Source organism: Schistocerca gregaria, chromosome 6 (genome assembly GCF_023897955.1).
Source record: "Schistocerca gregaria isolate iqSchGreg1 chromosome 6, iqSchGreg1.2, whole genome shotgun sequence".
In the NCBI taxonomy this organism is placed as follows: Eukaryota; Metazoa; Arthropoda; class Insecta; order Orthoptera; family Acrididae; genus Schistocerca; species Schistocerca gregaria.
In genome coordinates this window covers 110,460,369-110,604,547 of record NC_064925.1, presented here as the reverse complement: position 1 = coordinate 110,604,547, position 144,179 = coordinate 110,460,369, and positions in this window count along the sequence as shown.

The following is a 144,179-nucleotide window of genomic DNA, read 5'->3' as shown; positions in this document are numbered from 1 at the left end:
ATGGAAATCGGCACGCCTAACTACTAACAACAATGTCGAAAGCTCATGCAGAGAGAAGCGTGCAGGTACTTGGTGAACGACGAATACCACCTTTTCTTCCGCCTGCATGTTGGCTTGCATTATCGTCAAACGACGTCGGCTGAGATATGATTGGTCAACATGTTCTTCCTAAACGTCTTCCGCCAATCACTTCTTATGTTTCCTGGACTCAGAAAGTAAAAGAAATTTCTCCTCGAATGTATCTAGCCCCCTTGATTCCATACGATCCCAGTTATAGTCCCCAATTGCAGTTCCTTGGAACGCCAGACCATATTCGATTCACCTTCCTAGAGTCACAGACAATTCTGTAATCTTCAACGTCCATATCCTCTCATGTTTGTAATGACATATAGCGAGTATCTATCCTCAATGTTGACACTTCCACTAAATTTTGTTCAAATGGTTCAAATTGCTCTAAGCACTATGGGACTTAACATCTGAAGTCATCAGTCCCCTAGACTTAGCACTATTTAAACCTAACTACCCTAAGGACATAACACCCACCCATTCCCGAGGCAGGATTGGAGCCTGCGACCACAGGAACTTGTGGTTCCGGAGTGAAGCGCCTAGAAACGCTCGGCCACCGCGGCCGGCCCACTAAATTTTGTGCTGTTTTGTATTGTACGTCGGAAAACCGATCACTCGTCTCCGTCTCTAAGTTACATTGACAAAATCTTGAACTGACAGATAGTATGAACTTTTTTAATAGTCAGAGAATAATACACTGAGTCGTGACACTCACTTGGATTTGTCTAACCTAACTGAATGTTTCCAGCGCACAGACAGGGCTGTTTCAGACGTTGAAGGAAGCGTTTCAAAACTCAGTACATGGACTTCAACATTAAAAGGGGCTTTGGAGAATGGTGAAAGTGGAAAGTGGCCGAACCGCAGATTGTGATATTTTGCCAAGGTGGGTTCTCCGTAATTTGGCAGAGATGTGCTGGCGTATTAAAGCCTTGCGTCTGGTCGCTAGCAGTGCCACTTAGGGCTCAGATGGATAGTTACTTCTCACGAGGAAGTTCAAGTTTTGGTTCAGTACCTATTTATGAATCTTAAGTGTAGACAGTACTGAGAATAATCCGCTCTACATGAAGGGTACATTCGGAATGTGAGTAAAACACAACGCGTATACAGTATATCGGACACTGAAAATATCTCTGTCCTGCTAATGTAATTATAAATCCTACACCCAAAAAAGACACAAGTATACCAATAAAATCACACGGTCTGTTAACTTCCAAGGAATATCACTAGTTTAACAAAACGTTTACTGAATCTGAACAGGAGTCAATAATCCCTGCGCTCTGCAGATTACGTAAAGCATGTAGCTGTAATTGTTATCTGACAACTACATTAGAGAGGGGATTCTGTTAATGGGAAACCGTGTTAATTGCGATCGAGGACAGACAGGGTCACAAGTCACATACCTGTATTTGTACGAAGTGTTCCGACTGCTTCAGAAAGGAAACCTCAGACGAGAGTACACATTTGTCACTAACATAAACCACTCACGGAATAAGACAGATAAGACAATCATTTTAAGTTACGAATAAAGCTCTAAACAGCAAACAGTTTTATAGTCACATGTAAGAATGCAAGTAATAGTTTGCTCGAACAGTGTGTGCCTTTCAATTTGATGTTATCAGTATCATTATTATTATTATTATTATTATTATTATTATTATTATTACTATTATTAGAAATGTAAGAGAAGGACGTGACTCGCTCTGCAACTTATTTCTAATTTCATATACCAAATTTAATGTGATAATTAACAAATATGAGAAACAACACATTCACATATAAAAACATGAGCTAGTTATTCATATCATTAGAGTAAGTATCGCTTGCACATTTTGTTCTAATACACGTGAAATTTTACTTCAAATAAAAATTTGAATCTGTACCAGTCGTTGCAATTCTTCTTTTTAATTTATACAATTTGTATGTAAAAAAAGTTCAAACTGTATACACTGATGAGCCAAAGATACTGGTATAGGCATGTATATTCCAATAATGAGACATGTAAGCAGGCAGAATACTGAGCTGCGATCGGCAACGCCAATACGAGACAAGTGTCTGGCACAGTTGTTACATCGGCCACTGGTCCTAGAATGGCGGGTTATAAAGACTTAAGTGAGTTTGTACGTGCTGTAATAGTCGAAGCCCGAGTGATGGGTCAAGTATATCCGAAGTAGAGCGTACCGTGAATATTTGGAATCCGGTAACACATCAAATCTCCGACAATACTGCGACCGGGAAAGGATTCTGCAAAAACAGGACGAACGCTAACAAAAGAGGATCGTTCAGCTTGATAGAAGTGCAGCCCTTCATCCATTTGCTCCATATTTCAATGCTGGACTATCAACATGTTTCAGCGTACGAAACAATAGACCAAAAATCATCGAGATGGGCTTTCGTAGCCGAAGACCCAATCCTGTATCATTGATCACTTTGCACTCGCATGGACACGTGAACTCCAACATTTGACTGTAGATGACTGGAAACACGTTGCCTGCTCGGATGAGTCTCCATTCAAATTGTATCGAGCTGATGAACGTGCACGGGTATGGAGACAACTTCACGAATCATCGGACCCTGCGAGTCAGCAGGGGAATATTCAAGCTCGTGGAGGCTCTGAAATGGTGTGGGGCATTTGCAGTTTGACTGATATGGGACCCCTGATACGTCTCGATGTGACTCTGACGGGTGACACACACGTAAAGATCCTGTATGATCACCTGCATACATGTCCATAGTGCATTCCGATGGCCTTGTGCAATTCTAGCAAAACAGTGCGACACCCCACTGGTCCAGAATTGCTACAGAGTGGCTCCAGATACACTCTTCTGAGTTTAAAAACTTCCGCTGACCACCAAACTCCCCAGATAACAACATTATTGAGCATATCTGTGATGCCTTGCAATATGCTGTTCCGAAGTGATCTCAACACACTCGTACTATTACTTATTTATGGAGGGCCGTGCAGGATTCATAATGTCAGTTGCCTCCAGCACTACTTCAGACATTATTCGAGTCCATGCCACTTCGTGTTGTGGCAGTTCTGCGTGCTCGCGGGGGCCTACATGATATCAGGCAGGTATGCCACTCTCTTTGGCTCTTCAGTGTATATGAACCATTCTCGTAAAGTTTCAACAACAATACATGAACTTTAGCGAAGGAAGTGATGTAAAATATGAGGCCATATACTTAAACACCTTACAAGAAGAAATAACTGCACTTTATTTATTCTCTAATACATTCCTAAGAATTCAAAATTCCCACTGCTTTAATCAGTATTTTTTTCGTAAAATTTTATTATTAAATATTTCTTTTTTAGTGTTAATAATTGAAGGATATACTGGTGACCGTTAAGCTATGCGACGTTTATAAATCCTTGAAATTTTTATATGTAGTACAACAAAAGATTTAATAAATAAGTAAAACCATGTGCGTCAATTACTCTGCGAAATCCTACACACTAAGTTTTCAAGAACCAGTAAAAAACTGAAGAATATACGACCATAGCTCCACCCCTATAAAGTCAGGTTTAGAGTGATTCCAGAGTGCACAGTGGCCTTTGGGTAATTATTCTCGCCACTCTTCATATCCGAACAGAGCAGGAATACATTGTAACCTGTCAAACAGTTACTTCTGCCATGTACTGCACAGTGGTTAGCGGAGTATTGATGCAGATGTAATCATCAGCAGAAGCTCAGTCGGCATGGAGATCACTGCGATCTGTAGTATTATTACATCTGCACAGTATACTATAAGCAGTGTGATCCATGGTACGTTCTGATGCGTTGTCTTTGTATGGGGTGTCATCTTCGAGGACCACGTTTCTCCACAGCAATTGATTCCAATGGTACGCTATAGCGTTGTCCCTGAAGAGTGTCCACGAATTACACGATTTTCAGTGCACGCTGCTTAGGTCACTTTGAATTTCTTTTGCATACGGAGTGTTTTAGCTCTTTCCCGGATTACTGGTTTATATGTAGCGCAGTTCGACCGTAAAGATCATGCAGTGCACTACGGGAATCTCCAGATAATATAATCAGCATTCTGTCTGTAAATTTTGCCTTAACTTCAATGAATTCAATGAATTTCAGTTCGTCGGTTTGCCTCAAATTCCAGCGAGTTCAGTGGATGCTCTTGGCTGGATTCTTATTCTTGGAAAGATACATCCGAGCAATACTGATATATAGTACGTTTATTAAATTCTTATTTTGGCTCCCTCATAGATGTTTTACATGAATGTTTAAAATTTCGTGTAAATCGATGGACGAGTTGTCAAAAATAATTTCAAATACTTCATACAGAAACCTGTAACATCATTAAACTGCACAGAATTTCTTTTACGACAGTGTCTAACTTCGCATTTGTCATGGAGCTATAATTCAGGAAATAAAGATGAATGAAGTGACACTGCCCACACATTGCAATTCCTTATCAACTCTACAGGACAAACTGTGTCTAGACAATCGAACGAGTATTATTGATGTGGTGTCACCGCCAGACACCACACTTGCTAGGTGGTAGCCTTTAAATCGGCAGCGGTCCGGTAGTAACGTCGGACCCGCGTGTCGCCACTATCAGTGATTGCAGATCGTGCGCCGCCACACGGCAGGTCTAGAGAGACTTCCAGTTGTACAGCCGACCTTGCTAGCGATGGTACACTAACTTCTACGCTCTCATTTGCCGAGACGATAGTTAGCATAGCCTTCAGCTACGTTATTTGCTGCGACCTAGCAAGGCGCCTGTATCCGTACTTTTGATATTGTGAATCAGTTACCATAAAGAGCGACGTTCTCCATTAATGGATTAAAGTTAAGTATTCCACCAGCTACGTCCGTTTTTCTCAATTCTAATTCCCTTGTCATGTTCCAGACCTCACGCCAGCCTGCGTGAGCTAAAACGCGTGCATTTCGGATTCCTTTAGCAAAACGGAGCTGGCTCTCCTGCCAACCACAACAACTGACTCGTCACGTCTGCCGATAAAATATTATATTTATAGGTATACATGGCTCTCTCATAGTTTTATAAGGAGTTGGGCAGATACCAATCAATTCTAGTGATGGAAAACAGACGATAATTAGAGTATTCTAAAATATAAGGCAGCAAGACTGTAGAAAAATTGAGCATTATTGGAAATCGGCACGCCTAACTACTAACAACAATGTCGAAAGCTCATGCAGAGAGAAGCGTGCAGGTACTTGGTGAACGACGAATACCACCTTTTCTTCCGCCTGCATGTTGGCTTGCATTATCGTCTAACGACGTCGGCTGAGATATGATTGGTCAACATGTTCTTCCTAAACGTCTTCCGCCAATCACTTCTTATGTTTCCTGGACTCAGAAAGTAAAAGAAATTTCTCCTCGAATATATCCAGCCCCCTTGATTCCATACGATCCCAGTTATAGTCACCAATTGCAGTTCCTTGGAACGCCAGACCATATTCAATTCACCTTCCTAGAGTCACAGACAATTCTGTAATCTTCAACGTCCATATCCTCTCATGTTTGTAATGACATATAGCGAGTATCTATCCTCAATGTTGACACTTCCACTAAATTTTGTTCAAATGGTTCAAATTGCTCTAAGCACTATGGGACTTAACATCTGAAGTCATCAGTCCCCTAGACTTAGCACTATTTAAACCTAACTAACCTAAGGACATAACACACACCCATTCCCGAGGCAGGATTGGAGCCTGCGACCACAGGAACTTGTGGTTCCGGAGTGAAGCGCCTAGAAACGCTCGGCCGCCGCGGCCGGCCCACTAAATTTTGTGCTGTTTTGTATTGTACGTCGGAAAACCGATCACTCGTCTCCGTCTCTAAGTTACATTGACAAAATCTTGAACTGACAGATAGTATGAACTTTTTTAATAGTCAGAGAATAATACACTGAGTCGTGACACTCACTTCGATCTGTCTAACCTAACTGAATGTTTCCAGCGCACAGACAGGGCTGTTTCAGACGTTGAAGGAAGCGTTTCAAAACTCAGTACATGGTCTTCTACATTAAAAGGGGCTTTGGAGAATGGTGAAAGTGGAAAGTGGCCGAACCGCAGATTGTGATATTTTGCCAAGGTGGGTTCTCCATAATTTGGCAGAGATGTGCTGGCGTATTAAAGCCTTGCGTCTGGTCGCTAGCAGTGCCACTTAGGGCTCAGATGGATAGTTACTTCTCACGAGGAAGTTCAAGTTTTGGTTCAGTACCTATTTATGAATCTTAAGTGTAGACAGTACTGAGAATAATCCGCTCTACATGAAGGGTACATTCGGAATGTGAGTAAAACACAACGCGTATACAGTATATCGGACACTGAAAATATCTCTGTCCTGCTAATGTAATTATAAATCCTACACCCAAAAAAGACACAAGTATACCAATAAAATCACACGGTCTGTTAACTTCCAAGGAATATCACCAGTTTAACAAAACGTTTACTGAATCTGAACAGGAGTCAATAATCCCTGCGCTCTGCAGATTACGTAAAGCATGTAGCTGTAATTGTTATCTGGCAACTACATTAGAGAGGGGATTCTGTTAATGGGAAACCGTGTTAATTGCGATCGAGGACAGACAGGGTCACAAGTCACATACCTGTATTTGTACGAAGTGTTCCGACTCTCTCTTGACACTTCTTCTTAGATGACCAGAAGAATCTGAAACGCCTTTTTTACAGTAGACTCACTTATTCACCAGCAAATCAACGCTCGCGAAATATAGACGCTCCTTCAACGATAGAGTGCAAAGAACGAACGTTGCTACGCAACTGCATTCGCCGCCTCGGGCGATATTGCATTGTTGTCAAGCTCCCCGACGAATGAATGTTAAACAGTAGCACAGATAGCGTCAACCTGCAACAAATTTTTAAAGATACCATAAATTACTACCTTTCGCACATAGCCACTCTCTAGGATAACTGTTGTTATTGTTGTACTCTTAAGCCAAAATAATCGTTTGGAACAGTATAAATCGCCAAGCGTCATTACATCGAAAATGTCACTCCGCGACACATTATTTTACCTCTGAGTTTGTCTGCCGTTGTAATAAATTCCGTTCTAGACGTTAAAACGACGCTAGCTGAAATTATTTAATTAATTTTTGTTTGCTGATATGATATTCGATTCTATTAACTACAGTCAGTTATAGTGTAAGTTATATAACTGCTCCATTTGCTTCATGTTTCGTTAACTACAACATCACGTTACATGACAGGTGATACGGAAGTAGGTTCCACAGTCAATATCACCCCACAGCTGCCACCTTGTACGTGAACAATGCTAACGACGTTACTGAGACTATTAATATGTGACAGTACAGCTTGCTGTGGGCTTGCGGCGGCGCTGCAACGTCTGTGACACTCCATCACCTTGGGTTCACTGTCATCGATCATTCTCCGTACATTCCCGACTTGGCCTAATCTGATTTTCATCTGCTTCCAAAACTTAAAGGATACCTTCGGCGTCTTCATTTTGATTGCGATGAAGCGCTGTAAGCAGATTCGAGGTTCCAGCTTAGTGAAAAAAATCAAACTTTCTACAGGTGAACAAGTAAAACATTCTACAGTGACGATATCAACAAAGCGGTCTCTCGCTGTGGGATGCGTATTGTCGCCATGTTGAATATGTTGAGAAATGAATTCGTAGCCATGAAGAATAAAGGTGTAGGATATTAATAATATTTGTCTTATTTTAAATATGATAAGAATTCACATAAATAATTCGGAGGCATTACTTTTCGCAAGCTCTCGTAGCTTTGCAGTTCTGTAGAGCTGAGATCTCGCAAATGTTTGAATACCCCAGACATAGTTTGTTGTGTTGTCTGTAGTTGCGCAATTGGTAACAAAAGACGGAACATTAGAATTTTCGTGAAAGATGTCTACTACACATGCCTTCCTGGAAAGTTTGGTGATTAAGAGAAGGACTGTGCACTGAACATCGCATGACGTTATTTGTATTGAGGGACTGACACTTTGGAAATATAGGTAGAAGAAACCAATGGCTCATGCAATTCCGTGGTTTTGAGGGAGCTACGGGATCATGCCTATTATTACTATACTTGTATGGTTGACACTGAGGTACAAAGCAATATGTGAGACGGGTATAAAATATTTAAGCTGTTCTTGGGCCTTGCAACCAAATGCGTATAGTTAACCTACCTCTGTTCCTGTTCCACTTGGCGTTCCTAAATGTTTGCAAAAACTACAATAGATTTGAATATGAATGCAATGATGGTGATTATTAAAGCAGGAAGGAGAATCTGCACTACTATTATTTATTCAAAACTAACTAACTGGTTTCACTTCTTACTTTATTCTTAGTACAGTTGCCGCTGCATTTCTGGGGTCAAGATTGAGAGCTATACATCTCACATTACATGAGTGTTATTCTCGTGATATGGCAACATAGAAAAGGAATCGATAAAATTCGGTAAAATAGAAGACCACATGGTTTTTCCTGTGATACTGAACTTTCGTTAAAATATTTTAACGTCATCAATTGCTCAAATTTTGGAAACTTGTGGTAAATTCCTTTGGGACCAAACTGCTGAGGTCATCGGTCCCTAGGTCTACACACTACTTAATCGAACTTAAACTAACCTATGCTAAGGACAACACACACAACCATGCCATAGGGAAGACTCGAATCTCCGACGGTGCAGCAGCTCGCACCGTGGCAATAATGGTTCAAGTTAGATGTTTTATTTGAAAACTATACTTTTACGTAAAAGAAATTCGTTAAACTACATTGAAATGCATGAACTACGAAAATCATTATGCAGATATTCGAAAATAGTTGCCATATTACTTGACAAACAATTTGGCTGCTCAAATGTAGTGTTACAGTTACGAGTAGGACAACGTAGCGAAAGGGAAGCATTGGAAGACAACTGACAAAGAAAATCTTGCACGGTTCAGAGAATATAATAAATAAACCAACTGTTTATTTAACCAGGCTTGTTTATTTCATCAGACTTGGATTAATGGAAAGGTTCACTAAAGCACATCCAAACGAGAGTGACTGCTTCTTGCACTTAATAACAAGGTTTCCAAAAGTGTCTTATGGCAAATTTAAAGAGGATATCTCCATGGCACCGCAGATCGGAAATTTAATGAAAGACAATGTGTTTGAATGTGCTATGAAACGGACAGGCAGCCACACAAGCCCCACGTATAGCGAGTGTGCAAAATACCAGTCCTCCAACAGATAGCATGGCTTTCTCCCAATCGAAAAACACGGCCACAGTCTGGGATTTCTACAGAAAACCATTCGCGACATGGGTGGACAAAGTGACGAAACCATCAACTTCAAAACGGCGCACTTGAAATCCACACTGCGCGGAGGTTGGTAAATTGCGAGACTCGAGCTACCACACCAGCTAGACATTAATCATACATCCCATCACCTTCCAAAAAGAACTAGTGAGGGAAGTGGGACGGTAGCTAGAAGGAAGGTGCATGTCCTCACCGGGATTAGGTATGGGTATGTCAGTGGCTTCACGCCAGTGCTTGTGAAACGTGGCCTCTGCCCAGATGCGGTTGAACGTATTAAACACAAAGTGCTTGCCCCCAAGAAAAAGCTGCTGCGATATTTGAATGTGAATAGTGTCTAGCGTCGAGCCAGCCGTGGTGGCCGAGCGGTTCTAGGCGCTACAGTCTGGAAGCGCGCAACCGCTAGGTCGCAGGTTCGAGTCCTGCCTCGGGCATGGATGTGTGTGATGTCCTTAGGTTAGTTAGGTTTAAGTAGTTCGAGGTTCTAGGGGACTGATGACCTAAGAAGTTAAGTCCCATAGTACTCAGAGCCCTTTGAAGTGTCTGGCCCTGGGGCGGAGGATAGGGAAGAAGTGAGAGCACGATGTAGCTCCCTTATAGTATACGCGGCGTTGTAGCACTCACATTTCAGAGAAGTGAGGAGTAACGCCCGAGCCTCCTCCGCACCTTTCCGATGGTTGAAGGCGGTGTGATAGTAAGAGGAGCTCAAATCTCCACAAAATGGCGGTCCAGATTATTGTAGACAACAATAGCGTCCACGATGGCATCATCTGCTACTGTCAGACTGGAAATTGGGGAATGGATCTTGGTCCCATTCCGCCGTCGGAATTTGGCCCACATGACGAAAGAGGGAATGGAACCTTTAAAAGAACCAATGAATGAAAGCCAGCTAGCTTTTTGGCTACCCGAAGAATGCAACGACACTGGGCACACAACTGTTTTTTGTCGGTCGTTTTCCTTTGTGGGATTATTTAGTTTTCGAGTTTGGATCAATATATCGATGCTTAGTTTTCACATAACACATGGTGACCAGAGTAGCGGTGATTTTCGTTCTGACGTGTCTGGATTTTGGGTTCAACGGATTGAGAAGCCGTTCAGGATTGTGTTAGAATTTGGTTCACCCCAACTATTTGATTTCCTTGGTATCACTCATATGGGGGAGGGTTTTCACTATCCGCCACACGAGTCTATTTTTATTATTATTGCCATTATGCCATCAGCAAATCCGATATGGTGTACCTTCCAACCTCTGAAATAGATGTGTATTGTTCTGTTCAGTAGCTCCATAACATAAATATGGGTTATAATCACGTTACATGGCTGCTAGTAGACATATTTCTCACTTTTTCTTGGACAGTTGCTGCCTGTTACTCCATCATAGGAATATACACTCCTGGAAACTGAAATAAGAACACCGTGAATTCATTGTCCCAGGTAGAGAAAACTTTATTGGCACATTCCTGGGGTCAGATACATCACATGATCACACTGACAGAACCACAGGCACATAGACACAGGCAACAGAGCATGCACAATGTCGGCACTAGTACAGTGTATATCCACCTTTCGCAGCAATGCAGGCTGCTATTCTCCCATGGAGACAATCGTAGACATGCTGGATGTAGTCCTGTGGAACGGCTTGCCATGCCATTTCCACCTGGCGCCTCATTGGACCAGCGTTCGTGCTGGACGTGCAGACCGCGTGAGACGATGCTTCATCCAGTCCCAAACATGCTCAATGGGTTACAGATCCGGAGATCTTGCTGGCCAGGGTAGTTGACTTACACCTTCTAGAGCACGTTGGGTGGCAAGGGATACATGTGGACGTACATTGTCCTGTAGGAACAGCAAGTTCCCTTGCCGGTCTAGGAATGGTAGAACGATGGGTTCAATGACGGTTTGGATCTACCGTGCACTATTCAGTGTCCCCTCGACGATCACCAGAGGTGTACGGCCAGTGTAGGAGATCGCTCCCCACACCATGATGCCGGGTGTTGGCCCTGTGTGCCTCGGTCGTATGCAGTCCTGATTGTGTCGCTCACCTGCACGGCGCCAAACACGCATACGACCATCATTGGCACCAAGGCAGAAGCGACTCTCATCGCTGAAGACGACACGTCTCCATTCGTCCCTCCATTCACGCCTGTCGCGACACCACTGGAGGCGGGCTGCACGATGTTGGGGCTTGAGCGGAAGACGGCCTAACGGTGAGCGGGACCGTAGCCCAGCTTCATGGAGACGGTTGCGAATGGTCCTCGCCGATACCCCAGGAGCAACAGTGTCCCTAATTTGCTGGGAAGTGGCGGTACGGTCCCCTACGACACTGCGTAGGATCCTACGGTCTTGGTGTGTATCCGTGCGTCGCTGCGGTCCGGTCCCAGGAAGACGGGCACGTGCATCTTCCGCCGACCACTGGTGACAACATCGATGTACTGTGGAGACCTCACGCCCCACGTGTTGAGCAATTCTGCGGTACGTCCACCCGGCCTCCCGCATGCCCGCTATACGCCCTCGCTCAAAGTCCGTCAACTGCACATACGGTTCACGTCCACGCTGTCGCGGCATGCTACCAGTGTTAAAGACTGTGATGGAGCTCCGTATGCCACGGCAAACTGGCTGACACTGACGGCGGCGGTGCACAAATGCTGCGCAGCTAGCGCCATTCGACGGCCAACACCGCGGTTCCTGGTGTGTCCGCTGTGCCGTGCGTGTGATCATTGCCTGTACAGCCCTCTCGCAGTGTCCGGAGCAAGTATGGTGGGTTTGACACACCGGTGTCAATGTGTTCTTTTTTTCATTTCCAGGAGTGTATGTGCGCAGCATTGTTCCAATGCGGACGTTCAAATTAAGCGAATTATCTTCGATGTTCAGTCAGACTCATAACGTTAGACCGAAATGTGGTTTAAAGAAAATACAATTGGACGCGAACAGACAACTATGAGTTATAAAACCACGACGATTACTAATAGACCACGGGCTCACACAGCCCGACAACATCTCGGAAGTTGACAACACTTCGTCCTAACACTTCCACGTCTTACAGTGTAGCCAAATTGTGAAGATGGCCGGAGTTAGAGTTGTCAGGTGCGGTCAGTCTCTGCCACGAGACAGCTCAAGGGTCTTTGAACCACTAGCCATTTTCATTTCATAGCCGTTGACGCTGAAGATAATTGGCTCATTGTGAGGAAATCCCCTGTGAATGCCAGCGTCTGCGATGGTGTGCTCCTTCCAGCTGGCGGCCCCCTTCACAAGGGGACGCAATGGCCTTAGGTGTTTCTTCACACCGCAGGTCACACCTCCCAAACACCTGACAGAGGGACCAATTGGCAATTTGGGAAGGTAGCAGCTCAGGATATCTGGACCTGTCCCGTACAGGGAGTATTTACAAAGCCTACCTGTCGACCTTGGGTTGGCAATTATGAGTTACCCTGTGACATATTACACGTCAGACATATGGGCTGGCCTTCAGGTGTGCATAGGGAGGAAGAAGAGGAAGAGGAACCTCAAATGCTGAAGCAGAGCAACGATAGAAGAATGTGCCTGAAGAAAGAAAAAGGGAACGAAGAACACAGGAGAGCATTCTGATATTGACTACCAAAAATGCAGAAGACATTTCCAAAACAAGAACAGACATGTTTCTCAAGGGAGGGGAGAGAAAACAGCAAGGGAATAGACATGCAACACGGAAAGGAAAGGGGGCTGCAATGGCTTGGGCACTATGGTAGCAGAGCACAAACCCACCAAAGTGTGCGAACCCCCCAGAGGGACTGTATGAGATGCGTGGCGTCAGCTGCGGCTGATTGCTTCCTCGTCTTGGACGACAATAAAGTCCTCCCAACACAAGGATAAAGCAAAGGGTGAGTTGTGCAGGGGGAGCTGCGTCTTGAGGGACAAGTGTGTGACACTCTTGGAGCACACACAATGAGTGACAGGCAATTTGGCTTTCGGCTGGGACAATCAGTGACTGACACTATTAGCCCGGCAGCTGAGGTCTGTGGCTCAGCTCTGCGCTAGTAAATATCAGCATCATGGTGGACATCAGGGAAGTCTTTGACCACTGTGGTGGCCTTCACTTCGGTCCTGTTTTCAGTAGAAAGAGCGTTCAGGGTAGCTGTGTGGTTCTCTGAGGAGCTGTTGTGAGGGAAAGGTGTCTCATTATCGTCACCCAATGGGCGCATTACCAAAAATATGACGATGTGGGGTCCACATAAGCTGTGTCCTGGGATAATTGTTGTGGGATCTCGATATGGAGCAATTATTCGATAGTCTACAATGAGGTGACGATGTGCTAGAGATGATACCCCACGGAGACCACCTCCTCCCGCTGGTTGGAGGCCGGGGCCGCAGGGATGTAGAGCTTAGAGCAAAATGGACAATGAATGTGTTATCAGAATGGCACCGAAAATCCAAACTGACGACACTCCCTAACAAATCAAGGTATCTGCTATTAAAGGACCACTAATCAGGCTCTACGGCTCGCTGGTTCTTAGTCATCACGAGGCTACATATCTGGAATACGTCATTTACGAAAAGTGGAACTTTGCCACACACATCGACACCGTGATCGAGAGATGGCAGGAAATGCTCAATAATCTTATCGGAATCGGGCATAAGACATTCCACCGCCCAGAAAATCTAATTAAATACATTCCTGGAAATGGAAAAAAGAACACATTGACACCGGTGTGTCAGACCCACCATACTTGCTCCGAACACTGCGAGAGGGCTGTACAAGAAATGATCACACGCACGGCACAGCGGACACACCAGGAACCGCGGTGTTGGCCGTCGAATGGCGCTAGCTGCGCAGCATTTGTGCACCGCCGCCGTCAGTGCAGCCAGTTTGCCGTGGCATACGGAGCTCCATCGCAGTCTTTAACACTGGTAGCATGCCGCGACAGCGTGGACGTGAACCGTATGTGCAGTTGACGGACTTTGAGCGAGGGCGTATAGTGGGCATGCGGGAGGCCGGGTGGACGTACCGCCGAATTGCTCAACACGTGGGGCGTGAGGTCTCCACAGTACATCGATGTTGTCGCCAGTGGTCGGCGGAAGGTGCACGTGCCCGTCGACCTGGGACCGGACCGCAGCGACGCACGGATGCACGCCAAGACCGTAGGATCCTACGAAGTGCCGTAGGGGACCGCACCGCCACTTCCCAGCAAATTAGGGACACTGTTGCTCCTGGGGTATCGGCGACGACCATTCGCAACCGTCACCATGAAGCTGGGCTACGGTCCCGCACACCGTTAGGCCGTTTTCCGCTCACGCCCCAACATCGTGCAGCCCGCCTCCAGTGGTGTCGCGACAGGCGTGAATGGAGGGACGAATGGAGACGTGTCGTCTTCAGCGATGAGAGTCGCTTCTGCCTTGGTGCCAATGATGGTCGTATGCGTGTTTGGCGCCGTGCAGGTGAGCGCCACAATCAGGACTGCTTACGACCGAGGCACACAGGGCCAACACCCGGCATCATGGTGTGGAAGCGATCTCCTATACTGGCCGTACACCTCTGGTGATCCTCGAGGGGACACTGAATAGTGCACGGTACATCCAAACCGTCATCGAACCCATCGTTCTACCATTCGTAGACCGGCAAGGGAACTTGCTGTTCCAACAGGACAATGCACGTCCGCATGTATCCTGTGCCACCCAACGTGCTCTAGAGGGTGTAAGTCAACTACCCTGGCCAGCAAGATCTCCAGATCTGTCCCCCATTGAGCATGTTTGGGACTGGATGAAGCGTCGTCTCACGCGGTCAGCACGTCCAGCACGAACGCTGGTCCAACTAAGGCACCAGGTGGAAATGGCATGGCAAGCCGTTCCACAGGACTACATCCAGCATCTCTACGATCGTCTACATGGGAGAATAGCAGCCTGCATTGCTGGATATACACTGTACTAGTGCCGACATTGTGCATGCTCTGTTGCCTGTGTCTATGTGCCTGTGGTGCTGTCAGTGTGATCAGATGATGTATCTGACACCAGGAATGCGTCAATATAGTTTCCCCTTCCTGGGACAATGAATTCACGGTGTTCTTATTTCAATTTCCAGTAGTGTATATGTCTTAACAGTATTATCATTTCCATCGTGGGTTACCGCTCTGGAGTTTGGGCACACAGGCTCACTAAGTTCATGCCTGAGAAGACAGACTAAAGAGTGAAGGCGAACAGGAACATGTTGCTAAGATAATTTGCGGCTAATAGGAATAGTCTGGGAGGGACCTTACTGGTGTTATGGGGTGGACACTTCTTCACATGCTGCTTGAAACTTTGGACCAGATGTTCAGCTTCACTATTGGAGCAAGGATGAAATGGAAGGCTACGGATTAGTTTCATGCCATAGGGGGCACAGAAATTCTTGAGGGCATAGGCCATGAATTTTCAGAGACCAATGTTTGAGGCAACCATATGGTGGTCAATACTTGGGCTGGGGTGGTAAGTGTAGTCCATGGTGGATGCCATGCATGCGACATAGGGGCACTTTGAATAAGCCACCACGTAACACCCAAGAAAGGACATGCAAAATCGAGATGGATGCAGTCCCAAGGGAGATGAAGAAGTATGCCAGGGGGAAAATGGGGGGAAAATGACTGAGGGGGCGCTTCCTAGTGCAACATACATGCTGCACAACGATGGACTATCTTCTTGACGTCACTGCTGATTTCGGGGAACTACACAAGACGGCATGTCATAATGTTCATTTGGGATATGCCTCAGTGACACCAGAGGCATAGACTCAATAACTGAAAGTGCAATTCGGCCTAAATAATCACTCGATGAGTATCTGTGTCAGTATCCAAAACGATGACCTCACCTACAACCGAGTGTCAGTCAGAAAGATATTTCGAAGCGAGGAGCTCAGTGAGATAATGCGGCCAGCGATTGATTACACAGAGAAGGATCTGTCGCATGGCGCGGTTCCAGCGTGTTACAGTGGCCACACACGTGACATTAAGGGGAAAATCGTCCAACTTATGTTGTCGTTCGGGATCAATGTGGAAGCAAATGATCTGCTGTTAGTCGAAATCAGGGTCTGGGCCAGGTGGTAGACGAGACAAAGTGTCAGCGTTATAAGGGTGGGCAGCTGGCATGTACCACATCGAATCACTGTATTCTCTGAGGTACCACACTCAGTAGTGGAGTTGTAGCACTGTTCATTCTTGGAGCTTGAAATGCTGTCCAAATAACAACACCAATAGCTTGTTACCAAAAATTCGAAAGAACTGCAGCCCAAAAAGTCCGACATGAAATTAATTGACTGCTAACACTATTGCCAAGGCAACCTTTTCGGCCTGTGAGTAGTTGTAGTGTGAGGGGGTTAGAGCCTTGGATGCATATGCTATAGGCTGTTCAGAGCCATGCCCATTTCTGTCTGCCAAGACAGCTCCAATAGTGTAAGCCACAACCAATGGGCGAGAGGGAGAAAAGGGAATGAGGCACAGTGCACATGTCAGCAGGGTTTCCAAATTGGCAAAAATCAGGCCACCAGTGGGGGTCCAGGTATATGTGACCCACTTTATATGTGACTGACTGAGAGGTTGAGGCAAGGAAATGATGGGAGTAACATTCAGATTAGTAGGCCGGTGACCCTCTTTAGAGCGAACACCGCGAATACTCCTCTCCTCGCTGAAATGATCCGCACTTTCCCAAATGGAGACGCAGGTCCATATTCTGTGGGTTTGTGAACAGGGTGCGGAGGTTTCCCAGATGCTCCTGGTGGTAGCTTTCTGTGACACAATCTAGAATATGAGGTATCAGCTGTCCAAGAAATAGCGGCAAAATTGCAGGAACTGAGGAAATGCCAAAAGAGAGCCATTTGTACTTATACAAACCCAAATGGCAGGTTAAGGACGAGAGTGTTCTATGATGCCTCATCTACACGTAGCTGAAGGTATGCATCAGCGATTTTTATCTTGGAAAAATAACCTGCCTTTCACAGCTAGTATGGTGAAGAGATCTGCCTTTGATTGATCATCACAAAAGCAATGAGAGGCATTCGGCTCCCAGATGATCAGTAGGGCTGTGGCCCATGCACTAGATGTGAGAGGTTCGACAATCCCAGCTGCCAGCAGACGATCGAGTTCCTCCAACATGACAGCCTGTAAGGCCACTATAATCTGTCTAGTGCGGCAAAAGCAAGGCATGGTATCATGCCAAATAATGATGTTTATCTGGAAGTCTGAACCACCCCTAAAACCGATGGTCCCCCCAAACAAAATCCATCAGCCATGTAAAGCTGATGTCAGAGTACTTACATTGCCTTTTGAGCACAACATCTCAACCTATGGCCTATAGTATGGGGATTAAAGTAATAACTGTTGTTGACTAAGTGTCTGTTACGGAAAAAAGCTTGACTATTGTGCTTTCCGTAATGAGAATTTCATTACAAATATGGAGCTGGTGGATTTTTCACACATTACAGCGATAGGGGCCATTAATGCCTAAAATATATCAGTTTTATGCTGTTTAACTTAGTCGTCTATCAGCACACGCTGAATCAGTAGCAGTAGTATGTTTCACTAAGCAACACATACACTTAGCTAGACTGTGTCCAGAATAAAAGTGTCTTGGGATTAGAGGTAAGAATTAAGTAGAATTATTTCATTTTGTTTATTTTTATAGTCGCTGGTGTTCCAAAATATGTACTGATAAGGACAAGGCTTTGGAAGGATCAAGGGTGTCAGAGTCAGAGAAAGTGTGTGTATTACCAGAATAGGTAGTACATTTAACAGCAGAATGGGGATATGAATGGTCTACTTGGTACCCCAGAGCCAGAATGGGGTCCCCAAAGTGCTCCTCCAAGACATCAAACTCTCCTTCTTTGATGAGGTCGAGCTCCGTCTGTCATGAGCTACATCTTGTCGAAATCAGGCTCACTTTGCATAATGGGGATTAAATCAACTCTCAGAACCTTCACTTACCATGTGGTAGTCACTGTACCATCATGGAATATTGCACCAATTATTCAGAGTACTTTCCCAGTGAAATATAGATTTGTCAGCATTGCTTTAGTGGCTTCTTTCACTGGGAAGTCAATTGATGAAAAGTAACCATTAGTGGAGGTCTCAGTAATTTGGCGGAGATGGAAGGATGGTCTGACTGGGTACATTTGAGAGTATCAAAATTAAAATTAGCTAGACAAGCAAAAAAAGCTTATGTGGATTACACGGAGGGTCTCAAGGCCGCTCAATTATTTGAATAATTTAAAAGAAGGTCACATCAAAGATGAGGCATGCAGAACAGTGCCAGGCATGTTAGAGAACAATTAGATACAATAGAAAGGAGGCATCGAGAATCGGTAGAAGAATTTACAGATATGATTAGGAAGATCAATGGTTGTATGTGTGAGTTTGGACAGGATTCCGTAATGAAAGAAGTACTATTGTAGGAGGATGAGCACAGGGCGATCGGCACATTTTTTAGACTAGCAGTGGAACATAGGGAACCTGATGTGCTGACTGTAAGTCAGACAGGCAGTGTTTTCAGCCAATATGAGTATTATGAATGTGGACAAATGGGGTATGTGCGAAAGAAATGCAACCAGCCATGGTACAGCGGGAACACAGCCACAGATCAGCATTGAGTTAAGAGTAATTTAAAGGCATGGAACCAATGAAACAGGCTTACTTTTTCCAAATTTTCAAAAAAAGGTACAAACTCTCATGCTGCAGCGGTAGTGGTAGGACGTTCCATTTGACTCTTTAGGGATGACTATAGTACTGATTACAGTAGTTTATGGTACCATGATAGGAAGCCACAAGATAGTATCTCGTTACACCAAGGTCACTGGGATATGGAAATGTTAATAAAATGTGATTTATTCATTCAATAAGTTTTTCTATATCCTATCTTTCTGCTCAAATGCATGAATGGTTGAATATGTGTATGTATATATAGCAAAAAACTAACCAAGGACCTGTAGAAGGTGATCGCCAAAGACATAATGGTTTCATGTGGTTAATTTTGGTGTTTTAAGTGTGTTTCCTCGCAGCTTGAGATTCCATAATAGTTCGTGTCACGTTTTGGTAACTGCAGGAGTTGTTGGAATTCAGTAGGAATGTATGTTGAATTAAATAGGGATTTCAAATCAAACTGAGATGTTTCGTGGGGTTAATTTTGGTACATCAGAGTTTTTTCTTTATAATTTGAGACTGTATAGTTATCCATACCATATGTTGCTGGAAGCCAGCAAGAGTCTTTGTTGCGCTATTTAACTAACAGAATCTTTATTATTGCGTGAGATAATTCTTAAGAATTGTTGGTAGAATTTAGGCCATGTTTTCTTTGTATCTAGTGGGAATGCGTATGTCGTGCCAAATGCGGGAGCCGGTCTTCACAGTGGCCATTGTTCCTTAATATATTTCTTTATTAACGTACAACAGTACAACACGTAATAGCAGCCCAATGACAGTAATTTAAATGCTTTACCATGGTAATTTTGTGTGTGCCCTAGGTGATGAGTGGTGGCACCACATGGTAACCCACGTGTGATAATGAGTGCCTTGTGCATGGTACAGAACTTACGAATTGATAGTATTTTGGTGAACAGTAGAATCGTGGTCTTAGGTGTGTGGTTACTACTGGCTATTAAACTGCGATTCAATCCCGAGTATCTGTAATCATCAATTTCATTAGGTAAATATGATTCTGCCTAACCCAAAGTAGATACACTTAATTTCTTATCCAGCTACATTTTATTGCAGATCACGGTAAAGATTATAAGAAGGCAGAGAATATCTCATGTAAATCCAGTTATTTTCATTAGTGGGGTCTGATGAAAAATTCCGAGACTATGTCTATTTTTGTGGTCGTCTTCTAATTAGGTGGCAATCAGTGATACACAAACAGCCATAATCTCCATATTAAAAGAATTTAAGTGAATTCCTGCCGCCACAGAGGCCTCTTCCGTGATACGCAGCGAGAAAATTTACCAAACGGAACGAAATTCTGCTAGTCTCATTTACCTAGCCCGCCAATTGATAGTAATATGTAGATCATAGTGGTTAATCTAAAGAGCGTTTTGTGTGCCTAATGACTGTTAATGACTGTTGAGAAAAACTATCACTATGCGACATATCTATGTAAACACTCCTCCATTATCTAACATTGTAATGTTCTTACAGTAATTATAGGAGACCACATAAACATTACACTGGGAACCAAAATTTGTAGTAATATAAAAAAATGTTAAAACCTTGTGGCAGATGAAAACTGTGTCCCGAGCCGGACAACGAACTCGGAACGTTTGCCTTTCACGGGCAAGTGCTCTACCAGCTGAGCCACCCAAGCACGACTCACGCCCCGTCCTCAAAGCTTTACCTCTCTCAATACCTCGTCTCCTACCTTCCAAACTTTGCAGAAGCTCTACAGCAAAACTTGCTGAACTAGCACTCCTGAAAGAAAGGATATTACGGAGACATGGCTTAGCCACAGCCTGGGGGATGTTTCAAGAATGAGATTTTCATTCGGTAGCGGAATGTGCGCTGATATGAAACTTTCCCGCGAAAGGCAAAGGTATCGAGTTCGTGTCTCGGCCCAGCACACAGTTTTAATCTGCCAGAAAGTTTCATATCAGCGCACACTCCGCTGCAGAGTGTAAATATCATTCTCTAAATAAATGTTATCATCAGAAATTTTGTTGTAAATAAATGCTGTTATCAGAAGTTTTAAAGTAAATAAATGTTATTGTCGGAAGTTTTATGCAAGATTAGAACACTTCTGTGATGTAAGAAAAATACAAATTCCTTATCCGATTTCCTGTAGTACTCTTGAGATAATAATAATCTCCTGTCATCTCCTCTTAATTGAATCCAAAGTAATAATAATAATGAAATGCAGTAGCAAAGTCAACTCATTGATAACGCCATGGAGATGAATTACTCAATGAGACAATGTGAAATGTGGTGCCTTGTCTATGGAATACTTCAAGTGTTATCTTTAATGAAGGATGTTCGGAGTGATAACGGATCACGCAGTATAGAAATGGTTGCTGTAGCTGAAGGATCCATCTAGAAGGTTCACACAATGGGCAGTACATCTGATTTTTATGGCATGTAAAATCCTGGAACGAAACACAGAAGTGGAGATGAACTGAGTAGGAAAATAAAGGTATTGCAGAAAAGAGATTATGAGTTTACGGCATGACAGGTGGCCCAGAAGACGGATGACAAGTGTAAATACTTTCGTATATGTGGTTTCTGTTATTTCAGACATGTGCACCTAGTAGGTCTGGGAAGAGGGGGCTGGCAAAGCTGATAGGTGACACTGTAGTGGGTGGTGGTGGCATCACTCACGAAAAAAATTCCTGTAGTAGTTGGTGTTAGAGCGGCACCTTTTTTTAGAATGAAGTCAGATGGTAGGCGTACCTGCTTAAAGGAAGTCCCTCTACCTAAGAAATCACCTTCAGAGGACGTCATGTTTCGAAGCAGAGAAGGAATCACCATATTTCATCAAAATATAAGAGGTACTGATAAAGTTTGTGAACTGGTTATAGATATTGACTCTGAAGTTATTGATATATTGAAGCACCGCTTAAATAATTAGACAGTTCAGAGGCATCCTTTACCAGGATACAGATTAGCAGGATGTTGTTCAAGGAGTTCCCTTCGGAGTGGGGGAGTGGCCATATAAAAAAAAAGTATTTTGTTTGAGTCTATAGACGTATCACGGCACTGTACTGAGTAGATATTTGAACTTGTGCAGAGTCAGTTGAATTTAATGAAATTAAACTTCTAGCTTTTGCTGTTTATGCGTTCCTTACCTCTGACTTCAGACCATTTCTGCTCAAGCTAGAGAGGGTCCTTGATTCACTTTATGGGAAGTACCAGAAATTACCTGTAAGTGGTGACTTCAGTATTAATTTTGTGTAGGATTGTGCAAGAAAAAGGATGTTGGTCGTTCTCGTAAACTCATATGATCTGATTCAGACTGGATTGTGTTTCTTCCAACTACGGTGCAAATGAACAGTAGCACAGTCAAAGACAACATTTTTAATCTTTCTTCATTACTAGATGGGCATTCTGTTAATAAAAGCATGAATGGTCTTTCAGACCATGATGCGCAATTTGTAACACTGAAAGGCTTTTGCACTGAAACAGATGTCACATATAATTACAAACTGTTAAGGAAAGCTAATCCAACGGCAATAGAGACCTTTTTAAACCTCATCAACGAACAAGAATGGCATGATGGTTATTCCTTCAGGAATGGTTAGTTTCCTGAACGATTAAAGTGCTCAGTAGTAAAGCCGCTCTATAAAAAGGAAGGAAGGGATAACGTAGACAATTTTAGACCTATTTATATCCCATCAGTGTTTGCTAAAGTTATTTAAAAGGCTGTGTATGTAAGAATAATTGATCATTTTATATCGCATAACTTGCCAGCAAATGTACAGTTCGGCTTTAACAGTCGTTTAATAACGGAAAATACTGCAAGGCTATGAATGGGTTAAACGAATGGTTTCGAACGAATTTTTTTACGATGGAGTTTGATTGTGTTGATCACAAAATATTGCTCCAGACGTTTGACCCTTACAGAGTATGGGTTCACCTCCTATTCCAACACCAGACAGCAAAACCTCATTATTCACAGTGTTGAAAATGATTGTGATGTGGGGTCTGAGTGAGATACAGTCAAACTGGTGGTACCCCAGGGATCAGTGTTGGGGCCGCACCTGTTACTTATTTAGAAAAATGATACGCTCCCTCGTATTTAAGGTAGCTCTAAAATATTTGTGTTCGCTTGGTAGTAAAGGATGTTGTGTGCAACATTGGCTAGATTTCAAATAGTACTGTACCTGATATAAGTTCATGAGTTGTAGAAAACAAACTAACACTAAATCACAGTGAAACTCAGTTTTTGCAGTTTCTGACACACAATTCAACAAAACCCAATGTTTTCAGAATTATCATATGATTAGTGAAACTGAACAGTTCAAATTTCTAGGTGTTCGGATAAATATTAAACTGTCGTGGAAAGCCCACATTCGGGATCTTGTTCAGAGACTTCATGCTGAAATTTCTTACTATTCGAATAGTATCTGAAGTAAGCGATCGTACGACACGGAAATTAGTCTACTTTGCATATTTTCATTCGCTTATGTCGCATGGTCTTAAATTTTGGGGCAACTCTTCTCAACCACAAATGATATTTTTGGCTCAGAAACAGGCGTATGGGGCAATAAGAGGGGTAGGTTCACGAGACTCTTGTTGACCCCTGTTCACTAATCTGGGTATTTTGACATTGCCGTCTCAATATATATATGGTTTACTTTCGTTTCTTGTTGATAATACCCGCTAATTCCCAAGAATACGCAGCTTTCGCTTAGTTAATACTCAGCAGGAAACCAATCTGCATTTGTATAGGACTCCCTTAACTCTTGTGCAGAAAGGTCTGTGGTATACTGCTGCATCCGTTTCAATAAGCTACCACAAGAATTCAAAAATCTTAGCAGTAATCCATGCGCTCTCAGATCGAAGGTGAAAAGTTTCTTTTCTGCTGACAAATTGTTTGAAAAATTAAGCTGAATCTTATGTTACATTTCTGATTGCGTTTATTTGAGCTGGTGGCTTGATTTTTTGGGTTCATAAAACTTTTACTTTTACCTGCTATTACATTTATAATGTAATTTTATTCACTGACACGCTCCATGACCTTGGAGATTTGCTCCTCAGTTTGCTCCTACGGAACATTACATGTAAATAAAAACAAAAGAAATAACAGACACTATTTATATTATTAAGGAGAGACTGGCTAATGATCCTCTCAGTGCAGATGCACATCAAGCTCAAACTATTACGAAAATTGGCGGAATACTGTGAGCCTAAAGATCTTGGGCCAGGGGCTCTACATGCTCTACGTCAGTAGTGTGTGAATAAGTTGATGGTTTTGATCTCACAGAGGGTATCCTGTCCTCAGGCAGGGCATATCAGGAGACAAGATGGAGAATATGGGAACCTCACCCATGCTACTGGTAATTGTCAGAGTGAAAGCATTGTGGAAGCAACATTTCGAAGGGTAAGTGCTTTTCGTGAAACAAGAGTGTGTAGTAATCAGCAGTCCCCGCTGGGTGAGACAAATGTTATTTAAAGCATTAGAAATACGGAACGTGGTGCGAAGACTAGAGAAAGCATTCGACAGTCTCTGGTAAGATACGGAAGATTACATGAAGATACTTGGGACTTACGAGAAACTAAAAGGTGAGATGAGGCAGGTATTCTACATCTGCTTCATATTCTGCGAGCCACCTAATGGTGTGTGGTGGAGGGTGCTTTCGCTACCACTGTCTGCCTCCTTCACCCGGTTCCACTTCTAAATAGTGCGTGGAAAGAATGATTGTCGGTAAGCCTCTGTATTGGCTCTAATTTTTCGAATTTTCTCCTCGTGATCAATATGCGAGATGTATATGGCGGGAAGTAATATGTTGCCCGACTCCTCCTGAAAAGTGCTGTCCCGAAATTTCAAAAGTAAAACTCTCCTCTTGTATCGATCTATAATTCTTGGGATAACAGCACTCACAAGGAAGAGGAGAGGTTTAATCGATGCAGCAGGCTGACATCGGCAAACAGTGTTTGTCGTAGCTAACTATGAAGTCATCAGGGCGATAAAAATATGGTGGAAGTGGTGAAACAATGGCGAAAGTTATAAAGGCAGCAAATGAGTGTCACACAATGAAGATCGCAGATTTAGAGACAGATGCCTTTGTAAGTACGCTGTTTAGGTTTTTATATTGGTAACGCCACGTAGCGCTCTGTATGAAAATCACTGACTGTGTTGTGTGTAATCTGAGGCTAGTCAGCATTGTTGCAATATTCGCCATTGTCGTGTTGGACAGTTGGCTGTTAACAGCGTGTAGCGTTGCGCAGTTGGAGGCGATCCCCCAGCAGTGGTGGATGTGAGAGAGAGATTGCGGAATTTTCATCCGACAAAATGACATCTTGCCATTCGTGCACCCACAAAATGACATCTTGCCATTCGTGCACCCAGGTTCGTCGTTGAGTACACCGTCGCAGGCGCTCCTGTCTGTCATGCAGCGTCGAGGGTAACCGCAGCCATGGTCTCCGAGCTCATAGTCTATGCTGCTGCAAACTTTGTCTAACTGTTTGTGCAGATAGTTGTTGTCTTGAAAACGTCCCCATCAGTTGACTCAGAGATCGAGACGTGGCTGCACGATCCGTTACAGCCACGCGGATAAGATGCCTGTCATCTCGACTGCTAGTGATGCGAGGCCGTTGGGATCCAGCACGGCGTTCCGTATTACCTTCCTGAACCGAACGATTCCATATTCTGCTAACAGTCATTGGATCTCGACCAACGCTAGCAGCAATGTCGCGATACGATAAACCGCAATCGCGATAGGCTACAATCCGACCTTTATCAAAGTCGGAAACGTGGTGGTACGCATTTCTCCTCCTTACACGAGGCATCACAACTACGTTTCACCAGGCAAAGCCGGTCAACTGCTGTTTGTGTATGAGAAATCGGTTGGAAACTTTCCTTGTGTAAGCACGTTGCAAATGGCGCCACCGGTGCCGAACCTTGTGTGAATGCTCTGAAAAGCAAATCATTTGCACATCACAGCATATTCTTCCTGTCGGTTAAATTTCGCGTCTGTAGCATGTCATCTTCGTGGCGTAGCAATTTTAATTGCCAGTAGTGTACATATTGGCGAAAACTATGTAACAGGTTTTCTTGCCAATAAGACGTGGATATAAATGAATAAAAATACGCATTATTATGAATGGCAAGTATATACTTATGAGAAAGTCGTCTTCACACAGGAAATTACATTTCATTAACCAACTTTGACTTAAAAAAAAGAAAAATAACAAAAAATGGAATTACTTTGGCTTTCAAGTCTATGAATGCCTAATAGTACCTAACACTGGAAAACTAGATTGTTTTCTGACACAAAAGTCATGATCTACAACTTTGATAACTCGACTCTTTCATTTGGAGTTGCTATTAATATGGTACCGGCGTTGGAGCCGAGTATTTCACCAAGTTGGTAAAAATTAAATAACTTTGACAACTGCTTGCTGCCAAATGGCTGCACAGATTTTGGCATTTAATTGGGTCATTCTTCAAAAGTTTTATTGCTGTTTCATTTTGTGTAACATTTTCGGTAGTAGGGGAATATCTGAAAAAGTACCAAAATTATGTGTTTTTGCCACAAAATTTTTCGGATGGTTCTGAATGTCAGAAACTTGCATTCAATACAGTCTCAACTATAGACATAGAACAAAAAGTAAAATCTTGCATCTCTTTTTTTGTACGCAAACGTCGTTACTGGTCTATACCTGCATTACTTTTTGGCAGTTTCAGTTGGTTAGTAGAACTGCAAGTGATTAGGCCTAGATGATGTCGAGAAAAAATACTCGTGGCTAACATTTAACGAAAGGGTAGAAGTAATGAAGGAGTGTGAGCCAGAGACACACTCTATCGGCGAAGTGAAGTTGCGTTTCAAGAAATTTTGATACTTTTAATAAACGACAGGAAGATACTGGATGAACGGTAAATGAAAAGGAGGCGAAGAAAACGGGCAATGAAAAAGTTGACGGGACAGTGTGGGAATGGTTCGTAGGTACGTGGACGAAAAAGTTGCCTCCTTCTGCGCGCATCTTGCAGAATGAGGCTCTGAAAGTCGCTAAAGAAACTGGAAACATGGAGTGTAAGACATCTACAGGATTGCTGGACAGTTTGAAAGTTAGGCACAATATCGTGTGAAATGAAGTGGCTGCGGAAGTTAAGGATGTGCGAGAAAGTGTAACAAAAGAATGAAAGACAATACTGTACAACGTAATCGCGAATTGTTACCCGCAAGACAGGTTCTATGCCTTTGAAACTGTACAGTACTCTTCTATCTCACACTACCATCAAAATCTCCGGAATTTCGAGGTGAAAAGTGCACCTGCGGGAAAATGTCCAAGGAAAGAATCACTGAGCAGCTGTTTGGCAACATGTTAGGCGTAATGGAGAAGACACTGGTGACGGGTAAGGCGGAAAAATCGCATTGTTTCATAAACATGAACGTTAATAAGCTTCCAGTCATATGTCGCAGAAACAAAACTTCTTGCATGACCGTTGCGAGTGCACTTATGGAAGCATGTCAGGCTCTTTCAATGCCACGATGAAGAAGAAACAGAAATCGTCAAGTTCTCCTTTTCCTAGAGAATGCAACCTGCCACCAGAACGTCAAGTTTTCAAACGTGAATTTAATTTGCTTCCCGCCAGATTCAACCAATAACAATGGATCTGGTGCTCTTTTGCACATTCAAGCCCAATAATGGCGATTATTAATGCAGTCTGTTATTCTTAGTGTTGACGAAGCCGAAGGTGCATTTTCTCTTTCATGGTCAGTTCCCGTCCTGAATGCCAAAATTTGTATTGGCCTAGCAGTAAAGAAATAATGTCCGAAACTGATGCCAAGTGCTTCAACAAGGCAGGGTTTGGAGCTCATGAGTAAGACACCTCTGTCGCCATCGAAGCTCAAGAAAATTAATCAGCAATTATTTAATTACCTAAAAAGCGTCACATTTAGTACAGTGCAGATGACTACGTTTAGAGTGAGGGCTTTTTGTCAAATGACTCCACTTTTACTTCAGAAACGGATTTAACAGATATTCGCATCACAAAATGTCATCAGGAAGAAACAAAGGAAGAAGAACTAGAGCAAAATGACGTCCTTGGTAAAATCAACACTCCTGAAGAAGCTATTGCTTGCATAAACGATGTTATGCAATTTGCAACACATACAAAGTCTGTCAAGCTGATGAAGCTATTGCACAGCGCGACAAACTACGTGTGAGACAGAATTTTGAATAGCAATTTCAAACAGTTTCCAACCTTGATATTTGATGAATAAAGTGAAATTGAAGCAAACAGGGTAATAATACATATGTATATACACAATGAAAGAGTGCAAAGTTAGAATAAAATTATAGACATGATGTGTTATTTATCAGTTAGTGTATCAGTCTAGTGCATAGGAGTGAAGGTACGTAAATATGTGCATAATGAAGAATTTATACATTTTTGCATGATACTTAACAAATTTTATGTAGCCTAGAGAGTTTTGTGCAGTCTGGAAGCTTGCCCAATTTGGAAAAATAGTTTAGTCCCACGCCATTCAGTTTTGAGCACGTTTTACTCTATCGTCCAGCCACATTAATGTGACCACAATCTGTGTTTCATGTCAACATGCGAAAACCTCTCGCAGATGGCAGGTGGCAGCACTAGCAGTGGAGCTTATATAATGCATACCGTAGAAGATGGAAAACACTGCAAGAGTTGTCGTAGTGCCGAGACTGGGCGATTCGTTTGATGGGTAGAAGTGCTTCATCACTGGCTTTGGGACCAAGGATGGAAGCATTTCCAAAATGGTTTAGTTTTTAAATTGTTTCCGTGCTACCGAGGTTAAAGTACACTGTGCATGGAGACATGGTGGCACCCAAAACCTGGTCTGAGGCAGTTTTGGTGTATCACACGTCTTAGATGACAGTGGTGGCTGCCAACAACGTCTTCTCGACGACTGTAAAGGTAACTCTGCTGCTTATGAGCGTGTGCAGCAGTCACCTGGTTCATAAATCCATGCCGACACCTGTTAATCATAATCATCATCACCTGTTCCTGTATAAGGCTGGAATATGCATGGTAGTACCACATCTGGGCATCCACTGAGTGGAGACAAGTGGTGTTTTGCCGCAAATCACGCTTTATGTACCACCCTACTGATGGTTGTTGGAGACCAAACACCCCACAACTATTGTAAAAGTTCCAGGTCGGAGTAGGGAACGTTACGGTTTGGCGAATATTTTCATGGCATTCCGTGGATGATCTTACCATTGTGTGAGGCACAGGCCGGAGTAGGCAGTATGTAGTCTCTTACCTTCCAGACTTTACAGAAGCTCTCCTGCAAACCATGCAGAACTAGCACTCCTGAGTGAAAATCTCATTCTGGAAATTAGTATTGGACTTTCCGGATCGCTCATTTCGTTTAAATGTGATAAGCAGCAGAAGCACTGTAATATGGTATTGCTTACCCAGTGAATGCCGAAGACCAGCACAAGTTCCCTACAAAGAAAGTAGGCTTTCACCCTCATGGGTGATGTTAAAGGTTCTTGGGTAGCTGTACTGTTTCATTCCTGCAAAATATTGCATCCCGGCGTTCTGGCCTTCTTTAGACATTTCTCGAGGCACTAACAATATGGATAAAGTCGTTACAATAACACTCAGAACTGTTTCATCTTAAGATCTTTAATTGCTTGATTGGTAGAAACAAAATGACCATTGCAAAGAAAGAATGAGACTTATTCAAACGTAACGAAAAAACGTAAAACAGCTACAAATAATAAAATACTCCACAGAGCTGCCAAATGTTCGTAGAAACAGGCAAGAAGAAGCGGTTTTCTACAAAGTTACTTTGTGAGGTTAAGTGACTTCTGAAAGCCTGCACTGCATTTCATCGAGATCAAAGGCAACAGGGAGGGATGTGCCGCCTTTGCCTGGCTGGAAGATATTCATTACATCAGCTGGTGAGGAGACGAGACCACTCAGGCACAATGCTCGATCACGTGGGCTTAGGGTGGCCTGGTGGAGGATAGGTTTTCCTCTTATACTAAACAGCATGGGTGAAAAATTGCATACCCTTCAACTTCTTAAGTCGCGTTGGTTTCTAACCAGTCAAAAAACATCGTAAACTAGTTATTTTAATGTAATAAAAGCATTTAAATTATGAAAAAACATCAGCGAAGACGCCTGGCTAAATTTTAACTATTTATGTGTGACGTGATTTTAATGAAATTTGTCTTCAATTGACTCGACATCATTGATTCACAGCTGGGAGCTTGGAGGTGACCTTATTGATTTTTAGGACCTGCAGATCTTGTTTCATGAACCGTGCGGTATCCTGTGGCGTCCTTTATGTGGCGGTATCCAGAACGAACAGTCTGCAAGTGTATTGGGGCATTACAAAGCAGATAACAATCCATTGGTTCCGGATACAGCAGACGGAAATACGATACAGCACACCAACATTCGTGCGAGTCATGTTGGTAAGTATACATAGCGTACACGTGCGGAAATCTTAAACCAAGATGTTTCGAACACGCCAAAACTCTTAAAATCAATGCATCTGTTTAACCCCAGTAGTCACACTGGACGTTGTTGTTGTTGTTGTTGACTTCAGTCCTGAGACTGGTTTGATGCAGCTCTCCATGCTACTCTATCCTGTGCAAGCTTCTTCATCTCCCAGTACCTATTGCAACCTACATCCTTCTGAATCTGCTTAGTGTATTCATCTCTTGGTCTCCCTCTACGATTTTTACCCTCCACGCTGCCCTCCAATGCTGGATTTGTGATCCCTTGATGCCTCAAAACATGTCCTACCAACCGATCCCTTCTTCTAGTCAAGTTGTGCCACAAACTTCTCTTCTCCCCAATCCTATTCAATACCTCCTCATTAGTTACATGATCTATCCACCTTATCTTCAGCATTCTTCTGTAGCACCACATTTCGAAAGCTTCTATTCTCTTCTTGTCCAAACTAGTTATCGCCCATGTTTCACTTCCATACATGGCTACACTCCAAACAAACACTTTCAGAAACGACTTCTTGATACATAAATCTATATTCGATGTTAACAAATTTCTCTTCTTCAGAAACGCTTTCCTTGCCATTGCCAGTCTACATTTTATGTCCTCTCTACTTTGACCATCGTCAGTTATATTACTTCCTAAATAGCAAAACTCCTTTACTACTTTAAGTGTCTCATTTCCTAATCTAATTCCCTCAGCATCACTTGATTTAATTTGACTACATTCCATTATCCTCGTTTTGCTTTTGTTGATGTTCATCTTATATCCTCCTTTCAAGACACTGTCCATTCCGTTCAACTGCTCTTCCAAGTCCTTTGCCGTCTCTGACAGAATTACAATGTCATCGGCGAATCTCAAAGTTTTTACTTCTTCTCCATGAATTTTAATACCTACTCCAAATTTTTCTTTTGTTTCCTTTACTGCTTGCTCAATACACAGATTGAATAACATCGGGGAGAGGCTACAACCCTGTCTCACTCCTTTCCCAACCACTGCTTCCCTTTCATGCCCCTCGACTCTTATAACTGCCATCTGGTTTCTGTACAAATTGTAAATACCCTTTCGCTCCCTGTATTTTACCCCTGCCACCTTCAGAATTTGAAAGAGAGTATTCCAGTCAACATTGTCAAAAGCTTTTTCCAAGTCTACAAATGATAGAAACTAAGGTTTGCCTTTTCTTAATCTTTCTTCTAAGATAAGTCGTAAGGTCAGTATTGCCTCACGTGTTCCATAATTTCTATGGAATCCAAACTGATCCTCCCCAAGGTCCGCATCTACCAGTTTTTCCATTCGTCTGTAAAGAATTCGCGTTAGTATTTTGCAGCTGTGACTTATTAAACTAATAGTTCGGTAATTTTCACATCTGTTAACATCTGCTTTCTTTGGGATTGGAATTATTATATTCTTCTTGAAGTCTGAGGGTATTTCGCCTGTTTCATACATCTTGCTCACCAGATGGTAGAGTTTTGTCATGACTGGCTCTCCCAAGGACGTCAGTAGTTCTAATGGAATGTTGTCTACTTCGGGGGCCTTGTTTCGACTCGGGTCTTTCAGTGCTCTGTCAAACTCTTCACGCAGTATCGTATCTCCCATTTCGTCTTCATCTACATCCTCTTCCATTTCCATAATATAGTCCTCAAGTACATCGCCCTTGCATAAACCTTCTATATACTCTTTCCACCTTTCTGCCTTCCCTTCTTTGCTTAGAACTGGGTTGCCATCTGAGCTCTTGATATTCATACACGTGGTTCTCTTCTCTCCAAAGGTTTCTTTAATTTTCCTGTAGGCAATATCTATTTTACCCCTAGTGAGATAAGCTTCCACATCCTTAAATTTGTCCTCTAGCCATCCCTGCTTAGCCATTTTGCACTTCCTGTTGGTGTCATTTTTGAGATGTTTGTATTCCTTTTTGCCTGATTCATTTACTGCATTTTTATATTATCTCCTTTCATCAATTAAATTCAATATTTCTCCTGTTACCCAAGGATTTCTAGCAGCCCTAGTCTTTTTACCTGCTTTATCCTCTGCTGCCTTCACTACTTCATCCCTCAGAGCAACCCATTGTTCTTCTACTGTGTTTCTTTCCCCCATTTCTGTCAATTGTTCCATTATGCTCTCCTTGAAACTCTGTACAACCTCTGGTTCTTTCAGCTTATCCAGATCCCATGTCCTTAAATTCCCACGTTTTAGCAGTTTCTTCAGTTTTAACCTACAGGTCATAACCAATAGATTGTGGTCAGGGTCACCATCTTATAAGTTGTATTCTTTTTGATTATACGAGAGTTTACATTTCATAATTAGTCGACCTGTCCGAGTACACACACCACTACATAAATTCTGATTTGGTGGCCATGTTCAAGGCAGTGCACATCCAGAAATAGTAGCAACATAGCCCAGCATTCCTTCAATAATCAATTAGGATACATGAGATACCCTCCCAAGCCGGCTCACAGGGAGGAGCTTGTCGTGTTACTGTCTTGTGTTTAACGTGTCCTCACTTGTCTATGGCGCTCTCGTAACTATTGTCTGCCTCTTCGTCCTTGCATCTGTCTGATTCGCCTAGTTTTATTTTGGTACAAAGCACAGATGCTGGCTGGTTCTGTCTCTCGCTGTTATTCAGTACTCAACCCAGAATTGTCCACTACAAATTGGTGAATGGAAGTGGAGAACAACAAACACCTATTTAAATTTTCTTCAACCTAGATGGTACCCATGCAGTATGATTTCCCACGCTTCTTTCATGAATATACAGATGGTGCCGTTCTCAACTCTTTAGTTCTTGTTTGTGCCACCTAGGGTAGTGTTGATTATAACAATAAATTGATATATATCACAGCATTAAATTTTACGAATTTAGTCCATAAACAGATTTAAGAATACACAGCATGTAGAATTATTGTAATTTTAGGATTTTACTATTTAAAAATATTCATAATAAGTATTTGTCCACAAAATTTATATTTCAGTGTTAGAGGAGATTACTCATCTAGAAATATTTCAAGCAATATTGACATAATTTTATCAACCTGGATAAAAAAAGAAAGTGCCATTTCTATCACTGGGTAAGATCCGATTTTTATCACTCATCAGCAAACCTGAAATATGTCTTAGCTCCAAGCATCCAACAATACTTCTGGAACTGTGTGGGACAAGTTCAAGATCATACTCTTGTCATCTGTAGAACTTCGAGATATAATTTCTCAAGAATGATACTCACTCATGTCTATTTCTGTCTATTTTCTTTCAAGGAAGTCAAACAGAGCATGCCTCAGTATCCAGCCGGTCCTTATCATTTGGTTTTCAAAGAGATCATTATTTATTTTATTTTCTGACACGCTCAGTAATCGCATTTCGTTTACAAAAAGCTATAAGTTCAAATGGTTCAAATGGCTCTGAGCATTATGGGAATTAACTGCTGAGGTCATCAGTCCTCAGAACATAGAACTACATAAACGTAACTAACCTAAAGACATCATACACATCCATGCCTGAGGCAGGATTCGAACCTGCGACCGTAGCGGTGGCGCGGTTCCAGGCTGTATCGCCTAGAACCACTCGGTCACCACGGCCGGCAAAAAGCTATAAGTGAAAGTGTCAATGGTATAAAGCTAGTCATATTAAATAAGATCATGTCATTTGATACAAACGTTTTAAAAAGTATTCATATTTATACTTTCCCTTCATTATAACATACCAATTCGTAAACGTTACCAAAGTTTGTAATGCCTAGTTAACTGACAAAGAGTTGCATGACTATTATAAAGGCAGCAACGGGTGACCGAGTACAAATAATACTAGTTTCTAACTACTCACTACATATTTTATGCATGAGAAGGCTCAAATTAAGTCGAAAAACCAATATGACGAAAGAGAAACAGCTGCGTTTATTTCAAACTGGGTAAGGGCTGTCACAACCAAATGTAATGTCAAGTTTAAAATCACTGACATAATAACAGACAATGCTTCGAAAATGAAATTATCTGATGATGGTTTTCAATCTTTGACTAGTTCCATGCTGTGTACTTTCTTTAAATCTTGTTGTCAACACACATTACAAAATTCAATATAAAACAACAGCAACTTTGATGAAACACTAGGGGATTAAGGAAAAGACCAATCACCAAAAATCACCGCCATAATTGGTGTGAGATCTTCAAGTGGAGAGGAGTATTACGATATCACGATTTATCTCTAAGGACGCCACGACGCATGACCTACAGCGTTTGTTGACCTGAACATATACATTCAGATTCATTGTAAATGGCAGCTGTAGTTCAATAAATAATGTCTCACCATTTTCTCTAAGAATATATTAATATTTAAGCGTTAGAGTTTGGTGAGAAAATCAGTATACATTTCTTTCACTTGTGTTATTTTTCTATGTAGTCTCCATCACATTCTACATCACTGTACCAGTATTGTGTAAGTGCAGGTACTCTGTGTTGGTAAATGTCCTTTTTCTGTGCTCGTAGCCATATTTTCATTCCATGAATTACGCTCTCTTCAAAGACGCTCCCACGTAGATAATCCTTCAGTGGCACAGATTGTTCTCTGAGGAGCCACGTCTGCCCTATATGGTGTATAATACTGACAGGATGTCCCAAACATGGCTGGTGATGGAGCACAGGTCCTGCACTTCCTCACTCTTTAACTCTCTTTACGCGTCGCCCAACTGTACACTTATCAAATATGTCATTACTATTCAATGCACGAAAGCGTTTATTGATGTTCATCACAGGTTTTTCTCTGCAATTAAAAATTTTGTTTCTGTGCGTTGTTGGTATCAGTTGTGTTGTGTAGACGCTCCTTTGACGGTTCAATATGGCTCTGCTATCTGCCGAACTTGTATGATACGTCGCACACAAGAAAAGGAAACACGAACTCAGAAGCCCCTAAAAGAACCTTTTCCTGCACATGGTATGCCTGCAAAAAAAAATTTTTGGGGGGGAGGGGGCGGGAGCTTGATTACTGATCGAAATCCATAGGTAATTTCATGAAGTAGAAGACTAATTACAGTTATATTCCAGTTTCTTCAATTTATTTCATTTTCAATAAAATTGTAAAAACTAAAGAGAAAGATTTTAATTTTTAATACTTTCTAACTTGACAAAAATGTTCAGAATTTTGTTTTAATTCAGGAAATCGTCAACTAAAAGTACTATGATGGATATTTAGAAATCCTATTTCCATGTCTTTAAGAAAAGGTGAAATTAAGTTAACAATACATTTACAGAGACCTTGAATTAGAAATGATAAGCACCTTCTTTTCTTATCTTTTAGTAACTGAATGGTGTGTGGTGAGTCATCGAAATGAGTTTGTCCAGTCCACTGTGTGAGAGGATCTCATCCGAAACACAACAAAAACAAAAAAGAATCGGTTTTCCCATTTATGCTACCATCATTGCTCCCTCCTGCCGGACATTCACTTCCCACACCGCACAGCTGAGCTTAATGGTGATCCCCACGTGAGACAAGAAGTGCAGTCTGTGGCATAGGCAGTGGCAGTCGCTTTTTGTGGAGTCTTTGTGGCACTTGAAATCGACGCTCCGATGTGAAGTGTTAAATGTCAGAGGTAGCCAATGGCACAACTGGGCTATGAGTGGCCAAGTAATGAAACGCTCCTAGTAACAGGAACGTCAAGCATATGACCACTCGGAATGGTGTAATGGAATATGCACGTCTGGTAGTTTTAAATCTTTTCGCGTTTCCTAGACATTGTGTGCTAGTGATCCTTGCAAGCATAGCAATTGAAATGAAATGTACACTTTACTCAAAATTTTCGATGTGCTACGTTGTTTTACATGTGTCATTATTCATGTTTTAGAATTTCACTGTCAATCGACTCGATAAATTACCGTTTGTTAATGTTCCTTATCCCATTATGTACTTAGCAACATTTAGAAAACCGACCACTACAGAACAACAACTAACTATTGCTCTCATAAAAGTTTTAAAATTACAATTTGCAGTTGTAAGATTGCGGTGTGTTTCTGTAGCCATTGCATAATGTGTAAGAGGAGAACATCAATGGGAATGTTTAATTAAATATATTAATTTATTCCTCTAATAACTGATATAAGTAAATCGTCATCAAAAAAATCAGTGTAGCCGTGCGGGGTAGCCTCCCAGTCTAGGGCGATTTGTACGGTTCGCATGGCTCCCTCGTGCAAGGTTCGACTCCTACCACGGGCATGGGTGTGCGTGTTGTCGTTAGCGTAAGTTAAAGTTAGATTAAGACCGATGACCTCAGCAGTTTGGTCCCATAGGATTAAAAAAAAAACAATGATACATCTGACTATGAAAGAAACAGTGACCTCAGTAAATTCAGTTTATTGTACCTATGCAGTCAAATTCAAAATAAACAAAAATTAACGACCATTGAAATAAGTAAATTGATCGCATCGAAGAATTTGCTAAGAAATCTGGAAAGAGAATTCAAGGGAAAACGTTGTTGTTGTGGTCTATAGTCCAGTAACTTGGTTGATGCAGCTCTCCATGATTCTCTTTCCTGTGCAGGCTTCTTCATCTCTGAGTAACTACTGCAACCTACATCTTTCTGAATCTGCTTAGTGTATTTGTCTCTTGGTCTGCGTCTACTATTTCTACCCTCGACGAACCCCTACAAAACTAAATTGGTGATTCCTTTATGCCACAGGAAGTGTCCTACCAACCGGTCCCTTATTTTCAACAGGTTGTGCCACAATTTCCTCATCTCTCCAGCTCTGTTCAGTATCTCCTCATTAGTTACCTGATCTACACATGTAATCTTCAGCATTTTTCTGTAGCACGACATTTCGATAGCTTCTATTCTCTTCCTGTGTAAACTATTTAACGTCCACGTTTCACTTCCATATGTGGCTACATTCCATACAAATACTTTCAGAACAGACTTCCTGATATTTAAATCTATACTCGATGTTTACAAATTTCTTTTGTTCAAAAATGCTTTCCTTGCCATTGGCAGTCTATATTTTATATCCTCTCTACTTCGACCATCATCAGTAATTTTGCTCCCCAAACAGAAAAACTCATCTACTGCTTTAAGTGCGTCATTTCCAAATCTAATGCCCCTCAGCATCACCTGACTCCATTCAACTACATTCCTATAGCCTCGTTCTACTCTTGTTGATTTTCATTCTGTGTCCTCCTTTCAAGACACTGCGAATTTCATTCAACTGCTCTTCCAGGACCTTTGCTGTCTCCTACAGAGTTACAGGGTCATCAGTAAACATCAAAGTTCTTATTTCGTCTCCATGGATTTTAATTCCTACTCCAGTTTTTTTTTTCTTTTGTTTCCTTTACTGCATGATCAATATACAGATTGAATAATTTTAGGGATAGGCTACAAACCTGTCGCACTCCGTTCTCAACCACTGCTTCCCATTCATGCCCCTCAACTCTTATAACTGCCATCTGGTTTCTGTATTAATTGGAAACAGCCTTTCGCTCCCTGTATTTTAGGCCTGCCACCTTCAGAATTTCAAAGAGAGTATTCCAGTCATCAATGTCAGGTTTCTCCAAGTGTCCAAATGCTAGAAACGTACGTTTGCCTTTCTTTAATCCGTCTTGTAAGATACGCCGTTGGGTCAGAATTGCCTTACGTGTTGCAACATTTTTACCGAATCCAGTCTGATCTTCCCCGATTTAGAATCCTACCAGTATTTCCATTCGTCTGTAAAGAATTCGTGTTAGTATTTTGCAGCTGTGACTCATTGAACTGATAGATAGGTAATATTCACATATTCAGCACCTGCTTTCTTCGGGATTGGAATTATTATGTTCTTGAAGTCTGAGGCCATTTCGCCTGTCTCATACATCTTTCTCACCAGATGGAAGAGTTTTGTCATGGCTGCCTCTCCCAAGGTTGTCAGTAGCTTTAATGGAATGTTGGCTATTCCCGGGGGCCTTTTTTTGACTTTGGTCTTTCAGTGCTCTCTCAAATTCTTTACGCAGTATCATATCTCCCTTCTCATCTTCATCGACGTTCTCTTCCGCTTCCATAATATTTTCCTCAAATACATCGCCCCTGTAGAGACCCTCTATATACTACTTCCATCTTTCTGCTATCCCGTCTTTGCTTAGGACTAGTTTCGCATCTGAGCTCTTGATATTCATACACGTGGTTCTATTTTCTCCAAAGGTCTCTTTAATTTTCGTGTAGACAGTATCTATATTACCCGTAGTGATACATGGCTCTATCTCCTGATATTTGTACTTAGCCATCTTTGCTTAAACCTTTTCACTTCCTCTCTATCTCATTTTTAAACGTTTGTATTCCTTTTTGGATGCTTCATTTAATGGATTTTTATGTTTTCTCCTTTCACCTATTGAATTACATATCTCTTCTGTTACCCAAGTATTTCTACTAGCCCTCGTCGCTTTACCTACTTGATCCTCTGCAGCCTTCACTCTTTCATCTATCAAAACCACCAATTCTTTCTCTACCGTATTCCTTTCTTCTGTGTTTGTTAATCGTACTCTAATGCTCTCTCTAATACTCTCAGCAACCACTGGTTCTTTCAGTTTAATCAGGTCCCATCGCTTTAAATTTCTACGTTTTTGCTGTTTCTTCAGTTTTAATCTACAGTTCAAAACCAATAAGTCGTTGATAGAGTCCACATCTGCCACTGGAAATGTCTTACATTTTGAAACCAGGTTCCTCAATCTCTCTCTTACCATTATATAATCTATCTGAAATTTTCCAGTGTCTCCAGGCCTCTTCCATGTATACAACCATCATTCATGGTTCTTAAACCAAGCGTCAGCTATGATCAAGTTAGGCTATGTGCATTATTATATCAGGCATGTTCCTCTTCCATTCCTATTCACATACTACTTTTCCTTCTCTTCCTTTCTCTATTACCGATCTCCAGTCACCCATAACTATTAAATTTTCATATCCCTTAACCCTCTGAATAATTTCTTTAAGCGGATCATACATTTCTTCAATCTCTTCATCATCTGCGGAGGTAGTTGGCATATAAACTTGCTCTACTGTGGCAGGCGTGGGCTTCGTGTCTATCTTGGCTACGATAATGCGTTCACAATTCTATTCGTAGTAGCTTATCTGTGCTACTATTTTTTATTCATAATTAAACCTACTCCAACATTACCCCTATATTCTTTTGTATTTATAACGCCGAATTCAGCTGACCGGAAGTCTTGTTTCTCTTGATACCGAACTTCGCTAATTCCGACTATATCCATCTCGAACCTATCCATTTCCCTTTTTAAATTTTCTAACCTACCTGCCCAATTAAGGGATCTAACATTCCACCCTCCAATCCGTAGAACGCCAGTTTCCTTTCTCCTGATAACGACGTCCTCCTTAGGAGTCCCCGCCCAGAGATCCGAATGTGAGACTATTTTACCTCTGGAATATTTTACTCAAGAGAACGCCATCGTCATTTAACCATACAGTAAATCTTTATGCACTTGGGAAATTTACAGCGACAGTTTCCCCTTGGTTTCAGCCGTAAGCAGTACCCGCGCAGCAAGGCTGTTTCGTTTAATGTTAGAAGGCCAGATGAGTCAATGAACCAGACTGTTGCCCCGGAAACTACTGAAAACTCTCCTGACTCTCTTCAGGATCCATATGTTTGTCTGGCCTCTCAACAGATACCCCTCCTGATGTGGTTGCATCTACGCTACGGCTATCTGCATCGCTGAGCCATGCAAGCCTCCCCAATAACGGCAAGGTCCCTGTTTCAGGCGGAGGGGGGACGGGAGGGGGGGAATACGTATGTGGAAAAAAATTTACATTCGCAGGAGCCATACAGCAAATGCCGAAGATTAGTGCATAATGATAGGAAACACTACAGAATGAAGTACGTGCGCATCTATTGCCAGAAATGAAAGCAAGATACAGACAAGTCTCCAGAACGAAGGCTCAAATTACTGAACATAACTACAAATAATAAACCTTTTCCTATGCATATTTCAGGTCGTTAACTTCTGTGCGTCTGCTATTACGCCAGGACCTCTGTAAGCACAGCTGCATTTCTGACTCCCACTTCAAAATTATTCACGGAAACATTTCCTTATACATTAGGTCTGGCGGCACTTGGGAGTGTACTGGCATCCCCAATCTTCAAAAAAGTCCCAAACGTTCTGTTCCCATTCAGATTTCTAAGATGTCATATTACAGCCCATGTTTTCGGCGAAGTTTGACTACCTGCTATTTACCTCTACAAGTTCTTCTTTGCCTCAGCAGTTAAGTGACATTCGTCCCATAGCCACACAGTTCTTGAAAACCCGGTTCTTTTTTCTCTAGCACATCTTGGGGATGTAATTTACATTGGCTAACTTGAGAAACTCGGGGCCAGAGCGGCTTTCTTTCTAACTGTTGTCCCTCGAACCACAGTGCAGCCAGACATTATATCTGCTTGGCGTTTATCTCGTATGGTATTCTGGGAACAGGGCTGGGAGATGACTTACGGCAGTTTTATGACCCCACAACGCTTCCCTCAGTTCCTGCAGAGTCCAGGTTGTTTTCACAGTGGCTTCCCATTTTCCTGAACTTACAGTTTAACACATGAAATTATAATCTAATTATTAAGCATCGGCAGTAACTAGTACTGAATCGCGGTTAACTGTTTCGTTGGGATTAATTTATTCAGATTTGATTCCACACAATGTTATGAGTTTTACATAATTACAGAACTGTTTGGAAGAAACTGTCATGTAATGTTACCGTTTCCTGCTCCTTTTACATTTATGCGGATTCAGTATTTCTCAAATTCGTTATAGCCTAGGTGCATGAAAGAAATTTTTCATAATTTTGCAATAGGTTTGTTAGCTAATCTCTGGTACTTATTGTTTGGTGAATGATAGGATTTTGTCATAGGTCCACAACATCATTTATTATATTCCTAATTAGTCTAATAAACCATTACACACATACTATTTTCCTTGTCGCGTAAAACTTTAACTCAGTTTACTAAACACATGATATTCATTTAGGTAACCACCTATGAACACACGCTTCCTCTTTTTAAATTATTCATTTCCCTCTACTCACCGTCAATACCTTTTCAAATCAATACATTATTAATTTACCTACACATGCAGTCGCTGATGTGTTACGCTCAGTCATAGCTTCTCATTATTCACACGTCGATTAATCATACACTCTCGCTTAAATTGTCGACTTTAACATTTAACTCATTCATTAAAGTTCAAAAATAATTCAATTGAGATATGATAAGCATAGCAAAACACACATGATAGTACATCGTCACACAGTAACGTACATAGCTCTAGAATAATCAATTGCAGATGTAATCAATAACATATAAAGCGCAATGATATAAGAATGTCAAGGCATATGTAACTTAAGATTCAACCTGACATATACATTCAGACTTGTGTCACTTTGTATCAGAATTGGTGTTCATGAATGCAAAGCAAACATTTTACATCATTTTTCATGTTACTAACTTCTCGCATCCATGTTTTGTCACTTCAGTTTTTTAGCGTTGGTATCAGTATCTTTGCCAGAACTATCTGTAGTCCCTTTTGTGTTCTACATCCAAATCTCTATCAACGCATCAGAATCTTGTGGTTGCCCATCTACCTACTTCAAGATCTGTTTTTCAACTTCTGTAACAAGATCATCATTGTTTGCGCCTAATAATGTAATCTGTTCCTAGTATCTAGTATTTTTTTCTTTTTTTTACAATCGTATTGGCCAAATAGGATAACGTTAACAACTTCTTCCTTTGTTGTTGTTTCCTATTTTTCCAGTATTCCCTCATTTTCTCCCCTTGAAGTCTCTTCGTTTCTTCTGTCCATGTTGTTCCAGATTTGTTATTTCTTCTCCTTTGAAAGCCTTCCAAATTTAGTATTTTGTTTTTTAAAACCGTTTCTTTCTGTTGTTTCTGATTCTTTTATGTTGTTTCTTTCAAGATCTTTTCTTACTTGTGTAATCCATGCTATTGTCGATTTCTTCTTCCAGAAATATAGGAGTATTTGTTTTGTTAGTCTAAAAAGGTTAATTTTCGTTTGGCAATTACTTCAGATATTTTCTCTATATTTTTGTGGATCTCCTCATTACTTCTTATTTTCCAACCATCTGCAGTTTTTATTACACCCACTATCTTTCTAATATTCCTTCTTTCCAATACTTCTAGTTTGTCCATTTTATACTTCATCGTTTGGCATTCAGATCTATGTAAACATTCTGGTCATACCACTGTGGTGTAGTGTTTTAGTTTTGTTTTTATAGATATATATTTCTTGTTGTAAATATTTTTGGTCAAACCATATGCTGTTTCCATTTTGTTAATTCTTACATCTATTGCAGACTTTTCTAGTCCATTCTGTTGAAAAGTTTCTCCAAAATATTTAAATTTATTTACTCGCTCTATTTTACCTTTTTTGTGTTTCTGTGTATTTTGGTGCATTTTTTTATATTTATCACGAATTTTGTTTTTTCATCTGGAATTTTCAGACCAGTTCTCTTTGCTAATTTTTCCAGAATGTTTATTTGGGCAACTGCTTCTGTCAGGTTTTCTGAGAGAATTGCGAAATCATATTCAAAAGCCGAGCAGTTTATCTTCATTCCATTTGTTTTCATTCCCAGAGTTATTAGTTCAATTTTGTGATATTTTAGCTCCGAATTCCACCTGCTTACATTTTTTTCTAGATCGCAGTTAAAATGCAAAGGTGATAAACCATCACCTTGTCTAACACCAGTTTTTATTTCAAAAGGCTGAGATAATTCTCCCACAAATTTGACTTTAGATACTGTACCTGATAGTGTTTCACGAATTATGTTTGCTAGTTTTGATTTAACACCAAATTCCCTAATAACCTTATCTACCGTTTCTAGTTTATTATTTATTACCACAACCTGTTCTTCTAACTTTTTGTTCAGATTCCCACTACTCTTCAGTTATTATTCCAGTTTTCCGAACTGGGCGCCCCTTTTTTCCTCACTTTTCTTGAAACTATCGTTACTTCTTTTCTCAATAGCCCTGAAACATTCTTCAGTTTTCTTGAACTGCTCATGGTTTTTCTTTTTGTTCTTTTTAATATTTCCATTTTATCTTAACCAGGGCAATCAGGAAACGCTGCAGACCGATTGCTTATGGTTGTTGAGGTGAGGACTGACGTGTATCATCACTCTGTGCGGCGTTTTCGCGGCCTATTACTTTGTAGGTCTCTGCTGCTGATCAATTCTCTCTGTAGTATTCTGCCCTAAATTCAAATTCTAAAATTTCCTCATTATTGTGTTATTGACTTTGCTCTTACCTCAGATGTATTTTACTTTGTGATCTCGCAGCAGTCTTCATTCAGATAATACCTTTGTTGTTCATTCATGTCAGATCCACTAACAACTATTTCCGAGTTCTGATCATTGCGATGACATACGCATATCCTTCTCAGAAATAAATTTTAACTGGGGATAACATTTCGTGTGGATCTAACTGTAGCATCAAGAGTCCACAAGTATACGTATTGTGAGCAGAGTCACCAACTTGTTAGTTTCCAGTGTGTTTATATTGCCCTTGAATAATTTGTGGGTATAGTACCTTAATTAGAACCTTTCATTTAATATATTAATTTGCCCCTGTAATATCTCACATAAGTAAATCATCACTCAGCAAATCAATGATTCATCTGACTATGAAATAAAACATTGACCTCAGTGAATTCAGTTTATTACACAAACACAATCAAAATGAAGAAATTAGGCCAGTGAAATGGGTGAACTAATGCCTAGACAAAAATGTGTAGCTAATGTAGAAGTATATTACTAGTGAACATAAGCCGAACGAAACATTTATATTTGCAGGAGTCGTTCTGTGATTGCAGAACGTTAGTGCATAGAGATACAAAATACCGCGGAAGGATATGCATGTGCATCTATTGCCAGAGATGGAAGTCATGTGGAACCTCTAACTGCAAACAAGTTTTCATATTCAAGACTGAAATAACTGAACATCGTTGCAAATACTTCAGCTTTTCCTACAGTTCGCTTCGCTGGCTCAGCACCCACAACTCCTCTCTGTCTGCGAATGAGTTCATCTCAGCTGGATGAGACCCTCTCGTCGCATTTGGGCCTGGATGTGGAGAAGTCATTTAGAAGGGAAATCTGCTTCCTCGAGAAGTTTATCGGAGAAGTCGACTGCTTGGAAGACGTCACCGTCAGATTTAACTATTCTTAGTGCGCCTGCAATAAGGAAATCTCCGTGGTATGTGTTTCTTGGTGGCGCGTATTTCAGGTAGTTAACCAGTTACAACTCTTGTTAGCCTTGGTATTCCAAAATCGGTCTGGTTTACTCCCTCCCTCTCTATTTTCGTGTGCTAGCCACTACTGTAGGATGTCTTCAATATAGCTGCACTTCTTAATCCCATTTCCCAAATATTTAGGAGAAGAAGTTGTAGCCGCCATTTCTTGCGTGGCTCGAAGTAACTGTTGACTTTGCCGGCCGCTGTGACCGAGTTGTTCTAGGCGCTTCAGTCCGAAAACACGCTGCTTTTACGGTCGCAGGTTCGAATCCTGCCTCCGGCATGGATGTGTGTGATGTCCTTAGGTTAGTTACGTTTAAATAGTTCTAAGTTCTAAGGGACTGATGTTAAGTCCCATAGTGCTCAGAGCAATTTGATCCAAGTTGTAGTCGTATTTATATTCCTGTAAACTTTACGTTTGGTGGCGCATGGAAGTGTGTTAGCATCCCACGATCTTCCAAGAAGTCATAAACTTTCTTTTTCCCTTCAACTTTCTAAGATGTTGTCGTAACTGCCATTGGTTTTCGGCAACATTTGACTGACTGCTGTTCCACTCTACGATGCGAGGTCTTCCGTGAATCTGCTGTTAAGCAGCACACATCCTGTGGGCACACACTCTGTAAAAACAGATACTTTTGTCGAGCTCACAGTGGAGATGCAATCGGCAATGTCTGACTTCACACACGTTGTGCTAGGGCAGATTTTTTCCTGACTCTCGTTCTATAAAACATAGGCCTACCTGGCATTGTACCTGCCTGGCCTTCTCCAGCACAATGGGATTGAGTAGCAATTCTGCGAACAGTGCTTGGGTATAGTACCCTGCAGTTTTATCGCTCTACAGCGTTTTCCTCATCCTCTGTGGAGTGCATCCAACTTTCACAGTGGTTTCTGATTTACGTGCTCTTGCAGTTTAACATAGGATATCCTAATTGAGGTGGTTAAGTACTGGCAATTGCTGGTACTAATTGACATTATCCAGTGGAGATTATTTTATTCCGATTCTATTTGATTCTTACAGGTTTTACGTATGTTACGGGACAGTTTGGAGAAAAACGGTCACATAGCACAATATCTAAATGCAATTACAACAATTGTAGCACACTACCTTTTACGCTGTAGGCATGTATTTGTAGCTGAAAATGTCTGGCAGTTGTTCCTCAATACTTTTTATATCAAGACGACGCATTACAGCCAACCTCCAAGTGTCAGCTATGAAACGATCAATGAAGTTACGAAACAATCAGTGAAGCAATGTCGCAATCCATCCTTAAGCTACCATTTGCATTTTCCTAGCAAAGAGTCACAAATATAACATGAAGCACAGTAGTATAAGTTTAGATGCCTATTAACACCACTGACTATGAATGAACTAAACAAACTTATGATGAGATGAAAGACATCATTTTGATACTTAAATGTGAGAAGTTTAATTCTGATGAGGGTCTGCAATTCGTCAGTAGGAAAAGGAAGTAAAGATAAAATAGCAGAACATGGACTTGGGAAAGAATTGAAAGGGAAAGTTGTGTGGTAGAATCTGGCATAGAAAATAAATTAGATTGTTAACAGTTGGTTTAAAATAAAAAAAGACTGAAAATGTGGAACACACCGAGAGAGAATGTAAGGTTTCAGGTGTGTTATAGGCATACCTTTCGAAACCAGGTAATACATTTACAGGGGATTTTGAAGGCTGACATTACTTTAATGGTAAGGTAGTACAGGCTACATCTAAAACTGTAATAAAAGTGCAGAAAATGAAGAAGATGGGACCTGGATGAGTTAAGACCCAGAGGCTGTCGAAAATATCAAAGGAATTATTAGGCAACAACTAACTGAAGAAGGCAAAATGAATGCACTACAAGCCATATGGATGGATTTGAGAGATGAAATAATGAAGGCAGCAGAGGTGCAAAATTACAAACAAGATTTAGAGAAATTCAAAAATAACAGAGGATATTGAATTTAATTGACAAATGGGAAAATATAGCAATGCAGCGCTTAAAGTGGCCGAAAGGAAATACGGATGTCTAAAACACAACAATGAAGAAAATTACAAAAAGGCAAAGCAAAGATGGCCAGAGAAAAACTGCAAGGTTATGGTAGCAAGCATGGAAGTGATAGATGCCGCAATCAGAAAAAAACACACAATTTAAAAAAACCTTTGGAGCAACGATAAGTAGATGTATAAATTTTAGAATAACAGATGACAAGCATGAACTATATAAGAAATGTAGAGCTAGAAGATCGTAGGAATATACAGAAAGAGGCTGTGGCTGTAGAGAATAACTTGATGAAGTGTTAGATTAAAGCAAAATATCTGAACATTTGGAAGAATTCTGATACTCTGAGTTGTCTTAGAGGATAAACTGAAGAAAATCAAACATATTTTATAGTATTTACAGATTTAGAGAAATCATCTGACAGTCCTGACAAGAATACACACGTTCCCACTCTGGAGGAAGCAGGAATAAGACACAGGCTCACAAAATCATCTGCGACTTTTACTGAAACTAGACTGTAGTTATGTTTTAGGACTTGAAAGCTACCCAGTAGTACACGAGGGTGAAGCAGAGAGAATGTAAAATGCAGACTGGCATAGGTAAAAAAGTATGTTTCAAAAACTAAATTTGAATTTTAAGTAATAGGAAGTGTTTTCTGAAGATGTTTCTGTTGAGTGTAGTCTTTTGTACGGAAGTAGAACTTGGATGAGATATTGTTGAGTCAAGAAGAGAACATACGCTTTTGAAACGTCGTACCATAAAAGATAATGAAGATTAGATGGACAGATCGTGTAACTAATGAAAAGATACTAAACGAACTGCAGGGTAAGGAACCTGTGTCACGACGTGACTAAAAGAAGGGATTGGTTGATACAACTTATCCTGAGGCATCGATGAATCGTCAGTTTGTTCTACGTCGGAAGTGTGGAAATTATAAATCGTTGATGGATACCAAGGCTTAACTACACTGAAAAGTTTCAATCAGATATTGCTGTAGTTTTTATAAAGATGAAATGGGCTGCAACACTACATCCGAGCGTGGAGAGATGCAGCGTATTGGATCCCAAAACATGTAAGAAGTCAGATAAATTGTCTTTCTGATTATGGCAACCTAGAAACAACTTGCAATACCTTTGGTCAGCTGGAGTGGTTGCATGAAATATAGACTCTGCTACATATTATTTGCGACGTGTACGCAGTATACATTCATGTTACCGCAAACATGTCTATACTGCAACAAAATTTTAAATGATAACGGCATTTTATGTATTACCCCATGCAGAGTTAAACACATTTCTCTAAAATAAATAAATTATGCTGTAATTCACCATGTAAACATGTGTTATTGTACAAGTTCTTCTGTTGAACATATGCTACCGAATCAGTTTTCTCTTCGTTGAAATAACAATTACATTGCACTTTTCTGTGGACAGTGGTACAGGGGACGAACAAAAACATACACACCTGGAAATCGAAAAAAGAACACATTGACACCGGTGTGTCAGACCCACCATACTTGCTCCGGACACTGCGAGAGGGCTGTACAAGCAATGATCACACGCACGGCACAGCGGACACACCAGGAACCGCGGTGTTGGCCGTCGAATGGCGCTAGCTGCGCAGCATTTGTGCACCGCCGCCGTCAGTGTCAGCCAGTTTGCCGTGGCATACGGAGCTCCATCGCAGTCTTTAACACTGGTAGCATGCCGCGACAGCGTGGGCGTGAACCGTATGTGCAGTTGACGGACTTTGAGCGAGGGCGTATAGTGGGCATGCGGGAGGCCGGGTGACGTACCGCCGAATTGCTCAACACGTGGGGCGTGAGGTCTCCACAGTACATCGATGTTGTCACCAGTGGTCAGCGGAAGGTGCACGTGCCCGTCGACCTGGGACCGGACCGCAGCGACGCACGGAGGCACGCCAAGACCGTAGGATCCTACGCAGTGCCGTAGGGGACCGTACCGCCACTTCCCAGCAAATTAGGGACACTGTTGCTCCTGGGGTATCGGCGAGGACCATTCGCAACCGTCTCCATGAAGCTGGGCTACGGTCCCGCACACCGTTAGGCCGTCTTCCTCTCACGCCCCAACATCGTGCAGCCCGCCTCCAGTGGTGTCGCGACAGGCGTGAATGGAGGGACGAATGGAGACGTGTCGTCTTCAGCGATGAGAGTCGCTTCTGCCTTGGTGCCAATGATGGTCGTATGCGTGTTTGGCGCCGTGCAGGTGAGCGCCACAATCAGGACTGCATACGACCGAGGCACACAGGGCCAACACCCGGCATCATGGTGTGGGGAGCGATCTCCTACACTGGCCGTACACCTCTGGTGATCGTCGAGGGGACACTGAATAGTGCACGGTACATCCAAACCGTCATCGAACCCACCGTTCTACCATTCGTAGACCGACAAGGGAACTTGATGTTCCAACAGGACAATGCACGTCCGCATGTATGCCGTGCCACCCAACGTGCTCTAGAAGGTGTAAGTCAACTACCCTGGTCTGCAAGATCTCCGGATCTGTCCCCCATTGAGCATGTTTGGGACTGGATGAAGCGTCGTCTCACGCGGTCTGCACGTCCAGCACGAACGCTGGTCCAACTGAGGCGCCAGGTGGAAATGGCATGGCAAGCCGTTCCACAGGACCACATCCAGCATCTCTACGATCGTCTCCATGGGAGAATAGCAGCCTTCATTGCTGCGAAAGGTGGATATACACTGTACTAGTGCCGACATTGTGCATGCTCTGTTGCCTGTGTCTATGTGCCTGTGGTTCTGTCAGTGTGATCATGTGATGTATCTGACCCCAGGAATGTGTCAATAAAGTTTCCCCTTCCTGGGACAATGAATTCACGGTGTTCTTATTTCAATTTCCAGGAGTGTAGAAAGCCGGCCACGGTGGTCTAGCGGTTCTAGGCGCTCAGTCCGGAACTGCGCGACTGCTACGGTTGCAGGTTCGAATCCTGCCTCGGGCATGGATGTGCGTGATGTCCTTAGGTTAGTTAGGTTTAAATAGTTCTAAGTTCTAGGGGACTGATGACCACAGATGTTAAGTCCCATAGTGCTCAGAGCCATTTCAACCATTTTTGAAAAAACATAGAAAAGAAAAACACATTACCATTCATAATACGTAAAAAAGGTTGGCAATGAAGAAAGCTTGCTGCCACGTTTCAGTTCACGTTCTGTCGGATTTTTAGTGGAATCTTATACCAGCCTTCCTGCGAAATAGCGAGAATTTCAATTAACGATGATGAAGGCGGACAGTTATCACACACCCTTCTCTACGAATGAGGCCACAGAGGCTCAATGATACTGAGATCTGGCGATTCTGGTGGCCAGGGAGATGCGACAATTCATCCTTGTGCTCACGAAACCAGATCTGATCATGTGAGATGTGAGAACATGGGTCTCATTGTCTTGAAACACAGTATCGGATTCGGGGAACAATTATTGTACCATGGAATGAACAGGATCAGTCAAATGGTCACATTACACGTGACAAGAATGCGATCTTGCAGAATAACCATGGTGCCCATAGAATACCACGATATGACACAACGAATCATCACTGATATCCTGTCGTGTTTCACTTTTGGCAGCAAGCCATCTGCATCGTAGGCTTGGGACAGCAAACACCCAGACGTAAGCTTGGCTACATCCTGGAATCAGTGTGGAGCAGTATTCATGCCCCCAAATGACTTTCTTCCGTTGTTCCTTAGTCCACGTGTTATGACGTTGGACTACGTTTTCCTGATCCGGATATTTGCGTCGTTGACCGATGGTTTTGGAATTCGAGCTCGCCCTGCGAGAGGATAAAACAGGATATATATATATATATATATATATATATATATATATATATATATATATATATATATATATATATATATATATACGAGTATGGTTAGGAAAGTTAAAAATGGTCAAGAAGGCTAGGAGAGTATTCTTACTAGAAACAGCAGTTAAGCAGTTGTTAGAATCCCACTTGGTAAATGAATCTACTTCATTTACTTCCGGTACGATGGGCGTGGAAGAATTATGAGCGAATTTTAAACACATTGTAAATCACGCACTGGACACGTATGTTCTGGAAACGTGGGTTACGAACGGAAAGACCCATCGTGGGTTAACAGCGCAATTCGGAGAATGCTCAGGAAGTAAAGGCAGTTGCACTCGCGGTACAAGAAATATCGGGAGAATGGGAACAGCAAAAGTTAGTAGAGATTGGTGCTGCTGTAAAAAGAGCGATGCGCGAAGCATTCCACTACTACCTCCGTTACACCTTAACAAAAGATCTTGCTGAAAACCCAAGGAAATTCTGGTCCTAGGTAAAATCGGTAAGCGGGCCGAAGGCTTCCATCCAGTCACTCACTGAACAGTCTGGCCAGCCAACGGAAAACAGCAAAACGAAAGCTGAAATTTTAAATTTAGGATTTGAGAACTCTTTCACGCAGGAGGGTCGTACAAACATATCGCCGTTTGGGTCTCGTACAGATTCCTGTATGGAGGCCATAGTGATATACACCTCTGGGGTTGTGAAGCACCTGAATGTGTTGAAAATAAATAAATATCCAGGTCTTGATGGGATTCCAATTTGGTTTTACAGAGAGTACTTTACTGCATTGGCTCCTTACTTAGCTTGCATTTATCGCGAATCTGTATATGAGAAGGGTACAAGGACGGATCCTCAATATTACAGACCAATATCCTTAAGATCGGTTTGTTGCAGGATTCTCGAACATATTCTCAGTTCGAATATAGTGAATTTCCTTGAGACAGAGAAGTTGCTGTCCATGCATCAGCCCGGCTTTAGAAAGCATTGCTCCTGCGATACACAACTACCTCTTTTTTCACATGATATCTTGCGAACCGTGGATGAAGGGTATCAGTCGGATGCCATATTCCTTGACTTACGGAAAGCGTTTGACTCGGTGCCCCACTGCAGGCTCCTAACCAAGGTACAAGCATATAGGGATTGGTTCCCAAATATGTGAGCGGCTCGAGACTTCTTAAGTGATAGAACCCAGTACGTTTTCCTCGATGGCGAGCATCAGTCGGAGGTAAGCGTATCATCTGGAGTGCCCCCGGGAAGTGTGGTAGGTACGCTCTTGTTTTCTAACTACATAAACGATCTTTTGGATAGGGTGGATAGCAATGTGTGGCTGTCTGCTGCTGATGCTGTGGTGTACGGAAATGTGTCGTCGTTGAGTGACAGTAGCAGGATACAAGATGACTTGACAGGATTGGTTATTGGTGTGAAGAATGGCAGCTAACTCTAAATATAGATAAAAATAAATTAATGCTGATGAATAGGAAAAAGAATCCCGTAATGTTTGAATACTCCATTAATAGTGTAGCGCTTGACACAGTCAGGTCGATTAAATATTTGGGCGTAACATTGCAGAGCGATATGAAGTGGGACAAGCATGTAATGGCAGTTGTGGGGAAGGCGGATAGTCGTCTTCGGTTCATTGTTAGAATTTTGGGAAGATGTTGTTCTTCTGTAAAAGAGACCGCTTATAAAACACTAATACGACCTATTCTTGAGTACTGCTCGAGCGTTTGCGATCCCTATCAGGTCGGATTGAGGGAGGACATAGAAGCAATTCAGAGGCGTGATGCTAGATTTGTTAATGGTAGGTTTGATCATCACGCGAGTGTTACGGAAATGTTTCAGGAACTCGGGCGGGAGTCTCTGGAGGAAAGGAGCCGTTCGTTTTGTGAATCGCTACTGAAGAAATTTGGAGAACCAGCATTTGAGGCTGATTGCAGTACAGTTTTACTGTCGCCAACTTACATTTAGCGGAAAGACCACAAAGATAAGATAAGAGAGATTAGGGCTCTTACAGAGGCATATAAGCAGTCATTATTCCCTCGTTCTGTTTGGGAGTGGAACAGGGAGAGAAGATACTAGTTGTGGTACGAGATACACTCCGCCTCGCGCCGTATGGGGAATTGTGGAGTATGTATGTAGATGTAGATGAAGAAATAAAGCCCATCTAATTAGATTTATTAAAATACATCCAGATTTCCCTAAATTGCTTCAGAAAAATGCCATGATGGTTCCTATGACAGGGCATGCCTCAATTCCTTCCCAATCCTTCCGTAATCCGACGAGACTGATGACCTCTTTGTTTGGTCTCTTTCAACAAATCAATCCAATCCAATGTAAAGCACGCTAAAACATTAGTTGCACTATCTTATGCAATAGTAAGCAGCCAGTAGAATCGTCTCATCCTTCTGTCATGGACCTCTACGACAGGGAGGAAGAGTGTACAATCTCCAGTGCAATCTTAATTTGCACACCAAACCAATTTTTAATAAATGTCTATATTTTAATTTTATTTCTGACTTTGAACTGACACAACCACCTCTTCTACTTTATCTACATTCAAATCGATGGCCTCTACAACTCACATACCACATTTTGGAAAAAACATAATAGCCCACAACCACCACGACACTGCAACAGACACACATTTGAAAACTCTAACTTCCAGCCACAGCAAGTATCAAAAACTTTCGGTAGAAAGCTTCCGCATTCATACCACAACGCAGAAGGAAGACATAACTGACTACGCTATAATAGGCATTGGCATACCACTTCACACACACTCACACACACACACACACACACACACACACACACACACACACACACACACACATGAACAGATACAGAGAGAGAGAGAGAAAGAGAGAGAGAGAGAGAGAGAGAAAGAGAGAGAGAAAGTAAAATAGTTCTGGTGTGAGGCCTGAACGGAGACAGGTAAAAATCAAGAGGCACAAAGCACACAGCACAAATATGGAAACTGCGCTGCAGCGGAGAAAGATCCTGCAAGAATGGGTCAAACGATTACTGAAGACAACGGTTCAGTGTGACAGAAGTGCAATTCTTCAACAAATTGTAGCTGATTTCAGTGCTGGGCCATCGACAACTGACAGCGTGCGAACCATTTAATGAATCGTCATTGATATAGGATTTCGAAGGCGAAGGCCACTCGTGCACCCTGAGTGACTGTATGACCCAAAGCCTTACGCCTCAATTTGGCCCATCAACACTGACACTGGATTTTTATTGACTGGAAACATGTTGCTTGGTCAGTTGAGTCTCGTTTCAAATTGTATCAAGCAGATGGATGTGTATGGGCATTGAGACAACCTCATGAATCAATGCACGCTGCATGTCAGCAGGGGACACATGAAGCTGGTGGAGGCTCTGTAATGGTGTGCGGCATGTGCTGTTGGAGTGATATGGGACCCCTGATACGTCCTGATACGGCTCTGGCAGGTGATGCACACGTAAGCATCCTGTATGATCACTTAAATCCATTCGTGTACACTGTGCATTCCGACAAACTTGGGCAATTCCAGCAGGACAATGCGATACCCCACACCTCTAGGATTACAGAATTGCAGAATTGCTACAGAGAGGCTCCTAGAACAATCTTCTGATTTAAACACTTCCGCTGGCCACCAAACTCCGCAGAAATGAACATTATTCACCATATCCTGTATGTATTGCAACGTGCTATTCACAATAGCTCTTAATCATCTCGTACACTTATGGACTGACGGACACCCCTGCTGGGTTCATGGAATCAGTTCCCTCCAGCACTTCTTCAGACATTAGTAGAGCCCATGCCACGTCGTGTCGTGGCACTTCTGCATGCTCATGGTGCTGGTACACAACGTTAGGCAGACGTACCAGTTTCTTTGACCCTTCAGTGTACATCTACATCTATGTGATTACTCTGCTATTCACAATAAAGTGCCTGGCAGAGGGTTCAATGAACCACCTTCAGGCTTTCTCTCTACTGTTCCACTCTCGAACATTCAACAGTGTTTCAAATAGCTCTGAGCACTATGGGACTTAACATCTGAGGTCATCAGTCCCCTATAACTTAGATCTACTTAAACCTAACTAACTTAAGGACATCACACACATTCGTGCCCGAGGCAGGATTCGAACCTGCGACTGTAGCGGTCACGCGGTTCCAGAGTGAAATGCCTAGAACCGGTCGGCCACATCGGCCGGCCACTTTGGAACGGCGCGTGGGAAAAACGAGCACCAATATTTTTATGTGCGAGCCCTAATTTCCCTTATTTTATCGTCATGATCATTTCTTCCTATGTAGGTGAGTGCCAACAGTATGTTTTCTCAATTGGAGGAGAAAACTGGTTGCCGGCGGGGTCAGGGATTTTCTCTGCCTCGTGATGACTGGGTGTTGTGTGATGTCCTTAGGTTACTTAGGTTTAAGCAATTCTACATTCTAGGGGACTGATGACCATAGCTGTTAAGTTCCATAGTGCTCAGAGCCATATTTGATAAATCTGTTGACTGGAATTTCATGAGAAGATACCATCGCAACGAAAAACGCCTTTGTTTTTACGATTTCCACTCCAATTCACGTATCATGTCTGTGGCACTATCTCCCCTATTTCGCAATAATACAAAACGAGCTGCTCTTCTTGGAACTTTTTCGATGTCATCCGTCTGTCCCAGCTGATGTGGATCTCACACAGCACAGAAATACTCCAGAATAGGGCGGACGAGCGTGGTACAGGCAGTCTCTTTGGTAGACCTGTTGCATCTTTTAAGTGTTATGCCAATGCGTCGTAGTCTTTGGTTTGCTATACCCACAACACTATCTATGTGATCGTTCCAGTTTAGGTTATTTGTAAATGTGATCACTCAGTATAAAGTTGAATTTAGAGCTTTCAGTTTTGTGTGAGTTATCGTGTAATCGAAACTTAACGGATTTCTTTTACTACTCATAGGAATAACTTCTCACCTTTCTCTATTAACGGTCAATTAACACTATTCCCACCATACATATATCCAATCTAAATCATTTTGCAATTCGTTTTGGTCATCTCATGATTTTAAAAGACGGTAAATGACAGCATCATCTGCAATAAATCTAAGAGGGCTACTCAGATTGTCTCCTATGTCGTTAATATAGGTCAGGAACAATAGAGGGCCTATAACACCGCCTTGGCGAACGCCGGATGTTACTTCTATTCTTCTCGATGACTGCGAACCGTGATCTTTCTGACAGGAAATCACGAATCCAGTAGGACAACTGAGGCGATATTCTATAGGTACGCAGTTTGGTTAGTAGACGCTTGTGAGGAACGGTGCCGAAAGCCTTCAGGAAATCAAAAAATATGGAATCAATTTGACATCCCCTGACGATAGCACTCATTACTTCGCCAGTATAAAGAGCTAATTGTATTTGACAAGAAAGATATTTGATGAATCCGTGCTGCCCATACGGCATAAATCGTTTTCTTCGAGGTAATTCATAATATTCAAACACATTAGATCTTCCAAAAGACGACAGCTAATTGACGACGGTGATATGGGCCTGTAATTCAGTAAATTACTCCTATTTCCTTTTTTGGGTATTGGTGTGACTTAAGAAATTGTTCAGTCTTTAGGTGCGGACCTTTCTGTGGGCAAGTGGTTATATATGATTGCTAAATATTGAGCTATTGTATCACCATACTCTGAGAGGAACCTGACTAGTGTACAACCTGCGCCAAAAGCCATCCCATATTAATTGACTTAAGCAGATTTGCTACACTGGCGATAACTACTTCATGTTTCTCATCTTGGCAGTTGTTCTTGTTTGGAATTCTGGAATATTTAGTTCGTCATCAGTGACTTTACCGTTGTCATGGTGCAGTGAAGGTACTGATTGCCTCTTGCCACTGGTGTACTTTATGCATGACCAGAATCTCTTTGGGTTTTCTGCCATATTAATGAGATAGAGTTCATCGTGGAAATTATTTTAAGCATCCCCCAACGAAGTACGCTCTATCTTTCGAACTTCCGCAAAACTTTGGGGATTTTGAGTTCTTTTAAATTTAGCATGCTTTTTTCGTTGCTACTGCAACAGCGACCTGACCCGTTTTGTGTACCACGGCGGATCAGTACCACCCCGTATTAATTTATGTGGTATATATACCTCAATTGCTGTCAATACTACCTCATTGAAATCATTCCAGTCTTCTCTACTCTTACGTGATCAGAACTGAAGGAAGGGAGATTGTCTCTTGAAAAGGCATTAAGAGCATATTTATCAGTTTTCTTAAATAAATGTAGTTTGCGTTTCATTTTGATGGTCGACTGCACTACGGTATTCAGCCTAGCAGCAACTGCGTTGTGGTCGCTAATCCAGTGACCACCATGATACTGTTTGTCCAGGATTGCTTGTTGCTAAGAGGTCAAGTATGCTTTCACAACATTTTACGCTTTGAGTGGGCATATGAACTAATTGTTCAAAATAAATTCTGAGAAAGCGGCTTTAAATGTGTAATTTTTCCAGCACATCTAGGATAGACTAAAGTCACCACCAACTATAATTGTATGATTGGGATACCTATTTGAAATGAGCCTCAAGATTTCTTAGAACTGTTCAGCTAATGTATCTTCCGAGTCGGGGGTCATTAAAGCGATTTAATTAACAGTGTCCGATTTTCATGTACAGCCTTTACCCATACTGTTTCGCCGCAACTATCTACGTCAATTTCACTATTAGTCGAATTACTTTTGACAGCAATAAATACTCCTCCACCAACTGTGTTTGATCTGTCCTTTCTGAACACTGACAGGTCATTTGAAAAAATTTCGGCTGTACTTATTTCCGTCTTTAACCGGTTTTCCATACCTATTTCATGTTCAGTGCTTGCCATTAGGACTTGGAGTTCTCGTTCCTCGACAATACAGCTACTAAAATTTACAACTACAATACCCATCGTTTCTACAACTACCTTTTTCTGATTTACCGGCTCCCTTTTCGATTGACGCCCTTCCTGTGGTTTCCTGAGACCCTCTAACCAAAAAAACCACCCAGCCCCTTCCACACAGCCCCCGCCATCTATGTCGCCACTTCCTGTCTGTAGTGGACTCCTGAACAATTCAGTGGACCTACAAACCTACTACGCAATGTCGCAAATCAAGGAATCTGCAGCCTACACGGTGACAGAACCTCCTGAGCCTCTGATTCAGACCCTCCACTCGGCTCTGCACCAAAGGGCCACAGTCATTTCTATAGACGATGATACAGATGGTGAGCTCTGCCTTGATCTTGCAAGCAAGAATGGCAGTCTTCACCATTTCCGCTAGCCCCCTGGAACCAGAGAGAGCACACGTCATTGGTAGCGAGAACAGCCACCACCTGCAGTTGACTGCACCATGTACTCTTCAAGGCATCTGGAAGCACTCTTTCCACATACCAAATGACACTCCCTAGTATGCACACAGAGTCCACACTGGCTTCCATCCCTTCTTGGCAGCAGTATTCCTAAGGGGCTCCATTACACACTTAACTTCAGAACCCACAATTAACAGCAAATCCATCCTCTGTGAATACCCAGATCTTTGCAGGACGAGAAGCTTCCTCTATAACGGGATGGACGACTGCATCCAGCTCAGAGACTTTATCAGCTACAGATAACGCCCGAAACCTGTTCGTCAAACGAACTGGGGAGGCTCTACGATCAGTCCCTCAGAAAGTCTTTCGCTGCCTGCTAGACTTTGGAATGATCTCTCACTCGAACACAGGTGAGGGTTAAGCCTCAGTGCAGGCAGTACCCGGGACAGCCACAGCAGTGTTCCGATTGGGTGACATGTGGAACATGCTCGGCGTCCCTCGCATCCCTGCGTCCGACCATCCACAATGATGTCCCTTGGCAGCAGCCTGAAGTTATGTGATGGATACATCACTCTGCTTAAGGTGGCTTCATCTGTGGATAGTATGAATGACACAATACCAGAAACCGTGGTTGCCTTGTGCAAAAACTAGTGAGAAAAATGGCTACCGATGTGGAAAGTCTGCCGCTAGTAAGCCCTGCACACGTTTGAAATGATAAGGGTAGCAACAATTGTCACGGAGAATGTTCCACACGGTCATCTGGCTCACCCTGTACTGGCAGCAAACTGCCTGGTACTGCACGGCGGTCGCCTTCCGCAACGTTCGTAACATTTTCCTCCAAGTCTGGTGTCCGAATATTTCGGGTACGCCCTTCATGATATCCTGCTTGCTGAATCGACCCTGTCCCACAGAAACGTCGACACACTGTGGCAAACACTGAATGCTGTGATTGTCGTCGGCGGGATAGGTCTCCTGATACTACCTTGCAATTGCCCGACGCCATTGCCTTTCTGTAAGTAAAGTCCTTGTCGGCGAGCCCTCGATTCGAATACGAAGCCATTTTGTACAACGCTGTATGACGTCCACTACGAGTCAGCAATAGAAGTGAACCTGAAACAACATTACGAATTATTATGGCAGGAGTGAGTGCTAGGACATGACATACGATCACCCTCTAGGAGGAAACCATGCATACTGTAACCGTTGCTGCTTGTTACAGCGCGTATTAGACCGTAGTCTGTGTAACGAAGGACGATTGAATAAATAGCCTCTCTTGTAACCGCGACCAGAAACGTCGCGGGGTTGCCGAGAACGAATGCGCGGCAGGACCAAACGGGAGCGGCCCGTGAACAGACAAAGCTAACGGGGAAGGACGAACACGAACAACAACGGACGACCGAGCAAGACCTAACGAACAACAACACTCAAATAGCAACGGGGTCACAAGTAAAACCTCATGAATCCACAATGTCCACTCGTACATGGGAAACAACAAAACATGCTGTCTGTAGGAGAGATGTCGATAGACTACCGCGAATATCAGACTGTCTGCTGAGCAGGAGGCAGGAGCTTAACTACGTGACAGGGTACATTGGTATTGGCGGCTGGGACCACGTGCTCCACCGTGGCGTCCTCACATTATACTCGGAGCAGGAGCGCGCGTGCAGCCACGGCTTATGGCTCGGTGGCTGGAGAGACCTATAGTGGTCACTGAGGTCCGTGCCGAGTGGCGCGGGTTCGAAACCTGCAGTGATGGGTACCAGATCCTCTAGCATGGAAGCCATGCATTTCCAGACATACGTTTATAAGCAATTTTTTGTTCCGTATCCTCACATCGACTAATCCTTCGAGTTTGTACATGATGGAAAAAATCACCCTGTATGTATGAGTTAAAAATTAAATCACTGTCACACATAATCTTTAAAAATGGTGTTACTACTTTCGTAAATAAATCGATGATAATGCTCCATAACTATTAAACTGGGAGTGGTTTACTTAAATTCCTGCATTTAGTATGGAAAATATATATAGCAGTACATGTTTTAAATGCGTATCATGGTATGGAACACAGATCACTGACCCAAAGTTCTACACAGCACACTTTCTGTAATGACTGCGCTGTCCATGGATGGTTTGTGTACCTGTCAACGATTTCTGTATGGGAGAGACGGTTTCGTAATTGGACTTACCATCGTTCCCAAAGTATCAGTTTTGGCTAAGCCTCTATTTATAAGATCGGGTAGATGATTATCTAATTGCGAGTAGTGTTGGAGTCAACGTAAGATGTGACTACAGTTCAAGGTAGAAGGATGTTAGTGATCAGATTCACTGATGGTATTGACACCCTGAGTGAAAGTGAAGAAGAATGATAGGATCTGCTGTACAGATTGTACAGTCTAATACGAACAGAATATGAAATGAGAGTAAACCGCTAAAAGACCAAACTAATGACAAACAATACAATTGAGAAAAGCGAGATACTTAACACATTCACCAAAGGTCAGAGGAAAGGAGTTATATAGAAATATTCTCGTACACTAACTTCTTGGGTACAGAGAACGAAAAAATATTCAAACAACGCCATTCATTCGTTTTAATGGTCCATCTCACTTCTGTGCCCAAATACACTTGTGTTACTACAGAAAATATTCTCTTGTGTGAACCCCCAAGGGCCAACCTGACGTGATCAGTAAGCATCCGTTCCAGATGTAGCAAGCGTTATATCATTATATGTCACATCACTGCGAACTTATATTCCAGTAGGTAAAGCAACAGAAAATATCAAAATGATAACACAAAGCAGCTACATTGTGAAATAAACAATTTATAACCTAAAAACAGTTTCAAAATAGAAAGGAGAAAAAGACATAAAATATTTTTTTTTACGATCTCGCCAGCCAAAAGAAAATCATCAAACATAATTTCGTAGTAAATGAATACCCACAACCACATCCAAAACTGTCATGAACCAGTCAAACCACCCAAAGATATGCAAAACGGCAAGTCCGAATTTTATGATCTACGTATTAAATAGAGCAGTCTTATGGATAATTAAAAAAAATTACAAAACTACAGGCTGGAAAAAGCACAAGGTAACAATTAGCAACGGAAAACAAATACAACATAACACAGGAATTAAATCACATAGTGGGCACGCGGAAATGAAACGAACACATCACACTCATAGAGGGATTTACACGACAAAAGAGAACTATCCAACACCCACACATCAGAAGCACAGAACGCACAATAGGAAAAACGTCACACACAAAGAAAAATGGGATATACTCACCTATAACCGTGAAACAGCCCACCGAGTCGGCATAATTAAAAGGAAACGAGGAGTCCTTGTGCCGTTGTTGACGATGTTAAACGTTCTAGGTACTGGCACCGCTTCATTCTTGGAAAGTCTTCTGATGGGAAGATTCAGCTTTCTTACATAGGTGTTCTCCCTCGCACTGAAAATGACCAGTGTGGATTAATACCTTAGAGAACGAGACAGAAGAGATTTACATCTTATAACAAAAGACGTGTAAAGGAGTGAAATGTGAAACCAGATATCCACCAATAAATTAGAAGAAAATTATTCAAAAGTGACTCCATATTTTAAGATCTGTAAGTAGGAAATAATATTCGAGGTAGAAAATATTTTATAGAACCAAAGACTTCAAATAGAATATCGAACAGGTCACACGAAAAAGCAACAGAAAACAGTGCACACCCACAGATAAATTGCACATAATGGAGATATACCAATGTAGCTGCAACTCACAAAACATGATGCACATATATACGAATTTGAAAAAAAAAAAAAAAGATTTCCCAATTCTCAGCCAATAAAAGTAATACTTGGCACTGCACAAGTGTTAAATAATAATAGCCCTTAACCTTCACCCTACTAAATTAGACATGAAGTTCCCAAACTGCACTGCAGTTATAGAACCATCAAAAGACAACGCTTTCGCATACAGTAGACTATAACAGAAAGGAAACAGATTATAAGCGAATATATTAGCCCATGTAGTAGAACACTGTTTGACAGTTTACAAAAATTTTGCACAAACGCAGAAACACACACAGACACACACGCATACACAAAGAGAGAGAAAGAGAGAGAGAGAGACAGAGAGAGAGAGAGAGAGAGAGAGAGAGAGAGAGAGAGAGAGAGAGAGACGGTAAACAGGAGTCAAATGAGGCTGTAGAAGGATCATAGAAAATGGCCAACATCGAACATCAACAGAGAACTAACGGACAGCAGCATTATAAACATTGTGCTAGGAGATATTCTAACATGTGGTGTTGTTCGATACAAAAATATACCATTTGTTTCCAGAAGTTTTCCCGGTAGATGCGATATTTCATTGACTTGGTGGGTGCAACTGGGTGTCTCTTCCGACATTTCGGTTATTAACACAACCATTCTTGGATATTACCAAATCACAGCATCGCCCTCACCCATGGTCTTTAACCAATGACATCTTCACAAGCCCCTAAATGCAAAACAAACATGATTTCAAAATAGTAATCGTGGCTACAAAATCATCAAAAATTATGACGTACAATATAAACGCAAGTTACGAATGGAACAAATTCCTAATTGTGAATACCTAATGTAATGGAAAACAGCGAAACGTTTGGGTTTTTGGGCAAGAGAAACGTAAAACAGAAAATGACAACCACAAAATCACGAAAATACTGATACATGGAAAGCAAAACAAAAGATACAAATCCGATAGAATGTTGGTATCGAACGTACAAAACAAGAAAACAGCTAGCTACAACAACATCTTGTTTCGAAAAGATCTCTTGACTTACGTAGCTCAACTGGAAGGCACATGTTAATAAAGGAAGCCAAAAGCCAACATCATTACAAAAAGCTACAAATCGATGCCAGCACAAACAGCCAAAATCTGCGGGTATCAGTTACGCTTGATAACATAGAGATGTCAGTTATTAAAAAGGAAGGAGTACCTGGCGATGCTAATATACTTCATTCTGTCGATTTGATATGGATCGGGTTGTCTGTCCACATCACAATTAATTCTGGTACACCACTGCATATTACTTTTACCAATTAACACTGATTTTCTCACACAATACATTAAAGGATGGAGTCTTCTTTGCAGCTTGACATCAGGAGACTGACGTACTATGTAATAGTCGAGGCATTATTTTTTCTTGTTTAATGCGGTTAATCTTATTATTCACTGAATTATATTAAATTTATTACGCTGCAATTTAGCTTATTTGTGAAAAATTGTAACATTAATAATTTACGTATTGTAATCACTATTTACACTCGTCACTAGGACAACCAAAGATAGTACTTAAGTTCTGTCTGATTCGAGCGTAACACTCTATTCACAACACTTCCTCCAGAAGTGACGAGATTTCGACGTCGCACGCAATATCGACAGCTGCAGTATATCCTGTCGATTTTCTTATCGTTCGATGCGGACCTCTCCCGCATGTGTAACAGCTCAGCCATATCGTTAGCGAGCGAAATACACCGACCGGAAGCACCAGTGGTTTGCAGGAAACGTTGTGAGATGAGATTCATCCCTAATCCCTGGCTAACCTCGTTATCTTCTGTTCAAGCAGTAGAATTTTTAGATTTAGCACGGTGTCGATTACGCCACAATTGTCAGTGCCCTCTATATCTCAAAAACAAACCACATACACAGTATTAACTGACACGAATAGCGCCGCCAAGTAAAACAAACATTTTTGAGCATTTAGAAGAAGAGTTTCTCTGTTTTGCATAACTTGAGAACCTGATTTACCATTTGTTGTAAATATTAGCTAAATTATCTTTCGAACGGCTGAGAGCTACTGATTTGCAATGATTCTTTGGCATCTCTTTTTATGTTTAACGCCTTGTATGAATATTCAGGGTTCGCCCATTATGACTGGTAATATTTTCAAGGATGTTCGAGAAACGTAGCTGTATTCGTATGAGATGACTAAGTACAAAGCTACGAGACTAAATATGTTGTGGGATTACTCTGGTGTATGTGTTCGAGGACATATGAAAAGTTGTTCGTTCTTAATTTCTAATAAAGTACGGTAGGTAAAGCATGCTACCGTAAACCATGTGGATTTAGGAACACTAAACTGCACTGATGTGTAGCAGTTACAGTAATGTGTACACTAATGTTAGAAGTACTTGGTGATATGTCAACATACTCGGTTACTAAACTGCCAGACGTCGATTTTGTGTACGAGCAACCACGTGGCGAAAGTAGGGTATCCGACGAGCTATTTAGCTATATACCACCGCACACAATCTTCGTAAAACTGTTCAAACCGTCGAAATCAACAATGAAAGTGCTATTAGAATGAAACTAACTTGGAAGATTGCTACCGGAGTGCAAGTTTTCACTTCGGGTGACTTTTCTCGTAGGGTAGCGTTGAACCAGTGCGTCCCTCAGCAGTGAATAGAAGACTCTTACTTTCATATGTTCTTCCTTTTCTCGATTGAAACGTATCTCTCAAAAGACGGAGCGCATGTGCGCCGTTGAAAACTGCCATGTTACAGCTACCGAGAACACAGTATTTTATGGGCTATAAGACGCTTCAGGCTATACGATGCAATTTAATTTTTAAGCAGTTGTTAAAAAATAACATATTTACCATTTTTATTATCATGTTGAACAGCCACACTAAAAAAATTGTAATGTATAAACCGAACTGACCTTTAAAATCCCTGAAGTCATCAACTTATAGCTTTGGTCATTTTACATTCGGTCCTCTATTTTTCACTTTTAGTCTTCCTCGTTTCATTTTTTACTTCTTCTTTACTAGCCCGCAAAATGCGAATAGTTTTTCCTGTCGGTGGGGCGTCGACATGCCACTCAGCTGCTCTGTTTCCACGTTCTTCCGCATATGCTATTATTTTGTATTTGTAGCCCGCATCATATGAATTCATTTTATTTTTTTGCCATTGCGAAACTAGCTATTAACAGATATATTGTACTGTTACCGATAACACGAATCACTTTCAGTTTTAGTTCATTGGAATCGTAGACTGAAATGTCGCTTCATAGACTGTTCTGGCTTTATATGGTGGGGCGGGACGGATAGAGTTTTTTCAAGCTTGTGGATCCCCGCAACTCATGTTTGGCGCATAGGTACACTGATGTTGCCACTTGAATCCAACGTTGCCAGACAGAGATAGGTCTCCCACGGCGTGGAATGTATGGTCACTTTTAGGACTGGCGGGTATTTTAAATCAAACACTGGACATTTTTACATTAACTTCGAGTGTAAGACGTAAAGAATTTTGGAGAGAATTTTTCGAAAAAAAAACCAGTGTGTCTTTTAGTCCGTATTTGTTTCGAAAATATCTGTGCACTATATTACATTGCACAACTTGCTCATGATCACCTTCTTCGGTAGTTCTTTGAAAGACGGATAAATATAGGAGTTACCAAATAGTTTACCATTCTTCACCCCAGTTAATTTTTTCTTCTTGTGAAGTCATATCCACCTGTATCAGTGGAGTATGAATAGAGTCTCCAGTCAAAAATTCTCACTGCCTGCAAAATTGGTCGAAAACGCCATTGTAATTCTCACGGATAAGGCAGAATATTATCTATATTCTAGGTAGGGAGCAATTTTGTAGCTACCGTTTCTGTCAGGTTATTAATAACACTATAGAATTTTCTATTTTACTTTTTTATGTGACCATATACGTTATTCCAGTTTTATCCCTGATAAAAGGAAGATTGCAATTTCTACGAACTACACATGGTGCCAACATGGATTGGATTAGTGCGCGTGTAAGGTACCTCTTATTACTTCCGTTTATTTTCTGAATGACGACTCTGAATGAAACACAATCATATTTTTTTTTATTACGTCCTCTGTCAGATTTCTGATGATTTCCAAGTACCGAACAGTCGGAAAATAATTAACAATTAGTAAATAGCTTGAAAGTGACATTTCCTACAGGAAATGCACTTGTTAAGTTATTTCTAATGGTACAATAAAACGACATAGTAGTTTTGTAATTTTAATTATATTTTTAATACGAGGTCTCGTGCCGCGGTTTCCTCCGTGATTTTTAATTCTCCCTGGAAGCATTGAGGACGTTTCTAATCGTGATTCCAGGTCATCAAGCACTGCCTTATGGCCTACAAGCATGAATCCAATCTGATGACGGAATCAGTAATGAAATTACCGATACTTCCAATGAAAACTAGAGGTCATTCCGCTCATAACTTTTCATTGGTTTGTTATCATACATTTTTGTTTCATTTGTGCTTCCGTTTTTTGTTATGTTGCCTACTGTTAATTTCCTTTCGTTCACATTTTATTTCTCCATTCAACAGATGTTTGACTAATTTCGCACCGTGAACGCGTCGCACTATAGGAAGGTAGTGACACATCCTTCATCTACTTTTCTCCCCAACTTTTGACGCCTCTGCGACTAAGGTCAGTACCTCGACGCCCTGCACTGAAATCACGTGGTTTCCTTATGAGTGGCCAAAGAAAATATTTCAAATAGCCCGATGTTCTGAATCGAAACGAAAAGACCGTAGGAGGTGGCACAAACAGCGTCAGTGAAACAACCACTTCACTTGGGGCGTTCTTTTACACGTGTTTCGGGAACTAAAACGACAGCTTGCAGTGCGATGTGCAACAGAATTATCTTCTCTACAGAGTTTGACACTGCTGACATCCCTCTGAACAACTTAAAATCTCTCTAAATACGTCTTGGGGCTGCAGTTCCATTGAATGTGATCTGGCCTCTTTGATGTATAGCGCAAACGAAATTTTTTCTCTAGTACATAGGGCGAAACAGTTGGGACCGAAGAGAATCACCCGACAAAATGGGATCTTGATCCGAAACACCAAAGTATGTTTATACTTTTCCCGCCCTCCTGTTTCGTGCCTTCTTGCAGTGTAGTGTTAGGTGTGGTTGATGGAGGAGGATGTACTGGGGACAACATTGATACACGCATGAATAAAACAGCAAAAGAGTCCCTCTAAGACATCAACCGCCCCCTCGGTTTTCCAACAGCCCCATCGCCAACAGTGAATCTTTGTTAATATGTTTAAAAGTACACCTGTACACCAGGCATAGTCATCGTTTGGTGACCTCAGGGGCTGATTCACATACTTAAGCTCGCAGGCCGCCTTCTCACATCAGATTCTTTGCGCATAAGTCAAAACAAAAGCGTTCGTGACGATAATGTCTATACACCGTTAAGAATGTCACCGCCTTCCCGACACACTACATTAACGATCTGAGTCGCAAATCACGTGTTTTTGAGAGTTTATTCGTTTTATTTTCTCACGACCTTCCTATCGTTACATTTATTTAAGCGCCGTAAACATTGTCGCCTTACTTACTAAGTTTTTCTATCGCTGTCTTAAAAATTTCCGTTTATAACTTCAGCAGCGCTCTTTCTGTCTGACACCAATGTCTTTTTCTTCCATTTTGCTCATTACATTAGATCGTAGCGGATGTCACATGACTTGACATTCGTTTATGACCCTTTCACTCTTTTTTTTTTTATTACAGAGTCTAGCAAGCTCTCTCACCGAACACGCCGAGCTACCGTGCCGGCTACACTACGCGATCGAAAGAATCCCGACACCTGGCCGAAAATGACTAACAAGTTCGTGGCGCACTCCATCGGTAATGCTGGAATTCAGTATGGTGTTAGCCCACCCTTAGCCTTGATGACAGCTTCCACTCTCGCAGGTATACGTTCACAGAGGTGGTCGAAGGTTTCTTGGGGAATGGCAGCCCATTCTTCACAGACTGGTGCACTGAACAGAGGTTGGTGCCTGGCACGAAGTCGGCGTTCAAAAACATCCGAATGGTGTTCTATAGGATTCAGGTCAGAACTCTGTACAGGCTGGTCCAATACCCGGATGTTATTGCCGTGTAACCACTCCGCCACAGGCCGTGAATTATGTACAGGTACTCAAGCGCGTTGAAAGATGCAATCACCACCAACCCCGAATTTCTCTTCAACAGTGGGAAACAAGAAGGTGCTTGAAATATTAACGTAGACGTGTGCTGTGGTAGTGCCATGCAGAACAACAAGGGCTGCAAGCCCCATCCATGAAAAACACGACCTCACCGTAACACCACCGCCTTCGAATTTTACTCTTGGCACTACACACGCTGGCAAATGACGTACACTGGGCATTCACCATACCCACAGCCTGCCATCGGATCGCCCCAGTGTGTACAATGATCGGCACTCCACAAAACGTTTTTCCATTGTGCAGTCGGCCAAAGTTTACGCTTCTTACACCAAACTAGGCGTCGTTTGGCATTTACTGGCGTGATGTGTGGCTTATGAGCACCCGCTCGACCATGAAATCCACGTTTTCTCATCACCTTCCTAACTATCATAGTACCTGCACTGGATCATGATATAGTTTGGAATTCCTGTGTGATGTTCTGGATAGATGTCTGCCTATTACATATTACGACCCTCTCCGGCGGTCTCCGTCAGACAACAGACAAGGTCGGCCCATAGGCCTTTGTGCCCTGAGTGTCCCTTCACGTTCCCAATTCACTATCACATGGGAAACAGTGGATCTAGGGATGTTTAGGAGTGTGGAAATCTCGCTTACAGACGTATGACGCAAGTTACACCCTATCACCCGACCACGTTCGAAGTCCGCGAGTTCCGCGGAGCGCCCCATTCTGCTTTCTCACCATTTCCAATGACTAGTGACGTCACTGATGTGGAGTAATTGGCAGCAGCTGGCAGCACAATGTATTTACTATGAAAATCGTATGTTTCTGGGGCTGCGCTGATAGTTTTGATCACATACTGTACGTCTTTGGCTTGCTGGGTGGACACCAATAGCTGGCCCGTTTATCGCCAGTGGACTGCCAGTTGTTCACCTCTGCTGAACAGAGACACCAACCTTAACGTCCCCATCCAAGGGACAGATCACCCAAAACAGATTTGCTGTGGACCAGAGGACACTGGCGCAAAGACTGTTGATCAGGAATTAGAGAGCACAAACACTCCTCCACAGACCGGCCACATAGTGGTTGTGAAAATACCACCAACCACCTGAGGACCACTACACAGGCGTACATCACCTAAGGAGATGTGGTCATATCTCCTGAACGTGAACTACAACTCTCTTCGAAGAATTTGTGTCCTGGTTCGTCATTATCCCTCGAGTCAGAATGTGTCCAATGTTTATCGCTTTATTAACTCCACATTGTCAAATAACAATAGTGATTCCTTGTTGTATAATCGGTCAAAGTTTACCAAGATATTCTGAACCGGTTATGAATTTTACCATCGCTGTGCTCAGAGTCCTATTCTTTGGAGTATCCCTCACATATTAAAAATACTGGAGTTGTTTCACTATTCTGCCTTATACTACTCACCCTATACACTCATACGGCGAACTCATTATGAATCTATGCTGCGAAATGACACTGTATTCAGTCAAAAACGCAATGACAGAGCAACAGGTTATGTCTACATCTACATCTACATCTACATTTATACTCCTCAAGCAACCCAACGGCAAGTAGCGGAGGGCACTTTACGTGCCACTGTCATTACCTCCCTTTCATGTTCCAGTCGCGTATGGTTCGCGATAAGAACGACTGCCGAAATGCCTCCGTGAGATCTAGAAACTCTCCAATTTTACAATCGGGATCTGCTCGGGAGGTATAATTAGGGGCCGGCCGCTGTGGCCGAGTGGTTGTAGGCGCTTCAGTTCAGAACCGCGCGACTGCTACGGTTGCAGGTTCGAATCCTGCCTAGGGCATGGATGTGTGTGACGTCCTTAGGTTAGTTAGTTTTAAGTAGTTTTAAGTTCTAGGGGGCTGATGACCTCAGATGTTTATTCACATAGTACTCAGAGCCATTTGAACCATTTTTATAAGTAGGGGGAAGCAATATATTCGATACCTCATCCAGAAACGCACCCTCTCGAAACCAGGACAGCAAGCTACACCGCGATGCAAAGCGCCTCTCTTGCAGAGTCTGCCAATTGAGTTTGCTAAACATCTCCGTAACACTATCACGCTTACCAAATAACCCGGTGACGAAACGCGCCGCTCTTCTTTGGATCTTCTGTATATCCTCTGTTAACCCGACCAGGTACGGATCCCACACTGATGAGCAATACTAAAGTAGAGGTCGAACGAGTGTTTCGTAAGCCACCTCCTTTGTTGATGGACTACATTTTCTAAGGACTCTCCCAATGAATCTCAACCTGGCACGCGCCTTATCAACCATTAATTTTATATGATCATTCCACTTCAAATCCTTCCGCACTCATACTCCCAGATATTTTACAGAATTAAATGCACCCAGTGTTTGTTCCGCTTTGGAAAAAGGTGTTTAGTATTTCAGCTTTACGCGTGTCATCCTCTGTTTCAATGCCATCATCATCCCAGAGTGTCTGGATATGCTGTTTCGATCCACTTACTGATTTAACGTAAGACCAGAACTTCCTAGGATTTTCTGTCAAGTCGATACATAGAATGTTACTTTCGAATTCACTGAACGCTTCACCCATAGCCCTCCTAACGCTAACTTTGACATCGTTTAGCTTCTGTCTGTCTGAGAGGCTTTGGCTCCGTTTAAACATGCAGTGAAGCTCCTTTTGCTTTTGCAGTAGTTTCCTAACTTTGTTCAAATTGGTTCAAATGGCTCTGAGCACTATGGGACTTAACATCTGACGGCATCAGTCCCCTAGAACTTGCAACTACTTAAACCTAACTAACTTAAGAACATCACTCACATCCATGCCCGAGGCAGGATTCGAAACTGCGACGTAGCAATAGCGCGGTTCCTGACGGAAGCGCCTAGAACCGCTCGGCCACACTGGCCGGCTCCTAACTTTGTTGTTGAACCACGGTGGGTTTTTCCCGTCATTCACAGTTTTACTCTGCACGTACCAGTCTAAAACGCATTTTATGATTGTCTTGAACTTTTTCCATAAATACTCAACATTCTCAGTGTCAGAACAGAGGTTTTCGTTTTGAACTGTTAGGTAGTCTGAAATCTGCCTTCTATTACTCTTGCTAAACTGATAAACCTTCCTCCCTTTTTTATATTCCTATTTACTTCCATATTCAGGGATGCTGCAATGGCATTATGATAACTGATTCTCTGTTCAGCGATTACTGAGTCGAAAAGTTCGGGTCTGTTGGTTATCAGTAGGTCCGAGATGTTATCTCCACGAGACGGTTCTCTGTTTAACTGCTCGATGTAATTTTCGGATAGTGCACTCAGTAGAATGTCACTCGATGCTCTGTCCATACCACCCATCCTAAACATCTGAGTGTCCCAGTCTACACCTGGTAAATTGAAATCTCCGCCTAAGACTATAACATGCTGAGAAAATTTATGTGAAATGTATTCCAGATTTTCTATCAGTTATTCTGCCACTAATGCTGCTGAGTCGGGAGGTCGGTAAAAGGAGCCAATTATTAACCTAGCTCGGTTGTTGAGTGAAACCTCCACCCATAGTAATTCACACGAACTATCCACTTCTACTTCACTACTGGATAAACTATTACTAACAGCGACAAACACGCCACCACCAGTTGAATGCAATCCATCTTTTCTAAACACCGTCTGTGCCTTTGCAAAAACTTCGGCAGAATTTATCTATGGCTTCAGCCAGATTTCCGTACCTATAAGGATTTCAGCTTCGGTGCTTTCTACCAGCACTTGAAGTTCCGGTACTTTACCAACGCAGCTTCGACAGTTTACAATTACAATACCTATTGTTCCTTGGTCCCCCCATGTCCTGACTTTGCCCAGCACCCTTTGAGGCTGTTGCCCTTTCTGTACTTGCCCGAGGCCATCTAACCTAAAAAACCGCCCAGTCCACGCCACAGAACCCGTGCTACCCGTATAGCCCCCTGCCGTGTGTAGTGGACTCCTGACCTATCCAGTGGAACCCGAAACCCCACCACCCTATGGCGCAAGTCGAGGAATCTGCACCCACATGGTCGAAGAACCGTCTCAGCCTCTGATTCAGACCCTCCACTCGGCTCTGTACCAAAGGTCTGCAGTCATTCCTGTCGATGATGCTGCAGATGGTCAACTCTGCTTTCATCCCGCTATAGAGACTGGCAGACTTCACCAAACCAGATAGCCGCCGGAAGCCCGATAGGATTTCCTCCTATCCATAGCGACACACATCATTGATGCTGACATGAGTGACCACCTGCAGATGGGTGAACCCTGTACCATCTATGGCATGTGGAAGGACCGTTTCCACATCTGGAATGACTACCCCCGGTATGCACACGGAGTGCACATAGGTTTTCTTCCCCTCTCTTGCTGCTATATCACTAAGGCACCCCATTATGCGCCTGACGTTGGAGCGCCCAACTACCAGTAAGCCCACCCTCTGCGACCACCCATATCTTGCAGACGGAGGGGCAACCTCTGGAACAGGACAAGCAGCCATGTCTGGCCGAAGATCAGTTCAGCCGGAGACAGAGCCTGAAACCGGTTCGTCAGACAAACTGGAGAGGTCTTCCGTTCAGCCCTCCAGAATGTCTTGCACCCTCTACCACACCTCGAGACGACCTCCCACTCTACCACGGGTGAAGGGTTAGCCTCTATGTGGGTAGTATCCAAGGGCAGCCACAGCCGTAGTCCGATTGGGGGATGCGTGGGACGAGCTGGCCGTCCCCAACAAACCCCTTCTGCCCATTGGCAACAACCTCAAGCTATGTGACAGAAGCCAACACTGCCTGAAGCTGGGAGCGAAGGGATGCCAACCCAGCCCACATCCAAACACAGCAGTCACAGTCCCTATCCGTGCTAAATACTGTTCTGCAAAGAACGTCTGAACTAATCTACAGAGAGCACAAACAATTCGACACAAAATTTCGACGGTTTTTGAAATACAATAGTGTCTAGTAAATGCAGTAATGCTGCTACTTGCTCACTGCTGACACACTGCTAGGCGGTAGAAGGAAACTACGCGTTTTTACACTATTCATGTACTAAAACGCAATGCTACAACTCTCAAATACTATAATACGCCAGAAATTTATGAATTGAACAAGGCAAGTACCCAAAAACATGCAAATAAATTAGGAATTAAATTATATAACAAATAACTGAGCTAAGAGTATAGGACTTGCTGCTGGCAGCTGCTTATCCAACTTGGGCAGGAAGCACACTGGCTGAGACCAACCAACACTGGCCGTTCAGAACAAAAACAGAAGACAGATGACTACGCGAATATATTCTATTCAGGTACTAAAACGCAATGTTACAACTCTCAAATACTATAATACGCACGACGTTTATGAATTAAATAATGCAAGTACCCAAAAACACTCGAAGAAATTAAGAATTACACTATGTAACAAATAAGTGAGCTAAGAGTATAAGACTTGCTGCTGGCAGCTGCTTATCCAACGGCGGCACTGATTGGCTGTGGAGCTGTGACAGGTTTGCGTCTGAAAGATTATGGACTTCAGTGTCATATTCCGCTGCTGCAGTGTGGAATGAGGACGAGTATTCGTGCGCTGGGTTCTGAGGCCGGATTCGGTTAACATAAAGGTTGTTTGGGTAAGGCGCCGTGCTGAATCTTGAAATAACTGCCACCGGACAAATTAGAAATGTCGCTAGTGGTTGCAATGCTACTTGTGTACATCGAGCTAGAATCGTATGTTGTAGTAAACCAACGACTTAATTCGAAGACGCAACATGTTTTATCATCCAGTGCATGGGCTTTTCATTGTAGTCTTTCTGATGCTTAAGCCCAAGTGAAATTGAAGACTGGTGCAACAATGCACAGTAGATTTTAACTAGCCATACTCACCTGCCTTACGATTCATGGGAACTCCATCGAGAATGGTAACATTAGTAACAAAATACATAAGACAGATGTCTAATTTTATTTATTTGACAAGCTACTATTCATTGTAAGAAGCATCTTGGGAATCGGTTTCACGATCATGTCAGTAGTAAAGCAAGGACATCGTCAGTGCCTTTTGTTAGTGCAGGTTGCCTAAATCAGAGGCAGGTATGCACTTAGGGGCAAACCTATCGTTCTCCTTTCATTGACAAGTAGTTAACCTATTCTTCTGCTAAAAGGGTCCCTCCTTTTCATTGTCAGGCACTTAACCTATTACACCCCCAACCTCCCCTCCTCCTCAGGAAAACCCCCCCTCACTGCTACCAGTAAACTTTCAGGTCTCAGTTATTGGAAAAGCCTCTCTCACTCTTATCAGTTTGATTGACTACTTCATTAAATTGATCAATTAACTAACGTCTCTCCCCTGGCAAAACCCCTCCCCTCTCGGCCGTTGGCAGGAAAAATGCTCAGTTGATCGTTCATTCAATTGTTTAAACAATTCATAAAATGTACAGAATATGGTTTAGTTATTTATGGAAGTGGATGGAATATACTTTATTTCTTTAGTTAAATAATTTGTCCAGAAATCATTTGCTGTATATAGAGTATTGTTTAAACAATTTACACAATGTGCGGTATGTTGTTTATTTAAACCATCTACTGGAAGGAATGCTGTGCATGGAGTAAGTTTATTTACTTATTTAAACAACATCATCATAAACTAAAGGCTATGCCTTGTCCATTTAGCTATATCCCTCTCTCCACTATCATCCTCTTCAATTCTTCATACAATATTATCTGCATATGTCCTTTGATGTTATTAAAATACGTTGCTCTTGGCCTGCCCTATGGTTTTTTCCCTATAACTGTTCCTTCAAATAAACTCTTTAGGATCTGGTTGTGTCTCATTATGTGCCCTATCAGTTTTTATTTTCTTCTTCCTATATAATTTAGCAGCGTTCTGTTTTCACCCCTTCTCTTAAGACCTGTTCATTAGTTTTTTCAGTCTACCCAGCTTCTTTTCGTGATTCTTCTCCATATCCACATTTTCATTGCTTCCAGTCTCTTTTTCTCCGCCTTTCCCAGAGTCCCCGTATCACACCCGTATGTTAAGACATTCCCGACAAACGTTTTGGCAAATTTTAGCTACATTCTGGACTTATATGATTTTCTGTTAGTAAATTCCCTTTATTTTGGAAAGCTTGCTTTGTCAAGGCTATTCTTCTCTTTATATCTGTGATACATTTATTGTCGTCAGTGACTGTGCTCCCCAAATAACAGAAGTTCTCAACCTGCTCTAGAACTGTGGTGTCACCGCCAGACACCACACTTGCTAGGTGGTAGCCTTTAAATCAGTCGCGGTACGGTAGTATACGTCGGACCCGCGTGTCGCCACTATCAGTGATTGCAGACCGAGCGCCTCCACACGGCAGGTCTAGAGAGACTTCCTAGCACTCGCCCCAGTTGTACAGCCGACTTTGCTAGCGACGGTTCACTGCCTACTTAGGCTCTCATTTGCCGAGACTATAGTTTAGTATAACCTTCAGCTATATCATTTGCTACGACCTAGCAAGAAGCCAGTATCTGTTACTATTGATATTGTGAATCATGTACCGTCAAGACCGACGTTCATCATTAATGGATTTAAGTGAAGTATTCCACCAGCTACGTCCGTTTTTCTAAATTCTAATTTCCTTGTCATGTTCTAGACCTCATTCCAGCCTGCGTGAGGTAAAACACGTGCAGTTCAGCCTCCTCTAGTAACACGGTGTTGGCTCTCTTGCCAACCACAGCATTGGCGACGAGGCAAAACCGCGTTCTTCTCTAAACTGCCCTGGTTTACTTGTGTAATGGCTTCGCCACAGTCTCCAGATGTACTGTCCGAATTTTATCGCTTACAGAATCAGCAGACGCAGGCATTACTGGATGCCCTTGGACAGCTTGTCCACGGTCAACGTGCAATGCAAAACGATGCAGCAGCCGCCGCTCCACCGCTAACGCAGCCACAACACGGTGTTGCACCAACTTTTCGACCTTTTGATGCTGCACTGGAAAGCTGAACGGAGTGGTCCCGCCAATTTGGATTCCATCTCGCCGCCTACAGAATTCAAGGTAACGAGCGGCACCCTTTTTTGTTGTCATTAGTCAGGGTGAACACGTACCGTGTATCGGTCCACTGCTAAGCACTGAAACGCCGATGCGTTGTCCCGTTTGCCTGTTGCTGAGGTTAGAACATTCGATTCCTCCGAACTTGCTTGCATGTTCATTGACGTGGTGGAATCGTTTCCGACTGATTTTCGTCGTGTAGATACAGCCACAGCTGCCGACCCTGTCCTTCCTCCCGTTCTGCGTTTTGTTGCTACGCAGTGGCCCTTGTCAAAGTCACGGAGCGGGGATCTGTTGGTTCGCCGATGTTTTTGCTCGCCAGGAGAGACTTTTTATACGACGTGGTGTATTGCTGTTGCGTTCTGATAATGATCAGTCCAGGGTCATGGTACCACGTTCGTTACAGTCCTCTGTCTTACAGCTTCTCCACCAACGACTTTGGGGTATAGTGAGAACGAAACATCTTGCTCGTCAGCATTGTACTTGGTTTGGAATCGATGCCGCGATTACGAATATGTGCTCTTCTTGCACGGTGTGTTCAGAAAAAAAATCAGCACCACCACGGAAATTCTTTGCATAGCCAAAAGCCACTTCCCCTTGGCAACGCCTACAAATTGATTTTGCTGGTCCATTCTGGAATGCTCAATGGTTGGTTGTGGTAGATTCATTCAGTAACTTTCCTTTTGTTGTCCGGATGCCTTCCACGACGTCATCTGCCACCATCCAAGCGTTATCTGCAATATTTTGCATTGAAGGTCTTCCACAGACTATTGTTTTCGACAATGGCCTACAATTCATGTCCGCAGAATTTCAGTCGTTCTGCAAGGCCTATGGTATTCAACATCTGACGTCCACGCCGTTTTCGCCGCAGTCAAACGGTGCCGCTGAACAATTGGTCAGGACTTTCAAGTCACAGATGTTGAAGTTGAAAGAGTTGCATTCTCGGGAGGACGCGTTATTGCTCTTTTTGTCCTCGTATCGCTCTCAGCCCCGAGATGGTCGCTCGCCGGCTGAGTTGCTCCACGGTCGTCATTATCGAACCTTGATGTCTTTGCTACATCCACCGCATCAGGTTGCTGTGCAGCGGCAGAAACCTGCTTTTCCTCCAGGCGACGTTGTCTACTATCGCCACTATCGCGGTTCACGGCGTTGGATCGAAGTGCGCATTCTTCGCTGCCTCAGCCGCGCTATGTATCTGGTTTTGGGGGCCTCTGGTGAAGTGCGTCGGTATCTCACTCAGCTGCGCCTCTGTCGTCGCACGGGATTTGCCGCTCCATGTCTCCTTTCAGCGACGGTGCCGTCCGGTCATCTACTGGCTAATTTCCTTGTCATGTTCCAGACCTCACGCCAGCCTGCGTGAGCTAAAACGCATGCATTTCGGCCTCCTTTAGTAAAATGGTGTTGGCTCTCTTGCCAACCACAACAAGATCGATCTTTTAGTTTAGTATTAACTTTAACAATTTCTTTTGACTTCCCTACTACCATAGTTTTTGTTTCCTTCTTATTTATTTTTTGCTTTTTTTATTTGTATTTATTTCTTATGATGATGACAGTGACGATGATTTAAAGAACTTTTCAGGAAATCGAACTCCACCCCCACAACCCCATCTCTGCCCCTCCCTCGCTCTACCCCAAACCTCCTCGGTCTGGAAATTGGCGGCTCAGCGGTGGAGAAGAAGAATCTAAGGATCTCACGAAGAGAAATTCAAGAACAAATTGTTCTATTATTTTAAAAAAATCGGTTTGTTGGGCTTGGTTTTACCTTGCTCATCATTCTCTGCTGTTTGCAAAGATGCAGGTCTTATGAGAAGTCATTACATCGATCGCAGTAATTTATTTATTCCGATTGCGCAAGGAATACCGTCATGAAGCACACATGATATGTAATTACACGCAGTCCAGAATCTTCCGGTAAGGAAGCACTTATCGCCCGCCATCCTCTGTCCACTGGACCACACATGAAGCTAAAACAGCCACGCAAAGGAGATGGGATGAACCAACGGCCCCCTCGAAGCGACGACCCGGCCATCAGCTTCTGAAACATGTGCAGGTGTCAGTTGATACCACGCAAGAATGAGGCGGCGTCCCTTTGATATATGACACGTGAAAAACACCTGTACAAATACGTGTTTACTTAGGCACCATTGCTGGTGCGATGACGGAGAGCTGCGGGTCCAGTGCCGTGAGAGATGTAACGGGATGCCTCTGAGCACTATGGGACTTAATAGCTGTGGTCATCAGTCCCCTAGAACTTAGAACTACTTAAACCTAACTAACCTAAGGACATCACACACATCCATGCCCGAGGCAGTATTCGAACCAGCAACCTTAGCAGTCGCGCGGTTCCGGACTGAGCGCCTAGAACCGCGAGACCAACGTGGCCGGCGATATAACGGGATAGCTCATCCATTACTTACCAGTCCCTTCGCAGAATTCGTAAAACGCTACGGAAATACTAAACCGTCGCTTTTGTAGGAGCTTTCTTGATGTCCTAGCTTGCCTGCATGGAAATTCATGATCTAACAGGACCTGTTTATGAAAATAATGCAGAATACCACCGAACACATTCTTCCTGATGGTCTTAACGATACTTCATGTGTTCCCTTCCTGGGAATCGTTACTTCCTGCTTTCAACAGATGTGTCAGAAACAGTAAACGTTCTCACTGCTAAAAGCCGACATCATCTATGCGCACGCATGGTAAAACACCCTTTTATCATAAAAGCATTCTTGTTGTTTGGAAAGAGAGCACTGTCTAAGCACAGACGGAAAAATCACAACAATTAAGCTAACAGAATTCGAAGCACTGTCCCGCAGAAGAGAAAAATGACTCGAATTTTTGGTGACCTACAGCTTTCCTAACGCCACAGTGGTGGATGAGTGACGGCATTCCCGCCAGATATGGATGGTCGGCTTCAAATCTTTCAACTCTTGTTTTCTCAGAACTTGCCGTAGATACCTTTCCCCCATCTTGTTCGAATCAGTTTGGTGTAACTACAATTAAACATTGGGATAGCTGCCACAGTCTGACACCGAGAAATGTACTAGGTATGTCTCTTTACGACTGTGGTTCTGGAACAAATCTCAGTATAGCGCACATAATTTTCACGTAAAAGGAAAATCTTTCATTCCCCTTACGATTATCGATGTTCTGAATCTGTATTTCCCCCATTACAGGACACACAATCACTTTCTCTGCACATGCCGGAAAATAAGGAACAGTAATTTTACACTGCAACATGTACACATATCAGACAAACAGTGCAGTTATCGTTTATATGTGTCAGAGCACCTGAAAAAGTTTGGCATGCCCACATTCACACCTCCTACGTGTTTCGATTCTCTTTAGTTGTAGGAAACCATTTGGCGATTAAGCCTTCCAGTCTGCAATTCCGGGAAGTGCTGCGTCCTGTCAAGACTCTCTCAAACAGTGTTGTAAAGCACAGGCGTCTGGCGCTATGTGATAATCAACAATTCTCCGCGGTCAAAAAGGTTACAAAGATATACCCGATACAGGTTGGTGTACTGAAATGAACATCACTGTCAATAATATGACAAGAAAAACGCGAGAGTATGCTTAGGTGGTGCCAGTGAGGGGATGTTCTTTTACAGCCGTATCGCCCGTTCTGCTTGTACACTACAGCACGTTCAGTTGAGCCTATGCATTGCTATATTGTGCAGCCATTTACGAAATGAATCCATCACCCCTTACGTTCGGATATATTCCTCGGTGCGTTGAAATCACAATTCACAACGTAAAATGCATACTTCCCTTTCCTCTAGACAGACATAATTTTCTTTTTACATTAACAATAGTATGATTTCGTCCCACAAACGTCTGGTGATATATCGTGACATAAACCATAGTCCCCTTGTGTTCCATCAGCACCATAACATTTCTGAGTATCAGTTGTAGGTGTATAAGAAAATTATGATACGTCCACACTTGCACCAGTTGGGTGTCGTTTTCGTACTGCAAAAATTACCTGCGCCATTACATATATGTCGATGAGTAAAGGATGTAATTGCCCGCTCGGTTGGCCGTGGGGTCTAACGCACTGCTCTCCGGGCGGGAAGGAGCGCCGATTCCCGGCACGAATACGCCCGGCGGATTTGTGAGGTGGCCAATCTGTGGATGGTTTTTAGGCGGTTTTCCATCTGCTTCAGCAATTGTGGGCTGGTTCCCCTTATTCTGCCTCAGCTACACTATGTCCGCAAATGTTGCGCAAACACGTTCTTCACGTACGTGTACACCACAATTACTCTACCATGTAAACATAGACTTTACACTCGTCTGATATGAGACGTTCGCTGGGGAGTCCACCGGGGTCCGTACAGCACAATAACCCTGGGTTCGGTGTGGGGCGGCGGAGGGTTGATATATATATATATATATCCGGACCACCAAGTCGTGATATGTGTCACTGCACTCCATGAATAACTTCCACAACCCAGATCATACAATTTTCCCCTGACTAAGAAATCGCTGTGAGCCATTGAGTAATTAGAAATTTATCCTTTCAGCGAAGCCTTTTATTTGAAAACTCGCAAATAGCGATGTCCGCGGTATAACATATACGAAATCATCTTTATAAATTGCGAAGTCAACTAAGTTGCTTCTCATGTCTACAGAACCAGCAAACGTATCCTCCACTCGTCTTTCACCTGCTACACGTACTTAACACACACCACAATCGATCGCCTCTCAACCAAATAAAGATGGTAAATGTGAGGTAGCAGTCAATCGGACAATTTAAATTGGAATGAATAATGGTCACGTGGAAACACATGACCATACTGAATCGTTTCAAATTTTCACGCGATCAAGAAAGCTGTTCAACCCATATTAAGTATTAGTCCACTATTCGGCTGTCTAAAGGACAACATGATTAAGTCACCCACATTCCTGCATCCCAACAGGCCTCCTCATCAGGCGGCTCCTTCCGTTAGCGCGAAACGTGAATCATTCCTGCCACACGCCACCGCACCGTGACGCCATGCAGGGCTAGACAGAATCGTCCAACGAAAACGGCCACATATATATTTTATCGCTATATTTAGAATTAAATGCTATGATTGCGGTCTCAGCTGAATGACATTCGACAATGAGCGAAATATTGGAAATACACCTGGCAGGCGGCCGTAGCTCTGGATACAGAAATATCTGTACTATTCTTATGACGTCACAAACTCTTCCCATTCCTATCACAGTATTCCACCTCAAATCCATTCCTTCCTTACAACTGGACATAGTCATTTCCTTTGCACATGTCGCAACACACACACATACCTTATAAGCCAGATGCTCAAGGCGAGCATATCGTGCATCCCCTGCTGGTGATACGAAATAACACTGACCGAAAATCAGAGATGGGTGGACATGTCTCTTTTCCTTGGAAGTGACTTAGAAAGAGAGTCGTAATCATCTTACAAACCGCCAGATGTTAAGAAATACGATCGCAACAAATACTGTGTGTTAGTATCACAAGCGGTCTTGGTTCAACAGGTGCATTAAAGTACCCATGTTAAAACCTATGATGGCTTCACAAATAAAGGTATAGAATTACCTCCCAATGAAGTGGTTTCTCCAGACAAATACTGTGACACTGAATATAGGTGATGATCGCCAGAGTGTATATTATCAGACCAAAAGTAAAGTTACACGTCGCCGACGGTGCAATCTCGTAGTAAAATTACTTAATATAGAAAGTGATTCGGCTAAGACACGTGATATGAAGCTAGTACTTGTAACTCCCTCACGCGGCCACTAGATATTTCTCCAGTATTTGTAACGCATTCCGTCTCGACGAACATCAGAGGTTAAGTGATATATCGACTGGGTTAGAGATGATGGGTGAGTGAGAAGGATCACATACAGTAGATGGTGTGCTAATTAAAGTAGTAAGAAATGTAAACTAACTTTCCAGATCTGTAGTGCTACGTTTTCCGGTAGACATTTTGCCCATGATATGGAAACAAGTCTTTCTGTTGAACCACATACCTGCATTGGATCCTATGGAGAAGTCCTTTAATGATTACAGCCACTAGTGGATGATATTTCTGGCACTCTCATAATGTTAAACGAGTCATCTCTTTCTAACCTAACAGCTACAGTAAAATTTTAGATAGTACCTATGCCTCTTGCAACTGCCGCCATTTCTGCAACTTTGCGAGTGTGAACATTCCAGTTTAAGTATGAACTGAGCAGAGAGAGCTTTATCTAACACCTTCTGCAGCCCGTGTACAAACAGAGTGGCCTGACTTAGTCCAACAGGACAGTGTTTTGCCATTCGCTGGAAATGGAACGAGTTGTCATAGCTCTGCCAACGGTGTACGATGTATAGGGTCAGGGCCAAACGAAGTCTGCTCCTGCAACACGAGGTGGTATGGAAGACATTACGGGAACTGAGGGAAGGACGAGGATTTTGCTACTGCATTGTGGTGCACAACCAAACTACATACACGTACTGCTGTCCGAAGCAGATCCGCATCTCTCAGGGCCCTTTCACATCTATCACCCCAACGTGTTATCTCCCTTATTCTGTACCATCCAACAGAGAAAAATTACCAACTAGGAAAGCTCCACTAACTTCATCCAATAGAGAACTCGATATTTACCGCATCTTTCTGCTCCCATATACTGAAAACAAATACCGCCTGTGTGCTGGCATCGAACACATGTGACGATCCTATTAAGTATACAGCTATTGCCCCATTGCATGGACCAGTGTAAAGTTGCATCACCTGTACCATAGGAGGATGACCGTACCCCACAATCTATAGTATAAGTCGAAGAGACCCTCCCTGTAACCCTGTGTCATTGTTTGAAACATTTTTTTTCTGCTCTAACACGCTTTGTACACTGCCATACATTTTGTTTCTCCGTCACGACTTCGAGATCTGTGTCAGGTTCTAAACTGACATTAACACGTTCCGGTTCATTGCCTCTAACAGAAAACTAGACATCACTCATTATAAGTGATGTTCTTACTGCAGATACCACAGTACACCACACACACTGGGTGATATTAAATAATATGCAGTTAAAACATAAGAAAACTGGAAGAGTTTATCGGCGTTGTGGAGAGTTTCCGAACTGCTGTCCGATGACCTCTATGTTTTAACTCATCTGTCCCAGTGAGAGAATAGCTGATGGCTCTGCATTCCGTTTACACTGATTCCTCATATTGCAGTCATGTAAGCGACCACTGTTTCAGTGCTAGCCATCCCCAGAATGTGTTGCTCCACCACCGAAACTCCTTCTCCATCTCAAATAAGTGACATCACTCAATCATTATGTGGTAACTAACAGCATATTAGTGAAGGAATGGGATGGAAAAGGCACAGTTGATTTACTGTAATAATAAGTATCATAGCTGAGAGTGTGAACAATTTTAGCAACTTTACAGTAATTTCAACACCGATCAATGATGCGACACCATGTTTCCCAATTTCAGTATCGTAGCTAAACCACATCTTGTCTACTTTGCCAGTACCATTGTGAATGCAGATAGATGACACTGCAGTACGTCCATTCATTGTTAATTCTCGAACACATACATCATCGAAATATACTAGACAGCGCTCCAAATATTTCTAAAACCTCGAGCATAGTGCGTAATTTTCGATCTATCTCTGGGAATCATAGAGCATTTTCACAGCCTCAGGATAAAATTAGAGACTGAAAGACCCCCTCGCATTGTCTTTGAGCAGCCCACCCTTCAGCACAATTAGCGATTTACTTTGCAACTGCCCGGAAGTGGATCACTACATTTCTCATCTCGTGAATGAACTGAGTTAACCGAGTCCTCGCCCATCCGAGTACACAAGATTTCTCCAGCTGCGCCCATGTTGAGAAGGTTAGCATTTCTTATCGGTGTGTAATAACAGACTTGAAAGTGTTTTGATGTAATAGCAAAAGGTTAAGAAGAAAAAGAAAAGATGGTTTTTGTGAATGTAGGAGCTCCAGGCGGATGGAGTCGAAGCATTTTTATGCAAATGAACCACGCTATCAACTCTAAAGTATTGTTCTATAGTTGGGATCAGTACCTGGATGGTATTGGGTAGAGAGAACATAAAGAAACACACTCCTAATGCTAAAAGGTTATGGACTTAAAACAGGCTATAATGTTAGAGCGCTCTAGTTTGTCACCTATTAGTCGTATGGAATGTAACGCTCTTAATATTCAAATGTAAGAAATCTATTTCCAGTGCATTACATACATCCTTCTTGCCGGTTTCTCTATGGTAAACTATTGTAACAAACCGTAAAATGAAAATAAAAACTACTTCCTTACAATATCGATTCTGTGTGATACGTGCACAATATAGCTTTCCAGAGATGTATAGCATCCACTGTTCAAATCCGACCCGGTTCAGAAATTATACTATGTCCGCATTAGTCGTATATAAAATTATTGTTAGTAACGGTGAATAACTCTTTGAAGGATACAGATAAACGAATAGCAGCAGCATTTGAAATGTGGAATTACACGTCATGCCACCACTAACTCTGTAAACAGGACATTTGTCAGGCAAATGCATACACGGGGATTGCAGTGCCTCACAAATACCTATCGGTAACTTATTAATCATCTTAGTTATGAGCTGAAGTCTTGATTTTATACCCAATATGTGATACGGGAATGGAGTACATCACAAATCTTCGTTTGTTTAGAGGATTGTGTCACGTTTCATCACACATGAGGTGGAAGTCCTCTGATGACCGAGAGCTTTACTGTTAGTGGTCACAAGTAGACACTGCTCTAAGACCCACACAGAACGTGCAGTTGTATATGAGTCTTACGCAGGCTGTGTCACGCAGCTGTTACATCCTGATAGAACAGAGGAAAAATTGACGAGAAGCAACTTCTCCCTCACTCTCTCGTTAGAATGCATCATCAGTCTACCATTAAATCGTACCTCGTTACAACTCCATCTAAACCGACCACCCCAATCCACTCTATGCAATGGAAGCAAGTTTAGAGGCAGATGGTTCAATGTTTTTCCAGGAAAGCATCAAAGACAGCACTCAATTCATGTGTATCACTATTAACTCAGTAGACATACAGTAGAATGCAGCCTCAACGGAAAAAAGTGACTTATCCCTGGCTCCTGACGCTTCCATATCAACGTTTTCTTGTATTCCTCCTACAGTCGCTTACTCGTACCCAAGTACAAGAATTCTTCTGTGCCAACCAGAAGACACGCAAGTCCTTCCTCAATTTCCACAGATCTCAGAGTACTTTCTATCAATTTACACCTATTTTATGTCATTAATTATGTCACTTCTACCCATGCGATCATGACATCACCTCCTGTTCCGTGTTCTAAAGTTTTTTGTAAATGTAGTACCTCAGCCAACACCTAGTGCAAATGCACTGATCGGGAAACTTATTAAAGCACTGTAGTCGACTGCATGAAGTCGCCTCCACCCACTTATTCCACATCTGCAGGGCCTTTCGTTCTGTTTTCTGTATGTCCCTCTGTCTGCATGAAACATCGAGAACTGACATCGAGACAGAATGCATTACAAATACTGAAGAAATATCTAGTAACGGCGTGAGGGAGCTACGAATACTGGCTTCATACCACGTTCCTTAGCCGAATCACTTTCTATATTAACTAATTTTATTCCAAAGTGGCATCATAGGCGTCTTGTAGCCTTACTCTTGGTCTGATAATATACACTCTGACAATCATCGTCTACATTCAGTGTCACGGTATTCGTCTAGAGAAACCACTTCATTGGGATATAATTCCATACCTTGATTTGTAAAGCCAGTATAGCTTTTATCTTAGATATTTGTGACAGTAACACACTGTAGTTGCGATCGTGTTTCTTAACATCTGGCGGTTTGTGAGACGATTACGCCTCTCTTTCTAAGACACTTGCAAGGAGACGACAAATGTCCACCCATCGCTGATTTTCGGTCAGTGTTATTTCGGAACGCCAGCAGTCAGTAATTAGCGAAGTATTATACTTAGAAGCAGGGGATGCATGATAGGCTCACCTTGAGCATCAGGCTTATAGAGTATGTGATTGTGTTCCTACAAGTGCAAATGAAATGAGTATGTCCAGTGGAAGGAAGGTATGGACTTGACGTGGAATACTGTGGTTGGAACGGAATGAGTATGTGAAGCCATAAGAATAGTACAGATATATCTCTATCCAGAGCCACGGCCGCCAGCCAGGTGTATTTCCAATATTTCGCTCATTGTTGAATGTCGTTCAGCTGAGATCGCAATCATAGCAGTTAATTGGAAGTACAGCGATCAAATATATATATGACCGTTTTCGTAGGACGAGTCCCTCTATGCGGGCTTAGCACGGCGGCGGCGGTGGCGTGTGGCAGGAATGATTCACGTTTCGCGCTAATGGCATGAGCCGTTTGAATGGAGAGTTCTATTAGGATGCAGGAATGTAGTTCACTTAATAAAATTGTCCTTTAGACATCCGAATAGCGGACTAATACTTAGTATGCGTTGGAAAGCTACCTTCACCGCGTGGAAATTTGAGAAGATTCAATATGGACATGTATTTCCACTGGACCATTATTCATTCCCATTTAAATTGTCCGACTGACTGGTAATTCGCACTTCCCATATTTATGTTGTTGAGAGAAGATCGATTGTGGTGTGTGTTAAGTGCGTCTAGCAGGTGAAAGACGGGTGGAGGACACGTTTGCTGGTTCTCTAGATATTAGGAACACCTTAGTTGACTTTGTAAATTATAAAGATAATTTGGAATGTATTATATCACCGACATCGGTATTCGCGAGTGGAAACATCAGTTTTTTTTCGTGGTTTCACGTATTTGATTTCTTAGGCAGGAGAAAGTTTTGTGATCTGGCTGGTGGAATATATCCGAACGTAAGGGATAATGGATTCATTTCGTAAATGGCTGCAGAATATGGCAACGCAAGGGCTCAACTGGCCGCATCTCGTGGTCCTGCGGTAGCGTTCTCGCTTCCCACGCCCAGGTCCCCGGGTTCGATTCCCGGCGGGGTCAGGGATTTTCTCTGCCTCGTGATGGCTGGGTGTTGTGTGATGTTCTTAGGTTAGTTAGGTTTAAGTAGTTCTAAGTTCTAGGGGACTGATAACCTAAGATGATAAGTCTCATAGTGCTCAGAGCCATTTGAACCATTTGAATCAAGGGCTCAACTGGACCTGCTGTAGTGTACAAACAGGAACGGCAATATGGCTATAAAAAACGTACCCACATGGCACCCCTTAAGCATACCCTCACGTTTTCCTAGTATTATCGACAATGATGATGATTGCAGTACACCATCCCATATTGTTGATATCTTCGCAACCCTTCGACCGCGGGGTCGTTGTTGGTTATCACATGGTGCCGGACGGCTGTGCTTTATAAGACTTGTTTGAGAGAGTCTTGACAGGATGCAGCACATTCCGGAAGCACTGAATGGAATACTTAAGCGTCAAATAATTTCCTACAACTGAAGAGAATCGAGACATGTAGCTGTTGTGAGTGTAACCATGCCGTAATTTTTTCAGATGCTCTAACACTTGTAAACGATAACTACACTGTTTGTCTGATATGCGTACATGTTGCAGTGTAAACTTACTGTTTCTTATTTTCCGGCATGTACAGAGAAAATGACTGTGTGTCCTCTCGTCATGGAAATATTCAGCATATCGATAGTCGTAAGGGGAATGAAAGATTTTCTTTTTATGAGAAAATGATGTGCGCTATAGTGAGATTTGTCCCAGAACCACAGTCGTAAGGAGGAGACATATCCAGTACATTTCTCAGTGTCAGACTGTGGCAGCTATCCCAATATTTAATTGTAGTTATACCAAACTGATTCGAACAAGATGGGGGAAAGGTACCTACGGCAAGTTCTGAGAAAACAAGTGTTCAAAGACAAGTTGAAGCAGACCATCCATATCTGGCGGGAATGCCGTCACTCTTCTACCACTGTGGCATTAGGACATCTCCAGACCTGTAGCTGTAGGACACCGAAAATTCCAGACGTTTTTCTCTTCTGCAGGACAGTGTTTCGAATTCCGCTTGCTTAATTGTTGTGATTTTCCCTTCTGTGCTGAGACAGTGCTCTCTTTCCAAACAACAAGAATGCTTTGATGATTAAGGGTGTTTCCGAAAGCGTGCACATACATGATGAGGGTTTTTAGCGGTGAGAACGTTTACCGTTTCTGATACATATGTTGAAAGCAGGATCTTACGATTTCCACAAAGGGAACACATGATGTCTCGTTAAGACCATCAGGAAGAATGCGTTCGTTGTTATTCTGCGTTATTTTCGTACACAGGTCCTGTTACATCATGAATTTCCATGCAGGCAAGCTGAGACATCACGAAAGCTCCTACTAAAGCGACGGTTTACTATTTCCGTAGCACTTTACGAATTCTGGGAAGGGACTGGTAAGTAATGGACGAGCTATCCCGTTACATCTCTCTCAGCACTGGACCCGCAGCTCTCCGTCATCGCGCCAGCAATGGTGCCTAAGTGAATACGTGTTTAGACAGGTGTTTCTCAGGTTTCGTGTATCAAAGGTATGCCGCCACCTCATTCTTGCGTTGTCTCAACTGACACCTGCACATTTTTCGGTAGCTGATGGCCGCGTCGTCACTTGGTGGGGGCCGCTGGTTCATCCCGACACCTGGGAATGTCTGCGGTAGCATCCTGTGTGGTCCAGTGAACAGGGAATGGTGGGCGATAAGTGCTTCCTTGCCGGACGATTTTGGACTGTGTGTAATTACATGTAATGTGTGCTTCATGACGGTATTCCTTGCGCAATCGGAATAAAAAAATGATTGCGATCTATGTAGTTCTCATGAGACCAGCATCTTTACAAACAGCAGAGAATTATGAGGAAGGGAAGTCAAAGCCCCACAAACCGATTTTTTAAATATAAAATAGCAATATATCATGGAATTTCCCTTATTGAGATTCTTCCTCTCCGCCACTGAGCTGTCAAGATAGTGGAGGTGAGGGGAGAGGAGAGGGGGCGAGGGGGGCGGGGATGCGGTGGCGGGGGTGGTGATCGATTTCCTGAAAAGCTCTTTAAATAAATAAATAAACTGTATTCCTTACACTGCCTTGAATCCCCTAAATTGTTTAAATAAACAATATACCCCACATTGTCTAAATTGTTTTAACAATATTCCATTTACGGCAATCGATTTCTGTACAAATTCTTTAACTAAACACATAACCCATATTTTATACACTGCCATAAATAACTAAAAATATTCTGTACATTGCATAAATTGTTTAAGCAATATTCAATATGCTACAATCGAATTCCCTCAAAATGTCCCGTCAACTGAGTCTTTTTCCTTCCAGTTTCCGAGAGGGAACGTGAGAGGGTAGCAGTTTACCAAGAAGAGAGAGGTTAATTAATTGATCAATTTAATTAATTACTCAATCAAACTGATAAGCGTCAGAGGGGCTATTTTAATAAGTCAGACCTGAAAGTGTGCATGTAGCAGTGAGGTGTGAGTTTCTCTGGGGGAGGGGGTGGGCTGGGGTAGCATAGGTTAAGTGCCTGTCAATCTAATGGAAGGATCCTTGTAACAGAAAAATTTGCTAAATAGTTGTCAATTAAAGGAGGAAAAAGTTACGTACCTGTCTATCAAAGGACAATAATAAGTTTGCCCCTAAGTGCATACCTGCCCCTGACGTGGCAAGGCGCACTACCAACAGCGCTGACGTCGCCTTGCCCTATTACGTCCTCCAGCGGCGTGTGGCAGCACTGTGCTTCGAACTATTCGGTTGTGTGTGTGTGGGTATTATCTCCTTCTCTCTCTCTCTACTACTGCTTAAACACGAAAGTTTAGCCATTATCGAAGGAACGAAAGGTGGCCTAGTCGGCTGAATCTGTACAATATTTCAATTGCAAAGTAAGTAAACTGTAGTACGCTTGTGACTCTGCTTGGGATTAAACGCGAACGCACAGCCACGTGATGTGAGGAGCGGGAGAGAGCTGTGCGACAAAGCTGTTCTAGGGCGTCTTCCTGTCCGCTTCGCAGGCGGGCAGTAAGGTCGCCAGACACGTGCTCACCCTCCTCTGCAGGCCCTGCTATGTATTCCGGAGAAATCCTGCTGCTCCTCTGCGTCTGTTCTGGCTGCGTCCACCGTGCACACAAGCATCCGGCACGTGCTTAGCATTTGCAGGAATTACCTCCGCTCGTAGCGCTACTCTTCAAAATGGTTCAAATGGCTCTGAGCACTATGTGACTTAACATCTATGGTCTTCAGTCCCCTACAACTTAGAACTACTTAAACCTAACTAACCTAAGGACATCACACAACACCCAGTCATCACGAGGCAGAGAAAATCCCTGACCCCGCTGGGAATCGTACCCGGGAACCCGGGCGTGGGAAGCGAGAACGCTCCCGCACGACCACGAGCTGCGGACCGCTAATCTTCAATTGTAACAAAACATGCCTCAGGACATTAGAGAAAATATAAGAACTTCCATGCAGTAGAAGCAAACCTCTTAAGCAGACGTTTCTTATAAGTTTTCTCACCAATGCTCTTCGAAAGCACTACTTCAGTTTTGTTTCTAAATTCCTTTTTCAATGAAATCTTGTTGTAGCACAAACATTTGTGAATTTCTATGTGATCAGAGAATGGCAGTTGTTGCTTGGTTATTTAACACGAGGAAAAACGTATTAGAATAATACTTTTTCATGTCATTAACCATCAGTAAAAACAAAAAAGACTGAAGAATGATAACGGACTCGAACGTTTATCATAAATTCACGGATTTCAAAACAAAGGTTTCGAAGTGCTTACCGAAATATTTGCATGCTGCCTGTATGACGATTTAAGACGTATGGCAGTGGAACATGGAATTTTAATGGGAAAACCGTTCCAAAACTTAATGTTGCTCAGTGAGCAACAGAGTAATGCGTATTGGAAACTACTAAGGCACACAGAGAAACAAATATCTGATAAAGGGAACAGACCAGAGTGGGAAACAGAACTGTAAGGATAATGAAGAAGAAGCACAGATCCTTGGCATACGAAGCCAAGTGGGAATAGAATACATAGAGCAAAGAAGTTGTTTGATGGGTTAGAAAAAAATAAGAAAATACCCAGACGACGACGTGCAGAAACACCATGGATGGAGGGAACCATTATTCACAGTTCATATCGAAGAACACGAGGATCATCACTGTTTACTGTAAATTGTTGTCTCTCTTTTTCAAAGACAGCGGGCAGGAATAGTGGGAAGTTGTTAAGAACTAGAGTAGCCTTTAACGTATTTATCTCGACTGATTTGTCAACCTGATTCAAGATACACTTTCACAGATTCCCAAAATTGACTTCGCTTATTAAACCACATACTTTTTCACAATGAATTTCATGTGTCAAAGAAACAGAATGCCACAGCCACAGCCACTGAGCCCAGTGGCGAAATTATCTCTGTGACACTAACGAATTATCTGTTCCATTATCTATACACTTTTGCTATCGAAAGACTAAGAACTTCACCGTTAAGATGATATAAATAGGGAACGGTATACCTAAGTTGACGTCCCTAGTCTTCACTAGCAACTTTTACTATTTCACCGAAAGAATGACACAACTTACTTATCTGACATATCAATAATTCGTGCATCTCCGAGTCATCCATCAAAGTTGATGTTCCCACAGTATCGGCTTCATCACCTCCTGGTCTGGTTAAAGGTGGCTTACAGGTCAGCAAGCGTCACCGCCATCGAGGTGACAACAACACATGTCACTCAATCATATAATTAAAAAGCTACCAGAATGACAAAAATCATACGATCTTGAGGCAAAATGCATTCATCGAAGAAACTGCATCAGGTGTGCGTCCACACAACGGGAACTGCATCAGCTGTGAATCCACACAACGTCGTAAATTTCGAAGACGATTAAATGTTCACATGCTGATACCTACAATTTTCGAATTATTGCAGCCGGCCGCGCTGGCCGAGTGGTTCCAGGCGCTTCAATCCAGAACCATGTGGCTGCTACGGTCGCGGGTTCAAATCCTCTCTCGGGCGTGGATGTGTATGACGTCCTTATGTTAGTTTCGTTTAAGTAGTGCTAGGTATAGTGGACTGATGACCTCAGATGTTAAGCCCCATAGTGCTTAGAGCTGAACCATTTGAATTAATGCATGAGACTAAACACAAGTCAAGAATTGTACATGTTTCTCAGCACGAAATAGGCTTCCCATCTTTTACATTTGCATTTACTTACCAAAAAGCGAGGAAACATCGTGTGACACATGATATTTACGTCAATATTACCCACTCCCTGTTCTGATTAACTCACTTTTAGAGCACGGGGACAGGACTCTCTATACAACCTAATTTGTCTTAACTTTACGAACGCTAAGGAAGACATGATGTGGATTAGTTAAAAATTTTGGGCAGTCTTCCTTAAATACTGATTTCCAACATCTTTGTCACCTTTCTTCCGATGAGTCCCCTGTAAGTTACCCAGACCCTCTGTTACACTTTCGTATAAACAATAGCGATCGCATACAGTCGTAGCACCACGACTTTAAATTCCTCCGAATTCTTCTACTAGTAAAACTTACCAAGGGCTCAAAATACAAGAGCAGAACATTAAAGTGAATCTCACTGTCGGCTATTCTATATGACTGCTGATGTCAGGTATTCATTGAATTTCACATATTTCTTAGTGTTAACCTCACCTATACGCCATACGTTTACGTTTATATTACACTAGATTAATTTTTAACGCATTTCAGAGGATTCTTCTATTTGGTAGTGCGATTGATACTTCTCTTTCTCCATAAACGTTTTGTTTGTACTGGTCTATGAAAACACTAGACGTTATCGGGAAGTCAAGTCTTAAGATATGATATTTAATTGATCTGAACGGTTCAGATGTCATAAATCTATGTTGACTGTATTTCATTAATTTTTTAGCCGATAGATAACAGTTAGCCGTTAAATAAATGCACTGTTTCTGATGTTAATGATTTTTTAAGCACCAATCGTCAGACAGATATGTTGAGGGTTGTACGAATTTCCTCGTACACCATCACCTTCATGTCAAGGCAGCACATATGCCCCAAGTCCTTAACTATTTGTTGGATATCAACCAATCTCCGTTTTTCCTATAGTTTAAAGTTCTTGCTCTCTACAGTATCCTCTGGTACAATGGAAATTATTCACTGATGTCTCAACACATGTTTTATCAACATGTCTCCTCACCGTTTCAGTGTTTTCCAAACGTTCCTTTCTTCATCGATTCTATGGAGAACATTTCCCGTATTATCACTCTCCTAATTTTAACATTTTTCTATAGCGTGATATCTCAAAAGTTTCTCATCTCGTCTTTTCGGTTTTCGCACTAGCTATGATTCTCTATCAAGCGATACCGTTCAACAAATGTTCCTTTTGAGAAATTTCCATCTCTAGTTAAGCTCTATGTTTTATATTAGTATATTTCTATTGACAGGATAAACCCTCTTCGCAAGTGCTGGTCTACTTCTGACGTCCTCCAAGTTTCTTGTGGCCTGTGTTTTTTTAGATTACAATTTTCAGAATTCCTTAATCTCGTCTGATTTGCGGTCAACGTATTCTGTAACCATTAGACTGTTCATTCAGTTCAACAGATTCTGTAGTTCTTGTAGAAATCCACTGCGACTGGTAATGTCATCTGTTAACCGTTTTATAGAAATTTAGTCCCACTCTTGAAAATTATTTTTATTTTTGTAATTGCTTGTTGAGTCTGTAGGGGCGACAGTGTGCATCCAAGTCTCACACCTTGAACTGAATACGATCTTCCATTGTTATTGTCCACTCTTGGTTCTTGTACACATTCCCTGTAGCTTACTGCCGTTTTCTGAAAATTTCGAATATCTTACAAAATTTTACTGTGTCTAATGCATTTTTTAGGTCCACAAATCCAATAAACGTGTCTTCATTTGTATTAACTGTTGTCTCAATCATCAAGCGCAACGTCACGATTGTATCTGTAGTGTCTTTACCCTTTCGGAAAGTGAACCTGCTCTTCACCTTTAATAACCTTATTTTTCTCATTCTTCTTGCAGTATCTTTGAATTAACTGTTAAGCTGATTGTGCCGTAGTTCTCGCATTTATCTGCCATTTCTGTAGTCGGAACTGTACGGGTGATACTTTTCCTGATGTGTGACGGTTTGCTTGCAAAATTCTTCAGACTGGTGTGAATACTGGATCCCATATAGCTTCCACATCGACTCCCATTCCTTCTTGTCTCACCTCGTAGGTGCCTTGACCGTACTTTTTACAACTATACGTTCCTTCTTCTGCACTTAACAGCAGAATACCCGTTCAATATAATGCTGAACTATTTGATTTTAGTTTCTCAAAAGGTTGTTTTGGGCTCTCTGTACGCCGACTCATCCATTTCCACGACCATTACTTTTCCTGTTGTTTCACATTTTTTCAGCAGTCATTTCGCCTTGAATACCAAACACTTCCCATTAATTTCAGTCATAAGTGGCTTATATTTCTATATGCCTGAACCCTGCATTTTTTTGTACTTTCTTCTTCCATGAATCAATCGAATTGTTTCTTCTGCTGCTAAGGTTTCTGCGCCGTAAACTTCCTAGTACCAATGTACGTTTGTCCAATCTCCGTAATTACGCTTTTTAGAGATGTCCATTCCTCTTTTACTGAACTATGTGTTGTGGTATTTACTATCGCAGTGTCTACAATCTTAGAGAAATTCAAACGCATCTCATCGTTCCACATTACTTCAGTATCCCAATTCTTTCCACACTAATCTTTTCTGAAATTCTCTTGAACATCTGCCTATATTCATCACTGCTAAGTCTGCTAAGTTATGATCCGACTCCAAGGCACAGTTACTCAAAAAATATTGTGACAAAGTTAACGGACACTCATTGTCATCAAGACCATAATGAACATTATCGATGAGTCTGAATTGCTTATACTGCTTACAGTCCATCTGTATCACGACTATCTTTTAAATCAGTGAATTATTAATGGAAATAATCTTATGATAGTGAAATGTGTACAGCATTCGGTTTTGGAATTAATTCAACTGATTTTTTATCTGAGTTATGTAAGTCTTTATACAATGTAAAACGACAAAGGATTTTCATTTCAGTCGCTTAATCTCTACTATTGCGCTTTTACTACCTTCACTACATTAAATACATGTACTTGGCCACCGTTTCTTGATATTTCATACTTTTACATTGGTCTTCCAAGTTTAGTTCTGCCCAAAAGTTACTTTTTGACAATGAGACTTAAAAACGTTTGTTTAAAGTAGGTATTACGTGACAATAGACACATTTCATAAGCTCAATCATTTTTCTAATTAAATTGTTTTCAACCTCATGATTTATTTCTTGTCCATTTTCCAATCTCTGTCACGTCTCGCATGTTTTTCTTGTTCTTTTTATTCTCTCTCGACTCCCTCTAGTGCAATGGTTGATCTTCCCTGACGTCTTTCACAAATCCTTCCTACCCCTTGTATGAGCGTTTTCGAAGTACTTCTTTCGTCGCAGGTTCTGCGAAGGATATCCTTATTTCTCATCTCATTATTTAATTTACTTTTCATCATCCATCGGTACCAACACTTCTCAGACATTTCTATGCTCGTCTTTTCTCGTTTTCTTAACATGATTCGTTTCCATGCAGTACAGCGCTCCGGACGAACATTCTCAGAGATTTATTTCTCACGTTAGTGTTTATGTTTAATAATTGTCGACTTAATCGCTCTGAATTCCCTTTTCGCCTTTATTAAACTCCTCCTATATCCTGCTTCCATCTCTCGTTATGCGTTATTTTGATTCCTAGGTAGCAAAATTTCTGCACTTCGTCTAGTACGTCATCCCTTACCAGGGGTGCCTCGAGTACATTTTTCTACACAAGCGATTTATCATTTGGCACTCTCCCCTCCCCTTTCTCTGCCCTCGTACAGTTTCAGCCGCGTAAGTTTTCGCTAGCTATAGTAGTCACAAGAAATGCACTTGGGCGCCCACGGCGTCCAAGCGCTCGGCAATGATTGTGATACGTCCTGTATAGAATTTATACAATAGTGTTGCCTCTGACGCCCCTCTCAGTTTGGCGTCCAGACCGGCGACTTGTATAGCTTACCCCTTAAACCGTACCTGTCCGTCATTTTCTTGTTTTTTTCTTTTTAAGTTTATCGCTCGTATCATATCTTCCACTTACGAGACATTTCGTTCCTCTTTGGACTGCTCCGTCCATATTCTACGCTTAGCAGATAATTCATTTTGTTTCACGGGTCCTGTTATTTTCACTCACCATCGTAGAGGAAATCAGTATCATCCCCTTCCTAATCACTGGTATGCTGTCGTCTAGAATTCAGACTAAATTTATTTCCTCCACTGCTTCTTCGATAAGCGATTTCAAAAGGAAAAAGGCCGCATTCCTTCCTTACGCTCTTCCAAATCCGAGCACATGACCCTTGCTGCTTCACTTTTATTGTTTCCTCTTGCTTCTTGTGCAAGTGTATTTTATACCATTTTGCCTACGATATATACTTGCTTTTCTGAGTACTCCAGAGATTCTGCATTACTCTGAGTCGCAAATCACCTTTCTATTTCAAATAATTCTACTAGTATATCCCGATTTTCCTTAAGACTTACTACCATTACCAAGCGTGACATTAACAGACATAAATAAATTATTGATTAATGACATAGTCACTAATCAAAATAACACACTAAAATTTAATTAAATATCCTTGAATGTAATCATGTACTCACAGAGAAATATCCTTCTATTTGAATTTTTCTTTTATTGCATCATTCTTCTGATTGCTTTGATGCTGTCCTGTTTTGTAGAGAAGTTTCCTTTATTCTATAATCTGTTCTGCATTCTGTAGTCTTTGTCTACACGTAGTATCCCTCCCCCCCCCCCCCCTCCTCCAATGCTCCTGAATGCGTCGCTGATGTCCCGCCTAACCGCATCTTTTCAGGATGGCGTCTTCCATAGAATCATTCGTCACATACTCTTCATATGTTTTCAGTTAGTTCTTTATATGGTTACTTATTCTTTAACATTATTTTGTAGCACCATATCTCAGTTTCTTCCTCTCCGGATTTTACATGGTCCACGTTCCACTTCAAAGCATTCTTGTGCTGTTTGCATACAGTTTCTGAACTTTATTCCTGATTTCCTATCAATACCTTCTACCAGCCGAGCTCTGGTAGTGGTGGAAGGTATTTATTGTCCCTGACAATCTACTTCTCTTACAAATCTTGCTTCGCCCATCCTACTTAAGATACCTTCCTTGGTAGGAAAATTTCCCACTTCTGTGTCTCTCCCATTGCTCATACTAAAGAAGTGATTTTTTTCTTTTCTGCTAGTCTTCGACAGCTTCGTATATGCTTTGTTTGTTCTTAAAGACTATCCTGTTCGAAATATGCAGCCCCTTACTTCACTTAAGTGACTGATTCATCCACGAACAACTTCAAGAACAAAGGTGACAAACTGCAGTTCTGCCTTACTCACTTCTTAACATTAACTTTCTTTCCCGAACTTCAGAAGATATTTCAGTAGTTTGGGTATTGTCGGTGTTGATTATCTAGCGGTATCTTTTCTTTAACTTAAATTATCTACGATATCTGAGCACGATATTTCACCTTACATTTTTCAATTCCTTTCATGAGCCAGAGCCGGTAGGAATGTATCCAAATTTTTCTTGGTACTGCTTTCTGTTACTGTGCCTAACTTCACAACTTCATCTCTGGCATATTTTCTTTTCTTTTTTTCTAAAAAGAAAGTGACTTTTCTTCAACGTTCAGTGCTGCTTCAATTTCTTATTTCTATTCTTCTAAATATTGTTCTGGTCTACAGTTTACAGGCATGCCTTGCTAGACGAACCCCTCGGCAGATTTCACATTTACGAGCATGAACACATGTGTTTGGTGAACGCTCTACAGAGCGTCCGCTGCTCTGAGAGAACACTTGGCAGTTGATGCACGGCTTGTTGGCTTGGAAGGGTCTTCTATGTGTTGACCGTGAGGTTCACAGGGGCTGAGCGCTCGAGCGATTCAAGAGGCATGGTGGTGCCGGCAGCCATCAGTGCGGTGCGCTCTTACCGTGTCTATGCAGGCATTCCGAGCGAACGTGAACGTGACGTCAGCACCTGTCGACAAAACCCGGCTACAGAAGGCAGGCCTAGGGAACAGAGGTAGCAAACTGACTGCCGTTAGTTGTATTACAACACACGGTGTTCAAAAGTGATCCATAGGCACTTATGAGACTGTGTGTTCTTTATGAAAAGAAATTTAAACGTGCGGGTGAATATTAACTAAGGACTCGAAACTGAAAGTTGATCTTAACGTGAATTCGCCCACCCATTGAGTAACCAATTTGGGTCGGGTTGATATGGTCATAAAAGAGCAATAAAAGGCGTTTTGTGTTCTCCGCTTCCACAGTTGCAATCCAATTTCAATCTTCGTGGCGTGATTTTCGTCGAGAGTACGGCACCGCACCTCCTTCTCTCAAAGCTATCAATGACGTCACCACCAGCTTATACAAGAGGCGTCTAATAAATAAGACTGCACACTTTTTTTGAAAGCGGATTCCAATACGCCATATTACTCCCCAATATTTTGGTTACAAAACCATATTTTTCAACATAGTCTCCATTCAATGCGACGGCCTTACGGAACTCCTCGAGGGGGCTGTATTGCCCACGTAGTACCAGTTTATTGATCGACGTCTGGCAACTTCTTGCTGCATCAGTAACCTCCCCATCATCAACGTACTGTTACCTGTGGCGTGCGTCCTTTGTTCCGGCGTATCAAGTGTCGGCACATAGGCATGAAAAGTAACGCAGAGAAGGCGGTGAGACGACGTCAGCCAATAATACGCTGACTAGGACCGCACCACGATAGGAGCGGCCTCTATCCGAAGAGAATACATGTGCCACTGCAACCATGCCTCGGGCCCTCCTCGGGCTTCCATACTACCCCTTATCCGCTCTCCTCCCTCTCCCTCCCTCTCTCCCAGTGACTCCAACGCCCCCCCCCCCCCCCACTTACCGCCCTCCTGCCTCCCCCTTCCACATGGAGGCAGCCCCCCTCCCCTTTAACCCGTGTGTCTGTAAGCGCTTCGCCAATGATCGTCACCAGTGTTTCCGTGCGTCAGTGTTTCTCCGTTGCGTGCTACAGTGTTTTCATCAGTGTTCTCATACGTTCGTGCCTCCAACTAGATGTCTTCGCCTGTTCACGTGGTGACACCCTTTCTGTAGAGTGCCTTCCATCGAACGTATTGTGAATATTTTCATGTTTTATCATGCTTTTTATGTGTTTCTCTGACCTCTATGTCTATCTGTTGTGTCTCTTGGCCGAAGAGCGGCGTATGTACGCCGCTGCCTGCCCGCCTCATTGAGGAAGGAAATAACAATAAAGGGAAAAAAACCATGCCTCGGGCGTAGTAGAAGGCCGGCACTAGACGACAAGCAGTGATATTAAGCTTAGCAGTGACTTATGAAGATGTGTGATTAGCTTACATGAAAATTGGATATGTCGAAGGACACTGATTATTTTCATGTCGCCAACTGCTTGCAAACCATCATGTAGAAATGAAAATTAAGTATTGCCAATTAAATTACTGTAATGAATTCCATTAATACAATTTGCTTTAATTTTACTAACTATCCGAGAAAACAGCTTCCTAGGCATCGTATGTTACATGACTGGGCAGTATTCCACTTCTTCATTGAGCGAAACAGATGGAAATTGTAAGGTGCGAGATCCGGGCTGTAGGGAGGATGAGGAAGAACAGTCCAGTGATGTGTTCTGATCTCCTCTCGGTTGTACACACGTGTGTGAGGTCTTGCCTTCTCTTGGAGACGGAGAATTTCGTTTGCATTTTTATGGGGACGAACACGTTGATGTCTTTTCTTCAATTTCGTGAGGGTAGCACAGTGCAGTTCAGAGTTGTTCGTTGAACGATGATGGGGGACATGAAACAGAATAACCCCTTCAGAGTCCCGGAAGACCATCGCCATGACTTTACCGGCTGAGTGGGCGACTTTGAACTTTTTCTTCGAATCAGAGGTGGTACAGCACCACATTACCCGTTGCTCTTTTGTTTCCGGTTTGAAGTGATGAACCCATGTTCACCTGCGATGATGTCCGAAAATAATTGTCACGATCACCCGTGTAACGCGCAAGTGCTTCCGCACGGATAGTCCTTCGTCGCTCTTTATCGTCTTCTGTTAGGCAGCGAGGAACCCAGCGGGCTCACATTCTTGAGTTCTCCAAAAGGTAGATGAGTGTGTCAGCACAGCAGAGACGTCCAAATTGTGCAGCGAGTTGTTTGATTCTGATCCGTAGATCATCTTGAATGAGAGTGTCCGCACGTTCCAACATTGCAGAAGTTAACTGCGTGCGGGTAGCCGGCGCGCAGGAGATCAGAGAGGTTTGCTGAACCCTGTCGCGACGATGACAGACGCGTGGTCCAACAATTCACCCTGTATTTTTTCACTTCCAGTTCTCAATAGACATTCTGGAAGCGCCTATCAATGCTACTGCGAAGCACCTCAATGACACTTCTCAGCTGCGAACACACCTCGGTCACAGACGTCAATTTGAATGCTACACAGAGCCGCCGCCACCTGCCACCACTTAATGAAGCTATATTGGCTGAAGCGTGAATATTCCATGATGATCCGCAACAAATTCGTCATTTTTTCAATGCAAATCGGCCTAGAAAAGAATGTGTTATATTACTTAGTGCTCTCCCCTCGTATGTCAGGATAGTCGACACGTCGCCCCAGTTGGCAAGTTCAGGTCGTGGAGTGCATACCACGAATATTTCCAAGTAGTTCATAGATGTCTGCTCGTCTGGCCAGCCGAGAGTTATGCCTTGGCCACACTGTACGAGTTAGCTAACGCTGACTTTGAAATTACCTTATAATCGCATCTGTATTTTCATAAATGTTTAAAACTGCAAGTAAAGTGTTTGTGAAATAAGGTGGCACACCCTTCACGATAGCAAGAGAACAATATATTCATGAAAAGCATCGTGGAATGCAATTAAACTTTTCCTGCTTGGTCGCATAGTCTGAATATCTGTTAATACATATAAAATTATATGTGACTTTCATCAGTGACAGAATTCGTTGTTTCGACTCGAAAAACTTGGTGCCACATGTCCGTGATAATGTTAAGTTTCTATGCAACAAATGATTCGAATGATAGCATCAGCGATAATCGTACTTTACTAATAATATTAGACTGCAGTCCCGACTTGTGAAAGTAAATATCGCTATACTATAGTGTACTGATGACGCGTGATCGTTGCGTCACCAAACCAACCAGTTTTAACATATCCAACTGGCTGAAACATAGATCCAAACTTTAGATATTATTCGTACATTGAAAAACCACTGTGTCATTAAACTAAAACAATTTTAAGCTTAATTACACTTATTGTTCAAATCAAATTACAGACAATAAATGACACAGGACCTGACAACTTCGCGATCAGGATAAAAAAAGGTAGCATGAAAAGGCATATCGTATTTCATCTTTTACTAAAACAGGTATCATTTGATTTCAACATAAAAGTTGATCTTTAAACTGAATGATTCGATCGAAGAGATTGCGAAATAATGGGATTTGTTCCGCTGTGTGAGTATAGCAGTTTTATGACGCCGCTTCATGTTGTTTCACGATGCTGGGCCATTGCCTCGCGTTAAACACAAGATAAATTCTGTCATATTTGGGCAACATGCTTCGAATGTTTGAACCAGTAACAGGCAAAACTGCTGTCCATTTACAATCAGAACTTACGAGACGTAGTATTGTGTTCCTCGTTTTCAGTTTAAGCGCATGTTTCGCGGTTTTTATACCATAATTTGCACTCTATTAACATCATCTGTTTCCAAGTAGCAGCACACTGAGGTCTGTTGAACACTTGTCACTAGTGGTACAATTTTCTGTAGTAAAATGACGGGAAACATGGTACTGGTGATTAAAGAAGTCTGGTATTCAGAACTTCCTTGTTGTAATTCGTGTGTTATGAAAGGAGGACATTTTAAGGGAACACAACATTGGACAATCATCAAAATGGCGTCGTTCGTGATATAATTTGTTGTCATTAAATGTTAGTTAATATCAAGTCGGTGATTAAAGCCTTCAGAAGATCGTAGCATAAAATACAAGGTCGTTTGTCGCAAAAGTTCAGAGCACCGTGGATGAAAGGTGCGGGTTGCATTATAATGTGTAATGGGTTCGAGTCTTTCAGTAGCAAATTTGTTTTCACCTTTACGTTTTATAAATAGTTATGGCACCTTTCTATAATATTAGCAGAAATATTTTGTGTACTAAACGATGTGAAGTAAATACAAGCACATTCTCTTCCTGGAGAGTGTGTTCCTTACTTTTTTTTATTGTTATTTCATGCCCAACGCCCCCGGTATGGGCAGTGGATGGGCCGTCAGTGGATACTATTTGCCGCTCTTCAGCCAAATGAGAAGAAACTTAAAATACGTAATATAAATATGCCTTTGATAAAAGTACATTTTCTTATAATAAAAGGACAGAATGTCAGTTTCATAAGTTAAAATATAAAAATTGATTCGGTGATTTATTAAAATATGGATATAAGTAACTGAGAAACAAGTACTGCACACGATATAAAAACAAATAGAGAGTTACATGAAGTAAAACGGAAAAGCCCATGTCCGATTTATTAAAAGACACACGTGGATGAGTGAAAATATGAGTGGAAATAGACTGTCAGGGCGAAGGGTATCAGGGGAACTGCGTAGGAGAGGGTTTGTGTAGGTGGAAGTTGTGAAAAAGGATGGGTGAAGTGGGGAGAGGGATCTGGTTCCATCCCAGGATTGCGGATTGAAGGGGAATGAATCCCTGACAAAAGTTGGGTGGTAAAAATCTCCTAGATCTAGTAGGACAGGTACATATCAGGGCAGATTTCATGGTCTGGTAAAGGAAGGAGATTAAAGTTTGGTTGGGAGAGGATTTGGAGGGTATGGAGGTGCAGTGTTGGGAGAATGTTAATGTAGAAGCTGGGCAGATTGCCAAGATCAGTGAGCAGTGGGGAAACTAGGGGATGACGAGTTTATGGGTACCATAGGATATTCAGAGGTGTTGGAGATGGAAGAGTAGGTTGGGCAATTTGACAAGTTGGTAGAGATTGCGGTGGGGGAAGACAAGTAGATCCAAAAGCCTAAACAGAGTGCATGGCGTTCGAGGACCTGTAAGGTGTGATAACAGGAGGGAGGAACGAAAGTCCATCCTACGTTGGCAAAGCAGAGGAGAAGTCAGATTAGTGCTTTATAGTTGTGGAAGATTGTGGATGGGTGACTGAATATGACGGTCATAAATGGAAGGGGATAGAAGTTGCGTGCTGTTTTGCCTATAAATATTGGATGTGTTTTGGTAGTGTTGATTTTGGAAAGTCACTGATTGCACTAGAAGTAGAACTGATTGAGATGAAGGTGGCTGGGATTTCTGGAAAGTAGGGTAGAGGGCAAGGAAGGTAGTGTCATTGCCATTCTGGCAGAGATAAGAGGAAGGGGTGGCTTGGAAATACCGATAATGCAGCGGACATAAAGGAGAGATGATAGGACAGAGCTTCAGGGCACACCTGCAGTGGAATGGAAGATATAGGAGCTGGTGTTGTTGATGGTGGCATAAGACAGCCGTTAAATGGAGAGAAGGCGATTAGATGGACTAAATTTATGGTAAGAGTATAGGTGCAGAGCTTGAAGAGAAGCCTGGAAGGTCATACATGCTCATATGCTTTCCCAAGAACTGAGGAGCGAAAAGTGGAGTATTAGCGGTTGTTAATTTGGTAGGCTTGAAGGTGAGTAAGGGACAGCAGTTGTCCTCGAAGAAAATATAGAGAAAGAAGCCACATTGAAGGACAGGAGTTAATAGGTGTTGTTGTAGGTGTTTATGCTTACGTCTGGATAGAATGGACTCAAGGATGTAGCTAAACACGAAGGTGAGGTGTCAGTGGGAAGTTTATTAGGTTTGAGGAAGAGGAGGAATCGAAAAGTTTTACATGGCTCAGAAGAGAAATCCATGTGTAGGATTATATTGTAAAGGATGGTTAGGATTTCCAGAAAGCTGAAGGGACATACCTGTATGTGGGGAGTGCGTGCGATTTTGTGAAGTTTTATTGGCTGATGTCCTGACTAGGAGCGGGGTTTTCCTTTTTGACTTATAACGTGTTCATGTATAGTGAAGCTTTTATTTTTGTATACTACAGACAAAACAACATGGCTATCACATACACATGAGAGGAAATCTGCATTGTAATAAACTAACGTACGAATTTGAGGCGCGTCGATTTGGGTAAACAAAATGTGTCTTTTGCGAGAGAGATACAGCCGACAGCAGCAGCTGGACATCGCAACAGTCGGAAATCACAAATCGCTTTACCAGCACATCCCCCGTGACGCGGGCGGGGTGTATCGTGAGATTAAATTACCCGTCCGCGTCCACGCCGGCTTTAGCTAACTAGTCCCGTGTGAGGATGGCTTCAGACACTGCTCCAGTATCTAACTAGTGCGTACTGCGGCGACGTTTGAGACTCAAAATACACAGGATTCAATTGCTGCAAGCTCTTCGTGATGGTTATTGATAGGAATGCGTAAAGGTCTCTGCATACATAATGAGTGCGGAGAGGGAAGTATAGTATTCGATGGTGAAACTATGCTCTACACTACTGGCCATTAAAATTGCTACACCAAGAAGAAATGCAGATGATAAACGGGTATTCATTGGACAAATATATTACACTAGAACTGACATGTGATTACATTTTCACGCAGTTTGGGTGCATAGATTCTGAGAAATCAGTACCCAGAACAACCACCTCCAGCCGTAATTACACCCTTGATACGCCTTGGCATTGAGTCACACAGAGCTTGGGTGGCGTGTTCATCAAGAGTAGTGACTGGCATATTGTGACTAGCCGGTTGCTCGGCCACCATTCACCAGACGTTTTCAATTGGTGAGAGATTTGGAGAATGTGCTTTCCATGGCAGCAGTCGAACATTTTCTATATCCAGAAAGGCCCGTTCAGGACCTGCAACATGCGGTCGTGCATTATCCTTTTGAAATGTAGGGTTTCGGAAGGATCGAATGAAGGGTAGAGCAACGGGTGGTAAGACATCTGAAATGTAACGTCCACTGTTCAAAGTGCCGTCAGTGCGAACAAGAGGTGACCGAGACCTGTAACCAATGGAACCCCAGACCATCACGCCGGGTGATACGCCAGTATGGCGATGACGAATGCATGCTTTCAATGTGCGTTCACTGCGATGTCGCCAAAGACGGATGCGACCATCGTGATGATGTAAACAGAACCTGAGTACATCCGAAAAAATGACGTTTTGCCAATAGTGCACCCATCACAGGCGCTCCTGTCTGTGATGCAGCGTCATTGGTAACCGCAGCCATGGTCTCCGAGCTAATAGTCCATGCTGCTGCAAACGTTGTCGAACTGTTCGTGCAGATGGTTGTTGTCTTGCAAAAATCCCCATCTGTTGCCTCAGGGATCGAGACGTGTCTGCACGATCCGTTACAGCCTTGCGGATAAGATGCCTGTCATCACGACTGCTAGTGATACGAGGCCGTTGGAATCCAGCACGGCGTTCCGTGTTTCCCTCCTCAATCCACCGCTTCCATATTCTGCTAACAGTCATTGGATATCGACCAACGCGGGCAGCAATGTCGCGATACGATAAACCGCAATCGCGATAGGCTACAATCCGACTTTTGTCGAAGTCGTAAACGTGATGGTACGCATTTCTCCTCCCTACACGAGGCATCACAACAACGTTTCACCAGGCAACGCCGGCCAACTGCTGTTTGTGTCTGAAAAATCGGTTGGAAACGTTCCTCATGTCAGCACGTTGTAGGTGTCGCCACCGGCGCCCACCTTGTGTGAATTCTCTGAAAATCCAATCATTTGCATAACACAGCTTCTTCTTCCTGTCAGTTAAATTTCGCGTCTGTAGCACGTCATCTTCGTGGTGTAGCAATTTTAATGGCTAATAGTGTGCTGAAGATGAAAAGTGACATCCAGAAGGCGAATATAGTCGACTACGAGAAAGACTCTCAGAGGCATTATCTCTTTTACGCCGTTTCACAGGAAAAGATTTACGGCTCTTTTCGTCAATTATTAACGGGAGGGAATTCCACAGTAATATTACCTGAAGACAACATACATTCCTGTACGATGGATCGACCGGAGGGGTGTTCGGATCTTGGATTACAACATTATCCTCCGACGTCGTTTGATATCGCATTTGCGACATTCTTGTGAGATTGTAACTGAATCCTCTGCGTCTCCTCTTCCAATAACGTTCCGTGAAGTGTGACCCCATATAGCTACATCTGTCTACATTAATGACTCGAGATACGTTCCCTGGAGTACAGAACATGTTTTACTATCATCTGATTGTTTGTAGTGTTTCCAGTAAAGGACACTTACAACATTACTAAGCGGTTTATCCTTTACTTGCATGTATCTTGTATAATCTGATGGTAATTTCTAAGATAAAAATATGTTTTATTTTAAATGTCAGTGTACCAAAATTAATTGCTTCTGTCATAAACAATTTGTGTTTGTGTAGCAATATTTGGCAGCAATCAGCGAGAAGGTAATTGACGAAGGATAATGGCCGTTAGCTAATATTTTACTACCTGTTTCGTATTATAACATGTTTCCTTAAGATCAGCAACCTGTATCTTTTAAAAAAATCACTTAACTTGGAGAAATCACTAAAATGACAGTCACCATAAAAGTCAAGCACAGTTACATTAATATTAAAGCTGAAATTCTATTTGAGAGACTGCAACTGAAACCTGTAACACGAATAGTTATCTCATTTCACAAATAAGCCAACCTTTATCTTTTGTCTCCACAGAGTCTAACAGCCCCAGGTACTCCAATGAAATTTGACAATATTTATATCTGAGTAAGGCGGTACTGATGCGTTATATGTAACAACTACCTAATGTTCACCTTACACTATTTCCATACTAACTGAATAAAGAGTTATCGTCTGCTCTCTAATAACAATGCTCGTAAAGAAACAGATTTCACCATCTCCCCTGCAAAGTGGATGTCCACACAGACATCGTTCTGTTTTCATAAACGTCACATTCAAGAAACAAACGACTTAAACTGACATCTTATTGACCACGGTGGTACTCTGTGCACAAACCATGAATAAGTGTTAGTGTCCTATAAATATAACTATGTACAAAACAATACTGGATACAGGTGATTAAGAGGGATAAAACCATATGTTTTGCAAATAATAGCTTTGAAAAGAAGGGAGGCACATGTTTTTAATCAGATGAAGAAGTTTACATTTTGTGCGTGTGTGAGTGTTTGTGTGTTCATGTGTATGTGTAAAGGGGGGGGGGCACACCTGAAGAAGCAGATGGAAATCGTGTCGATACTTTTTAATATGCTGCTTAAGTGATGTGTGTGTGTGACAACGAAAAGTTTTTGAATTACCATTTTTACCTTGAGTGGTTGAGTTCTTCAGTTTTAAATGTAGCAATCGTCCCATTTGCTAAATTGCACATTTAAATTTACCGTCATTTTTAATTTTTAAACTACCCATCATTCATTATCCTTAATTTCCAAATTTCCTACAATTCATTTTTAATACCGTACCTTTAAATTCCCTTTCATACGTCATCTTCATGACGTCATCGTAATAGGACGTGACTTGTGACGCAAAATGATGACATAGTAGATACAAGTTGTTGCTTATGATGTCATGAGCAGGTCAATAGTGGATGCTCTATCGATTGTTTCCTTTTTTTTCAGTCGATTGAAACACCGAATGAAAGTAGTCCTCGAAGCCGTGTTAGCTATTTTCACTCTCACCATGTTTGCTCGGTTTTCTTCAGTGAGACACAACCGGCTGAAACAAGTCTGCATCGGTTGCGACCGTTGTTTTAATGTTTTCACTCACTCGTCTGGTTTGAGTGGTTTCACGGAATGCGAAATAACTGACTGAAACATGCCTCTACCGAGTTCGGCCGTTATGTGACGTTTTCAGTCGCTCACCGTGTTTGAGTGACTTTATTTACATACCTTTTCAGTTTTACCGCTTTTACATGAGGCATGACTATGGCTGAAAACCATTTTAGAGACAAAGTTTTTTTTTTCTCGGAGATGTGAATAAGAAGTATATTTCTAAAAATAAAGTACATACTAATTCTATGTATTTACTTACTGAAATACGAATTTTCGCACTTGTGGCACTAAATATCAATTTTTGATTGCGTTTAAAAGATTAATATCTGGTGCTGCACTGTAAATTTGTGTATACACCCTGAAGAGCCAAAGAAACTAGTACACTGGCCAAATATCGTGTAAGGGCCACGCGAGCACGCAGACGTGCCACAACACGACGTGGCATGGACTCGACTAATGTCTGAAGTAGTGCTGGAGGGAAATGACACCATGAATCCTGCAGGGCTATCCATAAAAGATCCGTAAGAGTACGCTTGGGTGGAGATCTCTTCTGAACAGCATGTTGCGAGGCATCCCAGATATGTATAATATTCTACATTTCTGGGGAAGTTTGGTGGCCAGCGGAAGTGTTTAAACTCAGAAGAGTGTTCCTGACGCCACTCTGTAGCAATTCTGGACGTGTAGGGTGTCGCCTTACCCACGTCCATCGGAATGCATAGTGAACATGAATGGATGCACACGATCAGAAAGTATGCTTACGTGCGTATCACCTGTCAGAGTCGTATTTAGACGTATCAGGGATGCCATGTTACTCCAACTATACGCACCCCACATCATTCCAGAGGCTCCACCAGCTTGAACAGTCACTGCTGACATGCAGGGTCCGTGGATTCATGAGGTTCTCTCCATACCCGTACACGTCTATCCACTCAAAACAATTTGAAACGAGACTCGTCCGACCAGCCGCGTGGACTGGCCGCGTGGTTTGAGGCGCCATTTCACGGCCTCTCCCGCCGGAGGTTCGAATCCTCCCTCTGTCATGGATGTGTGTGTTGTTCTTAGCATGAGTTAATTTAAGTACTGTGTAAGTCTAGGGACCAATGACCACCACAGTTTGGTCCCTTAGGAATTCACACTCATTTTAATATTTTTTCGTCCTACCAGGCAACATGTTTCGAGGCATCAACACTCCAATGTCGGTTCTGACGGACCCAGGCGAGGCGTAAAGCTTTGGGTCGTGCAGTCGTCAAAGGTACACGAGTGCTCCTTCGGTTCCCGAAACCCATATAGATGATGTTTTTTTGAATGGTTCACCGGATGAAACTTGTTGATGGTCCAGCACTGAAATCTGCAGTATTTTGCGGAAGGGGTGAACGATTCTGTTTAGTCGTCTTTCGTCCCGTTCTTGCAGGATATTTTTCCGGCCGCAGCGATGTCTGGGACTAGATGTTTTACCGGATTGCTGATACTTTCGGTACACTCATGAAATGGTCGTACGGAAAAATCCCCACTTCATCGCTACTTCGGAGATGCTGTGTCCCACCACTCGTGTGCCATCTATAACACAACTTTCAAACTCACTTAAATCTTGATAACCTGCCATTGTAACAGCAGTAACCAATCTAACAACTGCGCGAGACACTTGTTGCCTTATATAAGCGTTGGCAGCCACAACACCATATTCTGCCTGTTTATTTTTCTCTGTATTTGAATACTCATGCCTGTACGAGTTTCTTTGGCGCTTCGGTGTATAAATGAAGAATAAATTTTTAACTTGTCATACGCTATAGACTTGAAACTTTCAACATAGGTCACAACTGGATGAAACTATGATATTAATTCACTTTCGAGCCTCGTCAGTGGTGGAAGGTATCTTGTTTATCGGTCGGTTGATCTCTTCAGTACAAATTTTGTAACTGATTTTATACTAACTTCACCATAAGCTATAGACCTAAACTGTCAACTTAGCTCAGAACTGAATGACAGTGCGATATTAACTCGCTTTCTTTTGTGATGTGTGACGGACAGTATTTACTTGGTGTACCATTGCTATTTCTTTGCCGTCTTGTTCCAGACGCGAATGTTTCGCGATTAAGAACGATTGCTGGCAAGCTTCCTTGTGAGCTCGATTGTCTTTCATTTTTACATTCGCGGTCTTCTTGCGAGATAGGCCTATGAGAAAGCAATATATTGGTTGACTCAGTTGAAGAGAAACTAAAGTAAACCTGAAGTTGCCACATGTGCCGGCCGGTGTGGCCGTGCGTTTCTAGGCACTCCAGTCTGGACCCGCGTGACCGCTACGGTCGCAGGTTCGAATCCTGCCTCGGTCATGGATGTGTGTGATGTCCTTAGGTTAGTTAGGTTTAAGTAGTTATAAGTTCTAGGGGACTGATGACCACAGATGTTAAGTCCCATAGTGCTCAGAACCCTTTTTTTTTTTTTTTTTTTTTTTTTTTTGCCACATGCCCTGCTGGAACCTCATCGAAATTTTCGCACACACAGGAGTACAAAGCAGGAAACAACTATTTAAATACAAAAACAGTTTAGTATAACACGGTTTTAAAACGGAATAATAAATAATAAAAACCTCTCCTTGGCCTAAACAGATTCCTAACGCCATAGAGACTCTCCTGAAAATTTATCCTTGCGAATTTTTAATAGCTATGACGCTACATGTAAAACTGAAAACATGGGGCGTATGTATGTAATTCGTGACGTAGTTTTCTGTACACAAATAAATGTTCCAAGGATTATGCATTCTGGACACCATCACATATTTCTTTATAGAACTGAATGCAAACTGACGCTAAAATGAGGCACGGTCCCTTTCTTCTTCATATATTTTTAAGGGAACCGTTGCACTCACATTTCCACCTCCACCTAGGGCAGCATTAAGTTCGGTATACGGAATAATATTCACTCACACCTTAAGTTGTTTTTATCTTATTTTCCCAAGTTAGTTATTGACTGACCACATTCCAACAGTTGGCACAATGTGTGAAATGGTTTGTACAGACTAGATCTGACACTCAAGTCCTGCGGAACCCAATCACATTTTTTACTTCGGGCGGGACTTGGACAACGCATCAGAGCAGCAACAGCGCACCATAAGGAAGACACCAACGTGTATGCTACAGACGACACCCGCTGTTAAGGTGACATCCGCCCCTTGCCTCCCGTCCCCCCTTTTTCCGCAACAGTCCCGGTTTTTCTAGCCCTGTTCCAATTTTTTTCCAAAAGTAATTCAGGACACGTATTTGTCACGGATTTAACGGTTATAAAACGATTTATCCTGAATCGAATGTTCATTTCACCCGTATCAGTATGCTGTTACTGAAAGGGTATTCTCCCAAAAATGGTGCAAATGACTCTGAGCACCATGGGACTTAACTCCTGATGTCATCAGTCCAATAACTTAGAACTACTTAAACCTAACTAACCTGAGGACATCACACACATCCATGACCGAGGCAGGATTCGAACCTGCGACCGTAGCGTGTTTCCAGACTGAAGTGCCTAGAACCGCTCGCCCAAGCCGGCTGGTGTATTCTCCCAAATGAGTAATGTATAGAGCAGTGACAAAACACAGTTTGTTGTAGAAAACACCAAAGCAATGTTATCGAGTAGAGTGAATTATCATGAAACTTAAGCTAAATGTTTTCTTAAGGTTGCTGAAGAATACAGACATGCTGAAGTAAATTTACAGCACTTATAAATACTGTGCGCCTGCTCGCACCATCTTAGAAGGTACTAATAAAATATAAACTGATGTACTTTTTGTAGCAAATTAAAGTAATAGTTTGCTTTTATTACGTTCAATTCAGCCTTTTTTGTAATAACAAAATTTTTTAATGTATCCTTAAGTTAGTTCTAGAAAATATTGTCACCTTAACACACTATAATCTGTTTAGTGGCTATTAGAAACCTTAGGATTATATGAACATTATGCCTCAAACCGCGCTGTTCCATCTCTCCCCATTTCTGAAATGTATGAGATCAAAGTTGTAAAGACAATAATAAGACGCCGACAATGGGCGATCATCGTGACGCCGCTCGACCCGCCCTACAGCTGCGGGTCTTAAACGTAATTTACCTTCTTTCTATTGGGCTGCATAAACCTGTATAATTTATGTTCATTCTCCTTAGTGCTGATTAGCACTACATCTGAATATGAACGTTTCTATAATGCGCTTTCACAAATCCTTGTTACTCTCAAGTGTACTTTATATCTGCTGATAGGTGGAGTCGCGTGCCCGCTGGCATTATTAGCATTGAAGCGCAAGCGAGGAAACATTCCCCCCTCTCATACCCCACCTCAACATAGAACATGGTCTCCAGCGACCTACGTATCGTCAACAGACTATTTGTGCCCGGGAAAATATTCCTATCTTATCCACATGTCCGGGTTTTCGAAGTTTTTGTCTGGGACCGTCAATTTAAGAGATGCCAGGCCTCCTCCAGTAATGCTTCACGTTCATTAGTTACGCATTAATTGCAGCTGGAAAAATTTAGTCCACAACAATACACGGATCAATTTTAAATGATGAAAAGAATAATAACTCCATTCAGTTTATACTTAAATGAACATGCATACTGCTTACGTTAACTTCTGCCTACCTCTGAGATACGTCTTCACTTAGGACCACCCTCTGTCACTTTAATGTAATAGTGCTTTAGTTCAGCAAATTACTGCAGGCTGGTTTCACTCAGAGGAATGAATGGATAGCTCGGTCAGCTAAAACACTAAAAAACGGTTTCAGTTAAAACAATGAGCACATCGTTCAACCGACAGAAAAAATTACCAATTGTTATCACTTGAAAAGAAAGAATGAGTAATTCAGTCAATATGTAAAGCTACATCTGTTGCGAATCTTTTTGGTCGGTTACTCCTTCTGACTGCCCCCCCCCCCTCGAAAAAAAGTAAATGAATAATAATGCGACCGACAGGTAAAACTACATCCGACTGCCACGGTTGTTTTCATTCGGTTGCTTCCGCAACTAGTTTCATTCAAAAATGTTTCAAATGGCTCTGAGCACTATGGGACAAAACATCTATGGTCGGTCGAGTGAGGACGTATAGTGGGCATGCGGGAGGCCGGGTGGACGTACCGCCGATTTGCTCAGCACGTGGGGCGTGAGGTCTCCACAGTACATCGATGTTGTCGCCAGTGGTCGGCGGAAGGTGCACGTGCCCGTCGACCTGGGACCGGACCGCAGCGACGCACGGATGCACGCCAAGACCGTAGGATCCTACGCAGTGCCGTAGGGGACCGCACCGCCACTTCCCAGCAAATTAGGGACACTGTTGCTCCTGGGGTATCGGCGAGGACCATTCGCAACCGTCTCCATGAAGCTGGGCTACGGTCCCGCACACCGTTAGGCCGTCTTCCGCTCACGCCCCAACATCGTGCAGCCCGCCTCCAGTGGTGTCGCGACAGGCGTGAATGGAGGGACGAATGGAGACGTGTCGTCTTCAGCGATGAGAGTCGCTTCTGCCTTGGTGCCAATGATGGTCGTATGCGTGGTTGGCGCCGTGCAGGTGAGCGCCACAATCAGGACTGCATACGACCGAGGCCACAGGGCCAACACCCGGAATTATGGTGTGGGGAGCGATCTCCTACACTGGCCGTACACCTCTGGTGATCGTCGAGGGGACACTGAATAGTGCACGGTACATCCAAACCGTCATCGAACCCATCATTCTACCATTCCTAGACCGGCAAAGGAACTTGCTGTTCCAACAAGACAATGCACGTCCGCATATATCCCATGCCACCCAACGTGCTTTAGAACGTGTAAGTCAACTACCCTGGCCAGCAAGATCTCCGGATCTGTCCCCCATTGAGCATGTTTGGGACTGGATGAAGCGTCGTCTCACGCGGTCTGCACGTCCAGCACGAACGCTGGTCCATCTGAGGCGCCAGGTGGAAATGGCATGGCAAGCCGTTCCACAGGACTACATCCAGCATCTCTACGATCGTCTCCATGGGAGAATAGCAGCCTGCATTGCTGCGAAAGGTGGATATACACTGTACTAGTGCCGACATTGTGCATGCTCTGTTGCCTGTTTCTATGTGCCTGTGGTTCTGTCAGTGTGATCATGTGATGTATCTGACCCCAGGAATGTGTCAATAAAGTTTCGCTTTCCTGGGACAATGAATTCACGGTGTTCTTATTTCAATTTCCAGGAGTGTATATTATTAATAGCCAAATGGAAGAATTTATACTAAAGAGATCCCAATCTTTTAGAAGAGGTCAAATTATATTTTTTGCAGGAGGAAAGTATCAGAAACATTTACCAATACAGATTACAGTTGTTTAAATTAAGCCACCCACAGCTGATGATATAGGTACTGAATGGAATACGCTGAAGACCATACACAAAACTCAGTATTTGAAACAGATGGAAGAAAAACAAAAAAGATGAGAAGAAAAAGGTGTAATCTCTCATGGTGTACGTAACATATGGCGTTTGTGTATGTGTGGCTGCCTAGTGTTGTCTGCAAAATAGGATTCCCACACCTACCAATGATTAAAATGATCCTACAACTGTGAACCAGCACCTAGGGATTCCCATAAGACAAAGTATCCTGTTGTGGTTACGTTTCACTTAAGCTTAGCACATCAAACCAATCAATCTTATTGGGATGCTTCTAAGTCACAACGTGATACTGTTACGTATTTAGTTTAAAAACATGTAGACTGTAATAATTTATACAAATTCGAATTACACAATATCAGATTCACCCTACATGTAATTTAGACAGACACAGAGTTTGACTGATACTGACAAGCTGTGAGAAACAGAGCACCTACACCCTGACTGGTGTTTTCAGAAAAACTTGAGTGGACAAGCAAGTGGAACTCAACACATGTTCTGTGTTTCCCCATCCGCCGAAACGGAGTATGCCCGTCACCCATTGAATTACGGACAGCAGCTGTACTGCACCGACGATCTGCTCGTTGGGGCGTTGTCCGCTGTGCAGATGACGTACACAGCATACTTGCAATTTCCGGCCTGCTCAGTGGATGCAATGTGCCGCGTGCAAACTCCTAGAGCCGAAATTTCGTCAGTACAAGACAGAACACAAATCAAGATTTCTGTTGGCTCGCTATCCAGGATCAGATATTCGAATCAAGTCTTCTTTGGTAAAGAAGGGCCTCATTGCGTGTCAGACTCCATAGAGCTTTAAAGAACCATCACAGGAGTAGCACAATAACAACTGAGTCACAGAGAAAAGACCTGACACTGTAATTTCTCCCCTCCTTCCTACTTCCCTCTATTTTCCACATTAAACAATGTACAGTCCAAGCAATTAATACGCTAAGTCGCGAAAAAGGTTACAAAACACTTTCCTAGTTTACTTGGCTAGTCGTGTTGAGATGGGTCCAGTACTTCTTGTCTGGGGGCGTGATTCTTGAAGCTCAAAATCTCACATCAGGTCCACGTGGTTGCTTTGAACTAAATAAATTTGTAGATTGCTGTGGCAGCATTTTTAAGTAAATATATTTTCTCACGTTTTAGTATGTCATGGAGTATTATGATTTTTCACATTAACAAAGGAGAAATTACATTGTTCGTACAAAAATACGTCCGATTACATTAGAGGCAAGCTTGTGACTCCCCCACTCTGCGGAAATAACAATATTCTAAAGGGACTACAATTTTACATAACAAATGAATTTGTACCAGTTTCCGCTACATTATTAATTTAGCTTATTATTTCAGAAAGTAATCCAGAAATAAACATAGTAAACGGTACAGGATTGCGTAATTAATAAAGGCCAGTAACATGTAATTTTGAATGTTTCTAAAAAAATAATTTTAACTCTACATTCAGAAGTAGTACTTACCAATTATAACATCGAAACTAAAATATATTGTAAAGCATTTCCTTTTCATCAATTTTACCTCGAAATATAATATACCGTGTATAAAATTATACGAAAGTTTTCAGAAAAGAAAATGAGATACTGGAACAGTCCACGGGTGTACCGCCGGCCCATAGTGTCCAACGGGCACAATATTTCGGCGATCAGACATATCGCCATCGTCACGTGCGCTGACGAACTGAGCTCCTGGGGGCGGGCAGCCGTATTAAATCCCCTCCCCTCGCGAGGCGTTCTCTCCACGGTCCGCGCCCGCGCGTCAGCGGTCGGTGAGACGCTGGCGTCTGCGTGTGTGGTGGCGTCGGTGTAATTGCTTCGCCCTCCCTAGTCGCCAATTCCTTTCGTTTGCTGAGCGTCTTTGTAACCAGATTCAATGCTGGTTCTCATGCCCTGCTGAAGTTGTAGCCTCAGTCTCGGTTACTGAGTCCGTCCCTGGTACGATTTTCGATAGCCTCTGTAACAACGCTGTCCCAGTATTTAGATGTGTGTACCTAGACCCTAGTATATTGGTAGTCCTTTTCGCTCTTTTCAGATAAACAGTGCTCTGCGACCGCCGACTTGTTGGGGTACCCAAGTCGAGTGAGCCTTTGATGTTCTCGGCAACGATCTTCGATGGTGCGCACTGTCTGTCCAATATAAGTCTTCCCACATTGACACGGATTCTGGTATGTGCTGGCCTTCCGCAAACAGAGATCGTCTTTCACACTCCCTAATATTGTTCGCGTTTTATTTGGTGGGCAAAAGACAGTTCCTGCTCGGTGTTTCCTCAATATTCGTCCTATTTCCCCGACAGTGCACAAGTATACGGTATATAGGCAGTGGCTATCTCTTTCTTCGTGACATATTCCGTCTCCACGCGCTGTACTGTAGAGGTGGGGCGGAGAGCGCGTCTGATCTGGCCACTCCGAGTACCCGTTTTGTTCGGAATACTTTTTTGAGGTGTTCCAGCTATTTGGGCAGACTCTCTGCGTCAGAGAGGGGGCGCGTCCTGTGCGCACCGGTGTTTTTAGCACCCCATTCTTCTGCGCAAGGTTGTGACGCCTATCCGCTTGAAAATACAGGTCGGTGTGCGTTTTCTTCCTGTATACCCCGTGACCCAGGGTGCCATCGGCTCTTTTCTTGACCATGACGTCCAGGAATGGTAATCTTCCTTCTGCTTCAGTCTCCATAGTGAATTTGATGTTCGGATGTATGGAGTTCAGGTGTGTAAGGAAGTCTAGAAGCGTGTCCCTTCCATGGGGACAGATCACGAACGTGTCATCCACATAACGTAGAAAACAAAAAGATTTCCATTTGGATGAGGCAAAAGCTTCCTCCTCGAAGTAATCCATATAACAATTCGCGACCACAGGCGAGTGTGGGCTCCTCATTGCGACTCCATCTGTTTGGTCATGGTAGTCTCCATTAAAGAGAAAATAAGTGGAAGTCAGAACGTGCTTGAAAAGGTCGGTCGTCTTCTCGCCAAATTTCTGTGCAATAAGCTCAACTGACTCTCGAAGAGGCACCCTGGTCAATAATGAAACAACGTAAAAACTCATTAGGATATCTGAGTCTTTCAGCTTGAAGTTGTCGAAACGCTTTGGTCTCAGTAATTCTGCCAGGTATCTGGCCAGCAAATATGTAGGTGACCTAAAGTTGCTGACAATTGGACGTAACGGCACTCCTTCTTTGTGGACTTAAGGGAATCCATACAGTCGTGGCGGTAGATGTCCTTGGCGAGTCAATTTCTTGGCGACACGCTCTGCGAAATCTGCGTCTTTGAGAAAACCTCTGGTCTTGTTCCCTACCTTCTTTGTGAGGTCAGCGTTGATTTTAATGTAAGATTCGTCATTTAGCAGGCTCTGCATCTTCTGAATGTTGTCCTTATGGGAAAGAACAACCGGAGCATTGCCTTTGTCAGCCGGTAAGACAACAATCTCAGGGCTCTGCCTCAGGTCTCGAATGGCTGCCCTCTCCCTGGTTCTCGTCAGAGCACGGCAGGTTTCTCGGCGTAGTGCTTCAGCTGCTTCAGGTGGTAGTCGCGCAGCAACCTGTTCAATTGTACTGACAATGTCCGTTACCGGCGTGAACCTTGGTGTGGGATCAAAATTGAGAGCCTTCTCCGGAACAGAAACTGCATCCCCAATCAGCTCTATGTCCGTGAGATTGATGAACATCTTGTGTGGGGCCTCCAGCGACGGTTTGTCAGAGAGACGAGAGAATTTAGATATCTGACGTGCCGAGGTCTTCTTATGTGCAGAATCGCCGGTCATCCAGATAACACCATTAATCCAGTCCCAGGACCCGGAATTAAAATGACTGGCTAGTTGTAGACGTAGCTTAAGTAGTTCCTGGGAGCTATACTCACGGCTGCGTTTGGTAAAGTGTACCCTCTCACGAACCAAGGTGAGGCTAGCACGTTTCATAATTGTCTTAGCTGCTGCAGAATCGTTGTGATGCGTGACCTTAGCAAAGTGTGGCACAACATTATCGGCACGACATCTCTTCAGAAAAGCAAGAGCACTCAGCAACCCTCCCACTACATGGGTCATGAATCAATGAATCAGCCAGCCCCCCCCCCCCCCTTTATCTTAAGCACCCACCAGCCTTTCTGCTGGAAGTGTTCTATGCCGCTTGCTCTATAAGGTTCTCCAGAGGTCAACTTGTGACTGTCGTTTGTGACCTCGTAGATTCTTTGATATAAAAGGGATATTCTTTCGCCTTCTTGCTCTGACCTCGTAGGTTCTTTGATACAAAAAGGATATTCTTTTGCCATCTTGCTCCCCCTTCGCTGTTTCTTCAACTGCCCTATTCTGATATTTTTTTTGTTTCACAAAATAAAACCTTATCCCTACTCTGACCGCTCTACGAAGGTTCTGCGGCCACTAACATCTAAAACCAAAGCCACCACACTCAGATCTTTTTCAGGGCAGTTAACGTTCGCCCCTATAGAACATGAGAAGATACTTCCCAGTTCCAGTTTGGCCGATAGCAGTTTATGAGGAACGTGAAGTCACTATGCCTTACATGTCAAGGCTCAACCCTAATTAACTCCCAGACAAGGAGCACCACAGGTGTTGCTAGTATGTGGTGCTAGCCAGTAACAGCCAATCAGACGATTAAAGATCCTTATTAATTGAATCAACTGTGGGTTCTGGGTGAAACATTGTAAATTAACTAAACAAACATAGTTTTATACGTTGTTTCTCAATTTTGTTCTTAATGTTAGAGCACAACCTAAGTTTTGGGTTATAACCCTATTTTCAAGTACATTACTGATTCCCAAAGATGATCATTCACAGATAAACAAAATGACAAGGCCAAGATAATCATCTCAATTTCTTAAGGTATCGATCCATACATTAACGTACAATTACGTCAGTGACCATTTTTTAACAAAATACATACATTATTACACATTCAAAAGTCACACTACAATGCCCTGACTAAAGTTATGCATCAGACAGGAACTTTTTAACTACGATGGAGTGGGGCCCAAAGTTTTGCTTCTGTACTGGGGTTGTGATCTCATCCAAAAGAGGGGAATAACTGAAGTGGAGCACTGGTGACCTGAGGCTCCCGAGTGCGATCAGCGGCGCACGTTGTGCGCATTGTCGGAGAGTCTACACAGCAGCAGCCAGGTGGAGTTATCCGCAGGGCTGGGCAGCTACCACGAGGGAGAAATTTTAAAGAAAGTTCAACAAAAAATTGTAAAACTCCACGCCGTCTCTGTCCTTGGCGCAGTCATTGTGTCTGCTGCTATCACAATGTAGCAAGACTGACACTCATGGGATGTAATTTTACAGACACGACTTTTGAGATAGCTGGTTGTTTGTCTTTCACATTGAAAAAAGAAACTACGTATTGTTTGTGGGACAGAGAAAAACACAGAGAAACCATTTGCCATCAAGACGTTACTTACGCTATTTCAGGTTTTCCCCTATAACAGGTAACCTGCACCATTTATTTTCCAGCTTGTCTGTATTTTTCATTGGAGACAGTAGAGATCTAGCTTCCTTCTTTGTCTTTTTACCTAAAGTTTGTCAGTGTTTTGGACTTGAGTTCCTTATTCGTGGCTATTATTTTTATTGTGTTAAGTTCATCGTCAAAGTCTTATTGGGACATAAGGACAGAAAGGAGACGGTAGATCATGTGATGAAATCCTGCATGTTTGTAGGTTGTACGATGTTGGGAGAAAGCCGCTATGAAACTCTCAGTGACGGAACCTTTTCAGTTAATTTTAAATTTATGGTTACTGTCTGCTATCATTAAGGTAACGTCCAGGAAAACTGGAAAAGAAATTCCTTTTAGATTCCTTTTATAGGGAAGCATAAGTAACATCTTGAAGGCAAAGAGGTATTTCTTGCATAGGCAACACGCAGAGACGGGCCCACGTTCAAAGTCACTGAAATGTGTTGTTACTGCTTGTCTACTGACAACACGGAACTCCCAGCATTCTTTTATACTGGCACGTCCGCCTGTCGTGATATCTGGTGGTCAATTCTCTGTTACAAAGGGGCGTCCACCCCTTCCGATCAGATAGGGTACGTAGATTTTTCGCTGTTTCCTAGAAAGGAACAGTATTTGTCATGAATAAGGTGTTCATCTGATACTGTATCATGGTGGGCACAGTTGCCTTTAATTCGTGCAGTGATGGACACTGCTCCTTTCAGTCTCAACTTTCCGGCTATACTATCGAGTGAGACCAGAAGAGAAAGCGTCCTCGATGTCTTGGGCGAGCTGAAGGAAAAGGAAAAAAATCGTGCAGGATCTTCGGCGGAAGCTTGACTGGATGGCAACCAGCAGGCCGGCGTGCCACTCTTGGCGTGCACACGGCACTGACTAACGTAGTGCTGCAGACTTCGATGAACCGACGATGCTTCCAGACAAAGTTGATGCAGGCCTATCGTGGCAGTTACATTTATTTCGATTAGGTCGTTTACGAATCAATCCTATTGATCATATTATATCCATTGCGTCTCTACATTTACCGGTTGTAGTGTACATTTTAGAAGAGATTCCTTACTTTAACAATGTGTTGGTTGAATCTTTCCCATGTCTCTTCTAATAGTTTTTCTTAAGTCTGTAATGAGATGACTTTGTACAGAAGGTTACTTTTCTGCCATAAACCATTTTTAAGAACAGTGGCTAGTAAGTGAGTCACGTCGTCACATTCAAGACACTGGTATAATTTTCTTTTACTGACCGTGCAAAATTAATTTCTAATTTTAAAAATAGTTATAATATTATAGATTTCACTTTTATTAAATAGAATTTTAAATTTCTTGGAGTTTCGTATTTTCAACTTCTTTCAAGCTGAACTACCATTGTTCAGCGGACGAACCTGAGTGGGACGGTTACACCTCTAATCTTTAACGTTTATTAAGCCTGCAACGCATTATTTAAAATGGGTCGCACGTAATCAGGCCTGTTATCTCTGCTCAGTATCAAGTATTGAAGTGATGTTATAATAATTGTAATACACAAAAACATGATGCGGTTCTATGTGTTGAATTACGTGAGAATGGTTTCCAAACAGGAAACTACCAATGGATGAGTTTTTATTTTTTCTTCTGTCACTATTAACTTCAAAGAATTTGTTCATTTGCGTGACAGTTAACTTGATGCGAGACTGGTAAACAGTACCTCATGGTCATTGCATTCGATGATTTGCAACGAATGCAACGTGTATGTTCTCATCGACTGCGTAACAAATCAGAAACTGGTGCAGTTGTATTTACTGGCGTTAAAGATTATCGCGCAGCGGCGAACCTCGCTCCTCTCACGAAAGTCTTCAACTCGCAAATTATTCGTGAGTGTGTGTTGTCTTGACAACAGGTATTCTATAGTTAATGAACGTATATTGTAATTAATATCAACAGCAAATAAGTCCCCGAATCGTACGTTCCATTTTACGAGTTGTAATTTACAGTAGTTTGCGAAAGATCTAGGATAATGTTCTTTTAGGAGCTAATACTGAAATCCCTCTTGGCAGTCACGAAGTTTATTTTGAGTAGTAATTTTGATCGGTCAGTTATTACTAACCGCCTCCGTGGAACTCGTAAGACTATGTGTCGTGACATTGAATGTTTATTATCTGCGTACACAACCATACGGCCGCTGTGAAATTCACAACTAAATACTTGGCAGAGGGCTCATCGAACCACTTTCAGACCATCTCTATGCCTGTTCCACTCACGAATAGCTTTTTGGAAAAATGAACCCGTGCGGACTGTGATTTCTCTTATTTTCTTACCATGGTATTTTCTCCCATCGCAGGTTGGGGGGGAGGGGAGGGGGGGGATCAACATAGTATTTTTGTATTAATTGGAGAAAGTTTGTGACTGAAATTTCGTGGAAAAATCTAACCGCTAAAAACGTCTTTGTGTTAACGATTGACACCCCAGTTTGCATATCATATGCCTGATACCCTTTCTGGTATATCGCTATTAAACGAAACGAGGTGTCCTTCTTCAGACTCATTATTTTCAACGATTCTGTTTTCGTGCCAGTACCAAGTTTATGTCCGGTATTTTTCTTGTTTAGAAGGAAGTGGTTTGTGGAGCCATCGTACTACTAATTAAATTTGACTCAACTGTAGTAAATACTTTCCCTGTTTAAGCAGCTGATATTCTCTAAACATACGGCCTATAGAGGGTGTTTCGCAGCCGCAAACAAATGACAAAGTGCCGCAGAGCCCCAGGTAACGAGTCAACGAATTGGTATGCAGTCCAAAGGTAAGTGCATTTCTCGCCTGTGCTCAAGCAAAATCAAATAACTACCGATGCTTTCCAGCAGAACCGTGTAACACGGTGCAATCCGACGTCAGTTGGTATGCTATATTCTCGAATTTTAATTTTGTCTATAAGCTGCAGTAGATTAGTGTGCAAGCTTAGGACAAAAATATGGAAACACCAAAACGCAAAACATTGCGTGCCTAAAGATAATTTTAAAACTAGGACAGCCCAAGCTGAGGTAATTATACATAACTGATTGAGCATCCATACATTTTAACAGGTGTTTTCGTAAGGGCGTTAAAACTGTTAACTTATAAAGCTGAATAAAAAGTCCAATAGTCTGCCGTAGCGGTATTCATTCAAGTCGATTAGACACACACACACACACACGACCGTTTCGCAGCTGGTGTGTATAACATATGTCATTAGGTATAGGGAGTTATTGCGGAATGCCGTAGAGTAACAATTTGCGTGGCTAGGCGATATCCTCCGTCTTCTGCAGTCGATAAAAACCATTATCAGCGATGAATGTCAAGTCTCCGTTAAAATCTCGAGCTGTCATCATTTTAGAGATTAAAATATGTTGCTGGGAGCCATTATCTAGCAACAGACGATGCCCCCCGTAAGTTTTATCCATCGGTCAGCAAAATAATAGTAACTTAGCAGCTGACAACACAAGCTTCAATGTATCAAGTGTGCTGTTGGCTGTTACGATGGTTTTAATCAGTTGAAAAAGGCTGTGAACTTTAACTAGCCACTCCAAATGTTACTCTGTGACATTCTATAAGAACACCCTATACAGTATGACATAGCATTATGTACACCGGAAGATACAATTTAAAAGTGGCGAAATCGGTTGCGTGAGGATCTACTAGACTTAAATAAATACACCTGAAGCGGACTATTCAATTTTTCATTAAGTTTTACATTTTAAGAGTTTTAACATTTATATGTAACCACCTGTTACACTGTGTGAATTGTCAGTCAATTGTGCATAAAGTGTAGAAAACAAATTGGCATTCAAAACGGTTTGGAGTCGTCTAGGAATTGATAAACAAGGGTCCCGTATAGTTTCCGAGAGAATCTTAAGACTTTCTTTCTGCAAAATAGTAACACGTTCAGGTAACGATGAAGAAGGTGAATAGCGATCATGGCTCAATAATATTGAGATACGTCGGCTCTGGTGTCCAGGGAATATGAGGCAATTCATCAGCGTCCTCACAAAACTAATCCTGAACGATGCGAGTTGTATGAAGCCGTGACCTGTCGTCTTCGAAAATAGCAGCATCACTCGAGGAGAAAGGTTGTACCATGGCAAGGACATGAACCGCCAGAATCGTCACAATTGGGTAGTAATGAAACCTTGCAGAGTAACCAGTGGCCTATGCAACACCACGATATGGAAGCCCAAATAATCACCGAATCCAAGCCTTGTTTCCCTCTTGCGATGTAAACACGGTCATAAGATGGAAAGAGTGTAAAACAAGACACATCTGACCATATGGCATTGTACCGGAGCTCCATGGTTCAGGCTTTGTGGCTTCGGCACCACGTTCTCCTACTACGGGCATCTGCATCACTGATGAAAGGTTTTGGAGTTACAATTCGTCTTGCAATTCTCTGCCTATGGTCCCCCCTTAATGATGTTTTGGTGCTGACACTGCTCAAGGGCTTACGAGTGTGACATTGAGCTGTGCAGTGACGTCTGCTGTTCTCGTCTTCTTATTTTTCATCACAATCCTATATGCAATGCTTGTTCGTCGTCATCACTCAGCACACACTTTATACCGCCATGGGCTTAGCGGATGGTGTTTTTCCCATTTTCATTATATGTGATATAAACCTTCGGGACAGTGCCACATGAAATAGCAGATACCTTGAATACAGGAACTCCCACCACACAAGCATCAAAAATTTGCTCATGATCGAATTTACTTAGCTCCTTTATAATGCACTCATCGCTTCACTTGACATTCTTCTGACCCCAAGTGACACTAGCAATATACTGAGAACATCATACAGATGCAGTTAGTGGTCAGATATGAAAGTGCAACAAGCAGGTATGGCCAGCATCTGCATTTATGTTCAAGCGCACATTTTTCGCTGTTTCCACATGTTAGTCCAACTCCTATACTTGCTTTTAGTGTCTGTACGCCCGCATCTCGTGGTCGAGAGGACGCTTTCTCGCTTCCCGCGCACGGGTTCCCGGGCTCGAATCCCGGCGGGGTCAGGGATTTTCTCTGCCTCGTTATGGCTGGGTGTTGTGTGTTGTCCTTAGGTTAGGTTTAAGTGGTTCTAAGTTCCAGGGGACTGATGACCTTAGATGTTAAGTCCCATAGTGCTCAGAACCATTCGAACCATTTGAGTATACGTACGCTGCCTGATCCGTTCACCCATTCTTTGTATTTTGGAACACACCCTTCATTCAATTTTTCCGTAATATACCCAGAGCTATTAACCAAGGCTCTGTAAACAGTTGAAAACACAGAAAGCTAAGATCATGATAAACAGATACATTCAAAACTCATTTAGGCAACGTCACTTTCTATGCTTGATGTCATCGATTAAACCCTGCTGTTAGTTTATAAAGTAAAACACAACAAGTTTGTGTATTTAACTGTTTATGTAGTGTAGATACTGAAGACAACTGATTAAGGGTGGAAAACAAGAAAAGAATTGCGATAATAAACTGGCCAGGCACTAGTAAAGAAGTCTTTTGGCTTTTAAATAAGCTGTCAAGACCTTCATCTCTCTTATATTTCGTCCGTATTGGTGTGAAAACTGGATGCTGTAGAAGACAGACAAAAAATGTTTAAAACTGATGGAAATGTGACTTTGAGAAAGGCTAACGAGACTAGCCGGAGACAACTAGGACCTGGTTAAGATGTTTTCAATCAGATGAATCAGCATATAAATCGTATAGAAACTGTTCAAAAAAGAAAAAAACGAGACTGTTACAACATTTATTTGTATAAATAAGTTTGTATCAAACATATTGGCAAGAAAGCCTTTAGGAAAAGGAATCATGACGAGTCCAAGAAAATAAATCTTAGATCTGTTGAAGATAATAAAGTGTCAAAAGCATGAAGAAATGGACATTACATAATAGAGAAAAGTTGTTGCTTTAGAATATTGTGATGACTTTGCACTCCTCCACACACCCATTACAGTATCGCAGTCTTTATCATATTAACCAAATTACACAGCTGCGTAAAGTAAAAAATTATTTTCAGGATAAATCAAAAATCAAAGGTAGAAACGTGAATTACTAGTAACATATGCACTAGCTGATACATTTTACATCAGTAAATCCGTATTTTAAGTATGTAGATGCATGCAAAGAATATGCTGAAAATTTATTTCATTTCTGTGAGAAGTGTGTTACCCTAATACTCCGGCTACTCTGGGTATTTGCAAGAAGATGATTAATACTGGACTTCTCTCAGAGAGAGAGGCGCGTCGCTGGATTTGCCAGTGAGACAGCTCTATGGGGACTGCCGGAAAGGAATGGAGATGGGGAAGAGAGAGAGAGAGAGAGAGAGAGAGAGAGAGAGAGAGAGAGAGACTGTGTAAGAAGGCTCATCTGCGGAAATTCGTGGCGCCTCAACGGCCCAATTAAGGCCGTCCCGCGAATCCGCTGCCGCTATCTGGGGGATCAGCGCGATTAAAGGCTGCATCGCGTTGCTTTAAACGAGTTAATTTTCTCTCAATGAGAATGTACAGTAGAATGCGAACAAACGCAGTTATGTACGATATAGTCGCTATGGAATGGCTTCCGTTCGTTATTAAAGTGTTATTTTTGTTTAAATATCACATGTAGTCCAAGATACTGAAACTAGTTTCCTAGCAAGTGGGTAAAGCAGATATGACGTTAATGCTTCGAAGTTATAACAGCGAAGATACTGAAGGAATTTTGATTTTCAATGGAACGTAGAACATGAAACAACCTTGCAGATTAATACTGTGTGTCGGAGCGGTACCGGCTGGAGTGGCCGTGCGGTTCTAGGCGCTGCGGTCTGGAGCCGAGCGACTTCTACGGTTGCAGGTTCGAATCCTGCCTCGGTCATGGATGTGTGTGGTGTCCTTAGGTTAGTTAGGTTTAATTAGTTCTAAGTTCTAGGCGACTGATGACCTCAGAAGTTAAGTCGCATAGTGCTCAGAGCGGGACTCGAAGCTTGGACTTTTGCCAATCGCGGCAAATGCCCTACCAATTGAATTATCCAATGACACGTCCTCACTGCTTTCTTCGGTCAGCACTTCTCTTCCAGTAGCGCTACCCTCGCAAGGTAGCCAGAAATTCCGTGAAGTTTGGAAGATGGAGTCGCGATACTGCCGAAAGTACAACTGTCAGGGCGAGTCCTGCGTCGTATTTCTATAGCGTAGTCGGTAAATGCACTTGGTCGCAAAAGGCAAGGGTCGGAGGTTCGAGTCGCTACTCGGAACACTACTAGGAAGTTACCAGCCAGAACACACAGCACTGCAGAGCGAAAATTTATTTTGGAATGAAATACACTATTGTGTAAAATGATGTTGTTCACAGGTGAAACTTTTAACGAAAACATTGGGACCCTTTGTTGAGCATTTGCAGCTCCGTTTCCTTAATTATATATATTAATGCGGTTGTAATTCGCCTGCACTGACTGCTTGCCATGGCTGAACAGTAATCTGCGTGGCGCCACCAGGAGAGAGGGTGGGTGTTGCCCCTCACTAACTCAGTTAAAATCGACAGGTGACCTCCAGATTCCAGGGGGGATAGAATACATTCTAAGATCTCAGCGGTCTCAGGAGATCCTGAATGGGGCTGAGATCGTAAGCTCATATTTCGTGCCTCATCGTGATGCAGGTTCCCAGTATTTCCCCTAGATGGGGTGAAGCTGGCACGGGAAGGGCCGTCCATGCAAAAAGCTGAAAAGTTATCCTTCAAGGGTGCAACTCTCATAGCCTGCAGTGGCCCTCGTCGAATGAACGGAGGTGGAGAGTGCGGATATTTTCCATGTACGCATTGAGAGCTCCGGTTATCCTGGTTGAGTGAGATGCAACCTGGCAAGTCAACCCACAGCCTCCGTTGATGAAGTCAAGCTCCGCAACAATAAAACCTATATTCCATTCTTCAAGTCTTCCGGGCTGCAGGTGGGAGAGAGTTGTCTTTTGTTAAGGAAGGAGGTTAAACACCCAGAACCCAACCTCAGAATCCAAGGCTGCATGGCTCAGGGGAACTGTATCTCAACATGTAGCATCTGTCCTCTGAGGGCAGGGTGGCTGCCATCTGAGAGGAAACTGGTTGCCTAAGCGCGTTCTCGACTGGTGTTGCAACTTCTCTTTTGGCAGGATGTAAAACTCTCGTGGAGATAGGACGTGAAATTACCTCAACCCATTGTGAATGCGAAGAGCGCGTGGTGTCGGAGGTGATACGCCGCTTGAGTACATTACAATCTGAGACAGTAAAGGCTCTTCACGTTGTCCAGGAAATCACGTACATGAGTACATGATCGATCTAGATAGGGCGTGGCGACATATCTTTGGCTACGTTAGATATCGCTAGATTTTCGAGTGACCTCTTTTCGTTATTAACGAACTTTGAAATCTTTTGGGACTGGCCTAACACTTAATTAGGAAGAGGTCCATTACCTCGTTTGGAAACGCGCCCGAGAACAGGGCAAAGGCCGAGAGGTGAGTTTAGCTCTGCTGAACGCAGGGAGAGTTTGTCGGGGAGGGACGGTTTAAATCCTCAGTGGTCTGGCAGCAGACAAGGTCCAGTGTATGCAAAACCCTTAGTCCTAGGGCAGGATCGGTGGATCAGTTGCATTCCCCCCCCCCCCCCCCTCATGACCACGTGGTCAGTCTGTTATCCCCCCCCCCCCCCCCCCCTTCAGGTAAGAGGGTCAGTCTGCTACAAGAGACCTGGCTTCTAATTTTTGACTCTCTCGAAGGAAATATGGATAGTGAAAACGACGGAGATATTTCGGAGCATTCGAATGAGCAAATGCAAACTGGAGATGTTAGCTGTGAGGCTCGAGGAGATCAGTAGCGTTTGTTTACGGCCAGTGGAAAAATGGCAGTGAACAGTGTGCATTCAGAAGAGAGTCACACAGCCGCTATACGTTAAAAACCTCGCCACTCCTTGGCATACATGATTTAGCAGCTCGGTGGCGACGCTACACCGCGTGAATCGCGACATAGGCGCCACCAAGTGAACCTTCGTAGAACAGCTGGCAGTACGAGCAGTCTGAATTTGGATGGAGAGCGAGTACCTACCAGGACGAGAAAATGAGTGCGAATTGCTAAGGGACCAAATCGCTGAGGTCATCGCTCCCTAGACACACACACTGCTTAAACTAACTTAAACTAAGAACAATACACACAAACCCATGCCCAAGGGTGGACTCGAACCTCAGGCGGGAAGAGCTGCGCAGTCCGTGACATGGCGCCTCTAACCACGCGGTCACACGCCACGGCCCTGGATCAGAATTCAGTAGTGGAAGCGGTAGTTGGATTTAATTGCACACATTGGTTGCAGTGGTGGAGAGTGTTGACCATAGACTTCCGAAGCAGCGAAACTGGGCGCAGTTTGCTTCAAGGCTATCTGACTGCCTGTTGCCGAAGCATAACCTGAAGGCAGCGGAAGTGTCTGCATCAGTGTGTTACTAGACTGGGCTGCTCTTTTGTGTTGGTATAGAATTAAGGAATAGCACTACAGTTGAAGAGGAATGGGCATCTCTAAAAACGGCAATCACATATGCTGGAAAGACGAACATAGGTGCAGAGAAAGTAACTGTGAAGAAACCGTGGGTAACAAAAGAAATACTTCAGTTAATCGATGAAAGGAGAAAGTATAAACATGTCCAAGGAAACTCAGAGATACAGAAATACAGGTCGCTGACGAATAAAATAAACAGTAAGTGCCGGGATGCAAAGACGAAATGGTTCCTCTGAAAATGTGAAGAAATCGAAAAACAATTGTTTGTCGGAAGGACTGACCTAGCATATGTGAAAGTCAAAACAACCTTCGGTGAAATTAAAGGCAAGGGGTGGGGGGTGGGGGGTAACATGTAGACTATAATTGGACTTGCACTATTAAATGCAGAGGAGAGAGCGGATAGGTGGAAATAATACAGTGAACGCCTCTATGAAGGAGAGATTTGTCTGATGTGATAGAAGAAGAAACATTAGTCGATTTAAAAGAGATACGTGATCTAGTATTAGAATAAGAATTTAAGAGAGCTTTGGAATAAGGCAGAAGGGATAGATAACTTTCCATCAGAATTTCTAAAGTCATTGCAGGAAGTGGAAACAAAAGGACAATTCACGTTGGTGTGCAGAATGTATGATTCTGGCCAAATACCATCTGACTTTTGGAAAAATATCAGCCACAGAAATCCGAAGACAGCAAGAGTTCACAAGGAGAGAATTATCGCACAATCAGCGTAAGAGCTCGTGTGTCGAAATTGCTTACAACAGTAAAATACAGAATATACAAGAGCCAAGAGCGAAGAATAAGAGTGGACGACCACGGATTTAAAAGGGTATAATACGGAAATTTAGTCTTTCGCCCCTACCGTCCAATCTGTACATCTAAAAAGCAATGATGGAAATAAAAGAAATGCTCAGCAGTGGAATTAAAATTCAAGGTTGAAGGATATCAATGATACAGTTTACTGATGACGTTGCTATCCTGAGTGAATGTGAAGAAGAATTACAGGATCTGCTGAATGGAATGAACAGTCTAATGAGTACAGAATGTGGATTGAGAGTAAGTCGAAGAAAGACGAAATTAATGAGAAGCAGCAGAGTGGAAAAGTGCGTGAGTCTAAACATCAGGATTGATGGTGACTAAGTAGAAGAATTCAGGAATTCTCCTGCCTAGGCAACCTAATAACCATTAACAGATGCACCAAGGAGGACGTCAAAGCAGACTGTCACTTGCGAAAATGACATTCCTGACCAAGAGAGGACTACTAGTATCAAACATAGGCTTTAATTTGAGGAAGAAGTTTCTGAGTATCTACGTTTGGAGCACAGCATTGTATGGCAGTGAAACGTGGACTGTGGGAAAACCGGAGCAGAAGGGAATGGAGGAGGTGGAGATGTGGTATTAAAGAGAAATGTCGAAAATGAACTGGACTGATAAAGAAAGGAATGAGGAGGTTCTGCGCAGAATTGGAGAGGAGAGAAATATGCGATAAACACTGAAAAGGGGAAGGGACAGAATGATAGGTCATCTGTTAAGAGGTCAGGGAACTAGTTTCATGGTACTAGAAGAAGATGTAGAGGACAAAAACTATAGAAGAAGACAGACATTGGAATACATCCAACAAATAATAAAGGACGTAGCGTGCAAGTGCTAGTGTAAGATGAAGAGTTTTCACAGGAGAGGAATTCGTGGCGGGTCGCATAAAACCAGTCAGAAGACTGATGATTCAAAGGAAAAACCGAGCGAGGTGGCGCAGTGGTTAGACACTGGACTCGCATTCGGGAGGACGACTGTTCAATCCCGCGTCCGGCCATCCTGATTTAGGTTTTCCGTGATTTCCCTAAATCGCTCCAGGCAAATGCCGGGATGGTTCCTTTGAAAGGGCACGGCCGACTTCCTTCCCCGTCCTTCCTTAATCCGACGAGACCACTGACCTTGCTGTTTGGTCTCTTCCCCCAACCAACCAACTCAAAGGAAAACTTGTGCAACTGGCAGCCCTACTTACCTTTCGAAAGTCTCAAAACTGCACTGTCATGTGGACCGGTACTGGATACACGCGATTCTGAAGAATGTATTGTGCAGATGGGGTTTCGTAATTAGTGTTTGAGTATGTTACAAGGATATTTGTATGTTCTTTTGCGAAGTATAGAGTCGAGTCCAAAAGCGTTCGACTTGGCTATAATGCTCTGTGCCAGTTTTAACTCCTCCGGTTCTCAGAGCTTTGGGTGTGGAGCATGTCCTGTCACAAGATGTTACGCATCCGCCATACGTTAAAACCCGTGCCATCGCGCAGTATACACGGTTGAGCAGGTCGGTGGCGGCGTTGCATTGCAATACTGGCTGGCGCCACCGAACGAACCTTCGCAGAACAGCTGGCAGTACGAGGAGTCTGAATTGAGACAGCGAGCGAGTACCTACTAGGGCCAGAACTCAATAGTAGAAGCGGTCCTTGCATTTAACTGCACCCCTTGGTTGCCGTGGAGGACGGTAACAACAAGGAAGAGGGTGTTGGCTGCAAAGTTGGGATGCAGAGAGACCTGGTGCGCCGTTTGCTTCACGACTGTCTAGCTGGCCGTTACCGAAGCATAAACTGGAGACAGCCGGAATGCCTCCGTGAATGTGTTACTAGGCAGGGCTGTTCTCTAGTGTTGGAGGTCTGCAGATGTAATTAAGTGGTGTGAGCTGAGTGAACACAGTGTGATAAGCACACATTATACCAGTACTTGCCTTCTAACTGTGCTTCGCATCTGTCAATTCTCGAAACTCTAAGTTTTTAAAATGGGTATCGTTTCGGGCACTGGATTTGCTGGCATTTAATTTTATGTCCTATGCAATCATACCGCTTCTTATTTAACTGTCATACTGCAGGTGATGCTTATTTGGATTGTATTACTATTACAATAATTCTCTTAATGATTGGAAGTAGAATTTTGTTCTTACTTAATCGTTTTTTGTCTAACTTTTTATATGTACGTATTTTAAATCAAATTTTTATTACGAAGCATCATTGATACTTCAAGTGTTTTCAGTGTACTGAAGCTTCATACTGTTACAAGAGCATCCTGGTGTTGAGTAAATTCTTCTGTTGAGTAGCTACAAAGCTTCTTTGTTTGCCATACTATAAACAGATTCTTCAGAAAAAGTAACTGTTTTTTAAGTTCCCAAATGATGCTACTTTTTATGAAAAAATAAATATTCACAAATTGTTTGAATAAAATAAATATGGTTTTAGCAAGCAGCAAGAACCACTCACAGTTCAACTCTGTTCTACCATTCTGTCTAGCGGCATAAAAAGAATAAGTAAAATTATAGATAATTTAGCTCAGAGGGCTATCCATCAGGGAGTGCTTGAAGAGCAGATCGCTGAGATGGAATAAGAAAATTACCGGTTGAGGACTCAAGACAGAAAGTCATATGTGGCTGCGGCCACGAGTGGCTAACCAGAAGTTCGACTGCAGATTTCGGTTAACATAAAGACTGAGCAAACTACAGCCACACAATGAGATTGGACTACAAGAAGGCCAGTAAGTGACACGAATAAAGGGTATCGTAAAACAAAGTTAAAATCAACCATGTAAAAGTGACGAAAGGGACACTTATTGTAGAAAGTAAGGAAAACAATGCTACGATCTTCAATAAAGAGTCACTCAAGAAGAAAGTGATCTGTGATCCACTTAAAAAGCTGTGGCCACAAGTGTGGATAAAGCATTTTTGAGTAGGCGGAAAAATTTGAAAATAATGGAGAGCAGCATGTTAGAATCAAAATTTCACTGAGATATATATTACCCACGAGCTTCAAAAGCACTTCAAACTACGGCCAAATGAGAAAGACCTGGGAATTCACGCTGTGTTATGCTCGCGAGTGGAAGACTATTTGTAGGGTACTGTTCAGTGTGAGTAAAAGCTATAGTGTAGTTCCAAAGTGCTATAAAAGCTGTGATCTAATGCATTCTCAAAAGTATTGCCCTAAAAAGAAATCTCGTGTAGTCATTGCGGTAAGAGTAAGCATGTGTGGAAAGACTGTCCTGATAAGGACAAACCACTAGTATGTGTGCCATGTCTTCAGACAGGAGTGGAATAGATGCCGTACTCCTGGTACTGTAGACTGTTCGACCTACCAGTTGCTGTTGCAACGACTGGTAATGCAAACTAATTATGGAGACAATGACTAAGAATCCAAACAGCGATGGCAAAATCCATAAGTCTCTGACCAAAAGACTGCGAGATGCAATGAGGGGACTAAAGATGAGCGAGGCACTGGAGGGAAGGAAAAGCCAGCTATAGGAAAAAAAAAAGAAATAAAGAAGATGAATCTCCACCCACGACCAGACTTCAGACTCTTTGGCGCGATGTAGCATCAGAAACAATTGGTAAACAAACTAGTGTTTTATAAACTACTGAACCACAACAGTAGTCCTTTTGTGATGTAAACAATGAACATTCCTATTTATTACCTCCGGTAGACATACACATACAAAAAGTAGACGTAGAAATACATACTGACGAATAATCTAAGTCGTCCGTTTTCCATGCCAATGACTACACAGTCGCACGGACAAAGACTGATGAAAATAATACAAACTCTGGAAACGTAAGTATATAATCTAATGACATAGCTACATAGACACCAATAACACAAACGACACTAAATGCGTGACGTAGGTCTAGTACCATATACTCGTATAACGGCGTGGGCACAGCCGAAGTTTGCATGTTATGTAATGAAACAATAAGGCTTTTTCGATTTGAAGAGCGGAATGTGCTCACCCCTGCCTTGCGGTAAGTGGTATAGGTGGCCCATCCAAGCGGTACCAAGATCAGGTTTCCAAATTTTGAGGAAACACACTGTTTACATTTGACCATAAAGGCTATTCCAACTACTCACAAAAAACTCTTGGAATTTGTTATAGAAGTTAGTGAAGGGACGGTGTTGTGAGTTCAAAATATAAAATTTTATGATCCATTGGTTATCATATTTGGTTGGAACGAATTTGGAACAAACCGCAGCTTGAGAAGCACCTTCATACCAATCGTCCATAATGCATCTTAAAATAATACAGTTTAATGTAATACGGGTCATACGTGTAACCCAGTAAAGAAGGGGACATGTAGAACAAAACAGCATTGACATCAAATGCACACAAGAAATTAACACCCAAGGTGTTAAAATAGCTGGCCAGCCTTCAACAGCTCAGAAAATTATAAAACTGTGAGCGGCGAACAGCCTATCCCCACTATAGTGGTATTAAATATAAACACCAAAACAGTAGTTCTGTTACAGTTCATCAATGAATGCACGGGATGCGACGTGTAAACAACCGCCAGTATGGTGTACCCGGGAAACGGACTGTGATAGCAGGACGGCAGAAAGTCTATACAAATGGCGGCCGAATTAGATCACTGATCTCTCACGGCCACACACAGCAACAAAACAAGAAAAATAAGAATTCTATCATCGAGAGAGGGGCTCTTCTGAGAGCCAACAGACTGAAGATAATGGACGCGTCGTCCATGTTCTGCAAATTAATGTAGAAGGCTTGACAAGAGATAAATGTGACTACATGAGCAAGCTGGCTAACGATCATAAAATCGACATCATATCACTCCAAGAAACTCATCAAGTGCAGGAGTGCATAACAGCATGCACCATTCCAGGCTACAGGATGGTCGCAGCACTGCCATCGCATATTCATGGATCCGCTCAGTATCTTGGTAACAACATTGCTGTGTACAAAGAAGTGATATGCCAAGAAATTAATGACATAGAAATAATTGCTATTGAACTTAATGGAATGACCATAGCAGCCGTTTATAAGCCCTCACAAAGTAAATGGCCGACACCAGCTTTACCAGTACTACCCAACCCCTGCGTGTATGTGGGGGATTTTAATAGCCGTCACACTCTCTGCGGGTTTGGCAACGTCGACAAATATGCAGAAACTTTGTCTGAGTGGACTGAAGCACAAGATATGTACGTAAGATATGATGCCAGGGATCCTAAGACATCCCAATGAGCTAGATGGCAAACAGATACCAATCCTGATCGCTGCATTGTACCCACTGATCAGAATAGAGTCCCACTACACCATACAAAAAGAGTCCCAAAACACTTTCCAAAGAGCCAACATCGTCCCACCATACTTAAAAATGACCTCCAAATCCCAGTAGTAATGCCGGCCGGAGTGGCCATGCGGTTCTAGGCGCTGCAGTCAGGAGCCGAGCGACCGCTACGGTCGCAGGTTCGAAACCTGCCGTGGGCATGGATGTGTGAGATGTCCTTAGGTTAGTTAGGTTTCATTAGTTCTAAGTTCTAGGTGACTGATGACCTCAGACGTTAAGTCGCATAGTGCTCAGAGCCATTTGAACCATTTTTTTAACCCAGTAGTAAAATCTGTCAACAAACCGCGATGGAACTTTAAGAAAGCTAATTGGGCAAAATATGCTCAAGAAGTTGATCAATTTTTTGCGCTGGATTACCCCAAAGCAATAAAACTATATAAGATTCACTGGAGTCGTCATCGCTACGACCAAAAGGAATATACCACGCGGAGTTAGACAACAGTATATTCCTTGCTGGGACAGTAAAATTAACAAACTTTATGATAAATATCAAGAAACAGGAAACCCTGAAATCGGTGGACAAATATTAGAGGGACTAAATACGCAGAGAAAACACAAGTGGCAGGAACTAACGTCCCAGATGAATTTTACACATTCTTGCAGAAAATCCTGGTCATTATTAAGGAAACTTGGTAACCTCTCTTCAGCATGCCACCAGGAACCTAAAATAAAACCGTCGGAGATGGCATTACACATAAAGGCGCGTGCTGAGGAAACTCCTCTTGATCCAACAACTGAAGCAGAAACTAAAGAAGAACTATAAGAACTTGATAAAACTCTGAATGACGATACATCGTTCTCGTCACCATTTAGCGAAGAGGAAATCAAAGGTGCGATAAAGACCTTAAAAATACGAAAAGCGGTGGGATTGGACGGTATATTCCGAGAACTTACTGTATAAAACACCTCGGACCTAATGGAAAAGCGTGGTTAAGAAACTTTTACACCGACATTTTAAACACTGGAATAGTTTCACCACAATTTAAAACAGCCCACACGCTAGCAGTCCTTAAACCTGGAAAACTACCAGAGGATCCAACTAGCTACCGCTCCATCGCCCTCTTCAGTGTATGCTTTAAGTTGTTGGAACGCCTAATACTTAATAGAATTCAGGTCATCGTGGATGGAAAAAACCCTCCATATCAGGCAGGTTTCAGAAGCAAGCGCAGCTGTTGCGAACAAGTTCTAGCCCTAACATCACATATAGAAAGAGGATTCCAGAACAGGATGAAGTCAAATGTAGCTTTTGTTCATCTGTCGTCGGCATACTACTCTGTGTCGCTCCAGGGTCTTATGCTTAAGTTCCAGAGACACATACCTAGTTTAAAACTGGCAACCATAATGAACAACATGCTAACGATCTGGTCTTTCAAAGTGAGCATCGACCACAACAACAGCAGATCGTATAAAATAAAATAAAAATGGCCTTCCTCAAGGATCTGTGTTGGCTCCAACCCTTCTTAATTTGTATATTAGAGACTTGCCAATTACAGTCAGCAGGAAATTTTGCTACGCTGATAATTTGGCACTAGTTGTACAAACTAAAACACTGGAGGAGAGGGCGAACGTATTCAGAGAAGATCTGGAGTCCTTGAATTCCTATTATAAAAAATGGCGACTCTGCTCTAATCAAACCAAGACTGCGGTGTGTGTTTCCCATTTGAACAATAAAATGACCCAGCAGGAACTGAATGTGAACTTCTGTGAACAAAGAGTCAAACACAACTTCAACACCAAATACCTTGGCATAACACTAGACCCCTCCCTGACTTACAAAAAACATCTAGAAAACGTAAGCCAAAAGCTAGAGCATCCTGATGAAAAAATGGCTGGCTTGACTTGGGGAGCTCAAGCATCCACTTTACGTACTGCCGCAATAGCCCTGGTGTATCCTGATGCCGAATATTGCTCTGCTGTCTGGCATTCGAGCACTCATACCAAGAAAATCGACGTTCAGCTGAACGAGTGTATGAGGATAATACCGGGTTCTATTAAATCCACCCCTGTCCCTTCGCTGCATACTCTAAGCAATATCCCACCTCCACAATTGAGAAGGCAAGAAGCACCAGCCAGAGAGTGGTCAAAAATTTATGACTCAGATTACCTACAGAATCTACCAATCCATGATGTTTTGAACGAAATACCATCGACCCGGTTGAAGTCACGGAAGCTTATATGGGTTAACACACAAGAACATTAACCTGACATCAAGGAGCAATGGCGGCACTTTTGGAATGATTCTGGAATTAATAAACAAGGAATCCAAATATTCTGGAAATACCGGGCTTTGACCTGAAGAGATGTACCTGGACTAAATTAAACCGTATCAGAACGGGCCATGGAAGATGCAATGCATACAAGTACAAGTGGGGCCTATGCGACTCACCAACCTGTGACTGTGGAGCACAAGAACAGAACGTCCGCCATATTATTAAGGAATGCCCCTTACGAAGATATGCCAAACCCTTTCTCTAAGGTTATATATGTGAAACCCTCTGCTTTGGATTGGCTATGCAATCTAGATACTGATCTTTAAACATATGAATAAATTTCTAGTCAGGCTTGCCAAGCTTTTCACGTATAGTTATTTTGTCTTGAGTGTTCAAACTTTATCCTTTTGTGCTATTGCTTGTTTTTTACACATGTATTATTTACACATTATTTTGTTTTATACATTTCGTTTACATATTGTTGTACTTATATAAAATATTGTCACTGTATTGCCATACGCAAAATAAAATAAATAATAAATGAATACATTGTAGATAGTGAAATTTTAGTTACAAATAAAACTGTGTACTTACGTTGTGTGTATTGCCAATTCAGGGATCGTGTAGAAATATATTTATAAGTCAATTTGTAGGACGCTAGAAAGTAAAAATGTAGTTCTGACACTGGATGGCAATACGAAGTCATTCATGTGATTCCCAGGGGAACAAGATGAAATTGTCAGGCCCTCTAGACACTGATTAGCGAGTTAAGCCCACATGTTATTAATAATTAACCAAGTTCTTTGCCTACGTGCACCAGTAGAGTTGAGGCAAGGTCAAATTTTGATGTGACACTGGCCGCTAGCTCAACGATAGAAAAAGTTCTGCACTGGAAAGTTCTAAATGTAATTACAGCTAATGACCACTACATGATCGAATTCGCCTTAGCCTTAGTTGCACATATCGAATCAAGAAACAGTACAATATCAATTGCTGTGCCCAGGAGAAGGGAGCCCTATGGCCAAAAGAACTAACCAGGCTTCGACAGTGTGTGCGATCAACCAGAAAAAGGTAGCAAAGGACATTTAATTTGGACTTAACATACACAGAATAATATAAAGACCAAATAATATAAAGAGCAAATCATCAGAGTCAGAGAAGAGAGCTGGTCCACGTTCGTCAACAATTAATCTGTGGGGTACTCCATAAAAAGTAGTGAGGGAAAGAATAAGATCACCCACAGTATAATCATCCATAAGAATTCTGGACCAGCAGCAGTAGACCACATGAAGAGATCAGACCATACAGGTCTTAATGAACACACTACTTCCAGTCAGTAACACAGATCTTGGTATCGCAGAACAAATCGAAATCATAAACACCCTAGAAGATTGGTACGATAACAATATACAGGTAACTAAATTAACACCATGGATAAGGCGGAAATCGCTTCTACTGCATGGGATTCCCGGTGAGGTGCTTCAGGTTATTGTGCTAAATTTGCCGCCAGCACTAGCCTTGTTATTCAACAAGTGCCAAGAATACAGGCGTTTACCAGAAATATGGAAGGTAGCCGAAATGATCTTCTAAGGAAAAGAAGGTAAGGACCGAAGGGAACACAGTTGTCACCAAGGATATCCCAAAAGGATGTCCCTAGAGTTTACTGAGCGGACCTGTCTTTTGAGATGTGAACATGGAGCCAGTGCTGTGGTTCCTGCATGAAAATGCATCGGTGTTGGGAGCTATCGACTACGTGGACGGCCTTCCAACACTGGTGCAAGGGAATACCAGACTCCAATTAATGGAGGCAAGAACAGCATACCGTAAAAAATAAAAATTAGCCATTACACAGCACAAGCCACAATACGTGTTACTAAAGGACAAAAAAACCGTGATGTATCTATTAGAATAAACAACGCTCTGCTGCAGAGGAAGAACATTTGTAAGCATCTGTGGGTAACCTTGGACTAAAGATGGAATTCTGAGTCCCACAGCGAGCGTGTAAGTGGGAAGGTAGCTGCTGTTTTGCCTAATTTAATTAGTTTCAGGCAAAGAAGGATGCCCTTCCTACCCAGAATTATTCTTTTACTGTCGATGGTAGGATATGAATTCAGCATGTGGGGCTACAGGTCGTACCTTGTGAAGCCTCCGATGGCCATGTAGAGAGAGGATTCAAAGAAACCAACAGGAGCATTTGGTACTTCTCGCACTGATGGAAATTTAGTAATAATGGGCCTGTGCCCATTATCCTTATTAGTCAGACAAATGATGGCCAATTACTGGATGCGGAAAGGAAATACATAAACAGTATAAGACATATGGGGAATCAGCTAATAAACAAAGCAAACAATCCTGTCGGAGGAACGTTCGCAACTGAGCATTATACCAGAGGTTGAAAATACCGCGACAGTTGTAAGGTTTCTTTATTTAGAACCGCTACCACTGTAACGTTATTTTCGAGCTCTGGTAATAAATAAAACAGAAATACTAGAAAAGGTTCTGGGTATATGACAGAGAAAGTGGGATGCATCAGCACAGCTAGAAGGTATGTGACATCTTCTCAAGTATCAGAGAACAGCTAAAATGATACATTTCGAACCTAGCAAATGTCCTGTGCCATCCTCACTGGTTATGGGTCATATCCACTGTACTTGCACCAGGTAAGCAAAAGGAACTCACAAGGGTGGGACAGTAATGCTCATCTGAGTTCACGATAAAGAAACTCGTGGGAGCCCAAGAGCAATTCTCTGTACTGAACAGATTAACAAACGAAATGTCGGACAAAATGCTGGAACCATACATTCGTGGACTGTAATTCCAGTTAGTGTCAGTACTTTGGTGCCTTCCATGAAACAACATAAAAATGGGGAATGAGGGCGGATGGAGCGTTAGTTACTATCCTCCCTGCATGGTGGCCATCCGACGGGGGCGCCATCTCAGTAGCTCGGCCACCGATCAGTTTCCACACCATGAACTGTCAAAGTCTGGCCCCAAACTTCCAACCTAGATCGTGTGGTCACGCTGCTGATACTTCGTCCCTGATCGGCCCATACAATGTAGAAGTAGTGGTTCGTTAGCACTATAGTGTAGTAGTAGTTGTAGTAGTAGTTAGAAACAGTAGGTGGCGCTGCAAAATGCAGAATGGTAGGGAGTACGAGTCACTCTCTCACTATTTTTCGTATTTAAGGCTACTTAGTAATGTTGATTTTACACCCTAGACATCATCTTTGTGAGATGACAGGAAGTTATCAACAGGGGCAGGCATTGATGAGAGCTTGTACGTTATTAATGCATGCAGGATCATTACAGTGGCACCGGCCGGTGTGGCCGAGCGGCTCTAGGCGCTTCAGTCTGGAACTGCGCTACCGCCTCGGGCATGGATGTGCTTGATGTCCTTAGGTTAGTTAGGTTTAAGTAATTCTACGTTCTAGGGGACTGATGACCTCAGATGTTAAGTCCCATAGTGCTCAACGCTTATATGCGTTTCTCAGCAAGTAATTGTAGCAGCTGACAACACAAGCTTCAAGGTGTCAAGCGTGTTATTAGCTGTTATGATGGTTTTTACCAGTTGAAAAAGGCTGCAAACTTTAACTAGCCACGCCTAATGTTACTCTGCAACAATCTATAACGACACGTTATACCATATGACACAGCATTATCTACACCTGAAGACACAACTTAGAAGTTACGGAACCGGCTGCGTGAGTCTTTAGTAGGCTTAAATAAATGCAACTGCAGCGGACTATTGGATGTTTCGTTCAGTATTACATTTCAATAGTTTCAACATCTTTATGTAACCACCTGTTATACTGTGTGAATTGGTCAGTCAGTTATGTATGAAGTGTAGAAAACTAATCGGCATTCAAAACGTCTTGCAGTCGTCTGGGAATTGATAAATATGGGTCCCGTATGATTTCCGAGAGAATCTTATGACATTCTTCCTGCAAAATAGTAACAAAGTCAGGTAGCGATGAAGAAGGTGGACAGCGATCAAGGCTCAATATAATTTAGAAATGGTGGCTCTGGTGTCCAGGGAATATGCGACAATTCATCAGCGTCCTCAAAAAACCAGTCCAGAACGTTGCGAGCCGTGTGAATCTTGGAACGTAGCAGCACCATTCGCGGAAAAAGGTTGTACCATGGCAAGGACATGACTGGCCAAAATCGTCACAATCCGGCAGTAATGAAACCTTGCAGAGTAACCAATGGCCTGTGGAACACTACAATATGACTGCCCAAATAATCACCGAACTCACAGCATGTTTCTCTCTTGCGACGTAAACGCGGTCATAAGTTGGAAAGAGTTTAAAACAATACACGTCTGACCATATGGCATTCTACCGCTGCTCCATAGTTCAGGCTTTGTGGCTTCGGCACAACGTTCTCCTATTACGGGCATTTGCATCACTGATGAGCGGCTTTGGAGTTACAATTCGTCTTGCAATTCTCTGGCTATGGTCCCCCCTTAAAGATTTTTTGGTGCTGACACTGCTCAAGGGCTCACGAGTGTGACATTGAGCTATGCAGTGACGTTTGCAGTTCTCGTCTTCTTATTTTTCATCACAATCCTGTATGCAATGCTTGTTCGTCGTCATCACTCAGCACACACTTTCTACCGCCATGGGACTTAGCGGATGGTGTTTTTCCATTTTCATTATATGCGATATAAACCTTCTGGACAGTGCCACATGAAACAGCAGATACCTTGAATGCAGAAACCCATAGTGCTCAGAGCCACTTGAACCATTATAGTGAGTCTCCATCATATACTATTTTCTGAAGTTGAGAACAACCAGGCTGTTTGGTCATTTAACGGTAAAGCTTGCAGTGGACGTTTGGAGCTTAGAAACCACGTGGAGCCATTAGAGAATGGAACATCTTCAAGCACTTACTGGGCTCAGAGTTTCTCGCACTTGTGTCAAGACAATGCTTTCGGTCGAAGAGACGATAAACTGCCTACCTGGATTTACCTGTTAGGCATTTACAGCCACTCAAGAGAAATTTAGGTTCCCTGATAAAGACGTTTCGACAGTGTCGTGTACACCCTTTCTGAAGTGGCCTTACAAATACGCAAGTTCCCATATTCACCGTGGACTGGACACTATCGAGGGAGCTGGCACGTTGTGTCGCCCATATGCCTGCGGGCGTGTGGGACGAGTTCCCATACATTTTATACATGCTCAATCACTACATGGACGGTTAAAGCTGTTTGTGGATGACGCTGGCGTTGTCGTCAGATGATGTCCCATATGTGTTCGAATGGAGACAGATTTGTTCATAGAGCACACGAGACATCATGTCGACAGTCTGTAGAGCGTGTTGAATTATAACAGAGGTATGTGGGTTAGGATTATCCTCCTGGAATATACCCCTTCAAACGTTGTTAATGAATGGCAGCACAACAGGTTGAATCACCATACTGATGTACACATTTGCCGTGAATGTGTGTGGGATAATCACGAGACTACTCCTGCAGTCATACAAAATCGTGCAGCAGACCATAACTCCAGGTGTACGTCCAGTGTGTATAGCACCTACGTGCTGCGTTGGTTTCAGCAACTCAAAAAATGGTTCAAATGGCTCTGAGCACTATGAGACTTAACATCTGTGGTCATCAGTCCCCTAGAACATAGAACTACTTAAACTTAACTAACCTAAGGACATCACACACATCCATGCCCGAGGCGGGATTCGAACCTGCGACCGCATCGGTCACGCAGTTTCAGACTGAAGCGCCTAGAACCGCACGGCCACACCAGCCGGTGCACCAGCTCTGCTGACCTCCTTCTAACCTACACGCTGCCGTCACTGGCACCGAGGCAGAACCTGACGGAAATGTAGGTGGTTTGGGGTCAGTGAAATGTATGCTACAGAGCATCTGGGTCTTTGAGGTTACCGATTCGTAAGACTTAATTGTGTCACTGCGGTACCAACTGATGCTGAAATTGTTGCTGCAGATTCTGTAGGATGCGCCAGAGCTATACAACGATCAATACACCGATCACGATGGTCTTCCATATCTGTAGTGCCACGTCGCAGTCTGGAGCACTGTCTTCTTGGGACCGTACATCTCCGTGACCATCAGTGTCAGCAATCGTGCACAGTGGCTACGTTCCTGCAAGTTATTTCCTCAGTATCACAGAAGAAGAATCCACCTTCTCGTAGTCCCATTACACGACCTCGCTCACAATAAGTGAGGAGTTCATAATGGTGTCTCCATTGACTTGAAGGCGTTTTTGACTAACATCAACTCGCCACGTCCCATCTCAAAGATAACTAACGCTCACGACCATTACAACGTTATTTAAAGTATATCTGGTTTGCATCCTCATAATGGCGCTACTAGCTCCACTCTAACACGATTGGTGCGAAATATGATTAGATATCATCTTTCAAATGTAGAAAGATACCTACCAATTTCCGCTTACGTCACACAACTCCTTCTTGCTGCTGTCAGTGAATTCCTTTTATCGATCGCTCTTCCCTTTCACAAAGATGATTGCGGAATCGAGATTCAGACTGCTTAGCATTTAATAATGTCGGCTGGGAACCGAGATTCACACCGCTGAGCGTCTAACAATGACAGCCGTGAATTCATTCATAGCAAGCAGCAGAATAGGGATTATAATTGCTTTTTCTTTAGTAAATCCTGCACTAAGCATGCTGTGCCTCATAAAGTAAATTTAGATAACTAGTCTACTCCATCCATGTCCTATTGCGATCACCCCCATGGTTGTCCCCTGCTCGAGTGATAACAGTGTTGACACACCCAACTCCGAGACCTCTCATACGTTCGCCCAGAAGTCACAGTCTGTGGCAGCT